General features: G+C 38.2%; 10 protein-coding genes, 1 long non-coding RNA gene, 1 other non-coding gene and 2 pseudogenes across 15 annotated transcripts in view; 11 read left to right on the top strand and 3 right to left on the bottom strand.

The window, feature by feature from the left end:
• The window catches only part of RPL27 (ribosomal protein large subunit 27), an 8,788-nt gene extending 8,748 nt beyond the window's left edge, over positions 1-40 (top strand). The window contains exon 3 of the mRNA XM_077371707.1: positions 1-40. This exon is cut by the window's left edge and continues 360 nt beyond it. The gene's annotated coding sequence lies outside the window, so the exon portion shown is untranslated.
• Positions 41-8,150: 8,110 nt separating this feature from the next.
• LOC143860987 (heavy metal-associated isoprenylated plant protein 8-like) lies at positions 8,151-9,970 on the top strand. Its single transcript, XM_077371860.1, has 5 exons — positions 8,151-8,300; positions 8,418-8,631; positions 8,698-8,897; positions 8,972-9,059; positions 9,330-9,970. Exons 1-5 carry the CDS (start codon positions 8,169-8,171, stop codon positions 9,764-9,766), a joined length of 1,071 nt encoding a protein of 356 aa, XP_077227975.1. The 5' UTR covers positions 8,151-8,168; the 3' UTR covers positions 9,767-9,970.
• A 20,569-nt stretch (positions 9,971-30,539) lies between these two features.
• LOC143860479 (uncharacterized) lies at positions 30,540-31,023 on the top strand. Its single transcript, XR_013239722.1, has 2 exons — positions 30,540-30,675; positions 30,851-31,023. It is a non-coding gene; the product is annotated as an uncharacterized LOC143860479 (long non-coding RNA).
• Positions 31,024-41,494: 10,471 nt separating this feature from the next.
• On the top strand, positions 41,495-49,715 carry LOC143861122 (Gap junction beta-4 protein). The gene is made up of 4 exons (XM_077372044.1): positions 41,495-42,134; positions 48,050-48,290; positions 48,768-48,885; positions 49,258-49,715. Exons 1-4 carry the CDS (start codon positions 41,590-41,592, stop codon positions 49,347-49,349), a joined length of 996 nt encoding a protein of 331 aa, XP_077228159.1. The 5' UTR covers positions 41,495-41,589; the 3' UTR covers positions 49,350-49,715.
• A 356-nt stretch (positions 49,716-50,071) lies between these two features.
• Positions 50,072-59,065, bottom strand: LOC143861121 (palmitoyl-acyl carrier protein thioesterase, chloroplastic-like). Its single transcript, XM_077372043.1, has 6 exons — positions 57,951-59,065; positions 55,013-55,146; positions 51,522-51,635; positions 51,275-51,449; positions 50,985-51,053; positions 50,072-50,457 (listed from the first exon to the last, which is right to left on the bottom strand). The coding sequence occupies exons 1-6, from the start codon at positions 58,374-58,376 to the stop codon at positions 50,206-50,208; spliced, it is 1,170 nt and encodes a 389-aa protein (XP_077228158.1). The 5' UTR covers positions 58,377-59,065; the 3' UTR covers positions 50,072-50,205.
• A 6,263-nt stretch (positions 59,066-65,328) lies between these two features.
• Positions 65,329-66,779, top strand: LOC143862445 (protein HVA22-like). The gene is made up of 5 exons (XM_077373493.1): positions 65,329-65,567; positions 65,679-65,705; positions 65,826-65,948; positions 66,311-66,455; positions 66,611-66,779. Exons 1-5 carry the CDS (start codon positions 65,521-65,523, stop codon positions 66,626-66,628), a joined length of 360 nt encoding a protein of 119 aa, XP_077229608.1. The 5' UTR covers positions 65,329-65,520; the 3' UTR covers positions 66,629-66,779.
• A 3,575-nt stretch (positions 66,780-70,354) lies between these two features.
• Positions 70,355-73,571, top strand: LOC143861634 (uncharacterized; annotated as a pseudogene). Its single transcript, XR_013239978.1, has 4 exons — positions 70,355-70,930; positions 71,902-72,167; positions 72,362-72,562; positions 73,270-73,571. The product of XR_013239978.1 is annotated as an uncharacterized LOC143861634 (transcript).
• On the bottom strand, positions 73,106-73,223 carry LOC143862738 (5S ribosomal RNA; annotated as a pseudogene).
• Positions 73,572-78,341: 4,770 nt separating the features above from the next.
• On the top strand, positions 78,342-91,335 carry LOC143859967 (putative metal-nicotianamine transporter YSL6). Its single transcript, XM_077370449.1, has 7 exons — positions 78,342-78,860; positions 80,300-80,472; positions 83,217-83,314; positions 84,248-84,385; positions 86,997-87,186; positions 89,019-89,151; positions 90,287-91,335. The coding sequence occupies exons 1-7, from the start codon at positions 78,503-78,505 to the stop codon at positions 91,219-91,221; spliced, it is 2,025 nt and encodes a 674-aa protein (XP_077226564.1). The 5' UTR covers positions 78,342-78,502; the 3' UTR covers positions 91,222-91,335.
• Positions 91,336-95,077: 3,742 nt separating this feature from the next.
• LOC143860636 (11-beta-hydroxysteroid dehydrogenase-like 2) lies at positions 95,078-99,088 on the top strand. Its single transcript, XM_077371380.1, has 6 exons — positions 95,078-95,339; positions 95,424-95,616; positions 97,480-97,565; positions 97,656-97,787; positions 97,889-98,065; positions 98,715-99,088. The coding sequence occupies exons 1-6, from the start codon at positions 95,115-95,117 to the stop codon at positions 98,985-98,987; spliced, it is 1,086 nt and encodes a 361-aa protein (XP_077227495.1). The 5' UTR covers positions 95,078-95,114; the 3' UTR covers positions 98,988-99,088.
• Positions 99,089-100,768: 1,680 nt separating this feature from the next.
• On the top strand, positions 100,769-109,345 carry LOC143861633 (11-beta-hydroxysteroid dehydrogenase-like 2). Its single transcript, XM_077372523.1, has 6 exons — positions 100,769-101,118; positions 101,213-101,405; positions 105,347-105,432; positions 105,511-105,642; positions 105,747-105,904; positions 109,255-109,345. Exons 1-6 carry the CDS (start codon positions 100,927-100,929, stop codon positions 109,343-109,345), a joined length of 852 nt encoding a protein of 283 aa, XP_077228638.1. The 5' UTR covers positions 100,769-100,926.
• Positions 109,346-118,717: 9,372 nt separating this feature from the next.
• On the top strand, positions 118,718-121,953 carry LOC143861021 (11-beta-hydroxysteroid dehydrogenase-like 4A). Its single transcript, XM_077371907.1, has 6 exons — positions 118,718-119,168; positions 119,254-119,446; positions 120,703-120,788; positions 120,869-121,000; positions 121,105-121,281; positions 121,454-121,953. The coding sequence occupies exons 1-6, from the start codon at positions 118,977-118,979 to the stop codon at positions 121,673-121,675; spliced, it is 1,002 nt and encodes a 333-aa protein (XP_077228022.1). The 5' UTR covers positions 118,718-118,976; the 3' UTR covers positions 121,676-121,953.
• A 3,972-nt stretch (positions 121,954-125,925) lies between these two features.
• Positions 125,926-143,318, bottom strand: part of RMI1 (recQ-mediated instability protein (DUF1767)) — a 23,391-nt gene continuing 5,998 nt past the window's right edge. For 2 of the 3 annotated variants that reach the window (XM_077373456.1, XM_077373458.1), the window contains 7 exons: positions 143,039-143,184; positions 137,821-138,491; positions 132,477-132,949; positions 131,499-131,609; positions 131,280-131,408; positions 127,837-128,876; positions 125,926-126,169 (listed from right to left, as the gene is read on the bottom strand). In XM_077373456.1, coding sequence (XP_077229571.1) covers positions 128,706-128,876; positions 131,280-131,408; positions 131,499-131,609; positions 132,477-132,949; positions 137,821-138,491; positions 143,039-143,184 — 1,701 coding nt within the window. In that variant the 3' untranslated portion in view covers positions 125,926-126,169; positions 127,837-128,705. The remainder of the gene's footprint in view (positions 126,170-127,836; positions 128,877-131,279; positions 131,409-131,498; positions 131,610-132,476; positions 132,950-137,820; positions 138,492-143,038; positions 143,185-143,318) is intronic. The other variant, XM_077373457.1, reaches the window with a different exon arrangement.
• On the top strand, positions 138,736-138,835 carry LOC143862750 (U6 spliceosomal RNA). The gene has a single exon (XR_013240466.1). It is a non-coding gene; the product is annotated as a U6 spliceosomal RNA (small nuclear RNA).

Genomic DNA, 143,318 nt, shown 5'->3' with positions numbered 1-143,318 from the left:
GCTCAATAGCTGATATTTTCACCCCTATCTTTATTTTAAACTTCTCCAATTGAATGTTGAAATTCCAAACAAGCTGTATGGAAGTTGAACTTTGAAATCGTGAGGTATCTATAGCAAATGAAGGTCCAACCATCAGTTTCTTGGTTTATCAAGGAATGGTACTAGGTGTTACCGTGACTCTCGTTCACTGTCTGCTTTGTTTTAACTGAAACATAGCCTGTGAAAGTTAGGGTTTACAAAAAAAGGGTATTTGCATTGTTTGGGTGGTTAGGTGTTATTTCATTTCTGATCAAATAGCCCAGAGGAGTCTAAGCATAGAAAATGAAGGTTTAAGAGATGACCCACAGCCTGAACTCCAAGTGAGGAGACACCACAACAGGGGGCTTGACTTTATATTTATGAGGGAAGGCTTAAGTTCATGATGAATTTGGCTGTCCTCCTGGTGGGGAAAAGCTTGTGACAGATTGCATTAGGATACTTTTCCTTCTACTTCAGTTAGGGACTTTGATAGTTGTAGCAAAGTCACAAATATTGTTCTTGGGAATTTCTTGGCAAATGACAATCTCGGGATTTTTTTTTTCGGGTTTATATCTGGGAAAAAGATAAAATATAACTATTTAAAAATATATAATTTAAGAAAAAAAAAAATACCCTAAAAATATTTTGATAGTAATGAAAAAATTGCTATATTTTTTAAAATCTCAAAGTTTGTTTCGGGATTTTGTCAATTTTATCAAAATGTCGCCATTAAATTGTGATATTTTGAAAAATATTGGAGATATTTGTGACAGATTTTTAGGTGTACATATAGGTCTTGTGAGGCTCTACTGCGTATGACCGCACACATTTATGCAAGTCTAAGAAATTGTCCTAGACAATTTACAGGTGATCAATTTTTACAGGAAGTAAATATTTTTGTGAAAACTTTGATCTAAGGTTGGATGGAAACACAAAATACCAGAGGAACCAAACAAGCACATGGATCCAGAAGATTAGAGATTTATACGGTTCGTCACATTTTGTGACTATATTAATAGGTGAAAACGGTCCTTGTACTATGGTCTATAACCAAGAACATATATGATATCCAAACCCTAATTACAGTAAAAAAAATTCACCCAAACACAAAAATTTGTGATTTTTATATTTATGAAAATACTCCCATTATTCTGTATTGAGGGTGCTGCTTTAGATCTCCAGCCCTTTGACTGGTATTACAGAGGCGAATATACTCTTATATTTATGAAAATTCTCTAACTCAGAGCTGTCTACCTCAGAAAAATTGTAGAAAAAGTCATTGATGGAGCATAACTCATATACAGGTTACTTCATATAGCAAAACTCTTACTAGTACATTCAACACTTCATCAGTAATTAGTGTTCATTGGTATGTTTAGTGCAACACTTACTAATTCAGGGAATTTACCCATTTTATTTATCTTGTTTTTCTTCTCATATCTTCCTCTCTATGACCACACTTTGTAATTTCCTTGTCTTTTTACACTTTTTTCTTTTTTACCTTCCCTCATATAGTTGATTCTAATCTGGTACAATGTGGTAAATTTCTGCAAGATCTGGACCTTTCATCTAATATAATATCGGATAGCTGAAAATTCATATTGTCTGGAGGTTCTTAAATCCCTTAATGGAGAACTTTTGACTACTACAAATGGATGATTGAAAACTAAAACTAACAGTCAGTTTGGACGGTTATGATTGTCCGATGAGACTATGGTTCAGGCGTACCATAATGGAGACTCTTGATCTTGTACACGTCGTGGCACATAAACTGGATTAGTGTGGACAAAAAATGAGTGTAAGCCTTGTATATTGACCTAAAGATAGCTGTAATCTCATTTTCTTTTTCAATTGAAAGGTGATTTAATCTCTGTGTAATCTCATCTACTCTTTACCTAAAACTCTATTGAGAAAAAAATACTCTCTAACACAAACTATTTTTAATACCCTATTTGTGAGAAGATGGCTGATAAAATTTAGGACCTTGAATTTAGGTTTTGTTACTCTGAATCCTATTCATTTTTAGCAAAAGCTCAATCTGACTTGACCTGACTTGTCCCTCTCCTTGCAATTGGATCCCTCGTTCAGGTTTACAAATGGATTGTCGCAAATAGGAAATCTGGCTTATAAGTGTCGATTTAAAAATTATTTTGAATAAGATGATTTTGACGGAAATCTATTTTCATCTTGTATCATCTTACACTATAATTTAACAAATGACCAAACAAGCCACAAGACTAAGAGAGCCCATCTCAACAACATATGCTTTCTTTCTGAAATGGGCTAACTTAAAAATTCCTAAGTAAATCTATTCCTAAGAATTTGTTCTAATAATAAATTTGGGTTAATTGGGTTTCTATTTGTATCACTTTTCAGCAAATTGACAAAATTCGTGACTTTACTATGAGTTCTAACCTCTACCAAGCCTTATCTGTGTATCCCCACCCAAACTCTATTGCCCTTGGCAGGGATCCTGTCCTATTGCCACTGTCACGTCTCCATCTCCATCTGCCTCTTCATGTGGGCCAAAATCATTCCCTATTATTCGTCAATTTGTCATTTATTGGCTGAACATGACTGTTGCCTTGGGCCCATAAAAGTACTTGGTTTCTGAACACTCCTTCATGGGTGGTTTTTGTTCATGCAAGGAAATACACTATAAATGGGCAATATGGGTTTATTGTCACTTCTCTTTTGATTGGTTTAGGTGATGTTCAGAGTTCAGACATCTTCACGTGGTGGTGGTGGTGAAATAATGGCAGGGCAGAAGATTTTAGGTTTTGTTGGGTCATGATTCTACAAAACTTTCCCTGATAATTGATCTTAATACGACTTTTTAGGCTAATAGATATATTTCTTTTTGGCTATGGCCTATGACTATGATTGAGGGGTATTAAAGGAGCTTTTTTTGTGCAACAATGGCAATCTGCTTGTGTGGTGCTGAGTCAGCTGAGTGCTGAGAATCTTTCTATGTTTCATGGATGGGTGATTTGAATTCAAGATGGTTGTTTGTACTCGTAACAGTTTGTAACCCATCAACTTCGTATCTACGAATAAGAGGAAACACTAGCCTCTCACTTATATATGTGTATGCCAACCATTCATACCTGGGCCCCACATTCATAGATACAGCCCAGACTCCCTATCTAGTAGACCCCACCCTCCCATGGTGATGAAATTCCACTAACCAGACAGCCCTTGCTGTTGCTAAGGGGCTGTTTGGATGTAGAGAAATTTTTACCATGGAAGTTGAGTTTTATATTGAATGTTTTTCCATGGGAAAATTTCCATCATTTTTCCCTAGATCCAAATGGGTCCCTAAGGCCATGAAAGTTTTTTCCATGGAATATTGGTTTATCTTAACCCTCGGATCTGTAGAGGTTCCAATTATGTGCAGTCCCTCCGCAGATGGGAGGGGTTAGGTTCATCCTGTGGAGGTGATCTACGTCGCACAGCCTATTCACCATGTGGCCCATGAAATGAGTGGTTTGGATTATCCTTGAAAGTGGCCCCCGCTGTACTTTCAGAAAAACATTTGATCGCACCGCACTCCCCATATAAAATCTCTTTCTGAGCTTTAGATTTTATGTGATGTGTGTGTGTGTGTGAATGAAGTTCAAAATTTTTCACTAAGTACAGTGGGACCGACTTCTTAGGATGATCCAAATTGCTCATTTGATGGGCTACAATGTAAATAAGGCATACACATAAATTATCTCCTGAAAAGAAGCTGCACACTATTGAATGTCTACAGATCACAGGGTTAGGATCATTCCATGGAGATTATCTATGGGTACGGCCTATATATGTTGTGGCCCAACAAATGAACAGTCAGGATCACCCTTCAAAGTGGGCCCTACTTTACTTTTCGAAAATTATTGGACTTCACGGGCATTCACCCTGTAAAATCTCTATTATTACTCTCTTTATCATGGGGTTTTCATATCATGAATGCGTGTGAGGTCCTGTATTTTACAAAAAAAGTATAGTAGGGCTCACTTTAAAGGAAGATCCAAACTATTAGAGTATCATATTATAAATCTGACCGTTGAATCACGGGAGGATTAGATTAGGTGGTAGTTTGTTAGATGAGGTGATTAGGATAACCATTCTCCAAATCTTATCTTTAATTATCTCCTTGTGTTAATCTGTATGTGCTTATTTAAGCACTTTTGCTTGCGAATGAAAGTATCTGAGAATAGTGAAAATCCAGATTTAGTAGGGTATCAGAGCCAAAGGTTTCGATTTCATAGCAAAAATCCACATGCGGTGGTCGGCCCAAAGAGGGACTTCATGTGCCACGTGTTTGCCAAGTGGGCCTCATGCGCGCGGGGGAGTGTTAAAGTATCAAAGATAAATAACGCCTTTCTCCAACAGCTTAAGCTTTTGGAGAAGTTGGTTAGTTAACACAAACCGTTCATTTTTTGGGCCACAAGATAATTAGGTTGCACCCCATAGATCATCTCCATAGAATGATCCTAACCCTCCCATATATAGAGGGGCCCTCTATCTACGGTGTCCAGCCTATTTATCCTGTGCCCAATAAATGAACAGTCTGGATTATTTTTGGAAGTGGGTCCCATTCTACTTTTCGAAAAAATACTGTAGTACACGCCCACAAACCATATATAAAATCTCCTTTTTTCCATCAAGGGACAAGTTCTTGACATATGACCGACCAAAAAAAAAAAGTTGTTGACTTATTTGAGAATATTTGCCTTGACTACGCTATTGCAACTTCTACTACTACTACTACTACTACTACTGCTGTCTCTCCTATTTCTAATTAGACTCCGTATGTGAATTGTCCTATTTCCAAGTCTATCAGTGGTGTCTTGTCCGTGCACTCTTTAGTTTGTGTCTTCTTACGTTTATATAGTTTTGCGATGTGGAAGTCAGGTAGGACGCACCAAGGCACTCCATTCTTTCAATAATGACTCTCTTCTCTTAGCTTTACCCTTCTCCCCATGACCTACTAAATGGCATTCCTCAAAAACTAATCTGCCTTTCTCCTTTTCTTGATCACCTATGTTGTTGTTGTATGCTAGAGCTGGTTAATGATCAGTTTTTTCTTCTTCTTTAGCATCCATTTGGTCACCTTACCTCCCCCATCTTACGTATTTTTCATTGCATGCCAAATTTAGCCGAGTAGATTTAATTTGCTTCTCTTGTGACACGTGCACAAGAAGACAAAGAAGGCATGAAACCTCCCCCACAAAAGCTAAAAATCACTTTGAAATGGTCAATTTCACCACCTTCTTTATTCTCTAAAGTGGTGGATCCCGTTTTAGAAGTGTATTCCATTTCTTAAACTGTTTTGGAGAAGTCACAGGTGGGAATAGTTGAGCAGTAGCTCTCACTATATATCTCAAATTTGGGATAACCAATTAAAGAAATTAGGTAAATAAAAAGAAAATGGAAAAATACTTAGACCCTTATTCATGCAATCCACGGAGGATGTTTAAGATATTTGTGTTATTAGGTCGGTCCTATCATGCTCTCATGTACTTATCAATAGCAATTAGGGCTGCAAACGAACTGGATCACGACCGTGTTTGAGATCGGCTCATTAAAAGCTCGGTTCAGGCTCATTCGTTTACTAAATGAACTGAATCTGAGCCCAAAAATTAGGCTCGTAAAAAAAGAGAGCAGAACTCGAGCTTTGTATAGCTCGGCTTGGACAAGCTCGTGATCTTTTTAGGCTTAGTTCATAAATAAGCCGAGCCAAGCCGAGCTTTAAAGCTCGGATTATGTTCGTTGAATGACATGGCTTTTTTGCTTTGATGATACTACGGAGATTGGATATACTTCAAATGTAATTATTGAAAAGTGATATTTTGGGCGTTATTAATATATTATCCTTTTGACTTGCAAGTTGCAATTTTCAATTAATTAATGTTAATGGTATTTGTTTGATATCATGTTACTGGAATGTGTTTGGAGTTGTAAATTCTCAAGCCTGAACTTGATAACGAGCTTAAGCTCGGTTCGTTCCATTTGATGAGCCACGCCAAGCCTGGCTCGAGCTTGGTTGAATATTTTATGAGCCGAGTTCGAGCCCTATAGTATTAAGCTCGTCACGTACCCGAGCCGAGCCGAACTCAAACCTTTGTTCAAACTAAGCGAACCGAGCTCGAACGCCCCAAAGCTCGGCTCTGCTCGGCTCATTTGCAGCCATTAGCAATCTTGATTAATCTACGGGACCAATCTATCATTTATCTTTACAAACATACTTATCATCAGTCCCAAACAAAAGCTGTTTTGCGAGTTCAGTAGTCTACTTGTTTGAAAAACTAAAAAAGTGGGCCCCTTTTCAATGGGCCCACGATCCAAGCACTGTTTGTTAAGGTCATCTGATTTGTCATTTGTTGCAGGGGCCCACTAATGGAATGTTCAAACCATAGAATAATGAAGTGTCTAACCATTGTGTAGAGCCTAGAATGAGGTATCTCTTGTCGTGCACGACTGGTTTCTTATTTTGTCCACCGATGAGGTATCCCTTGTCGTGCACGACTGGGTGCATATGATAATAACAATATGCAGATTGATTGAGAACTATCGAGTGTTCATATTAGTCTAGGATAGATTGAGAGGGGGATGGCTAGGATGTTTTCTCTAGTAGAAGGGACCCAAATTTGTTAAAGAAGGGATTCATTCTAGCAGTTTAAAGGTTAATAATGAGTCCACGTATCCTATCTTTATTATGTGTGCTCGTTAGTGTATGTTTGAGCATGGTGGAGTCCCTGCCTTTAATTTACATTTAAGAGGGAAGAAAAGTGTCAACACCATAGAAAGCCATTTCAAGTGTGTGTGTGTGTGTGAGCAGCCACCTCAAATGAATTGAATGAATAAGAAAAAAATCTGTAGAAAAGTGAGCATGTGTGTGGCTGCTCTCAGATGCAACAGCCAGCCGTGAAATGCCTTTCTGCGATGGTCCCTAGCAAATCCCAAATTATGATACTCGGCCGCCATGGAAAATCTTTCTTTCGACGTAAAATTTATTTGTATGTTCATTTTTATAACACAAAACAAATTTTACGCCCATTTTTATGTCGAAAGAAACGGAGCCTTTGGAAAAAAAATTTCATTAATATTTTTTTCTCAAAAGTTATCAAGGGTGCAACCTAATCGCATAACCCAACTTGATCTGATATAATTTGCACCCCAGCTCCGTTTGGTTGCTGGGTTTTTTTTTTTTTTCCTAGGATTTATGTGGGTAAATGTAGGAGACAAAAGAGGGGACAAGCATTAATTAGAGAAATATATTATGATGAGTGGAGAGAGAAGGTAGAAAGAGAAAGAGAGACCACCATTTTCAAGACAAGATTTTGTTGATGTCACCAAGAAAAAGCTGATGTGACCATCACCAAGAAAAAGCTGATGTGACCACTAAATATTCTCCCACATAAATCCTAGGAAAAAAAAACCCAGCAATTGGTTAACAATTTTATGAAGGGAAGAGTTTTAAAGCTAACAAAAAAAATTTGATAAAAAATGTCGGATTTCCCGATTGCCTCAACCCGAACCTGACCCGAATTCGACTCGGGTTGGACAACCCAAGCCCGAACTCAACTGACCCGACCCGACTTCTTTTCAGGTTGAATCCGACGGGTTTGGGTTGAACCCGACCCGAGTTGCACTCCGAGTTAGTAGTACGCGGGGCGAGGGACACCAGGCTTAGACGTCCTCAGATGCGCTCCTGCATGTGGGACACTTGTAATGAAGGATGAAGATCTTGCCAAGTCATTTTATTGGGCCCGGATGAATTTATCGTGCGGTTCTCATATCAAGAAATTTTTACCCCTGTACAGCATGTGAATATGTGATGTGAAATCATAAATTACCGGTAGCCCTTTGGTAGAGAAATAAAAGTGAAATGATATATATCTTCCCCAATTTCTTCCAGCCACTCCTTTTGTTCTAGTGTAAAAGTAAAACCAACAGACACAAATACACTAGAGAGGGGTGGTACCGGAAGCAAAGAGGGCAAATATAAATCACTTCCCAAAGGAAGGAAAAATCCAAAAACCTGAAAACCGCCATGCTTAGCTTGCGGCGCAACCACCAACCTCACTCGCACGTGCCAAGTAACCAACCTCACTCGCGCGTGCCAAGAATAAAATTCCACGTCATGATGATGAGGCGGAAAAATGACCTTAGATCTCAATGGCCCAGAAAGGAAGAGAGACGAGGCAGTGAAAGTAAGAAGGAAAAAAAAAAAAACAGAGTGCGGGAGAAAACATTATCTCGTCTGCAACTCAATCCATAAGAAAATGGGAGAGGTAGATGATAAAGATCTCTCTAATCTCTCTCTAATCTCTTCATCTTACTTCTTTTCTATATAGATGGAATGATTTTTTTGTATTTTTTTTCGTATTTATGTGTTCTGATGAGTTTAGGAGGAGAAAAAACCAGAAGAAAAGAAGGTAGAGGAGAAGAAAGTAGAAGAGAAGAAGGAAGAAGAGGTGAAAAAACCAGAAGAAGAGAAGGAGAAGAAAGAGGAGAAAGCAGAGGAAGTGAAGGAATCTCCGCCGGAGGAGATCGTGCTCAGAGTTTACATGCATTGTGAGGGATGTGCAAAGAAAGTGAAGAGAAGCTTAAAAGGATTTGAAGGTTAGGGTTTCGAAACAAAAAAAAAAAGATCAATTTTTTTTTCTTCTAAATCTCATTCTTTTACAGGTGTGGAAAGCGTGGAGACTGATTGTAAGACGCATAAGGTTGTTGTGAAGGGGAAAAGCGCAGATCCGTTGAAAGTTCAAGAGAGAGTTCAGAGAAAAAGCCATAGGAAGGTTGAGCTCCTCTCGCCGATTCCTAAACCTGAGGATGTGAAGAAGGTCGAGGAAGAGAAAGAGAAACCAAAACCTGAAGAGAAAAAAGAGGTTTTTTTTTCCATCAGATCTCTTATTCTGTATACTTCCTTCTCTTCATTTCTAAATTTCTCTCTGTTTCTCAGCCTCCTGTAATTATTGTGGTATTGAAAGTCTACATGCATTGCGAAGCTTGCGCTCAGGAAATCAAGAAAAGGATACAGAAAATGAAAGGTAAATTCATTCTCCGTTCATTCATAAATCTCTTTCTGTCATAATCAAACGAAATACAGTTCAATCAGAGCTAAATTTCTCTAGAATTTGAAACATATTTCTTCAAAATCGATTTTTTAATTGATTATTTATTACTATTTCTTCGTTTTTTAAAACCTTTATGTCAGAATCGAAGGGAATTTAGTTGAATCATAGATCAATTTCTCTCAGATCTCTTCAAAATTGATATTTTAATTGATTATTATTATTATTATTATTCCTTTTTGTTAGGGGTAATTTCGGCAGATCCAGATCTGAAAAGCTCTCTGGTAACGGTAAAAGGAACAATGGATCCTACGAATTTGGTGGAGTACGTGTACAAGAGGACTGGAAAACAGGCAGTGATTTTGAAACAGGAGACGGAGAAAAAAGAGGAAGAGAAAGTGAAGGAAGAAAAGGAGGAGAAAAAAGAAGAGAAGAAGGAAGAGGAGGAGAAAAAAGAAGAGAAAAAGGAAGGAGGAGAAGAGGTAAAAGGAGGGGAAGAGGAAACAAAAGGTACGGAGTTGAAGAAGAACGAGTTCTACTACTATCCTAAATACGATATGGAATACGTATATCCTCAAAACGTTTATCCTCAAAACGTATATCCTCAGAATATATATCCTCACAACGTATATGCTCCTCAGATTTTCAGTGACGAGAATCCGAACGCATGTTCGGTCATGTAAAACACATGAATAAGACAAACTTATGGAATAAAAAAAAGAGAATTGGGCAAATATGTAAATTCCTTTTCTCATCTACTTCTCTCTGTCCTATATGCGTACATGTATTTCTTTCTATTGGTATAAATGTACGGATAGAACTGTGGAATAATGAGTGTACTTTTATTATTATTATTATTATTATTATATTATAATTTTAAATTTCCATTTTATTCTCTTTATTAGTTTAGTGGCAGTGGTGAAATGAAATCAAGTAGGCTGTTTGTTCGGTGAATTTCTTATTTTAGAAACTATTTTTATTATAGGAAAATAGATAAAGAGAAATGATATATAGTCTCCCCTTATTTTAACTTGGGACAGCCTCCTCTAGTGTACTATCCACTAGAGGTCCCAAGTAAAAGAAAAAAAAAGAGACTAGAGGTGGCTGTCAGATGTAAAAAAGAAATGCGGCGAATAAATTACTTCCCATTAGAAAAACTTAAAATGATTAAACTTGGGAAAATTCTCAAAAAATGTGATTTTTAACTTAAAATCTAAAAAAAGGGTTGAGTTTGGCTAAATTCTGAAAAAGGGGTGAAATGCATCCCAGGGCATGTTTTAAGACAAAAATGCCCTTGAGTTGCTTTTCCCTCTAAGAAGGTAAGAAATGGATCCCAATGCATTTCACCTACCCATTCTACCTTTTAACCTCTTCTTCCCCAAGCTAACTATTGAAACTCCATTGACTGTTGTAAAACTCTATTGAAATTCCATTGTAGACAGGTGAAACTCCCCTTGAGAACATCTAGATTTTATTAGATATATCCTTTTATTTTCTTTTGCTATGAAACCTAAGGTTATCTGGTAGGTCCATTATCATACATATTCTTAGGTTTAACATGTTCCTTACATTGCTATGATGTATTGTCATCATCTTGTTTATTTGTTAGGGATTTGGTATGGTTTTGTTAGGCATTTGTTATTGTCATCATCATCTTTACAATGCTATGGTGTATTGTCACCATCTCTCTATTACCCTCTATGTTTCTATTTAGAAGAAACTCATGTCTATACAATTAAAACCACTATTTAAATGTGTAGAAACAATATTTTGTTCTAGGAACCACTGTTGATATGTGGAAACCATATTTAGTCCTCTCAACCACTAAGTAGTGGTTCCAATGGTTTTAATAGTGGTTCTGAATGTGGAAATACAATGAGGACCCTATGTAGAAGATCATAACCACTATTTAAACACTTAGGTAATCTATTTATACCATCCTAACCACCATGTAGACTTCTGAACTATTATATAGTGGTTCTGTGAGTATAAATAATGAGAATAAAAGGTTATGCAACCAAAACCAGTATAAAAAGTGAGAATAAGTGTATAAATAGGGGATTAAACACTCAGAACCACTAATTATTCCTAGGAACCACTATTTATCAATATATAGTGGTTTCGAGGTATAAATAGTGGTTCTGAGGTATAAATAAAGGTTCATACATTCTACTGGTATTCATTAGGTGTCAAAGTTGTCATGAATTTATGAACAATGTGTTAAATATTTGTCTAAACACTCAGATCTTATGGTGGTTGATAGTTTAGATGGCCTAATACTTGGTCCGAGAGTTTAAATTGTGAGATTGAAAATTTTATGCACTCAAAACCACTATAAAAAGTGAGAATGAATGTATTTATATGGTTTTAAACACTCAGAACCACTAATTATACCTAGGAACCACTATTTACCACTATGTAGTAGTTCCCGGGTATAAATATTGGTTCATACATTCTAATAGTATTTCATTGGGTCGCAAAGTTGTCATGAATTTATAAACAGTGGTTTAAACACTCAGAACCACATTTAGATAAAATGAACAACAATTAAATCTTTCTAAGCACTAATCGTGGTTTCAAGATTCTCTGGAACCACAATTACAGTCAAAACCACTATAAAAAGTGAGAATGAGTATATATATGGTGGTTTAAACACTCAGAATCACTAATTATACAGTGAGAACCATTATTTATATGTCGGAACCACTATTTACCACTATGTAATGGTTCCGAGGTATAAATAGTGGTTCCGGGGTATAAATAGTGGTTCATACATTCTAATAGTATTTCATTAGATCCATTATCCTTTTTGGAGTGCTTTTCAGATCTTCATTTCTAACTCCAGGTCACAAGCTATTTTGAGTCGAGTGGGACCATCCATCAAAGTGTCGTAAGTCCTACTTATATTGTACATAGTTAGCGCTTAGAGTTAGGGATGAAGAGAAAGTGGAAAGAAACTCGAGAGGATGGACAATTTTTATCCAAACAAAAATAGAGAACATGAAATGTTGTTTGAAATTTTGAGTATGTTTTCTATAGGCTGAACCTCGCCCTTCAATCTATAGAGGTTTACATAATCCGAATTTCCTCTATGGATTGGAGGGCTGGGATCACCCTATGGAAATGATTTTTTAGGCACAGCCTATTTGCATTGTGGTCCATCCAATGGACGGTTTGGATCATCCTATGGTGTGACCCGTACAATACTTTTTGAATAATGCTGGAGTATATGGGTTTACACCATATAAAAACTCTTTCTCATGAAGAAACAATAGGTCTTCCCTACCACCAAGTCAAAAGCCAAGCGTATTTATGCAATTGAATACAATTTATAGAAGGGCAGTGATAAATTCACCTCGTATTTTTCAAAATGGACTGTACAACCCACACCATAGGATGATCCAAACCGCCCAATTGATGGGCCACAACATAAATAGGTTCTGCCCCAAAAAATTATTTCCATAGATGATCCCAACCGTCCAATCTATAGAAATTTTCATAATCTAAGTCCCTCTTTAGATCAGATGGTTAGAATCATCCTATGGAAATGATTTTTGGGGCAAAACATATTTACGTTGTGGCCCATCAATTGGGTGGTTTGGATCATCCTGTGGTATGGGCTGTATAGTCCATTTTGAAAAAAATATGGGCTGAATTCATCTTAGAAGGAGGTTGTACAATGGACTTTCAACACTTGGCGTGGGAAGAAGAAGCTAAAAAATGTGAATAGGGTTTGTGAAATGCATTGGGATCCGTTTCTCAAAAAGGTGGAGGGAAAAATAACTCAAGGGCATTCTTGTCTTAAAACATGCCTTGGGATGAGTTTCACCCCTTTTTGAGAATTTAACCAACTCAACTCTTTTTTGAGATTTTAAGTTAAAAATTCCTTTTTTTTTAGAATTTTCCCATTAAACTTTGCTAATATGTTGTATTTGTTTTAATAATGGTTTTGTTAGTGAGTGTGCATTGGAAATGTAAATCTACACGTTGTTTGAGAAAAAATGGTAAAAAACCATCTAAAACTCTTAATTCCTGGCACTCTTCCCTTTGAGAAAAACCCTTTGTTTTTAATAAGGGGTTGTAAGAAAGGTTTTATTGCAATTTATTGAAGCCCAGATGTAATTGACGAAACGGAAATGATATTTACACGACGTTTGTCCTGTAATGCAACCTTTCCTATGTCTTTTCCTGAAAAATGACTGTTGCTAGATCTTTCTTTTTGTCTTTATGTAGTCATCAGTAGAAAATCTGGAAAAGGGGTGGGAGTATCATTTTTCGCAACGAAAATATTCTTTAGTTACGGCTCTAGCAAAAACTATGGGAGTATGGGACTATGGTCAGTTTCACAAAATCGTGAAAGCTGCGCGTGGTTTTGTAATTTACCTTGAAATTAAAAGGGAGGCTCGGATTTCCCGGGAAAAGATAGAATTCTCTGCAGGGTTTTTCAGAAATGAGATAAGCAGCCAGAGCGTACACTTGCTCCTTGGGATGATGAAAATCGCTCAAAAATCTTTTGAAAGTGATTTTGTTTTCATGTCAAAAATTACATCACCTCACTTCTTGTCTTGATTTCTTCCATTGCTTCTCTCATGCCTCCGTTTTGGCAAATACACCCTCTCTGCATTTCAAAACTCGAAAGTATTAAATTAGAGAGAAATGGGGTTGTGATTAAGGCCCGCAAACGAGCCGAGCTGAGCTGAACTCCGGCGTATTCTGGCTCGGCTCGCTTAGTTTGAGCATTAGCTCGTGTTCGTAACGAACTTAATAGTATGGGCTCGAGCTCGGCTAGCCAAAACTCAACCAAGCTCGAGCCTAGCTCGTTTAGCAAACGAACAAGCCAGAGTTAAACTTTTAATGAACCGAGCCGAAAAGACTTGAGCTTGGTTGGGCTTGGATTCGGCTCGTTTAGTAAACACGTTCCAAGAACAAGATATCAAACAAATATCATTAAGTTCGTGATCCAGCTCGGTTCCTTTGAATCCCTTACTTGTGAATCTCAAAAATCCTTTTCGTTCTCTGTGCTAAGGTTTCCGTTTGATCGAAGTTAGGTCGCTTTTCGTTTGAATAATTCCCAGATAAATTTTTTCTAGATTTTCTGTCACAAGGCATTTTCTTCCACTAGTATATTCCTTTGTTTTTTCTTTTCCCAAGGAATTCAAATCTTCCCTAAATCCCTCTACACGCTAAATTTGAGGGGATGCTCTAGGTCATTTTTTTAACTTTTTACTGGCAAAAGTAGGAACCCACTAACTAAAATTAAGGGCGGGACTTTTAAGGCACTGCCTAAGCAGTGGCACTAATGAGGAGTCAGAACCTGGTGCTAAATTTATCTCTGGCTCTTGGTCTAGGATAAGGGGTGAATCGATAAGAGGGCCCCATTGTTTTGATAGGCTCCCTTGATAATTACAAACCCTTGTTTTGATATTCACAGCCGCTCTAATTTGTTTTTCAGTCTTATATACTCTTTTCTAGCTCTTATTCTACGTGGGGGATTGAAACATCCAATTGAATGAGAAACGAAGCTGTTAAATTATGATGCCGTCATCGCCACTTACTATCACTATTCAAACTTTGATGCCTATTTTGTTAAGGGGGACTTGCTAGCGTCCATCACATAAGACATTCCGCGGATGGTCTGTCGCATCTGACAGCAGCCACAAAGGCTCACTTTTCAGTTGTCTTCATTCACGAGGTGGGTGCTGTCAGATGCAACAGACCATCCTCGAAATGCCTTCTGCGATGGACGCTAGCAAATCCCTTGTTAAGAACAGGGACAAATGAGTGCCCTGGCTGGCTGGCTTGAAACTGTTCTTATGTATATGCCATTGTAAAGTGTGAAACTACAATTTACTCCTAAAGCTTAAGCTGTTAGAGATGACGTTATTTAATCATGGGATTTGCTAGCATCCATTGGGGAAGGCATTTCGTAGATGGTCTGTTGCGTAGGGTGATGATAAATTCGCACCCCCTGTGTGATATTTGCCCCTTCAAAGGAGGGATTCTAGTAGACAACACTTTTTAATGTCAATTTATGTTAAAGGGTTGCAAATTATCCCACAGCGGGTGAGAGTTTATCACGTGGCCTCTTTTTTTAGTGTTGGCCTACATGGCACATGCGACTCCTATTTTGGGTTAGCAATTACACGTGGTTTTCCTTATATGAGGGAGGTTTGAACCCATGACCTTTTGCTCTGATACCATGTGAAACAACCAGCTACTTCAAAAGCTTAAGCTGTTAGAGATGATGTTATTTAATCTTTTATACTTCAACATAAAGAACCCGCGGCCTGAATGTGGCTTCTTAAAAAATGGCCAAATTTTTTTTTTAAATGAGGGAATTGTATTAAAAATGAACGAGATCCATGAAGAAGGTAATCATGGGAAACATGAGTACAGAACAAAGAAAGCAAATGATAAAGGTAAAGAACTACTCAAAGGAGGAAATAAACTAAAAACTCTAAAACCGCTCTTCCCACTCTGGTCAAGGCAATCAGCCTCTCCGTCCGCTGACCTCTAAATGTGATGGAAGCAAACCAAATGAGTCTTAATCCAATCGAACATCTCACCAAATGAGCAAAATGCTCTTATAGTAGCTGATGCCGATCCGGCACGACCATATGAGATCGGCTCGGTCAAGAATTTCTCAGCCGAACCAAAGGTTGGGTGGAGCTTGAAAGTTTGATAAAAACTAAGACTAATACTAAATTGAAGAGCGCCCAAGTGAATACAGCTCCACTACGAAAGTTCGATCCCTCGCATGTGATGAGCTTCCTCAACTTACAAGTTTGTCTGTACTATCTCTTGTTAATGTAAATGGCCCACCCCGAGTACTCAGAAAAGCCGCCAAAATTTAATGGCAGACTTTCTAAATTTTGAGGAAGTGGGACCCCACTTGGGGCCGAGAATTTTTACAGGTACCACCCCCATGTGACCAGTTCAGTAAATCACTCTCGTACGTTCCCATCTTTACTCTCTATCTTTTTCATTGTTTTGGCCTTGAAAATGGGAATACGGGTGGCTACCCTTTTTCAGTTTTGGTAAAATAGTGCAGAATGCCAGAAACTGCATCAAACAAATTCACTTGTCAATCGTTAGTGGTTGAATTTTGGTTCCCTAACTTATGGCGTCCTACAATCAAAAAGACCTTTTTACCCTCGAGTGGTTGTAAAGAATAGAAAAACGTCAAAAAGACTTTTTTACCCTCGAGTGGTTGTAAAGAATAGAAAAACGTGATTTTTTTTTCTAGTTTTTTTTTTTCATCTAGATGACCAACCCTGCATTGGAAAAAGAGCAAGAAAAAGCAGGGGAAGAGAAGAAGAATAAAAAAAGCATCGGAAAAAGAGTAGGAAGAAGTAGGGGAAGAGAAGAAGAATAAAAAAAATGAGGAATAAGAAAAAAAAGGAGAATCAATGCTAGAAAAAAAATGGAAGGTATTGAAAAAAAAAAAATGTGCCGAAAAATGAAAAAAGAAGAGGAAAAAAAGAAGAAGAATTGATATCAAAAAAATAAAAGGAGCTAGAAAAATAAAAAAAGAAGAGGAAGGAGAAAAAGGAGGAATCGACGTCAGAAAAAGTAGAAAGCTTGGTAAAAATTAGGTCGTCTCGGTGAGATTTTGGGTAATCTTGCTAAAACTTGGGTTGTTTTGCTAAAACTTGGGGTCATCTTACAAAAACTATGGGGTTGTTTTGCTAAAACTTAGGGATGTTTTGCTAAACTCCCAAGGTTTGGGAACCACCCCAATTTTCTAAAAAGACCCCAAATTTAACTGAGACAAGCTCAAGTTTTCCCAGACGACCCCAAGTTACAATGAGAGGACCCAAAGTTTCAGCTTGATGACCACGAGTTTCATTGTGACGACCCCAAGTTTTCCTACATAACCTTAATTTTCCCTTCTTATTCCTCTTATTTTCCATGTTTCCAACATATTCCATTAATTTGGCTTCGATTGCTTCCTTTTCATTTTTTTGATGGCTTCTATTTTTTTCTTCGTTGATTTTTCTTTTTCCTTTTCTGTTCTCTTCCTCTTCCAATTCCGAGTTGCAGTGAAACGGTGGAGATGAAAATAGAGAAAAAATTAGAAAAGAAGAGGATTTTCCATGCATTTTTTGTTATTATTTTCATAGTCTTGGAAAATTGAGGCCAAAGGCTAAGGTACTGTTGGCACGTGGATACTTGACATTAGGTACACGTGGCTTTAGCTCATTGTCAGCGGTTGCTTTGAGGCAATCAGTACTAAACGTCGTGGCCCTCACATGGTGAATGCACCATATGTCGATTGCTGCCTACTCAGGTGGGCCCTCCTTTATTAATCATTTAATTGTCCGTGTTACATGCATCCTGTAACTGCAAAGATTACCCCAAAAAAGATAGGGCTATGATATATTCGCACCCCTTGTAGCTAGGGCTGCAAACGAGCCGAGCCGAGCCGAACATTGGGGTGTTCATGCTCGGCTTGCTAAGTTTGAGGTTCGGCTCGGTTCGTGACGAGCTTTTTTTTTTTTTTTTTTGGCTCGTGTCTTCAAATTTTAGCAAAGCTCGAGCTCGGCTTGGCTCGGCTCGTTTAGTAAACGAACGAGCCCGAGCCGAGCTTTTAATGAGCAGAGAAAAAAAATCAAATAAATACCATTAAGTAATATATATATATATAACAAACATAATCCGAGCTTTAAAGCTTGGCTCTGCTTTATGAACCGAGTCTAAAAAGTTCATGAGCTTGTTCGAGCCGAACTATACAAAGCTCAAGTTCGGTTCGTTTATTTGACGAGCCTAATTTTTGGGCTCGGGTTCGGCTCGTTTAGTAAGTGAACGAGCCCGAGCCGAGCTTTTAATGAGCCGAACCCAAACATATTCGTGATCCGGCTTGGTTCATTTGCAGCCCTACTTGTAGCATTATTCGTACCACTTTTAACGTCAATTGATGTTAAAACTTAAAAAGCGTAAAAATCTGCCTCAATTCATGTTAAGAGGGGTGTGAATCATCCCACAGGAGGTGCGAATTTATTAGTTGTGGGCCGTGGTTCAATTTGACGAAACTACCCTCCTAAAATAGACGAGGGTACATTGGAAAGTTCTTTAAAAGTAGGGCTGCAACTCGGGTCAGGCGAGTCGGGTTTTGGAGAACCCAACCCTACCCGAGAAATATCTCGGGTCGGGTTGGGTTTTTTCTTCAGAAAACCCACGATTTCGAAACCCGACCCTACCTATGATAAATCTCGGGTGGGGTCGGATTTTTTCACGTTGACGCAATTTTTTAAGGAAAATTCTTGTTTGGCAAGGCAACTCAACTCATAGAAGCAGAAATTACACTCACATTACACTTGAATCAAACAATGATGTACTTACACTCACATTACAGTTGAATCAAACAATGATGTAATCAAACAATGTTGTAATTACAATCAAACAATGCTGAATCAAACACTTGAATCAACTCAACTCATAGAAGCAGAAATTACACTCACATACAATAACAGTGGGTGCGTGGGTTTTCACTTTTAACTTTTAACTAACAATAGAAAAAAATGTACATACTATAACTTATGTAACTCGGGTCGGGTCGGGCCCCTTTAAACCCGGCTCGACCCGGCTCGACCCGAAACCAATGAAACCTGAACCCAACCCAAGCTATTTTCTGGTCGGGTCGATGCGGGTCGGGTAAAACCCGGCTCGAGTTGCAGCCCTAAATTAAAAGTCAGGTTTGAATGATCTTTTGAGGGCACTACAGTCAAAACTGAAATTTTTTCCAATTGAATACCCGGTAGCCAAGTGGACATGAGACTTGAGACAGGATAAGGAAATCCGTACATTGCTCGGGCCAGCTACCTGCTGATAGGTCCCAGCTCTTCAGTTATTCTAACCTTTTGTCTGGTGGGCCCATTGTTGTGTTGCAAAATAATTTTTAGGATTGAAAATTTTAAACTTAAAAGTGGGACAACTTTTGTCCCAAATAACTGCTTGTCAAATGCTGAATAAGTAATTATTCAGGTTTAAGGTTTTAGTTTTGTCCAGGAAAACTTATCCCAAAATCAAACTGGCCCTACATGTAGACGCGATCGTCAAGCATCTGATGTGGCCGTGTACGCATAATCTGGACCGTCAATCTTGACATGCATCATCATTCAACCCATTGGGCCAGTCCCATGACCAATGGGGATTCAATCCGTAAATTAATAGCCTACAAAATCAAAATTCCTAGCTTGACCTTGACAAGGCTTGATGAATCAAGGGGTAGGATCATCCAAACAAGCTGGCGCCGATTGGATGGACGCATGTGATTGCATCCATGTGGAAACATGGGGCCCAAAGAGGGGATTCATTCTTAAAAAAATTCTTGTTAACGCATAACATATCATATTAATTAGTGGGGATTTGCTAGGAAATTTGGCGGAAAGCTATTTTGAGGATCCCTGTTGCAAAAGTGAGGCTACGTGGCTGTTCTCTTATGCAAAAGTGAGCAGCGAAATGGGTTTCCGAGAAATTGCCAAGCAAATCCTTAATTAGTGTAATTATAAGTAATTGGGGATTAGGGATATGTGTTGTCTCAAAGTTGGTATGGACAGTGGATGTGGTTGGAGTTTTGCAATCAACTCTTAAAATTTCTCCAACTCATTCATTATAGTGGCTGACTTAACGCTGATGTGGATGCACGTGGCAAGAGCCCATTTGTCTTTTGTTTCACAAGTTGAGAGTGTCAGTTGTCATATTTTCATAATGGCACTCAATTTGTTTCAGACTCATAATCTGATAATTTGATAATGGTTGCTTTGTTTTACAGTTTTATTGATTAGGTTTTCACGGCTCTAACTGTGCTTAAGAAGATATTAACAGTTTAACATCCAATAAAAATGTAAAATAACGTGAGTAGTGCCATTATCAAAATCTAGAAGTAGGAGTATTAAGATATCAATCTTCTGTTACAAAAGAATATAGGAACCTGTATCTATTTCATTTAACTTTCTGCATGGGAGCACCAAAAGTTATGTACATGAGAAATAGTAAGCTAAAGAAGAGGGGATTGTAAACAACATTGAGAGGCAGCACCAAACATTGTGCAAATGTGGGGTTATACTAAAATGATCAAAATAACCCCCTTGGAATACACAACGCGGCTACAAGATCCATAACAATAACAGAAAGTAAAAGATAAAGACGAAGAAACATAGAGATTTACATGGTTCGGTAGTGGGCTTACAACCACGATGCAACGACAGAGACTTCTTCTTCACTAATCATAGAGAAATTACAGAGTATAGACTCACCCTTATAACTCATCCCCATCCACTTCACTTATCCGATGTGGGACTATTTTGCTTTTGCATGGAACCCCAACAAGAACCCACCCCTTAAATCTGACATATTAATCAAAGGCTCTTCAATATCTCTCATTTGTACTCACCCAATAGGCAATATTTGTGACCAGGTTGAAGCTAAATGGAAAACGGCACATGGCTTTTGTTTAATGAGTTATAAAGGAAGAAAACCCTTTTGTTTTATTTGTTTAGTAAGAATTGATTAGGTCCTTCTGTTTTAGATTGTGAGAAACAATTTTGAGTCCAAAACTGATTGTTACACTCAATTTTGGACTCAAAATCGATCCTCAAGATCCAACACAAACCCTGCCTTAGGATGCCCCACTAAAGGCAAAAAAACTAATGGAAGATATTCCATAGACGGATTTGCTAGGTACCAACGCGGAAGGCATTTAATTTGCAGGCCGGTTGTTGCATGAAAGAGCAGCCACCTCAGATGAATTACTTAAATGATTAAGACAGGATCTTTATTTAATTCATCTGAGGTGGCTGCTCTCTCATGGGCACTGCCGGTGGGAGCTTCCATCTAAGCGGAACACTCCCCTACCGATGCATTTTTACATCCCACAGCTTCGGCACAAGAGCGCTCATTCAGTGAGCTATTACGCACTCTTTCAAGGGTGGCTGCTTGGAAGGATCTTATCAACATCCATGAATGATATATAAATCATAGGTCGAACTGCAGAATCAGAAAAATTGGGTGCTATCATATACCTTTGTATCGGCTAAGGTCACGTGTTGCATGAAAGAGCAGCCACCTCAGATGAATTAATTAAATGACTAAGACAAGTTCTTCATTTAATTCATCTGAGGTGGCTGCTCTCTCATGTGCACAGCCGGCCCACGAAATGCCTTCTGCGATGGTCCCTAGCAAATCCCTTTATCGAGAGAATAATTTGTTCAAGGAAGAAGCGTAAAATGAATATGTACCTAAGTCAACATGAATCTGAGTTGCCCAATGGAAAAAGCTAGATAAAAACAAAATGGACGGAGCGATCCAATACAACCATCACAACATATACATACTTATCTGTATACGTCTTTGATACATAAACAAATGTGTGAGAAATATGCTAATATTGGTTATTGTACCCCACTTTGTATTGCCCATGAGTTAATATTTATAAGCTAAGCTTAGGACCAGATGCATACAAAACCTAATCAAATTATAAATTATAGAATAATGATATGGAAACCGATTTGGGTACCAAGAGTGGAACCGAACAAATAGCTTCATAACCCATTATAAATCTTTCCCTTGATTTTTGGCTTATTTCTCCATGAAAAAGGTAAAACTACCCCTCCAATGCCATGCGGCATGGATGTGGGGATTTGTTAGGTTCCACTCTCGGTTTCCATAGCAGCACTCTAAATTATATGCTCTATTAAAGAGACATATTTCACTAATAATGAGTTTACCAAAAAACATATTTGCTAAATCTGATACCAAAATATCTATCAACATTAGATTGCCATTATCAAAATAAGAAAGAACGGAATTGCGTCATTTTTTCTCCCCATGAAAGGAAAAAAGATGAAAAGAATATCTTCCAGACGTTCACGTCGGAGTTGGAACTCAAGATTTTGGTGCTGTAATTGGTTTTGGACTCACAGTGGGTTGGCATAATCTTGAACCAACAGGGTCTAAACCTAAACTTGCATCCAATAATCAGTTTTGGACTCACAGTTGGTTCTCAAAATCTAAAACAAACACGGCCTAAGTTATGTGAGATTTTTTTGACTCCATCAGGAGTGTCCCAACTTTCAAGCCCTAGTTTCCCATCTCTGATCTCCTCTGTTCCTGGTCGAATGAGATTGTTCTCTCATTTCCCTTTTCGTAATACAAAAATCACATATAGTTTTAAGCCCGGTTTGTTGTGGAATATGAGAACCTATTGGAGTCAAAACAAGCAAACTGGACTTAAAATCTAGGGCCCACAGGATTTGAGCCTGACTTTGAAGGCCCAATACCTTTTAATTCTCTACTTTTGTAGTGTCATTTGAGTCTCGTAAAGTTATTGCGAGTGGGTTTTTTTTTTCTTCCAATTTTGCATGCTTGTTTCACTATATTTTTTAACCTTAATCATGAAATAATTGGATTCAAGCCAGCATCATAATCAAAACACTCTGGGCCTTAGACAAAAGGAAGAGATAAAGTCCAGGCCCATCACAATCTTATCTATATCATCGTCTTATATTTCCGGCTACAATTGGATCATCAGATTTAACCATGGACAGTTCAAGCAATTTTATCGAGTTGCCTGATAGACTCCTTGGGCCTGGCTCCATTTAGGCCAAAATTTAATCCACTGTAAATTTGTTCTTGGATTACTAGCAAGATATCTGCCCTTCCTGTGAGGCTAAAAGGTCCAGGTCCATTTAGATTTAGTTTTGGGCCTAATTTCAAGGTTATATAAGCATTGGGCTTGGATGGGGGTGTCAATGGACCCAGACAGCCCAATGGAATATTCAAATCCGAACTTGAACGGACAGGATCTAGACATATTACCAGGACCCATGGACACATTTTGGATCCCAATCATAGGGTCCGAAATTATTTCCAATTGGATCCTGACAACTAACAAAAGCCCGTGGAACAGTTCTAAATCTGACTCCATAAATAAAATTTCAAGCAAAAGACACTTAATTTAATGCCCGAGTGTGGTGAAAAAAAATAATCTTGATATACCTCAGAACAATCTATTTTTGTTACCACGAGATGTATTGGCTGCTGCGGATCATTTGATCGGAATGAAATTTGGAATGGGCACCCTTGATGATATGAATCACTTGAAAAATAAACGTATTCGTTCTGTAGCAGATCTGTTACAGGGGTTACATTTCTTTATGTTATTTGTACCAGTAACCGGTTTATGGATGAGTGCTATTGGAGTTTCGGCACTAAGAGAATTTTCTTGGACCAAATAATAAATGGGATCTACAATTGGTCATATAATCGTGGTTACATACTTTCTATTCACTCGTGGGATCCGGGCGGGACCATTCCATTATTTGGTCCAATCAGAAATGATTCTATCATTGATGTATCTGCAATTCAATATGGAATTTATTATATTAATTTATGAAAATACCCTCCATTTTTTACAACTCTAAGCATTATTTAAGGGGCATTTTAGTAAGAATAAGGCATATGTAATATTTTTTCAAACGATTCCTGTTTTTAGTATTTTGTCATCCATCTCTCTCAATTCTTAATCCACTCTTTTCTCTTCCTTCTATAATGGTTGACCCTTAGCTGATAACTCACTGCGTCGAGGCTTGCACTTGCCGTTACCCTTTTCGAAGAATTTTAACTGTGTACAATGTAAGTAGGACTTACATGGAAACTCCCATGAAAGGTCCAATTTAAAATGGAGTGACCCACGAGTAACATGATCTGAAGCAAACTCCGAATCTGATCCGTCCGATACAGAATTTGAATGGATCGTGGCTAAGAAATGGGTGGACCCAATCTGAAGTGGATCCGTTGACACCCTTAGGCAACACGTGAAATGAACAGCTAGCCTGTTTCCATAACACGTTATGGAGCTTATACTGCACATGTCTAGGAATTAGTTTCGTTTGGGCCTGCCTCAATTAGAGGGTTGTAAATTGTAATCCAAAGTTATGCTTGGACTATCAGCCTAACGTTAAACGTTAGGATTTAACGTATGTGTCACTTTCCCACCATTATACATTTTGACTGGTCTCTCTCTCTCTCTCTCTCCACACACACACACACAACAGGAACAGTAGCTGGGCCCAACAGAAATGGTTGGTGGAATGGTGGGCCCATCTTTGAACAACGTAGACCCCGCCCATATCACACCATAGGATAATCCAAACCGTCCATTTGATGGGCCATAAACGTAAATAGGTTGCGTCCCAAAATATCATTTCCATAGGCTGATCCTAGCCCTCCGAGCTAAATAGAAACTACATCTTATGCAACCTCTATAGATTGTAGGGTTGTGATCATCCTATGGAAATGGATTTTGGGGCACAACCTATTTACATTGTGGCCCATCAAATGAATGGTTTGGATCATTCTATGGAGTTGGTCGTAAAGTAACATTAAGGCCCGTCCACAACATAGGACGATCCAAGCCGTCCATGGTTTGGATAATCCTATGGAGTTGGTCGTACAATAACATTAAGGCACAATCGTAGGCCCCACCGATATTTTTTCAAATTGAAGCGTACCGTCCACAACATAGGATGATCCAAGCCGTCCATGATTTGGATCATCCTATGGTGTGATTCATACAGTAACATTAAGGCCCAATTTAGGCCCCACCCATATTTTTGAAAATGAAGTGTACTGTCCAGACCATAGGATGATCCGAGCCGTCCATTTGATGGGCCATAACGTAAATGGGTTGTGCCCCCAAAAGGGTTGGCCCATCAAATGAATGGTTTGGATCATCATGTGGTCATACAGGAACATTAAGGCCCGTCCACAACATAGGATGATCCAAGCCGTCCATGGTTTGGATAATCCTATGGAGTTGGTCGTACACTAACATTAAGGCCCAATCGTAGGCCCCACCGATATTTTTCAATTGAAGCGTACCGTCCACAACATAGGATGATGCCGTCCATGGTTTGGATCATCCTATGGTGTGGTTCGTACCAATTTAGGCCCCACCCATATTTTTGAAAATGAAGTCTACCGTCCAGACCATAGGATGATCCGAGCCGTCCATTTGATGGGCCACAATGTAAATAATTTGTGCCCAAAAATCATTTCCGTAGGATGATCACAACCCTACAATCTATAGAGGTTGCATAAGATGTAGTTTCTATTTAGATCGGAGGACTAGGATCAGCCTATGGAAATAATATTTTGGGACGCAACCTAGTTATGTTTATAGCCCATCAAATGGACAGTTTGGATTATACTATGGTGTTGTATGGGCGGGGCCTACGTTGTTCAAAGATGGGCCCACCATTCCACCAACAGTTTCTGTTGGGCCCAGCTGTTACTGTTGTGTGTGTGTGGAGAGAGAGAGAGAGACGGGTCAAATGGTGGGAAAACGTTAGCCAGCCGTCGGGGGGAGAATATCAGCGCCCTTTTATAATTGCACAAACACATCTTATCTTTTAATCGGCTTGTCAGGGCTTTTTGGGAACACGGTAATGACTTTTGACAGCTCTTCAAATAATAGAAGATGAGATGTGTTTGTGCAAGTATCAAAACATGGTTGTGCTGATAACATTACCCTTCTGTGTTGGTCAATATAAAATTACGGTGAATTTTGGATTAATCCAAGTCTATGGATTAATTACTCTCTTTGGCACCCTTCACATTATAGGATACTCTGGATTCGTTGTTGATAACTTGGATACAAGTATATAATACTGGTTATGCCATGCCCTGACCTCACTGTGTAAATATTATTCAATTCTGGCTCTTCTACGCTCTCCAGTTTTGTTTTCCAGCAACACTAACAGTGCCGGACCCACTCTATAGGGCAAGCCCTTTAGAGATACCGAAAACCCGTCTACACAAGGAGGGGGATTCACACACACACACACACACACACACACACACACACACACACACACACACACACACATATATATATATATATATATATCCCACAAACTTTATCTCAATTCACCCCTCCTAGGGCCTATCGTCCTCGCTGGCACACTATACTGCGGGAGGTACGGCTCTGATACAATTCTATCAGGCCACGACTCGATTATGAAAATATTATATATCCCATGAACTTTCTCCCCCATTCCAATGTGGGATCTTACAATTCATCCCTCTTAGGGCCCATCGTCCTCGCTAGCACACTATACTGCAGGAGGTACGACTCTGATACAATTTTGTCATGCCATGACTCGACTGTGTAAATATTGTCCCGTTCTGGGTCTTCTACTGACTCGACAGTGTCAATATTATTCGCTTCTAGGTCTTCTGCCCTCCCTAATTGTGTTTTCTTGCAGCATTAATCGTGCCCGACCCACTCCATGGGCCCACCCTTTGGAGATGTTGAAACTGCATCTACTCAGGGTGAGTGAGAACTCACAGCCCAGGAATTTCTCTCCTTTTATGATGTGGCATCTTACAATCCACCCACACACCCCTTTCCCCTTTTAAGGTCCAGTGTCCTCGCCGGCACACCGTACTACGGGAGGTACAACTCTAATACCATTCTGTCACACCGTACTACAAGAGGTACGACTCTAATACCATTCTGTCATGTCCCGACTCAAATATTTAAATATTGTCCGGTTCTAGGTTTTCCATCCTCCCCAGTTTTGTTTTCCAGCAACAATAATGGTGCCCGACACACTCCGCTGGGCCTGCCCCTTGGAGATGTTGAAATTGCGTCTACACAGTGAGAAGGAGGATTCACATATATAGACCAGGAACTCTCTCTCCCTTTCCGATGTGGGATCTTTACATGAAAATCAAGACATCTTTCTTCCTCACTTTTTTGGGGGTTTTACAAAAAGAAGTGATGTATTTGCCCCCTTTCTTCCACGGGCCACACCCCTTTAGTGTATTTATGACTACAATGTTTTACACTAGAAGTAGTGCCCCAAGGAAGAAAAGGAGGTGATTATCTATTTCCTATTACAAAATATCAACTATATTTGTCATTGTCTTGTTTTTAAAATTCTTAAAAGCCCACCTATGGGGTGGTCTTGTATTTATGATTATTTGCTTGGGACTACACTTTCCAATTCATATAAAATGCTATATCTAACTTCAAATATTCAATTGAACCATTAAGTACTCTGGCTTCGATGTCACCTTGATCTAGTAATCCTAGGGTCATGATCGATCAAGCCTTGACTAAAGTTCCACCAAGAAAATTTAAACCGCTGATTTTGTAGCTCTTTATCTTATGCATGAGCTGTGCGTTCAAAGACCATTAATTTGGTTTCCCACTTAATGTTTTACAAGATCGATAGTCTTGGTTGAAAATACACAACCAAGACTGGTCAACAAGGACCTAAATGTTAGAATATGTGAGATCTTACGGTCAGATTATGTTGAATTCACACCGTTGGATCACCATGGTGCTAGATTAGGCAAGTGAGTTGAATGAGGTAACCTGGATAGATTAGGTAGCTAGCTTAAATTAGCAATTAGGCTTATCTTAGTAGGTAGAATTTTTAGCATTATCTCTTGCCTTGGTTATGTTTATTTCTTTCTATGTTTATCTTGATCTCAAGGTGTGCTTATATTGAGCACATACAAGATAAACATAGAAAGAAATAAAAATAGCCGAGGCAAGAGATAATTCTAGAAATCCTACCTGCTAAGCTTAGCCTAATTGCTAATTTAAGCTAGCTATCTAATCTAGCCAAACTACCCCATTCAACCCAGTTGCCTAATCTAGCACCATGGTGATCCAACGGTGTGAATTCAATATAATCTGACAGTGAGATCTCACATATTCTAACACTAAATGCCCCTGGATGACCTAAAAATTATCATTTGCCATTGATCGTAAAAATGACTTTCTGCATACTTTTTCCCACACAGGAGTGACTGAGAGAAGACATGATGTGGACTATTCATTCAGTGGGTCGCACGATAAAGACATGGGGCACACATCAAATAATCTCAACCATCTGATTGACAAGGATTTGAATGTGGACCATCGATCCATTTTCGTCATCCGTCCATCTAACCTCTACCTGTGAAACTACTAATTACTCCAAAAGCTTAAGCTTAAGCCATTGGAGAAGGTGTTATTTAATCTTTTATACTTTAACACCACCTGAGGTGGGTAAATTTAACCTAATACATAAACTCCAATAGAGTTTGCATAATTTACGTACCTGTTTCCAAGGGAAATGGCAGACAGCGGCGAAAGCTAATGTGACCGCAGGGTTCATGTGCGCCCCAGAGACATGGCCAACTGCATATATCATTACTGTCACAATAAGTCCACCTGCAATTGAAGCTCCAAGCCTGGAAATAGCGCGTTCATTTCTTGTAGCCAAAGCAGAGGAACCACAAGTCACAAACACCAATAAAAATGTAGCTATTATCTCAGCAATAACCTGCAATACCATTCAAAAGATTCAGAAAAATAAAAAAACATCAGTCATGAGAGTATAATTCTATGAAAGAGTTTAGAAGAGAAATCCACATAACAAAATCAGATGTAATGTCAGAGAGAGAGAGAGAGAGAGAGAGAGAGAGAGAGAGAGAGAGAGAGAGGAGAGGAGGGGGAAACAAAAGACATTGAGTTTCATAGTCTCAAGCACGAATCTTAGTAAGCCTAAAGGATTAGAGAGACACAATTGGACCTCTGACTTACGTTACTAATACAAAGTGAGCCACGAAACTGTTTTTTTTGTTTTTCAAAATTGCCTGGACAATCTCAAATTAAAGTTAACCCTATAGATGCATGATTTTGAATGTCTCCAGATTCATCTAATCACCTCAAAATTAATGACCATCTCTAATTTAGAAATCAGAACATCAGCTTGCAGATTTTCTACCTACGAATAGCCATCATAGACTCCGTGTTTCTACCTAAGAAAAACATGAAAACAAAGGTGTGAAAACACTGTAGAATTTTATGAACAAGAATACATAAAACAAGAATAATATAAGAGAGTTTTTCTTTCTTAGAGGAAGAACATTGTTCACCAACTTTTCATATCTTATTCCATTATTCAAATAAACACAGCCACCAAAAAACTCATATTTCACTCTTGAATCCTAACAACACATGACTGGATCATGTAGATAAAGCTAACTTCCTAAAAAAGAGCTAATAAACTTTATCAAGATAACAACTACCAAAAGACTTCTACTACCAAAAGAGTTCCAGTCGCCCAGCTACTTCTAGAACACCAAAGAGATAAAAACTAATTTGGGTTAGGTGGACCCCACTGGTTTGTAATTATTAATTCCAACAAATTCATCCTCAAATTAAAATAATTTGAAAACATTAACGATTTAATGCATGTCTACAAATTCATCTACTAACTTCTCCACTAATTACCATGTCTATTTTAGAGATCAGCTTGCAGATTTTCTATACCTAAGAGTAGCCATCACCAACTCAATATGTTAAAAACATGAAAACAAATATGATAAAACATGTCACTGAGATATCCTAATTTTTAAGGAAGAGTCTTCTTCATAAGCTTATATACTGAGGCACAAAGAGACACAACAAGAGACAAACATAGGAGAAAAATGATTTTCTCGGTTTTTATAGAATAAAAAGGGAAGTGATATTGGCACCATCAGTTTTGATGTGCACACGGATGCGCGAATTTTGATGGGCGCGCGGTTGGATCATGTCCTATTCGAACCTGATTTGTCCTCTTCAAGATAATGCACCCCTTCTGCATTTCACTACGCTCATTGTCTCGGTTTCTTCGCTAGGCAAACGTGCTCGGATTTTGACAAGAATTTGCAGGGACCTTAGTGGGACCCTAACCTACCTTAGGGTGTAATTGGGGACCCTAAGATGATGGTTTGATGGGTTTTTGCTCACACACCCACACACACTCAATTAGGGCTCGGTCAAAATGGGGTGTCTACAATAAGACAAGAACTTCTTGAGATCTTCTCCTCAAATTTCACCAAAATGATGAAATTTGGGGAGAAGATTAGGGGGGGAACATCTCCGCCACGTAGGCACCATGTAGGATAAAATGTAATAATGATGTCTATAAGTGATAAATTCTAGATTTCACAAATTTCTTGGATGCATTACAATAAGCATAAGGAGTGTTTTTATAGAACACTCAAATGATAAACATAACAAGAAAATAAGATAACTACGGAAAGAGATTAACCTAATCCAATTCACTTGCCTAATCTAGCCCAACTACTCAATATAGCCCAATCAAATCAAATATAGAAGATTTGATCTTAATCTGATTTTATTCTCTAATAAGAAGTTTTCTAGTGGTCAAAGATCTAAAAAACAAACAAACATACCTTGGGGAGATCTTTAGAAGATCTCAAGCCTTTGAAATTCCTAAATGTCTTGCCATATAGCAAGGTTCCATAAATATACATATCTCCAAAATCAATTTAATTATCTCAAAATTAATTATCATTTCTATTTTAGAAGGAAGAAGAGATTTTTCATCTTCTTCATAAGCTTATATATAGTGGCACATAGAGATTGTGCAAGACAAAAACTAAGGAGAAATGGGGTCTTTGAAGTTCTTCTTTGTGGTATTCCTTGTGGCAGCCATTGCAACTAAAGAGGTTGCTGAAGCAACTAATCGCCTTTCTCTCGCCGATCTCAATGGTGTCAAACCTTCAGATTTCACTCCAGGTAGTAAAAACATCCTATTCTAATTTCATTTTCTAATGTTATATCTAGCTCAATCACCACAAGAAAATGATAGCTTTGTAGAGAGCTTTTTAGTATTGGTTTTTTTGTACTTATAGTTTGTATATTTTGTGAAAGTAAAAGGATGAGGGCTCATGGTTGGATTTGTTGTTTTCAGGTTGTGCTGCAGCATGCGGACTTCAGTTTGCTTGCTGTAGTTGCAAGAACGGAGAATGCAGAAGTTGCTGTGTGAAACCCCTGAGTCTTTAGGACATTTAAATGAAGGTTGCGGACATGGAAATGGGATTATAGTATAAATAAAATGGAATAAGGAATGATCAGTTCTTCCCATATTTGTTCTTTTCTTCTGTTTTTTGCCTTTGTGTTTGCTTTGTCTTTTTAATGTGTTTGTGTGTGTGAGAGAGAGAGAGAGATTCATATGCCAAAATCAAATATTATCATGCAAGGAAAATTAAGATGGGGCATTTTTGCCAAAAAAAAAAGTCATGCATTTTTATTATAAAAAGACAAGAATAACCTTTGCTTGTTAAAAGACATAAGTACCCTCTGCTCCAGTTTTCGGTACTATGACAATTTGAAGGATTGTTTAAGATATAGATGTAAAATGCAGATGCGATGTACAACCCTGATCGTAGTGTTGTTAGTGTTGAAACCTAAAGATCATCATCGGGTCCCACATGAGACATGGTGTTTAATCTAGATCATTTATCTTGTGGGCCATTACAAGGCACCTCACTTGGTCCTGTTCAGATGCGACAAACCATACCATTAAACTCTACTAAATTCAAGGGTTAGGATCGTCCAATCAAGGTGTGATCAATGGTAATAGGCGGAATTTGTAATTGTTAGTTGGAATATGCAAAATGTCATATGCATGATCAATGGCAAAGGACCGTTTTTGGGTATGCATGACCTGATTTACTAGAGGACTCTTTTTGCAAAAACGTTATAGTTAGAGACTCATTTTGGAAAAAAAAACTCAATTAAATTTAAGATAGGCAAAGGACCATTTTGGAATAAACCACCCCACTATCACACGGTTGTGGGAACAAAACGCCCCACTATCACCCCACTACACATCTCTCTCTCTCTCTCTCTCTCCCCTTATGTTTCATTTTAGGCAATTAAAACATGCTGACCATCTATCTTACATTTAGATCTTAATCCCAACCGTCCAAATGTAGAATTTTGATATCTGACCCCACTTCCAAAAAGTTTCCTTCTCTCATTTTGATAAGGACACCCTATTTCCAAGACAAGAAAAATCATAAACTCAAATTGGTAATGACACCCCGTTCCAAGATAATGATCATAATTTTTTTTGTTATTTGATAATGACACCCCTTTCTAAGATAAATTCATAGACTTAATATATCTATTATAATATAACAGGATGGGGGTTTCACTGTTCATGCTGACGTGGACAGTACCCCCATCCGGCTTTCATCCCACGTGGCACCCTCCTCCAAAAGAGGCGAAGAAAAACTTAAACGCGTTACTATTCAATTTGGTTTCCTAAAATCTTGCTTATTTTTAAACACCCTATGGGTTTCTATTTGATTTGATTTCCTAAAATCTTGCTTATTTTTATATTGGTCTCTAAAAATAGTATTTCCATAAAAATCAGTTGAAGTTAAGATCACAGCCCCATCTAATGTAAAGGGGTGAATTATTTCGCAGTTTTCTGTTTCCATTAAATTGCATGGTTATATCCTTGATTCATCATATTCGTTGTTCATTTGAGATTAATTCTTGCTGGTGGGTTGTATTTGTTTTCTTCCTATTCTTGATAAAATCTTTGGCTCTGTTTGATTGCCACATCCCTGGCATCCCCGAGGATTTCCCAAGCAAAAAAAATAAAAATTTGCACTTTGTGGTAACTCTACGGTGCTTGGTTGCCAATGTAGCGTCAAAATTACTGGACACTACTAGACAAGTTTCAAAGGTAATAGTTGCATATATGGGGACATGACATCAATGCCCATCCATATACTATCCATGCCAAATTACTAAAAAATGGAGGAATTTGGTTTGAAATTTTTTGCTTTCTCTCTCTCTCTCTCTCTCTCTCTCTCTCTCTCTCTCTCTCTCTCTCTTCCTTCTCTCTCTCTTCTCTTTCTATATTGCTAATGACACCCCCTCCCACCGCTCTACGAGGTTGGCAACAAAACACCATTAATCACTATTCTACAAGATAAATTAAATAAAATGTTTGTCTCCTCACTATTGACTACTTATACCACTAATCTACAAGGTAACTATGTATTTGTATCCAAACATAGCTTAAGTAACCTATTTAGATTCTTTCAGTCTCTCTTCTACCCATGTGTTTTGTTCTTACTTTAATCGTACATAACTTTCAAACCGTGCATCCCACGGCTGGTCTCTAAGTTAGATGGTTAATATTGTTTGATGCCTGTGGTTATGGCCCCACCATATGGATTATCTGGATTAGCTAATTGTCAAATGAGACATTAGGACATCTTTGGAAGCCATTATTCCTTATCACCTTTACACGTCAGCATTACTCTTTTACCAGTAACCCCTTTGCTGCTATCTAACATCTATATCTGTGAGAAATTATTTGAGGGTAAATTCGTCAATTGCTTTGTCATTTAATACAAAAATTACCGACACGGGTGCCTGTATATGACAATTACGGAACAAACTACCAAGAAGAGGAGTAGACATATGACAATGACGAAAAATACTATTGATATTACGCATGCGGACAACTTGCAAAATATTGACGAGTTCGGGGCACCTGTAGAGGAACAACAATTATGGAAAACTCCATCGATTGAGGGCTAGGATCAACCTATGGAAATGATTTTACGGGCACAACCGATTGATGTTGTGTTCCATCATATGGACGGTTTGGATCAACTTATAATGTGGTCCGTACAATTCTTTGTCGGCCTGTGCATCGCTTGGAGGGCTAGGATCGGCCTATGTAAATGATTTCACGGGCACAACCCTATTGATGTTGTGTTCCATCACATCGACGGTTTGGATCAACCTATATTGCGGTCTATACAGCTCTTTGTCGGCCTAGAAAACTTTTTCTTTTGCATTTTTTTCATTACTTGGTAAATGGTTATGCGTACTTTTTTGCTTATTGTTTATAAATATTTTTAACAAATTTTTTTGTATCATATTCTATTTTTTTTGCCGTGTCATGCATCGCACGTTGGGTCTTACTAGTATATATATATATATATATATATATATATATATATATATATATATATATACACACACACACACACACTAGTAAAGCACCCCACGCGATGCGCAAGCGAGAAGAAAAAACTTAATTGTTATAAACGGACGCCTTAATAGTTATTTAACAAAAAAAAAAGGAATACTGCATAGGCACATGATCAGAGCATAACAAAGCCTCTAAAATGGTAATACAAAAATAAGAAAATTTAACAAAGCCACTAAAATGGTAATACAAAACCAAGAAAATGAGTGGGATTGGAAATATCCCTCTAAATCTTGGAAAGAAAACTTTTCCACATGAAATTTTTTCCATCAGAATTGATTTTCTTGCAATCCAAACAGGGCTGAAAAAGTTTTAAAAAGGAAAAAAACCTTGAACAATTTCTCGGAAAGCTATTTCGTGGCTGGCTTTTGCATGTGAGAATAGCCACCTTAGATGAATTGAAAAATTTTGCCAAAAGGTCTCTCACATGCAAAAGCTAGCCGTGAAATTGCCTGACAAATCTCTTTTTACACACAAAAGAGAAAAAATATAACGTAACCACCCCTATTTACATAGTAGTTCAAGGGGCATTCAATTGAGGAAAATTTCATTCCAAATTAATCATAATCTTATCATTTTCCTTTGAATTTTGGATCCTAAAAAATGTTTTTCCTGCAAGCCAAAGTAAAACTAATTTCCTTGAACTATTATTGCTTTAGCATTTTAGAGCAATTATAATTTTGGAAGAAAATTTTGCCATCAGAAATGTTTTTCTTGCAATCAAAATAGGGTTGGAAAAGTTTGGGGAAAAAATTCATAAATTTTTACTATTTTACCCGCAAAAAATTATAACTTGAACCACCCCTATTTACATATGAGTTAGAGGGACATTGAATTGAGGAAAATATCACTAATATACTCCAAATTAATCAAAATCTTATCATTTTCCTTTGAACTGTGGAAAGAAAAAAATTTCCAAGAAAAATATTTCATCCGAAATGTTTTTTCTTGCAATGTAGAAAGGAAAACTCATTTCCCCACAACAATTTTTACTTTAGCATTTTAAAGGGAGATACTTTTTTCAGAAAATTGGAATAAATAACCAAAGTCTGACATTTTTTATTTCTTTTATGTAGCTTATGACATGTGTTATATCCTTCTAAGCATGCTCGGCACATGTTAATACCTAACTCCCTCCATCTTTATCAAAGCTGCTCATTCAAATGGCCCTACCTGCCTACTGCCATATGAAAAAACAAAGGAAGAAACATAGGATAATATCTCTTGTTAGGGTTTTCAAAGAGCGAGAGAGAGAGAGAGAGAGAGAGAGAGAGAGAGAGATGTGTATAGAGCTTTGAGGGAGAAATTGAGCATTAAATCCTGTAAGGAAAAAAAAAGATAAAGGGATGGGCAAGAGTGATTTGGTAATAAAGAACTGGTGGAGTTTGGAAAGGAGAAAAGAGGAGGTAGAAGAAATCAGGTTGAGACAAATCTCATTGAATAATTAAAATCGTCCATCTGATGGATGGAAAGTGCATATATGGAAATCTATATAGATTGGAGGTCTACCATCATCGTATGGAATTTTTTTTTAAAGAAGAACCTATGTACATTGTCAGTCATTATATGAACGGTTTGGATTATCCTATGAAAATGGTCCGTGTAAGTTTTTTTTTGGGAAATACGGTACTATAATGGCTTACAGCATCGCATTAGCGGCCAAATTTCTGGAGAGAGAGACATATACGCGTGCGCGTGGGACCCAACTCTTTTATTCAACATGTAAATAGATAAGAGTGAATAAGATAAGACACGAGTGAATAAGATAAGACACGTAAAGCGATAAGAGTGAATAAGATAGAGAGAGAGAAATGAACGTACATAGCCAAGATACGTCATTGTGGAAGTGGGACCCACATGATGGAAACCATGGAGATTTAAACACGTAAAGGTGGCTCGGATGGAATTTTGGAAATGAAACAGGTGTACTTCGCCAGAAACGCAGCCAAATTACACTAGTCGCCTTAATAGATTTTACAAAAAAATTAAAAAAAGTCTGACTTTTCCTATCTGCTTTATAATATAATAACTAGTAAAAAATCATCTGCGATACACGGGCCGACAAAGAACTGTACGGACCATATCATAGGTTGATCTAAACCATCCATGTGATGGAACACAAAATCAATAGGTTGTGCCCGTAAAATCATTTCCATAGGCTGATCCTAGCCCACCAATCTATAAAGATTTCCATAATTAAAAAAGCATAAAGGAGGGGGGTAGGATTGAAATTATGTGGCTTTAATGGGTGCCTTTGTTAAAAAGAATAAACGAGGGGGTATGATTGAAAATATGTGGGTTGAATGTATGCCTTCGTTAAAAAAAGTCAAAAATAAGTGATGTGTAATTCTATTAGAATTTTGGGAGAAATTTAAATAATTCTCTCATTTTCTCTTCTACTATATATATATACTAGTGGCCGACAAAGAACTGTACGGACCACGTCATAGGTTGATCCAAACCGTCCATGTGATGGAACACAACATAAATAGGTTGTGCCCCAAAAATCATTTCCATAGGCTGATCCTAGCCCTCCAATATATAGATGTTTCCATAATTCCTCTTAAATCGGATGGTTAAGATCACCCTATAGATTTTTTATTAAAAAACCATAAAGGAGGGGGGTAAGATTGAAATTATATGGCTTTAATGGGTGCCTTTGTTAAAAGCATAAAGGAGGGGGTAGGATTGAAAATATGTGAGTTGAATGGGTGCATTTGTTAAAAAAAGTCAACAAAAGTAATGTGTAATTCTCATATAATTTTCAAAAAAATCAAAAAATTCACTTATTTTCCTCCCAGCTTATAGTAGTATATATATATATATATACTAGCAAAAAACCCCGTGCGATGCACGAGCCGACAAAGAATTGTACATACCACACCATAGGTTGATCTAAACCGTCCATGTGATGGAACACAACGTGTATAGGTTGTGCTCGTAAAATAATTTCCATAGGCTGATCCTAGCCCTCCAATCTATAGAGGTTTCGATAATTGTTGTTCAAGGTGCCAAGAATTCGTCAATATTTTTACAGGTGTCCTGCATTCGTAATAACAAACTTTCCATAATTTGAGGCCAACAACCATTCAAGGATTAGTGAGGGTTCCGCGGCTTGATTTGGCTCCCTGATGAAGTGTTTTGCAGATACATCTCTTGCAGCAATGCAATGATTCCCATCTTGAGAACCAGAACCAGATGAAGGGTATCTCCAAGGATGGGTTCAATAAGAAGGTAGTTGGGAGAGCTTAATAAAACCCTTCAAGCTGCCTCACCTATCATACCATTTTTTCCCCTTGTCTCTGTAATACCAACAGTAGTAACAAAGAGAAGAAACTTACCTCCTGACCGTCCGATCGACCAAAGAGTCAGGCAATGAAAGTTGCTCGATCGATATCGACTTGAGATGTGCCCTCTAGTATGGCATGAATTCCATTTTATACATGCCAATTCCACCATCCCACACCCTTTTTGGGTGCGTTTGGTACACCGGAATTGGTAATCAGAATCGGTATCTGATTACTTTCCCATGGATTCAGGCGTTTGGGTGTCACAAGCAAGGGGAATGGAAAGGAGAATGTGGAATATTTGATGGAATTTTTGGTGGCGAACGATACCCACGCCAAGAGGTGGTATTCTGATTCCCGCCTCTCTCTCCACTAAAAACTGTTCTCCCAAAAATTTCTCTCTCTCTCTCTCTCATGATCTTAAAGATAAAAGAAAACCTTCACACCAAAAAATTCTAAATTTACATCATCAAGTGTGTATAACTTTAAGAATGGCACTATATTTTCACATAACAGACATGATCACCTCAATTAAAACAATTGTATCAATATATTGAAAAATATTTTTTCTTTGTTATTCAAGAGATATTTAAGAAAGTCACAGTGCACCCATATGAGTCTGTCGGATTTCGGTCTTTTTTTTTTCCTTTAAACCCGGCCCTACCCAAGATTGAGTCGGGTTTTAAATTTTAAAACCCGACCCTACCGAAGACCCATGATTTCTAAACACGACCCATGTTATTTTCAGGTCGGGTCGATGCGGGTCAAGTTGCAACCCTGCATCCAACAATTGCTTTATTCCATTAAAATAATTGAATTGACAAAATTACCCTCAACCTCTCTCTCTCTCTCTCTCTCTCTCTCTCTCTCTCTCTCCCCTCTTTTGTGGGCTCACCCATGGACTCCATTACCCAAAGCAATCTAAATCCCCTTTTCAATTTTTTTAGGCCTCAGCTAATAATCAATCCAATTCGTCTACTTTGTGGGCCCACCCGGGTCAATTGTTTATTGAGTTGTGGTGGGACCCCTCATGTAATCAATCCAAACTGTCTACCTAGTCGCCATCTTTGGATTCTATGACTGGTACATGACGTGTACACAAAAAGCTCAGTGGGCCCATATTATTTTCATGATCCAAGCCACTCATTTGTTAGTCCTTAACTTAAATAGACTATATGTGCCCTAAAATAATCTCCATGGGGTTATCCTAACAGTCTGATCTATTGATATTTCTATATAGTACAATCCTATTTAAACATCTACAGATTGGAGGGTTAGGGTCATCTCATGGAGTTGGTTTTCGGAGCATAGCGTATTTAAGGTGAGACCCAACAATTGAACGGCTTGGATCATCCAGCTTGGATCTTTGAACAAATTGGGCCCAATTGGACATATCATTCAAGCATGAGAGAGAGGAGAGAATTTATAGAAGTTTTTCTTAAACCCAAAAGGAACAAAATGCATGGGAATTGAAGTCATTTTTTTTCATTTCCTCAGACCTCAAAAGAACAACAATGAATGGGAAGTTCTTTATTTTTTTTCCTTTTCTGTACAGTTTTTACAAGCACTCTCTCTAAGCATATAGATAACTTCATGCTTAGTGAAGAACATAGCAAATTAAGCTAAATCATCATAGATTATCGAAAGGATTGCCCTTTCATCAGGTCGCCCATTTTCGCTTTGTAGTTGGCGGATTTTGAATGAAGAGGATCCAACAGAGAGGGCATGGAGTGGCTTGTCTGTCACACGTATAAGACTGTAGAACCATGCTCCTAGCAAAGTTCCCAACACTGGGCCCACCAAGTACACCCATATCCCTCTATATTCCTTGCTTGCTATTGCGGGTCCTATACTTCTTGCAGGGTTCATCGATCCTCCTGATATTGGCCTGCAATTCATTCTACATAAAGATTAATCACATCTTGATAGTTTCTACTTTCAGTAAGGCCTTGTTCGTTTTATATTGTTGGAACCGATTGTGAGACCAATACTGCTCTAATACCATGTAAAACTACCAATTAATCCAAACACTTAAGCTGTTGGAGTTGGAGTTGTTTAATCTTTTATATTACAACAAAATCTGTTGCCTTGGTTATGTTTATTTCTTTCTATGTTTGTCTTGATCTCAAGGTGGGCTTATATAGAGCACATACAAGTTAAACATAGAAAGAAATAAACATAGCCAAAGCAAGAGATAATTCTAGAAATCCTACCTGCTAAGCTTAGCCTAATTGCTAATTTAAGCTTAGGGGTGTCAATGGATCCAGGCGGTCCGATGACCATCCGAATCCGAACTTTAATGAACGGGATATAAGCATACCAAGAGGGTCCATGGTCATATTTCGGATTCCAAATTATATGATCCGAAAATTTTCGGATCGGATCTAGGCATGCTACAAAAGTCCTTAGGGACAGTCACGATCCGAAATCATTTTATAGAAATACCCTCAAAATCATTATGAAATCAATGTCAATTGTCAAGTGGGGGTATTCTCATCAAAATAGCCCATATTCTTCTAGTAGTTATCGGTTTCCTTCTTTATTGAACGAAATCTCCTCTTTCCTTTTCAAAATAAATCTCCTCTTCCCTCGCATGTAAGTAACCCCTTCCTATTTGAACATCTCATATTCCTGTCGGTAACCCTAACCCATCTTCTCCATTGACATTAACGTTCTGTCGCTAGTCATTGCTCTCACCTTCGCCATCGCCGCAACCTTACCTTCTCAGTATCCTATGAGTAAGCACGGAAAACTACTGTTAAGGTTTTGGTTTCTATTATCTTCTTAGAATACTGGATAGTGGATATGTATTTTCCCCTGTTTTTAGGCACTTATTTGAAGTCGGTCGCTGCTTTTCATTATGGTTTCCTAGTTTTTGTAATGTTCCCTAGTTTAGTGAAGTTTCCTTGGAGAGTGGGGTGATGAAGTTGTAACGACTGAGTTTGTGGACGAGGAGAAGGAGATCCGTGGGAATGGAAAAAAGACTTAGCAGTTAGTTTGTGGTGAAAAATTTGTCGGCTTTGGATGTGACCTTAAATCTTACCGAGTTGCGTAGGGGATCGACATATAGAAGGGATTTGGTTGGCAATTTTGCAAAAAGCCATTTTGCGGCTCTTTTTCGGGAGAGGATGGCCACCTGGCAAAAGATTTTGTCCTATTCATTTAATTTATCTAAGGGCGGTTCTCTCCTGTAAAACTGAGCCACGAAATGTCTTTCCAAGAAATTGCCTGGTAGTTGGGCTTAGTTGGATGCTTCAGCAGGGGGTCCAACATTTGAACAGTGTCAACCGTCCATCTAAAAGGCGTTGCGGTGGATCTCTTGTGACCAAAAAATAGTGGACTGACATTCTAACTCTGTTAAAAAAATTTAATTGTGTACTAAGCTTAGTATGACATAATAGGACACTCCGATGGAGGGTCTGATTTAAAATGGATCGTGATCGTGACGTGGAAAGTAGGATATGAAGAACAATCCGAATCCGATCCGACCGATAAGGAATTTGAATGGATCATGATTGTAACATAGGTGGATCCGATCCGAAGTAAATCTGCTGACACCCCTACTTTTAAGGGTGATTTCTACCCGAGTCCCAAAAAGTGGTATCAGATTGAGGGCGTGATAATCCTGGTGAAATCCCTTGGAGAAGATCTCGTAGTTGAGTTCTACCCTGGGCCGAACACTTTCATATTGTTTCAGTGTTTTGTCTGATACTTTCTCGTTAGGCTCAATATGGGCCCATGGGCTGATGTGGGTCAGGTCCAATTAGCATAATCATATCCTCAAGGGTATTAGCACGTTTTGCATGACCTGTGATACTTAGTGTCTACTCTCTGCACCTAACAAAAATCTCAACATTTTCATTTTTAAATGGATTAAAAAACCGGTACGAAATTCTCTAACCATTGATTTGGTTAAGGCCCCTGATTGAACGGATGAGATGTTTCTTCAGCATGGAATCCTGGTCCAAAAAACTTGGCCAAGTAAGGTGGCACCCATCCACGTTAGCAGATCTCTTTCTTTGACCTGGTCCCCCGACTTATGTTAGCACAAGCACGAGGAATACAACTGTACAAGCAACAGGACAAAACGACAAACAACACTTGATTCAAACAAGTAAGTGGTTAACCTGGCGCACGTTTTATAACTGTCCGAACAGCTCACGTTAGCATTACTCATACCATGCCCTATCCTCTCAAAATCCGCCACGTGTACTCCCGTTCTTACAACTATAAATCCCCTCACGCTCACACAAAAAAACCCTCTTTCAGGCTCCAACTCAGGTGGGAAGAAAAAACAGAGAAAAAAATTTCCAAAAAAAAAAAAAAAGGAAGAAAAAGAAAATGGGAAAAATTCTCTGTGATTCTACCGCCATGGCCGAAACGTTACAAGTTCCATCACCGATACTTCCATGGAAAGATCAGATCGATCAGATCTCAACCGTCGATCAGATCTCGACCTCGTGGGATACAGTAGGAGGATTAGAAGATCAGCAGAAGAGGTATCTGAACAAATTGTACAACAAAGGAGTTTTCTGGAAGCATCCAGATCGGACGGTTGAGATTTCTTTGATCTTTAAGCTATCGCACGGTGGAGATGTTAGATCTGATGGAAATTGTCTTTTTACGGCGTCACAGAGAGCGATGGGATCGAAGATCGATGCGCCGGAGCTCCGGCGAAGGACGGTTAGTAGGTTTTTGGAAGATCTTGGATCTAGGGTTTTGGAGAGGGATTTGATTGATGTGGCGATTCGGCATCTTTATTGTCCGGATTTGAAGACGGGATGGGGAATTCATGTTGTTCAGGAGGTGAAATTGCTCTCGAGGAAGGCGGATCGTGAGGGTTTAGATCTCGCCATTGCCGAGCTCGTGGATCTAGGGTTGCAGAGGTATTTTCTAGGGTTTGTTTCCTCTTTTTTCTTTTCTTTTTTTTCTGGTTTATGAGGACTTGTTTGTGACAAGTAGGGTTTCTTTCCACTTTTTTTGTGTTTTGTGGTTTCTGATGAGTTGTTTGGAACAATTAGGGTTTCTTTCTTCTCTTTTTTAATATTTTCTGGTTTCTGATGCCTTGCTTGGGAAAATTAGGGTTTCTGACTGGTTTATATCTTGATTTTCGGTTGTTGATCATGGTTTCTGTATGGCATTGTGGGTTTCTCATTTTGCTGGAGATGTTTGTTGCTAGTTAGGGTTTCTTTTTGTTCGTATGGAAGATTTCTTTTAAAATTTAGGCTACTGATATAGGCGCTACTATGTCTTAATAACTGCACAAACTCAACTTGTCTTTTCCTTTTTACTTGGCTTTCGGGACCCTTTTTTTGGGATCTGTAACCACCTTTGACAGCTGTTTAAAATTAAAAGACAACCTGAGTTTGTGCAATTATATAAACATGGTAGTGCGAACATTAGTATTCAGTAGCCTTTATTTATATCCTTAGTTTTCCAAAATAGTGGGTTGGAGTGCTGGAAATAAATTGCTTGAAAACACCCATTTTTAGGGATTTGCTAGGGTCCATCGAAATGATTTTTTGAGCACAACCTAATTAAGTTGTGATCAATCAAATGGACGGTTTTGATCATCCTACGGAGTGCACATATATCACTTTTTTTTTAGGAGGAAAAAAATGGTTTTCATCCATAATTTCGGTTATTCGGTTAACCGATTTTTTTTTGAGATATCCGAAACCGAATAACCGAATTTCCAAAAAAAAAAACGGAAACCAAACTGAACCGACCGAACCAATTCGGTTCGGTTTTGTTATTCGGTTATAACCGAATAATGAGCACCCCTAGTCCTAGATATGTAGGAGGCTTTCAAATAAAGAGCTGAAAAACTCATCTTAGGTTGTTTTGATTGGGATTACTCGTATCTTTGTTTTCATTGAGTAGTTTAGATTATGATTGACTAGTAAGAGATTACTAGAAGCTACTTCGTAGGAAGCATAAATTTTGTAAAACGAGAATGGAAGAGTAGAGAAATATTATCATTTTTCGTCTTTTTCAAGAGGGTTCCTCCCTGGATGTGAGAATAATAGTGCCTGCTTTCTTTGTTCTTTTTCCTGGATACATCATTTTAGTATTAGAGCAGGGTATAATTACACAATAACAGGCAAAGCGCATGGAGGACACCATTAAACACCTCCGCGACAACTCCGGCAAGCAAGCCGTGGCAATGGACGAGCTACGACACCAGTTGTCTGCTTTGAATCTCAAGTACGATCAGATAGTGTCTAAAGTATCAACATCATTGCCGGAGCAAGTCGAGTCTCCTATCATCTCTAGGGAGCGTGCGTACTCGATACGCCAAGATCAATTTCCCTAAGTTTGCTGGTGGGGATCCAACGAGCTGGGTATATCGTTGAGAGCAATTCTTTGACTTCAATAATATTGAGGAGAGTCACGAGGTGCATCTGGCTTCTATACACCTCGAAGACAAGGCGATTCAATGGTTCCCTTCGTACGAGAAGACCACGGGATAATTGCGTTGGTGTGAATTTGTTCACGCTATTTGCAGCCGATTCAGCCCAAATGCATACAAAGATTCAGTAGGCGAGTTAACCAAACTCTGTCGGTTGGGTACAATGAAGGCATACCAAGAGGAGTTTGAAGAATTGGCCAATAGAACCATCGGCCTACCTGATTATTTCTTCATCAGTTGCTTCCTCAGTAGGCTAAAAGAGGGGATCCGAACTGGAGTGCAAATGTTCAGACTGAAATCAGTCGTCCAGGCTATTGGCTTAGGAGGAAAGCATCGAGGCCTTGGCTAAGCGCTCTCAAATTCCGCAGAAAAAGATGCTGGCTGCGGGCACGATCCGACCTGGAGTAAGTTGTTTTTCTTCACCAGTTATACTTGTTCGCAAGAAAGATAATACCTGGAGGATGTGTATTGACTACCGAGCCCTAAACAAGTAAACCATTAAAGACAGATGTCTCATACCGACTGCTGATGAGCTGTTGGACGAACTACATGGTGCACAATATTTCTTCAAGTTGGATCTTCATTCCGGGATATCATCAGATTCGAGATCAATAAGAATCATGATGAAGTGTTTCATTTGTCTATCATTATCGACAATTCCATCCGTATTATCTATGGAATTCGAACTTGAACTCTATTTATGATTCATTATTTCTATCTTATTGGCAGTTGTTCCTTATTTCAGCATATTGATTTCCGCCTATTCTTGTTTTATACCGTTTCATGTGCCTCTACTCCGCCTACTTTTTGTGCCAACTTCGCCAGCCTCGCAGGTACTGATTTCCTCCTGCTTCATGCGCCGGGCCTGTACCTCCCAGATTGTCTCCTCCTCTTTCCCAGATTTCCCATACTATTCTATTAGCCGGCCTGTATACCAACGAGTCCACTGACCGGATGCGTACAAAATGGCATTTCGGGCACATGGAGGCCATTATGAGTTTTTAGTGATTTCTTTTGGCTTGACAAACTTACCATCCACCTTCCAAAGACCAATGAATGAGGTATTTCAACCATATCGCAGAAAATTTATTTTGGTGTTTTTTGATGACGTTTTGGTGTTCAGTCAAAGTTGGCAAGATAACCTACGACACCTAAGCCTCACCCCAGAACTCTTACGGCAACACCAATTGTATGTCAAACGATCCAAACCCCTTTTTTGTGGCGACAAGAACGTGAATACCTTGGCCACATTATATCAAATAATGGGGTGGCTGCTGATCCCTTAAAAATCGAGTGCATGATTAATTGGCTATATCTCGCACCTTGAGTGCTCTACGTGGATTCCTCAGCCGCACAGGGTATTACTGGAGATTTGTGAAGGACTACACCTAAATTGGTGCTCCACTAACAGCCATACTTAAATGAGACTCATTTCAGTGGTCACCCGCTTCCAAGTAAGCCTTTGATTATCTCAAATCGGCCATGACTAAAACCTCTGTGTGAGCACTTTCCGATTTTTCTAAAACCTTCATTGTGGAATGTGATGCCTCTAGGTCAAGGCTAGGTGGGGTATTAATTCAAGAGGGTAGACCAATGTCTTCTATCAGCAAGCCTTGTCAGAAAAGAACTGTGGGCTTTCGATGAATGAGAAGTAACCCCCTTGCAGTGGCATTTGCTATTACCAAATGGTGGCCATACTTAATCAAGGTTTTAAATTTCGGTTTTGGAATGCGTTTCAGTCCTCACCGATTCCAACGAAATCAAATATTGCATTATTTTATACGGTAAAAAATTTCAGCGTAAATTACCGAAATTTCGGATGAAATCCAACGAAATCAAATATTGCATTACTTTATACGGCAAAAAGTTTTGGCCGAAATTACTGAAAATTTTGGAAGATATTAAATAACAAATAAATTCCAGATTTTTGTGGCGAAAGCCCTTAAATTTTAGACCGAAATTTCAGGAATCCGTAATTTCGATTGAAATAATGTAACGTTTCGAGTAACATCGATTTCGATTTCGGTACCGAAATTGTCGAAATTTAAAACCTTGTACTTAATGGGGCGGCACTTTAAGATTAAGACTGATCATCACAGTCTTAAATACCTTTTAGAGCAACGCTTGACTACTTCAGCCCGACAAAAATGGCTCACTAAGATGTTGGGTATGACTAGGAAATTCTCTACTGCAGTGGACGGGAAAATAAGGCGGTTGATACACTATCAAGGAGAGAATACAAGGAGGGCGTCTTCCTTGCCATATTTTATGCTATTCCTTAGTGGGTGGAAGAGGTACAAGGCGGTTGGAGCCACATTCCCGAATTACTTGCGATTATCAAGAAGCTCAAAGCCGACCCAACGTCCAAGCCCGGGTATACATGGTCACATGGTCAGGTCACACCTTCATGAACAATGTATTTAAACTCTATAGGCTGCATGCATAGATTGTCAGTGATAGAGACTCAGTCTTTACCAGCAAATTTTGGCAGGAGCTGTTCAAATTTCATGGCACACAACTACGCCTAGTTCAGATTACCATCCTTAAACAGATGGACAAACTGATTTTACTAAATGGGTGCCTTGAAAAGTATTTGCGTAGTATAACAGGTGACCGACCCAAGCAATGGGCTTGCTGGCTTCCTTTGGCTGAATGATGGCACAACACGACCTACCATTCCACAACCAAAGTGACTCCTTATGAGGCTGTATACGGCTAGCTGCCACTTACCCACATTTATTAAATGGTGATGCTAATGTTGCTGCCGTTGACCAAGCCCAATGCAATCGGGAGTCCCTCATCTTTCTCTTACGTGAAAACCTGTAATAAGTCCATGATCGCATGAAAATGTTGGCCGACGAGCATCGAATTGACAGGGAATTCAAAGTAGGCGACGATTGGGTGTATTTATGTCTCCAGCCATATCAGCGAGCCTCGGTCGCTATGAGACGTAACATGAATTTGGCTCCAAGGTACTACGTCCTTTTCAAGGTGCTTCAACGAATTGGGAAGGTGGCATACAAAATCAACTTGCCGGGAGACAGACACATCCACCCCATGTTTCATGTTTACCCTCTCAAGAAAAAGATAGTCCACCACATAGTACCTCAGGTGAATCTATCCCTAGTGGACGGCGAAGGACGAATCACGCTGAACTGGTTGCAATACTAGATTGGCGTATTGGTCAACAAGAAGAACTGAGCTGTTATTCAAGTTTTAATTCATTGGTTAAACACTTTCCCAGAGCATGTTACATGAACCTTGAGGACATGGTTGATCTCAAGTGGGCAGGAATGTTACGTACACGGCATGAATCCTAGATATTTAGGAGTCTTTCAATTGAAGAATTTGAATAACTCTTTGTAGGTTGTTTTGATTGTGCTTCTGATTTGGATAACTCTTAGTTTAGATTATGATTGGCTAGTAGGAGGTTGTTAGAAACTACTACTTAGGAAGCATAAATATTGTAAAATGAGAATGGAAGAATAAAGAAATATTATCATTTTTGTGTTTTCAAGAAGGTTCCCCCCTGGCCATTCAAAAAAGAAAGGAAGGTGGTTTCCCCCTGGATGTGGGAATAACAATGCTTGCTTTCTTTGTTCTTCTTCCTGGATACATCGGGTTTTCTTTATATTTTTTTTCTTTATATTTATCTTTGCATTATTTTCTCTAAATAAAAAAGAATGGTTAGGGCTTCTTTTGATGCTGCAAAATTAATCCCTTTTTTGTCAGTAAGATTGTTTTAATTTAATCTTATTTGCAAATGGGACATTACGGCCTCTTTGGAATCCACCAAATATATCATTTATAAAACTATTATGACCACTATTTTCAAATAATCATATTGAACTTTAAAACCATTTGCATACAAGGTTATATGCTATTAATTTTTAGATGTATCCATAGACACTTCGTCTTTTTTGTTCTTAGGAATGGAGCATCCAATCCAACGACAATGGGCACCACTGATAACAACACTGAGTATTTTTTTGATGGGATAACACGTGTCTAAAAGAGTTTTTTGGGCCAACGCTGGTGAGTTAGCATGATCTGGTTGGTTCACCTGGTGCATGGTAGATATTCCATAATGCCATAAAGGTCATTCTCATTCAGTGTGGGAGCCCACTGACTGAATGAACCATCGGATCATGTTGACATCATGGGTATGTTGTGGGCATCCCATAATATGTTTATCCATCTCTCTAATAACAAGACAATATTTTGTGTACTTCTATATTTCCATTCTCTGCAAAAATAACAGAATAAAATTAATGCCAGTCATGCCGATGAGTGTAATGTTTTTTTTTTTTTTTGGGTCAGTTTTGAAAGTGGGGATGTTTATGCACTTCGGAGTTCTTCTTTATATCTCTATTTCTTATTTATGTGAAGGGAAACAGCTGCAGAGTCTATATATAAAGAGAGGTGCATTTCTGTGGACGATGGTCCAAGTTGGGCAAAATACATGTCCATTTCTGGTTCACCAGAAGATGAGTTTGACATCATCACTTTGCAATATACTGAGGAGGGATTACTAACAGTAGATGAGAACAGGGAGGGCCATGCTGCTGCTTTTGGAGATGATATAGCAATAGAGAGTCTGGCAACAGAGTTCAAACGAGAAATATATGTGGTGAGAAGCTTCATGCATTTAGAATGTCTTAGCGCTTCTATTTCATGATTACCAATTTTTGTGAATTTCCTTGGAGGGATAACTTTTCATTCTGTTCTTTTTGTGACTTTTGGGAACTCTCTTAGAAATCATTTATTTTCACAAGATGTGGTATATTCGATTTAACTCGAAATAATGGCTTCTTTTTGGAAATTTTGGAATTAAAGCCATATGTGTTTTTTTGCTTGTCGTGCGGACTCTCCTAGAAAGAAAAATCTTTCAGCACACTCAAGTCGAAGAAAAGAAAATATAAGCTTCTTCAATCACCCCTGACCAATTGCTTGTTGTTGTTATGAGCATGGTCAGCACTGAACTTTTCTGGAATTAAAATGCCCTTTAAATTAATTTTTGCTTTCTGCTGTAAAAGTCTGTTGAACTTACTGAACTCTTTAGTGGATAATTTGTTCAGCATCTTTTATTCACTCAATTATGTTTCAGGTCCAAGCCCATGGATCAGATGGAATGGTTGATGAAGATAATTGTGTTTTCTTCCTTCCACATCGTCCCAGAAGTCAAATTTGCGAGCCTCCTTTTTTCCTCTTTATGAAAGGAACTGGTAAATGTTCATTTGTTCTCATATTGATAATTAATAATTTAGTACCACTATTTTTGTTGGTGCTAATATTAACATTACGAAATTATTGAAATGAATATTGCTATGGGGCTGACGCTCATGTCTCAATAGTTAATGGGTTCATCATACTTTCGAGTTTTGACCCCTTTTTTGCTTATTGAGATTATACATTCCAACCAGCAAGAAAGCGAAAAGTTATTGCTACCAACACTGCTATTGCTACCATTTCAACAACAACAAAAAAACACTGCTATTGCTAAGATTACTATTCTTACGTCTCTTTTGATGAAACTTAATTCAGTGGATTTTATCAGCTATGTTTGGAGTTAGATTTTAAGTGTCGTTTCTATACAGGTTGGTGTGGTGCCGGAGCTGATCATTATGAGCCTTTGATTGCGGATCCCACTTCGTTTATTTCACAGGAGAAGGCTGCTGTTGTACTTTGAAGACCTTTCGGTCTTGCAGTTTTGTGGATTAGAGGTTGAGTTAGTCTTTGTTGTATTTGGGCGGTAATCTAGTTTTGGTGATTCTTTATTAGGGTGCATGAAGAAATTCTGTTTCATAGTTCCCATTTTTTAACCGTGGATTAGTATTGACTCTAACCTGCCAGTCTATCCACCTGCATTTGAGATCCCCATAGTACTTTTGTAGCAGTATTGCCAGCTTCCATTGGTTTTTAAGTTGGTAAGGTTTAGAGATTGTCTTGTTTTTGTATTCTATATTAAAGAATTCTGTGTAACTCTACATGTGTTTGTTTCTCTTGCTGGTTTCCCATTCCATTTGAATGATAGAGACAAGTTTCTGTTTGTTAATTATCAAACTTGCTTTTCTTATGTAGCTAGCTACTAAGTAATCTTATAAACTTCAACAATTTCCCGTGATCAGTCAAGACACTTGGGAATAGCTTGGGACTGATAAAATAACATATGCCTAGAAGTCTCCAAAGTTTGAAGAGAATGCAATCAATGCATAGCTTAAAAGTGTTTAAGAATTCTCAAGTAGATGTTAAATGTGCTATTAACTGGTGTACTGTTTATTTGGAATGGTTTCAGATATTATTTATTTCATGAAATTGGTGCTGGATAACTTACGTTATTATGGGAAGCAGTAGCAACTGGTCTCAAGGTTGTTTTTTTTAATGGTCAAAAGATTCGTCTCAAGGTTGCACTTCTAGAAAGCACAAGTTTAAATTTATCATCCCAAGTCTGAGCTCGAGAGAAAAAAAAATACTGTAGTACAGAAAAAAATGAATGAAAAAGAATAGAAGTGCAGTTATTTACAAAAAAAGCTCATTTTGACGTATCAGTAGTGTTTTTCTTTAGACTTCCATTTGGCTCTTGCTCGGACTATCTCTGCTTTGTCATCTTGCATGCGAAGCAAATGTGTGCTTCCTAAATCTGCTCTGAAAAAAGTTGCATTCACAAGGTTGCCTTCTACTTCTGTTGCTTTCATACTTGTCAAAGACTCAAGCAAATGGGATTGCCGACATTCACGTCGGTATTCCAGTGTCATGCTTGTGAGATTGTAGTCCTCTAAGACCTTCGTAGGCACACTCTGCAAATAAGACGATCAAATATAGAAGTCACTGTGGCAAGAACCTACCCTTCTTGAGTTTTAGGATTTGCTTGCTTATCATATTCCTCTGTTAATTAATGAATTTCCTGTGATTGGTAAATTAGGGAAACAAAGTTGATTCTGTGTCGTTCTCAGGCTTTTTTGAACAGGTTTATCAAGAGTAGAGTTTCAAATCCCAGTAAGTTCCACCTGCTATTTGAGGTGAGGAGTTTGAATTTCAATGCAATTGTTTTGTGCTGCTGAAGTTAGAGAAATTATCATGTAGTGCAATTTATGGAAAGTTCATGAAGGATGCTTTCGATTTCAGAAATCACAAATGCACCCTTTATCTGTCAAAACTATTGATCATGTTTTGTTTGGAGGCATTTTGGCAAACCTAGAAAAATCAATTGCTTTTGGAATATAATTTAGGACCTAAGCATTTGATGTATCTTTGAAAAAATATAATGTGTATGCCTTAATAATTAATTTCATGAAACTAATGAGCACATTCCGTGGAAATTTACCTCTAAAATCCATCCAATGTATTTTACATTATTCACATGCTGGTTGACGTCCGTGTCGCTCCATCTTGGCTAAATTACATGAAATAAATGGTTAGCAAAGTAGGCTACTTGTGACTTTGTCGTCCCGTAATTTTTCTGATATTGTGATACCACTTTTTGGACCAATAAGTACTCCCTTTGTGGAATGGCCCAGTCATGGTTTGAAGTTTTCCAAATGAGGTATTAAGGCTCGTCTCACTTCCACTCCAATAATGATAGGAAGGTAAGCCAAAGTTAATTGTCATACTTACAGCTAAACCAGATCTGATGCTTTCTGCTGTTTGATCATTGAGCTTGTCTATTTTGCTGCTGTCATTTGTTGAGGCAATCACTGTTCTGTCAAGAAAGAAAGGTTCCACCTCTTCCCTCACTTGTTCAGGTATCTTAGACAACCTTCTTGTTTCTCGGTTCATGATAACCCAAGTGCTGAATGGAGAAAAAAATTGTGTGACTTAAGAGCAGTGGTAACTATTAAGTCCGATTTGGAGGTTCAGGTACCTTGTAGCTCTTGTTATGATCTTTTGAGTACTGTAATCTCGGATGATCCAGTCCCTGCGCATTCCATTTTTACCTGATGCGGCAACCCAAGTATCAATCTCTACCACATCGCCCCTATCATGTGATTGATCATCTTCATTAGTTCATGGCTCCATGAACTGTATTAGTTCATAGGACTAGTAGCATCAAAAGACTGGAAATCTACTCATTGTGATAAGAAGGGAAAAATATCAAATTTTCAAAAAGAAACTACCTCTTAAGAATGTTCAGATTAGAAAATACTTGTCAGACCCATAGCTAATTACATTTTTTTTGGTTCTCTTTTTATTTTAATTCTTGTTGAAACTTACTAGGAAAAACCGCTTTTCCAGACATCATATATCTCATTCTTTTTTCTTGTGTGACTTCTTCCTTATGCAAAAAAAATAAAAAATGTTTAGCGCTTTGTTTATATAACTTACTGTGTTGTTCTATCTTAGTAACTTGATTTTCTCTTTCGTGATGTAATTTGAGATATGTTATTTTTTTAAATGTTGTTTGAGGAAATAAATAGAATTTAGGGAGGAAATGGATTGATATTCGTAACCATTCAAAAAAAAAAAAAATGGATTGATGTTCGTAGTGGACAATTCTTAGACTTGCTCTTCCTTTAAACTGGAAGATTGTATCTGAATTTCCATTGCAATGAATCATGATATAGCAAATCTTGAATCTTGATATGGGACTCTTCTGTCTGCCTTATTTCAGATAATGCTTTCCATCTCCTCTGCTGCAATCTTGAATTGTGGTTTTTATTTGTTATCTTCTATGATTTAGCCAACTCTTTGAATTTATCGCAGACACGTGTCGTTCCGTGTCCGATACGACATGCGTGTCCACACTTGTAGACACTCCTTTAGACACTTTTAATGTACTGCATGAACTGTCAAACTTAACGTGGGCGTGTCGACAAGTTTTTGTACTGTGTCAGGTGTGGCATTCTGTTTTATTGTTGAATATATCTCTTTTATTGTAAACTCTTCTTTTAGCTCTTCTTCATCTAATATTTGATGTTATATCTCCTCTGAATAAACTCTTATTCCAATATTATGTTCATTGTATCCTATTGGTCTTCCTTTCTGTTTGTTTTAAATTATAGTTGATTACTCCTAAGATTTATTGGTTTGTTAAGTGAATACCATATTTTTAAATAGGTAAATGAATATCATGCTTATATTGTTGCAAATTCTCATAGTAATGAGTAATTTTATATGTACGTAAGTGTATGAGCGTGTCAGTATTTCTAGATTTCTAGGGGTTGATATATCAGACACCTGACATCCATATAAAACTCGACAAACGAATCTGTGTCCACCAATTATGATTATCTGTACTTTCTGATTTAGCCGTGTCTCTATTTCTAAATTTTGTTGGTTTACCATGTCCGAATCTCCTTGTCCGTGTCCACAAATCATAGGTTATCTTCTATCAAATGTGCAATCTTGCTAGTTTACTATATTTCACTGATTAGAATATTTGATTTCCATAGCTTATTCAACTAAAATAGGAGTATGCTTGTAGGAATGACTTGTCACAAATCCATTATTTGGGTGTCTCTAGAACATATTACCAGAGGCTGAATATGTGCAATTGATAAAACCATTTGTTGTCGAAGTTACGACTGTGACTGATACAAAGGAAAAACACTAGTAAAATGTCTTCTAAGTACTACCCAGATTTCTAGTTGACTAAGCATAATCAATAAGGTCAAGTGTTGTTTAGGGCTTTATCTTCCTTGCACGATCATTCATCCATATTTGATCTGAGATTTGATCAGTGTTTAAAAACGCGGATTTGACGCGGAACGCGGCCAAGAAAAATCCTTGTTGACTCGGCGCGGACGCGGCCAAGAACGCGGTTAACACGGTTGACAAGGTCATAACTCGGGAGAGTCAAAGGAGTTTATTGACTCTATAAGGCAAAACGCGGAACGCGGATGTGGTGAAACGCGGAATGCGGCCGAGGTAAAAAGGAGTCGACTCGGGCGAGTTCCTTGCCGAGTCAAGGAGTTTTTAAACACTGGATTTGATTGCTCAATTAAGTTCAAAAGTAAACGTTAGTTTACCTAGGATGATAGACTTTGTGTTCAAAACTTAGTAATGGAAAACAAGCGGAACTGCGGAAGCAACAAGGAGTGGAGTTGAGTGGGCTAATGGGAGTACCTAAAATATAAACGCACACAGACCTAAAAAAAGGAAAAACACTTTAAGAACCTAAAACATCCTTATTTAGAAAACTAAAAGTTCACAAATAGTATGAAATTAATTGAGTTGATGTCGATCTGGATAATTTCACAGTATCAACAGTTAGTGGTCCGAAGTAACTGCAGAAGAAAGGTTTTGAGAGACAACCAGTAGCGTGATTCTTAGCAGAATCATCACCATGGGTGGACCATTCCTTATATATGTGAACTTAGAGAATATTTTACCTTTGCTCTGAAAATAAAGATGCACTGTTGGAAGTCAAATCATGTAGAAGCCATGGCATATACTTTTCTATTGAAGAGAAAGTAACCCATTTTATTAATTAAGTTCAAATGTAAGCTTCATGACAGTACCATTCAAAAAAATAAAAAAAGGCTTCATGACAGTCAATGTGTGAACTTCCATCAGATGCACCAAATATCAATAAGTAGAAATGTGTGGTTGTTATTCCAGAGGAGTTTTCTGAAACTCATAACCATAGTTGCCGGAAACTCCTTGGGCAGGTGGGAAACCCGTTTCCCCTAAAACGCGTTTCTCGCGGTTGGGAAACTCGTTTCCCCTAAAATGAGGGAAACACGTTTCGGAAACGTTTCCAAAATATGATACAAAATTGGAGAAACGTTTCTGAAACACGTGGGAAACATATGGAAAACTTATGTAAATAATGTGTAAACGCGTGATAAACGTATGCAACTCATAGTAAAAGCATATGAAACGTATAGGAAACATGTGTGGAACTTATGAAAATCGAAAAAATACGTCATTTCCTAAGACATTTCTTGTACTATTTTCTATTGTTTCTAGTTTCTCGTTTCCCTTGTATTTTTTTCATGCGTTTCCCATTTCACGTTTCGAATTCGTTTCCCACCCTGGTAACTATGCTCATAACCAGTCAGAGCTTCTACTTATTGCTTGCCGGGAACGAGGTTAATATATTTGAGAAGCATGTTGGGGTGAATATGATAACAGCAAACCCAACAGCCATTGGGTTTTCTTGCGTATTTGAGAAAGCATATGGGCTGATAAAAACAGCAGCAACCCTACAGGCATTGGGTTTTCTTGGGTATTCAGAATGTGGGGTGAATATGATAACAACACACCCAACAGTCATTGGGTTTTCTTGGGTATTTAGAACATGTGGTGAATATGATAACAGCAAACTCGCTAGTATTCCAGAGGATCTAGTAGTTCTCTACAGATCAGATGCGTATGTGCATGAGAAAATTAGAGAGGAAAAGAAAGGCTTACCAACAACTGTATTTCTCGACTTGTATGTTGATTCGAGTGACAACCCAGATGAGTTTCCTTACGCTCATTTCATGGGTTGCGCCAAACCCATCACTGGCGAGGCCCGAACTCGTTACATGATTCAGTGCTGTCTCCTGCACCAGTAATTATTACCATCTTCAAACTTCTTTCCCATGGGATGGGATCAGTTAAAAACCATTAATTGTATCATATTAGTAAGTGCAAGATGATATCAATACTCCTTGTTTGATATCGGCGTTCCCCTTAATTTTACACTGTTTTCACATTGCCTGAAACAGTTTCCAACAAGCTATCATCACAGAGAATTAAGTGGGGGAGTGCGAGTATCTTAACAGTGGAGATTGTTACTCATCATTTTTCTCATTGGTTGGTACAGCTTTCAACAAGCTATCAACACCTAACCATAGAATAAAGAGTGTTTGTCAAACCAAAACAAGAGAAATGTGGATGTTTTATCTTGTTTTCTCATCTGCCCTCTTTACTTTACATTTTTTTTTATTTCTCACTGGGTGACAACCTGATACAGTTCCCACCGAACTATTCAACAACCCATTAGTTGTTTAAATTTCCCCCAAAAAAAAAAAAAAAAAAAAACACACACACACACAGACTATCAACAACCAGCCAGAGAAAAAAGAATGCCAATATGAAAACAAGGGAGTGCGGACATCACCTCCCCAATATCGCATCTATGGTTTTAGTTGTGAGACATGGCATATGTACTTGGTGCTAAAGGGTATCAATTAGAAGAAACTATAAGATAACTAGTATCTGATTGAACAACATGGACGTTCTTATAGCATAAGGTATTGATTCTTGATGAACAACGAACGGCCATGAAGACATGGGCAGCCCGCAATAATGAGGAAAGATATCTTGAAGGACATCCTTCTCAAAATGCTTGATCGAAGGTCTAAGGATCATCCAATGAAAGTGGACAAAGGGCAATAGGTAAGACTTGTGATGGCCAACAATATTCATGGACCCAATCACTGTGCACATGCTATCTGTCCATGGTCCATGGTCCATGTCATACGATGTTGGTTTTCCTTAAGTTTTTTGTTATACGCCCATTTTACGCCGAAAAAATAATGATTAACATATTTCACTAAAAAAGTTCTTGAAAAAATATTGAGAACATATTTTATTTAAAAAGTTCTTTCGATAAAAATAATTTCCATAGTCTTTATACGTTTCTATAATGTGTTACTCTACGTATTGGGAGGTTAGGATCATCCTATGGAAATGATTTTTGGGGTACCACCCCTATTTATCATTGGAGCCAATCGAATTAATGGTTTGGATCTAATAATAATGTAGACCCTGTCGAATTTTCTGAAAAATACGGCAATAAGAATATGGACTCTGTACGTACCTGCGGGTGCACCATAAAAAAAGGGAAATGATATTTACGCCCCTTTTATCACCGGGGACACCCATTTGCCAGTGTACTTTGCAATCCAAACCACTGGATTTTTCTGACATAAAGTACATTAGGTCCCTTTTTGCCATTGATACACCGACGCTGGGTGTCCCTGGTGATGAAAAGGGGCGTAAATATCACTTCCCTAAAAAAAACTCTATAGGCTGTTGATATTTATATTGGCACTACCATGTTTTAATAATTGCACAAACTCGACTTAGACTTTTCATTTTTAATTGACTCCGGAGATCTTTTTGGGAACCCAGATGATCTTTGACCGCTGTTTGAATAATTAAAAAAGGCAAGTTGAGTCAGTACAATTATCAAAACATGGTAGTGCCAATATCAGTAGCCTATAGATATGGTCGTGTTATTGTCAATATTATTCGGTGCAAGTATCAAAATTTAGTTGCAATATCATGAGCAAATGTTCTGGTTGGACCCATAAACATTGATATAAAGAGCAAAATGTAAACTTGTGTTTCATTTCTAATCTAAAAGTTCTAAACTAGCGGATTTATAAATTGTATATCCTTTTACAAATGAATATATGCAAGATCTCCATGCATGCATTTTAAATTAGGATTTTCTCTCATAAATATCTAATTTGCAAAGTATATTAGGGCCTGTTTGGATACCTGCCATTTTTGTATTTGGATTTGGAATTGAGTTTTGAATACCAATTGAATAGATCCGGCAGAGGGAGACAGAGATGGAAGGGGCTACTTCCTAGTAGAGGGGAGAGGAGAGGGTGAAGGAAACTGCCAGATCTGTGGATTTCCAATTTCTCATTTTCACAGCAAATTTAGAAATCTGATTTTTTTCATTGTTAGCTGCTGAATTAGAAATCCAAGAATTTGATCTGATCCAAATTACAATGCAAAAAGAGCTGCAGATGTGAGAAATCCAAATCAAAATCTTCTCGGCATCCCAACGGGCCCTTACGGTTAGTCATGGAAGTTTGTGAAATCCTAAACTTTTGTTTGTAAAAATACTCTTTAAGCAATTCTATAAATAGTGATAGTTTCCTAAAATTTATAGTTTTTACTTTTTAGATTTTCTTATATTAAAAATGATTGAAGGTTTAATACAACATAAAAATAGAAATATTTTGGGCAAAAGACTTATTGTGTGTGATACATATTAGGAAAATTACTATTTAGGGAATTTTAGAAATACTTTATTTTTTTTGGCTAAAACAATATTCTTGGTGACTAATTGAGACATACAGATTAGGGATTTATAAGTAAAATTTTCTTTCTAGGTTTTCATTGGGATGATAATGATATAGATAAATAAAATTAAAATGAAATTCATTTGATTTTAAGGAAAAGGATTAATCCAACCCTTTGAGCATTCTTATGCTATTTTTTCAGCTTCCGTAGCCTTGAATATCTCAACGGCCTCCCTGTGCCATTTTTTTTTCTGTCACAGCTAAGCCAACAGAGTATTATAAAGAGACAAGTAAAAAGAGCAATAGAAGAGAGGAATGACCTGAAGGAGATTCATAAGAGTTTCCATGGTGGCAGTTTTGTCTGGTCCAATCTCATAAGATCTGATAACAAAAGTCTGTCTATAAACGAACTGATCCTCCACAAACCTCCCAAGATTAAATGAATGAAATGGTACATCACCACACTCATTAAATTCAATACTCCTTCCCACATATGAAACTTCATTCCCATTAATCCCATTCACATTTCTTCCATTGATTTTATCTACACTTTGATAACTACTGCTCCCTTTCACACATAAACCTCTTACCTTTCTATCAATGATCCTTTCCACACACAAACCTCTCATCTCTCTCTTTCCCCTCCACACATCGATACTCAGTTTCGAAACTCCGGCGAGTTTTTTGATCTCCACCTTATAAACACCTGCCGTAAAGTACGCTCTAGCATTGCCCGTCATCGCCATTATGATCGTTCTTTATGTTATCATCCACTTACAAAAGAACCCACTAAGAAAAATTTGCCTATCTATGGGTCTGACCTTTTCTTTATAGATGGACAATGGAGTAATGAAAACCCATCAAGAAGAACAATAGATTGAGATGTAAAATTATAACATGCATGGCATTTATGTAGTGAAAGCCCAAAACAAGTGTTATTGAAAGAAGATGAGAGGGGGGGAGGTGGAAAGAAGAGAGAAAGAGAGGAAGATTAGAAGAATATGCTTAACGTGTTTGAAAAAGAATTTAGAGGAGAATGGAAATGTTGTTCAACTACTTGAATACTTTTGGTGGAGAGGAATAGAGGACTCAAACGTTAGCCTACACGCAATTGTAGAAATATGGGTGGTGATTTCATGTTCTTTTGGGGTTATAATAATAGCAAATAGCCTAATAATACACACCATTTCTTGTGCAATATCATCCGTAATGTTGGTGATTGAGATTCAAAGGTGAGAGAAATTAGGGATGCCATTAGAGAGGTTGGGAAATATCGGGAAACAGTTGTAGCTCACCTATTCTTCTACCCTCTAACTTGGTCGTGGTGAAGGTAAAACCTAAAATAATGAAAGGAAGATATAGAGCTTGTGGAAAGTCTCAACTCTTTCTCTAGCTAGTAATATATGGTAGACTTATGCCTTTTTCTTCCTTGTTTCTTTTTCTAGGTAGTGTTTGGCAGAGCTGTTATATTTGGTAGAGATGTGAATGGTGCCCTACGGTCCAATGGATCTAAAGGGTCTGAACGTTATACACGATTTGGGCACAACAACTAGATCCGAAATTACTTAATTTGGATCATGACCCTGATATAGTCACAAAACCGATGAAGCAACCTAATCTGAATGGAGCTCACAAATGTACGAAAATACCCTTCATACTTTTGTCCGTTTATGTCTATTTATGAGGGGTATTTTGGGAACATAAAAAACCCTTATGTGGGTTATTTTTGTGACATTAAAAAAACCTTCTTTTATATCTATTTTTTTAAATGGTAAAATTTTATTAGACAAAGAAAATAGATAACTCTACTCAAGGAAGGGGGTAAGAAATCGAAAATCTCTAATGTGGACACTCGTTCCACGAGATAGCTGCTGGTCCGCCTCTCTATTTGTAGATACTGATGTGATGGTAATGAATTGCCTCCATATGGTTGAAGATCTCATCCATGAGTTGAGAGAATCTTCATGGGTGAGGAGACCTCTCTATTATGAGGTGGTCTAAATCTCTACGCACCCTGTCAATCTAATACCTGGTAGGAGTCAGCACCGACTCTCTACAAGTGCCAGAGGGGCCGGGCCAGCACGGGCGATGTGGACGCGACACGGGCACGCGGCGCGGGCCCACATGAACGGTCTTGGAGTCTAATCAAATAGCTACTTGGTCTAGAGTTAGAGTCCTACTAGGAGTCTGTTAGTGGTTGTTGTCCTTTGATCTTCTCAAGGGTTAGGATCTACCTCCATGGGCACGGCATAGCGTTGAGGATAACATTGACAGCAATTAGAGAATCTGGTTCAATCCACAAACACTGAGTGTGAAGGTCTCTAGCCAACTGAATTCCTGTGGATTGCATCAATTTCGAGGTCTTGAATGGAAGATGGGGTTTGATTTAGGGAGTAAGCATCGTTAGGCCGCCCATCTCTGTTTCTTAAAATTCCTCCAATACTTCCCGAATCATTTGAGAGGGATGCATCTGAGTTCAGCTTGACAAATGGATCATGAGGTGGTTGCTCCAGAGTCGTCTTCACACTCTTCATCTTCAGTCCCTTCGTCTTCACTCTCTTCGTTTGAACTAGAGTATTCGTTAAAGCTTTTGGGTTGGCCCTCTTCTTCTTCATGCTCTTCTAACAAGTTGAAACTATTGTGGGTCTGAATGCTATTCTCTGTAATCCCTTTTGCTTTGACTGCTCCTTTTAATGATGAAGAAGATTCTCCCACAAGGACAATCTCCAGACAAGGGGCCAAGATTGGCTCTTCATTCAAGTCTTTTTCATCAAAATTCTTCACAGGATCAATGTGCCTTTTTTTTCATTCCTGGATCAGAGGAACCTGAAGAGACTCCCTCACTTCAAACAAGCATAAAAAGCCCTAGAGTCTCTCCAAAAAAGAATGTATCCTGGGCGGAAGAACTCAATGAAGTCCACCTGATCCAAGCTGAACATGAGGACGGTGAAGAGGAGACCTCGGATCATGGACAATCAAACTGGCAGGAATTTCCCAGGAGAACCTGGCCAAAGCGCTCACAAAGAGCCCATCTCACCCCCTCAAAATTAGATGATTATGTAATTCAGAAGTATTTATCACTTTGTTCTCTTAGGCTTAGTGCTTGTCGCTCTTCTTTGTAGAGCCTTGGTTCCCCCTTCTCGCTTGTTTCGAGTTAGGGTTGGTTTGTGATCTTATTGTTCTATCTTTTTCTTTATCTAATAAATCGGTAGGGGTCCCCAATAAACCCCTGCTTACCCATCAAAAAAAAAAGGAAAAAAAAGAAAAGAGAGAGGTGGTTGCCATATGACAGTTCTTGGTTCAGAAGTTTTGCTGAACAAAGGGAGATTCATATTTTTCGCAATTTCCTTGTTTTCGTTATTCATGATGTCTTCGAGCTTTAAGAACAAAATCCTCTCCCGAGCTGCGCGGAGGATTATATTTAAAGTAACTTTTTTGTGCTTTTTTTGACCTTCATGGATCTTGGTGTTCCATTCCATCCAAATGTGATGGACTGCAGCAGTAAAAAGAGTGCGGGCAAAGATGGAGGATTGACCTTTGGCTTTGAATTTACCTCTTATCCAAGTTTCTTCTTCAGAGAGGGTTCTTTTCTGCTTCTTCCTCGTTGAGATGCGGCAGAGAATGGATCTTCATATCCAAGCTGAGTAGTGGATGTCTATGTTAGTGGTTGTCTTAGTTTAGGAGTGTTTTTGTTATATGTTTGTGTTAGAGTATGACTCTAGGTGCTTTGTCTATAAAAGAGAAACGTTATTTGCCTGAGAGTTATTTGCCTGAGAGTTATGTTATCGGCAGAGAGGAGAAAAATGTCAGTACTTGATTGTGATATAATAGTTCTCATTATAATATTCATAAAGGGAAGTTCACTCTCTATCTCTCTCCAAGCTTTGTCCTTTGTGCATGTGAGCTTTGCTTCTTGCTTTATTATTTGTGTGAACAAGTGCATCAAAGCTTGGTTCTTTGATCTCTTGTTTCTCTACAATACCCTGAAGGATCGCTCTAATTACTTCTCTCTCATTTGAATCCTTGATACCTATATATCGGTCCATAAAACACCCACTTGGTAGAACCGTTTTCATCTATATGAGAACCCCTTCAATACCTGCTGGCCCCCGGTTGTCCATGCTAGAGCTATCAAGGTTTAACTTCAACCAACCGGGTTTAGGGGGATTTCATCTAGGAGCAAAAATCTCCTTGCATTCCCTACCAAGACCAATCTACTTCTAGCAACGTCAAATATATTTGGACGAATACAAGCTGAAGTTGGGGAGGAATTTAGCCTATGAGATGACTAAAGCTACGATCATTGAATAAGAAGTGAATGCGCTTCTTACTTCTTAAACATGTGAGCATTTGTCTCTTTCCAAAGAAAATGTAGTTGACAACAACACAAGCTTCTATAAGATCCTTCCCTTAGTGGGCCACAAGACAAAAAACCAACTCCCAAGCAGCTCAGAGATGTGAGCGGAGAAAACCCACTAAATTCCGAACGGATCCAAAATTCTCATGGTAAGCTATTATTATGTCGAACACCCCTTCTAGCATGATGTCCAGGCCCACCATCACTCCGGCCTTCTTCTGGTTAGCCATTAGTATGCCAAACACCCCTTCTAGCATGATGTCCAGGCCCACCATCACTTGGGCCTTCTCCTGATAAGCTATTAGTACTGGATGTCCAACCACTCCTTTAGCATAATGCCCTGGCAAAACATCACTTGGGCCTTCTCCTTATAAGCTAATTGCTTGTCAAAACCCTTCTCTATCATGATGTCCAGGCCCTCCATCACTTGGACCTTCTCCTGGTAAGTTACTTGTATGTCCAACCCATCCTCTAGTGTAATGTATGGGCCCACCATCACTTGGGGTATTGTGGACCCCGATCCCGGTCAAAATGGGGTGTCTACAGGTATCTCCTGGTAAGCCATTAGTATGTCCAAGTGTCCAACCCCACCTCTAGGGCCTTCTCCTGGTAAACTATTAGTATGTCCAATAACTCCCCTAGCATGATGTCCGGGCCCAGCATCACTTGGGCTTTCTCCCTGTAAACCGTTAGTATGTCCAACCCTCCTGTAGCATGATGTCCGTGCCCACCATCACTCGGGCCTTCTGGTAAACTATTAACATTTCCAACCCTTTCTCTACCATGATGTGCAGGCCCATGAAGACTTGGGCCGCTTTCTGGTAAGCCAAGACTTCCAAGCTAACGATTTAATGCTTGGATACTTGAAGTACTATGATATAGTACTTCAAAAGGCATTGCCCATAGTCAATGCCACGAGAAGCTTACACACCAAAATTAAACAACATTTCACGCATCGTCCTCCTACATCCATGAGGGGCACATACACCTGACACCAGAAATGAATAAATGACTTCACGATTTAGAATCTATATATAAACATATTGAGCTTTTATAGGGCAGGGATATATTCGCCTCCTTTTCTTCCCCGAGCCACCCCCTCCAGTGTGTTTATGACTACTCTTATTAGGCTACAACGTGGGGGCCCGGGGAAGAGAAGGATGTTTGCGCCCCGGGGGGGGGGGGGGGGTGGCGGGTTGGGTTGGTTGTGTGTGTGGGATAAACAAAAGGAAAACACAATAGGTGTTTTACTAGGGGTGTTCATTATTCGGTTAAAACCAAATAACCAAACTGAGCCGAATTGATTCGGTCAGTTCGGCTTCGGGTTTATTTTTTGGAAATTCGGTTATTCTGTTCAGTTTCGGTTATCTCAAAAAAAATATTCAGTTAACCGAAATAACCAAAATTATGATAAAAACTATTATTTTTTCAAAAAATAGTGCTATATGGGCACTCCGTAGGATGATCAAAACCGTCCATTTGATTCATCACAACTTAATTAGGTTGTGCTCAAAAAATCATTTCGATTGGATGATCCTAGCCCTCCGATCGAAACCAAGATTTTGCTTTTTTTTCTCTTTTTATCCCACTATTCAGTTATTCGGTTATAACCGAATAACCGAATTTTTAATCGGTTCGGTTATTTCGGTTCGGTTTCGGTTACCGAAATTTGATAACCGAAATTATTTCGGTTATCAAATTTCAGTTATTTCGGTTCAGTTATAACCGAATAACCACCCCTATGTTTTACCATGTGTCGCTGATGTGTAGAAATCTCGCAAAATCTCATGCTTGTGCAAATATGCCATTAATACTTAAATAAGTGTCAAAATGCCGATACAGATCAAAACGAGGCCAAAGTAAATCTTAGTCAACTCGGTACGATCTGGTCAAGTAATCCGTTGGCAGTCATAAGTCAAGAGATCGAGTGAAAAGAGCTTTGATTGACTTCATTCCAAGATGCAAACCACGACAAGAACATGGCCAAAGTAAAATGGTATTGATGGGAGTCCATAATAACTTGGGCGAGTTTTGAAACTATGACTTAAACATAACTTCCACGAAGTATTTGGGAAGTAAAAGATTTCCATTTCGATTTTGGTAGTGCATGACTACCATGTCTAGCTTATTTTCTCACAGCCCATCTTTTTGTAAAAAACTACTTATTTTAGAATCCAAGATTTCCTCATCTCAGGGATTGTGAAAATGTGTGCATGTGTCGCATGTGATTATAAGATTGAAAACTAGGAGAGGGAATCCTTAGGTTTTCAGGGCATTGGATTCTCACCAATGTTTGCGTTACTCAAGCCAACATTCTCCACTTCGTCCACACTTGGTCTCGCGGGAGCTTCCGGCATATAGACTTTGGGCGAAAAAGGGCATGAGGCCCTATATTGAGTAAGGGGGCAGTACCCCGAAGGAAGGACCAGCACTGTTGGCATAAGACATTATGGGTGCTTTTGCATTATATTCCTAGAGAAAGATTACAAATAGTTTCCATAAAATACATAAAAAAATATGTTCTTATCTACCCTGTAACTACTAGTATTTGAAATTCAAAATATATAACTAAATAACTTCCTAACCTACCACTATCATGATCCAACCGCCAGATCTTTCTAGATTTGATCAAATATATTCTAACAGTACGTGATAAATGTGTTTGGTGATCTTGACCGTTGGGTGGAGATCCGGTGCATGGTGAATAGATGGATTTGACACAACGTTAGGACGTCTCTTTCATCGTATCAATCCTTATTCATTTGTCTAGAATCCTCTAAAGGGTGCACCAATTAAGCCTTAAGCCCCTTATTTACGCCTCAAAAGCTCTAAACCAACACAACCCATTAACCCAATACCTCTCTCGCAACAGATTCTTCGATCGTTCAAATGTCAAACTCCTGGTCATGACAAGTGTCACCGACTTTCGCAGCACAAACTTAAATTTTCTTATTAATGGCGATAATTGTTTCGCCACACTCTAAGATGACGCGCCTCCCTAGTAACGTGATTTGACGTAAAAAAGCGTTAAGTATGCCCACAATTGACGTTAACATGGAGGCGCATCATCCTACAGTGGGATGAAAAAATCATCCCCCTGCATTAAAAGCGAAAGGGAATTTAACAATATAAATTTGAGCAACGACAGATACAAGGGAGCCCTTGCATAAAGAGCACCAAAAGGGCCCTTCATTGGATCCACATTATTTTCAGTTACATTTTAAAATAATTTGACAAAAGAAAAATCAAGGTAGACGTGATCCAAATCTAGTTACTTAAAAATCTCTGATCTGAGGGTTCTAAATCTAGTTACTTAAAAATCTCTGATCTGGGGGTTCTAAATCTAGTTTGCCACGTCTAAGAAAGAACCCGATACCACCTCAGATCCTACCAAGTGTCCTTCTTGCCCAAATATAAGGATCTTTTCTTTCCAAACTTGTAAACCGCTTCCACACTCACCTTAATTTCAAACAACAAATCTCTCTAGGTTTTCCCTTTTGGGTTGTTTCTTATACAGAGAAAAATCACTAGAAATGGGGCATTTTTGGACTTTCCTCACTTATCTCAATTCCCTAGCCGGGTATTCTAAAAAAAAATACCCATGACTGATCTTTCTGTATTTCATAAAATTTTGAATCTTTGTCTCTTGTTTTTTTGTTTCTGATTGAGTTTTCTTTGATTGTACATGCAGGCCTACAGTGATGCTATTATATCCCTTGTAAGAAGAAGCCATGTCTAGAAATCTTCATCTACGTGATTTTAATCCATCTTTTCTTTTTTGTAGATGTGGGTTACTTTGTGTATGATTTGATGAACAATTTTGTTGAATTTCTCGTAGATACGCGTCGGTTCGAGCGATCGAGAGCCCGTCCAAGCTTGATGATGAGCAGTGGCTCGCTTATTGGATCTTGTATTCGTTTCTCACTCTCTTAGAAATGGTCGCGGCCCCCATATTACAATGGTAAGAAGAAGAGAAAGGTGATACATACATGTTATGCACCATATCATGTTCTTACAAAGTAGTTATTATTATAGTATCAAGCATTTTTTGGGTTTTAAGAAAAAATTATACGCACATGTTACGGTGTATATGATGCGTTCAACAAAACTATCCTGTAAATTGTAACCACATTATATACACCATAACATGCGCATGTTAGATTTAACCTATCACATTTTTATAACGTGCGCCTCTGGAGTTTATTTTTTATTATAAAACGGATTAATTCAACGTTTGTTTTTTTTTTTTTTTTAATTTCTTTTTATCCCCTAACCCATATGATTTTTATTTTTTATTTTTATGTTTTTTTTTATGGGTGGAAGGATACCAATATGGTATCAGATAAAGGTGGCGTTTGTGGCTTGGTTAGTGTTACCACAATTCAGAGGAGCATCGTTCATATACGAGAGGTTCGTGAGAGAGCAGCTGAAGAAAATGGTTGGAAGAGCAGGGAAAGATCATAAGAAAGTGAGTTGATTTTCGTTCTTGAATTTTCTTGTTTAAAAGAAACATATTGGAATGATAAGAAGTAAAAAAACTAGAAGAAATAGTAGATTTTTTTATTTTTTTTTGGGCACAAGGGTTATGTAGTTATTGATTTATTATGTATGTGGGATGGGCAGGAACACGAGGCGAATTGAAGGAGGAGATGATCTTTATCTTTTTCTCCTGTGTTTTTTCCTTTTACTTTTTTACTGAAGCTTTTACCGTTTCTTTCATACATCCCCAGCCAGAGATAATTCCATGTTCTATGCTACTTAAGATTTGATTTTAGACCTGCTTTATTGTTCATTCTTCACTACCAAGTAGGATGGGGCCACCCCATTCTTCACTCTACATGACATGTGACAGTTGGAATAGTCCCTCATCTAGTAGGACAAACTTTTGTCTAACAATCCTTGCCGTCTGATCATTGTGTCCTAAATGGATAATAAAAAGAAATGTAGCCAACAATTCAGATTCAAAGACCAAAAATTCATCCATCAGGTAGTATAGATTTAAGGGTGTCAATTTTGGCTCGGGCTCGGAGGCTCGCTCGAGCTCAGCTCGAAAAAAGCTCGGCTCGAATCCTTAACGAGCCGAGCCGAGCCGGCTCACCAGGCTCGTTAAGCTTAACGAGCCGAGCCTAATTTAGGCCAGGCTCAACTCATTAAGGCTCGTTAAGAATTTTATATATAATATATATATATATATATATATATATATATATATATATATATATATATATATATATATAATATTAATTTATACATTAAAAGGGTTGTCCAGAGAGTGAAAGGGGGAGGGGGGGCAAAATATGTCACTTCATTTTTGGAACCCCATTTGTTACTAGGACCACCCCCATAGTGTAAAAAAAGTAGTCAAATTATACTAGTAGGGCTGTCCAGGTGTGAACATAATATAACCCGAGCTGGGTAAGGCCTGCGAGCCTGACCGAGCCGAGCCCGAGCCTGGTTCGAGCCGAGCCGAGCTGAGGTTTTGAGCTTAACGAGCAGAGCCGAGCCTGGCCAAGCTCGGCTCGGCTCGTTTACACCTAATAGATTGTATCATTTGAACAGTTATCATAGACCCAACACATCTATAGTGAAAATTGGACTCCAACCTTTTTCCTTATACTCTCAAAAGAGCAAAGAGGCTTAAAATCTGAGGATCTCTTTAGCCCAAAACACACTTTCAATACCAAATAAAGATCTCACTTGTTAATAAGTCACCCATTATTTGGGCCTTATTTAAAAGTTGGGATTTGCTAGGACCATCACACAAGGCATTTTGTGGAACGGTTGTGGCATGAAAGTGCAGCCACTTAGGCTCAGATTTTGTCTTCATTTAATTCACATGAGGTGGCTGCACCCTCATGCAACAGCTGTTCCGCAAAATGCCTTCTGAGATGGGCCCTAGCAAATCCCTTAAAAGTAATTTGCATGTTTACTTCTTATAGACACAGATTGGGCAATTATTCGGAAAAATTTTGGACATTTTGTACACTCGGCTACCATGAATTTTTTTCTTCCATGGAATATTATTGCCTTATTCAAAGGTGAGGGACGGTGGGAGAGGGATGGATACGAGAGGGACTGAGTGGGGAGAGGGCAAGAGAAGCCTGAAAAACTAGGAAACAAAAATCTACACTCAAAATCCAATAACTTTTTCCTAATTTTTTGCCACTTTTGACGCTCATCTCTTAGTCGTGCCCTGTCAAATCTCTCCTTCTCCGACCCGTAGTACCCCTCCCTCGCCACTTGTAGGGGTGCAACTTGGGTCGGGTTGAACCCGATTTTGGCTAGGGTTGGGTTGGCATTTTCTCGGGTTGGGTTGGGTTGGGTTAGGGTTGGGAAAAGCCAACCTGATTTAAATTTGGGTTGGGTTAGGGTTGAGGCCTTCGCAACCCGACCCGAACCCGACCTTCGTCCTCTAATTTTATCATTATTTTCTTGGGATTATGTTTTTCTTTCTTGCATTTTTCCGTTTGGCCGTAGATGAACCCGACTCCAACCCGACTCAATCCGAACCCAACCCGACTCAACTCGACCCGATTTGGAGGCGGGTTGGGTTAGGGTTGACCATCCTCAACCCTAGGCTTGGGTTTGCTCGGGTTAGGGTTGAGGGAATGCTATCTCGGGTTGGGTTTGGGTTGCCCTCAACCCGACCCAACCCTGCCCGAGTTGCACCCCCTAACCACTTGGAGACACTAATTTATCATGAAAAAAAATAAAAAAATCTTGGATGACGTGGCCTTTAATAAAACTAATTGTTGATATGAAAAAAGAGAAAGTAAGAAATTTAAATAAAAAAATTGCTCACAAATAATAATTGTATAGTTGAAATTTTTATTTATTTTTTGCTTGCAGTGGGTGAAATAAGCACGTTGACATTGTAAGCAAGGTTTTAAATTTCGGTTTAGAGGGGGAGGGGGGGAATTTCGGACCTACCCGAAACCAAAATTTCGGCCGAAATTCGGTAAAGACACACGAAATGTCGTTTTTTTTTTTTTTGCTGAAATTTTGGAAAGGAATAAAAAAATAATATTTTTTCAAATTTCGCCGAAATTGAAGAGTTTCTGAAATTTTGGCCGAAATTTGGTACATTTCGCCAATTTCAGTTTCGGTCTCGACCGAAATCCAAAATTTCGGACAAAATTTTAAACCTGGGTGGCCATTGATTATGGACCCATTAACTGTCTAGATTGAAGAAGAGATTAGATGTGAAATTACCATAAATACCCATGATAATAGAGTGATTATAGAGTTCAGGTGGTTATCTGATTAAGCTGAATCTGATTATGAACTCATTAACGGTCTAAATTGAAGAAGAGATTAGATGTGAAATTCAATAAATACCCTTATATAGTTCATTTCATTTGGTAATTAGGGCACCTTGACTAATTAGGATATGGATGGTTTAGTGTAGGCCAGATCCATCTAGTTAAGGTGGTTATCTGATTAAACTGAATCTGATCTGATAACATCTATATATGATCAGTCTAATCTTGACCATTCAATGGATAGTTTGTACAATGAAGATGGGTAGATATTTGATGCTAGAGATGGTGCATACACCATATTTCAGAGTATGCACATAGGAATTCTTCAAAGATGATACAAAGAGTGTTGATAATTTGCTATTTCTTACCATAGGATGGGCAGATTCAAAACCCTCAGCATACACCATATTTCAGAGTATGCACATAGGAATTCTTCAAAGATGATACAAAGAGTGTTGATAATTTGCTATTTGTTACCATAGGATGGGCAGATTCAAAACCCTCAACGGGAGGGTGGAAAGCAAAAGGGGAAAGAACTCCAAACCAACACCAATCAAGCCCAAAATGGCTTTTTCAAAAGGGTACCTCCTCTTGTAAAAGGGAAAATAAAGTAGAGCATGTGATGAATCCCACATCCATAAGTACCTTTTTTTAAGAGTGGGCCAGTGGGCCTCTACCTCAATGGTAAAGGCATTGGCCCTCAACCCTGAGGCCAGGGGTTTGATCCAGCTTACCTACCATAAAAAGCATAAGCACTTTAGGATAGCCTCTGGCTCAAGCGTAAAGGCATTGGCCCTCAACCCTGAGCTCGGGGGTTTCTACCAAAAAAAAAAGACATTGGCCTTCAACCCAGAGGTCGGAGGTTTCTATCAAAAAAAGAGCATAAGCACTTTTTCCTTGCCTACTTAAACCTGCTTTCTGCATTTCAGTGTTCACTCAGATGAAAAATTCTCTCACTCTTCTGCTCTCCATTCCTCTCCTAAAACCATCTTCAAAATATCCTCTAGATTCATCTTGGAATCTCCAAAAAACCCTTCTAAAACCACCCCTCAAATCCAAATTCCCCAACCACTAGAACCCAATTGAAACTCCCACTTGTATGACCATGGATCCCATCAAGATACAGAAGCTTCAAGCCATAAACAACTTCAAGAGAAACCACTTCCTCCAAAGCTTATTTCAGTACTCTCTAGCAGCTCTCATTCTTAATCTAGTTTGGTTGCCCTCTCTTTGTTCTTCTCTCCACTTATTCTTCTCTATCTCCCTCCCAAACCTTGGCACTTTCGTCTCTAATCCCAAGTTCTTGTTCTTCCTTATTAACATCATAATAATCATTCTTGTCGGCCAGTCCAAGCTCTTCGATTTGTCATCTGATGTTTACAATGAGTACTTAGGCCAAAATCCGAGCCTCAAAAAGTTATCTATCATTGAAGAGACAGAGAGGGAGAAGATATTGGAGATGCCTTTAGTTGAAGGGAATGTGGAGATAAAAAAAGATGGAGAGGAAGATAAAGAAGAAAGGGAAAGAGGGGGAGGAGATGAAGTAGAGAAAGAGAAAGGGGGTGATGATGTAGATGGGGAAGAGGATTTTGGTGGTTTGCCACTTGAGGAATTGAACAAAAGGATTGAGGATTTCATTGCAAGGGTCCTTGAGCAAAGGAGGCTAGAAGCGAAAGTGGATGTTTGATGTGGGTGAGAAGGAATGAAACAAAGGGATACCCACAAAAAATAAACTGAACAAAAACTAACACTAAGACATTGAGAGTATAGGCTTTTTTATTTTAATCTAGATTTAAACTGTAAGATCAAATTGCTGTATGATCTTTAGTGTATATGAGATATCTATGTAGAAATAGATCTTTCTACATCTAGAGATTCCAAAGAAAATGGGGAAAAAAAGGATTAATCAGTTCCTTCTCTTTTTGAAGATGGAATGCAAATTCAAATCCGGCCAATTAAACAGAGCTCTAGGGTTTAAAATTAAACCCAACCAAACAGAGGGTTTTGTCTTCTCATTCTTAATTGGCCTCCTAGAGCTGTTTTGGAAATACTGATGACCTTTGACAGACAATTAGATACTAAAAGACAATGTGAGTCAGTGCAACTATCAAAACATGGTAGTGCGAATATCAGTAGCCTAAGCAAATGGTGAACCTCTCCTCTTGACTTTTCAAGATGTGTGGAACTGAGTTGGACCCACTTTTCATAGCCATCCAAATATCCGATCCAAAGACCCAGAACACATCTTTTAAGAAATAAAGAGCCTACTTTAAGACGAAGCTACTATGTAGCTGCTTTCAAAAGGCAAGCAAAATGAGTGGGCTCTACCACATTTACAACTGAGAGAGCTGACCTGAAATTCACGATTTGAGCCTCTATATAAGCCAAGAAGTAGGGGTGGCAAAATTGGCCGAACCGAACCGGAACAGAGCCGAAATCGAACCAAAAATTCGGTTTCGGTTTGGTTAAACCAAACCTATTCAAATTTCGGTTTGGTTCGGTTTGGGGATGAAACCGAACCAAAACCAAATATTTCTAATGATTATGAGTATGGGGTGGCAAAATTGGGGGAACCGAACCGTAACCGAACCGAAATTCAATTTCTGTCAAGTGAAAGTTCTACATTTGTGACTTAGGTTGGAATCTACATAGGTTATTCTTTTTATTAAATTGTTTAATAACTGTCAAGTGAAAGTTCTAGATTCTATGAGGCCATTGCAACTTGAAAATGTGGTGGTTGGGCAGTATAAAAGCTGCACAAAGGGCGGTGTTACATACCCAGCATACATAGACGATAAGACCGTGCCAAAGGACAGCTTAACTCCTACGTTTGCGGCCGCTGCTCTTTTTATAGACAATGCTAGATGGGATGGGGTGCCATTTCTCATGAAAGCCGGGAAAGCATTGGATACTAGGCGGTATTTAAGACTTGGTTTTTAACTTCTCATTACCCTTTATCTTTAATGTTGATTTATTGCTATTTATCTTAAGTACAGGACACTAGATTTTGCTGTATGAACTGATAAAAAAAAGGGCGGCCCAGTGCACAAGGCTCCCGCCATTTGTAGTATGAACTGATATGGTGTAAAATTGGAAACTGTTTTGTTTTCAGAACAGAAATCAGAGTACAGTTCAGGCACGTCCCTGGTAATTTATATAAGAGGAGCTTTGGAACAGATCTGGATCTTGCGACAAATGAGCTTGTTATCAGAGTACAGCCTGGCGAAGCTATTTATTTGAAGGTCAATAATATGATCCCTGGTTTGGGGATGAGGTTGGATTGCAGTAATCTGAATCTTCATTATGCAGCAAGGTATGGATAGAAACTGTTAAGAAAATGAGAGTTGACTAAACTTTCTTAACACCCACTTTTCTAAAACAGACAATATTTTTGAATAATTAAAATAGTTGTTTGCATCTAACTCTTTAGTCTTTACCATATGTGTAGCTTTGACTATTTTAGCAATTTAATCAAATGATCTTGCAAAGATATGATCATAATAGGCTAATATGCAGTTGAGAATGAAAGGCGCTACATACTTAATTTGGGTTTTGTTAATATATGTGAAAAATCTAAGCCTTTGAAGTTTGAAAACTCATACTTTTCCTTGTAGGAGGTGACTGAACTAACATGCCCATGTATTGAATGACATGTCATTGATATCCAAATTCTTGGAACCAAATGCTCTCTTTTTGTGGCAATTTGGTGCTTTGCGGAGAATCTCTGATGCTGTTCTCCTATTTATTATCTAAAAGATTTAGGAAATAAAATGGATCTTTTGGTCGTTAAGTCAGTTCTGATAATTCAGTGACTTTTTCTCTTGTTTGTCCATTTTTTTTTAAGTAAAAAGAGATAGGGGTGCAACATGAGGACTTCCCAGGAGGTCACCCATCTTAGCACTACTCACGCCTAAGCACGCTTAACTTCAGAGTTCCGATGGCTTCCAGTGCATTTGTGCCTGTTGGTTACTTCAATGGCGTCTTAATTCAACTGGCTATCATGGTGGTGTTATTTTTCAGATATTCGAAGGAAATACCAGATGCTTACGAGAGGCTACTGCATCGATGCGATCGAAGGAGAATGGCGGCTTTTCATTCGGAGTGACGAATTGGATGCTGCATGGGAACTGTTCACGCCATTGTTGAAAGAGCTAGACGAGAAGAAGATTGTTCCCAAGCCTTATCGTTATGGGAATCGAGGACCTGACGGAGCTCATTATCCAGCTGCAAGTATAATGTCGCGACCTCAGTTCCGAGCATTTGTTCAAATTACGCTGTTGCGATCACTGTGGAAGTTGGAGATGAGCTTCTGAATCTTTAGTTTTTTCAGATATGTTTAAACATACAAATAATTCATTTTTGAGGTGGATGCAAAGGTCCACAAAGGCTTGAAATCCCTTGAAACAAGTTTCATTTGTAATCAGACATTTTTAAGATGAGTAGGAAATTTTGCTCTCATTTATTTGAGTTTTTATATGGTGTAAGCCCTTGTAGTCCCTTATTTTTCAAAAAGTACCGTACGGACCACATAATAGGATGATCCAAACCGTCCATAAGATGGAACATAATGTAAATAGGTTCCCCAAAAATCATTTCCATAGGATTATCCCAACCCTCCGATCATGGAGAACTGCATATTATGGAAACCTCTATAGATCATAGGGCTAGGATTATCCTATGGAAATGATTTTTAGGGAACAACCTATTTAAGTTGTGTTCCATCTCATGGACGGTTTGGGTCATCCTATAATGTGATCCGTACAGTACTTTTTGAAAAATAAGGGACTATAAGGGCTTACACCATATAAAAACTCCATTTGTGAAGTCTCTCCATTATCTCTGTTTTTCTTTTTCTGTTTTGTATTTATTATTATTTTTTAAGAGTTCTGTATCAGAAACACGCGCGCGCATAAGAACAAGAGCACAAACAGATGAACATCAAATAAGGCTTGCATTTGGAAAATTTACATTTGACAAGGATTGTCATGTGAATAGTAAATGACAACCAAACAATGCCACAAAAAGGGAAATACATCCTTTGACTTTCCGAATTTTTGGTGCAGCCCATAGACCCTGGCAAAAACTGAAAAAAACCCAATCCATTAAAGAAAATTAATTTTCTAAGTTCATATTTAGCTATAATTTTGAAGGGCTTGCCAACTTTGAATGACTACCAGAATTTGTCCGGTTGTTTCCCTCAACATTAGTGCTCATGGAGATCTTTTCAACCTCTGACCCACTCTCGTATGATTAACTTGTGAAACAACCAATTACTCAAAATGTTTAAGTCTCTCTGAAGATAAACATCTCAGGTTAAGTCATCCACCCATCTATACTTATTCTGAATCAACAAGAAATTACTCCAACTGCCTTTTTCATAAAAGTGTTTTTCATGGCCTAAGATCACCTAATTATAATGAGTCAATGAGGCGAACTAGCGACGGTCCATCATATCAACATAGTTTATTACCTACACCATTGATTTTTGTAGCCCCTTAATCTATGTATGAGATGTCCAACTGGGTATGGGACCAAGACTATGATGTTGTACAAAATCAACGGTCGTGATTTCATATGCACGTCTATCCCAAGGGACCCAATGCTTATCTTTTGCCATTGATCACTTCTTTGTCTTTCCTCTTGGGTGGAGTTTCAAGCTTAAAGGATGACCCCAATCAATGCAAAGTCCAGAGCCAGTGTTACCGAGATATGTGTCTCTTATGGTTAGTGTTAGTGCCGGTTGACATGATGCCTATTAGGATCAGATCTACCTTATTGCCTCCGATAAAAGGAGTTGAAGCTGGAATTTGTGCTTTGGTGCAAGTGATGATATTGAATATGTCATATTGCGGCTATGGTTAGTGCATCTTTAAGTGTAGTTGTATCCAAGGTTTTAAACTTTAGTTTCATAATGCATTTAGTTCCTCACCGAAACCGAAATTTCAAAATTTCAGAAGAAATCTAAATAAATCAAATAAAATAATATTTTATCTTGTACAAAGTTTTTGAACGAATTTACCGAAATTTCAGTAATAATTTCGGCTGAAATTTCGAGAAAATATTTAATAAAGAATAAAATCCAGACTTTTTGGAGATTTTCGTTAAATTTCGGCTCAAAATTTCAATTGAAATTTTGTGACGTTTCGAGGTTACCCAATTTCAGTTTTGAAGTTGAAACCCAAAATTTCAGATTTCGGTCGAAATTTAAAACCTTGGTTGTATCAAAGCGAGGGCCAATTAGTACATCATAAGTGTAGAAGAGACGGTCAGGGGTTCCATGTGAAAGCAATGATCCCACATAGGGAAAATGAATGGACGTGAAAGGGCTTATAAGGATTTAGGAACCCTCACCTTTAATGGCTAGTTTTCAAGGGTGAGTTCTTCCCCGGTCCTAACAAGGGGTGCTCATATTTGGTCCTGTTTGTTGAGATTCTATATCATAAAATGATCCCTTTTCTGGATGATCTAAACCATTCATTCAGTAGGCCATGTAAATAAAAACTTGGAAAAATTGCAAATGGGGAACACCAAAATACGAGAATTGCCAATGGGGAAACTCTTTTGAAAAATTATAAATGGGGGTCGAAAATGGAATTTGTGGGAAAACCTGACCAAAATGCCCGTTACCAAGTCTAAAAAAGGGGTTATCAAGTCTAAAAAGATCTAAATGTGATTTAACAACTCTAACCTAAACAGTAGGGGTGCAAGTTTGGCCCTGTCAGCCCTGACCCACCCTGAGCCCGAACAGGGTTAGGGCTGGATTTTCCAACCCTGAGGGTGGGTCAGGGTTCATTTTTTTAGACCCTGACTCAAGTCGGGTCGGGTTCTGGGTTAATGCCTCGGGTACCTTGACCCGGCCTGACCCTAAGTTTTCTATTATATAATTGAACCATCTGTGCATGTTTCTTTTGCTAATGTTTTCTATTATCTTGGATTGATGTTTCTTTAGATTATTATTATTATTTGTCTCTGTTCCCGTCATGCTGTTGAATTCATATTGTCTTATTTTGTTCCCTTTCTCTGTTTATTGATCATTTTGCTCTATATGATAAGTGGTTACTTTATTTTTGGCACTCTTAACAAGTATTTGTCCTAGGGTCAATTAGGGTCGGCCCGGCCCGGCTCGGCCCTACCCAATCAAGGCCAATCAGGGTGGGCCAGGGCCAGCACTAAGCCCTGTAGGGCGGGCCGTGGGTTGAGGTTCTTCGGCCCTGACTCAGGGTCAGGGCGGGTCAGGGCTGAGATAATGGGATCTAGGGTTGGGCTAGGGTTTTGAAAAACCCGACCCAACCCGACCCTGTTGGAGCCCTACTAAACAGGGTGGGATATCAAGTTATCAAAAGGGTTATTGAGTCTCACAAGGGGTTATCAAGTCTAAATAGGGGTTATCAAGTCGAACTTGATAACCTCTTTCTACGTAGTTGATGACACATTTTTAGACTTGATAACCCCTAGGGGCATTTTGGTCAGGTTTTCACTGTTTACTACTTCATAACTCCTTTTTAGACTTGATAGCCCTGTTTTCAACCACCCCTTTATAATTTTTCAAAAGAGTGTCCCCGTCCTCAATTCTCTTATTTTGGTATTCCCCATTGGCAGTTTTTCCTAAAAACTTCTCCATTAGGTGATCCCAACCCTTTGATTTGTGTGAATTTCTAAAGGGACCATTTTTTAAGGGGAAATGTTATCAGCACTACTGTATTTTGATGATCGCACTCCTCACTTTATTAAAAGTACGGTATGGCTCGCACCATACGATGATCCAAATGGTACATTAGATGGGCCACAACCCCCACAGCCTAAATAGGTTGTGCCCCAAAACTTATTTTCATAGGTTGTTCCTAACCGTCCAATTGCCTAGGTTGATCCTAACCCTCCAATCTGTAGAGGGACTTAATGTTAGAGTGTTCCACAGATCGGAGGGTTAGGATCAACCTATGGAAATAATTTTGGAGGCACAACCTATTTAGGCTGTGGCCCATCTAATTGACGGTTTGGATCAACATTTCCCTTTTTAAGTTCCGCCCCCTTTACACCAAATATGTCGGGCGAGGGGCGGGAAGGGGAGGATTGGAATCATCTTATCAATAAGACCAGCAAATGAATGGCTTAGATCGTCTGCCTAGGAGGGCCCCACTTTACTTTTCTTTTTTCTTTTTTCGGTCGCCGTAACGGCCCACGAATCATTCTGAATCTCCTTTTCGTCCATGTCAACTTAAATTAAGTTGCCACTTGCCAGGCACCCATGTGATGTGACCGCTAGATGTGGACCCCACCTTAGCCTCGATATTTTAACCCCGCGTGTAAGTGTGGCTGGCGTTTGTTCCACACAACCATAAAGACCACCTAACTTTCTTACCACTTAGTGTCCCGCAGGGCCACACAAAATAATTGACTCTTCCTCATCACAACCGTACACGTGGCAAAACTTCTTCTAGATCCTCTCATACCCTCTCCACCGTTAACTAATCCAATCGCATGCTGCCGACAACAACACGTGCATTGGATATTGAGAGGGACATGATTTGGCGAGTTCTCGGGGGGACACCCTAATAAATTTCTAATAAATCTGGCAGATGAGAAATTCACACCTTCTAGGATAATCCACACCCTTTTATGTCACTGGGTTGCAACTTGGGTCGGGCTCAACCTGAACCTGATTTTGGCTCGGGTTGGGTTGGCATTTTCTCAAGTTGGATTGGGTTAGGGTTGGGAAAAGCCAACCTGATTTAATTTCAGGTTTGGTTAGCAACCCGACCCAAACCTGACCTCTATCCGCTAGTTTTCTCATGTTTTTTTCTAGGTTATGCTTTTTTCCTTGTATTTTTCTATTTGGCGCAAGATGAACCCGACTCAACTCGAACTCAACCCGAACTCAACCCGACCTGATTTGAAGGCGGGTTGGGTTAGGGTTGACATCCTCAACCGAGGCTCGGTTTGGATTAGGTTAGGGTTGGCCTCAAACCGAACTGACCCGACCCGACCCGAGCCCCTTTTCACTTTAAAGCGGGTGCGAATTATCCTACAGTGGGTGCGAATGTATCATCTCCCTAAATTTATTCCTTGAACCTTCCGTAAAGGAGCTGTTTTTCCTTTTACGTAGCGTCTGCAATCTGCATCGTGGTTTATTTAGCTGACGCTGCAAAATTCCACGCAAAAAAAGGAACTAATAAGAATCTCCACAAATCCTTGCAAATTCCTTACAAAAACCCACAAATCTCTACAATTTCAAGAAAAAACTTTCGGATAAAAAATGGGTACAGAAAATCCTCCTGTAATGGAGATCTCAGAGCCCTTAATTTCCGAAAAAACCAACGTAAACGACCTTGAATTGGTAAAAATCCCTCCATGGAAAGATCAAATCACGATCCGGGGACTTTTTGTGGGTGCACTGTTGGGGACTCTGTTCTGCATAATAACTCACAAGCTCAATCTCACTGTTGGTGTAATCCCTTCTCTCAACGTTGCCGCTGGTTTATTAGGGTTCTTCTTCGTGAAGTCATGGACGGGGTTTCTCACCAAATTAGGGATTTTTACAACCCCTTTTACTCGGCAAGAGAATACGGTGATCCAGACCTGTGTTGTTGCTTGCTATGGCCTTGCTTTTAGCGGTAATTCCTTTTTGTTTTTGTGTTTTCTGGTGTGTAATGTTGTTCTATCTGTTTTGGGGATTTTTTTTTAATGTTGGGCTTTTTTATTCTTTCGTGAATTGTGGGTTTTTGTTTGTATGAAATTTTTTTATTTTTTATTTCATATTTACATCATAATTTATGCAAAATCTGTAGCAGACATGATTTTCAGGACAGGGATATGAATGGAAGTTCATGGAATTTTGGAACAAACAACCAAGGTTTTAAATTTCGGTTTCGGTACCAATTTCGGACCCCACCGAAATCCGAAATTTCGGGCCGAAATTTGCTATTTCAGTTCGAAATTTCAGACAGAAATTTCGGCCGAAATTTTGTAACAATTTTTTTTTTTTAAAATGACATTTTCTCGAAATTTCGGTCCGAAATTTGGTAAAGGGCGAAATCCAAAATTTAAAACCATGGTTTCGGCCACCACCAAAATCAAAATATTTCAATTGTGGTGGAAATCTTGTACAATTCGGGGATTTTTTTTTTCATATTTTTGATATTTCAGTGGAAATTTTTAAAATTTTGGTTGGAATCTTGTAAATAGGCGTAAAACAAATTTTCGGGTGACATTAATTTCAGCAAATTCTTGTAAAAAAAATTATTAAAAAAAATTTTGATTCAATGTTTATTTCGTTTCGGTCTTGGTCGAAACCGAAATATTTCAGCCGAAACGAGTTTTCGGCCGAAATTTGAAACTATGCAAATAACCATCATTTTATCATCTTGCCTGCTTTTTAGATAAGTTCTATATTATTGTGTTGTTGTAAGTAAGGCTGATTGTGAATGTTGGGAGTCATTTAATTTATGTGTTATTTTTGTATCAAACCATTAATTTCTTTTTCTTCATAATTCGCTGACATTGTTATCATGGGAAGTGATCCTGTCTTGGATGCCATTAGCGATCCTTTGTTATTGGTGAACCTAATCATTGTCCAATCAAAGGGAGAATAGAACCTAATCGATCCCAATACTTTCTATGAAGTCAAAACTAGTGGGGAAACACTTATTATCACTGTCCTATCTTAGTTAGTGTAAGACTAAGACTAGATTGTTTCCCTTAAATCATACTTTTTTTACTGTTGTTGTAGTTCACATTTTGATCAATTACGCTTCATTGATGATTGGAAATTTTGTTTTTAGTTGCCATTCAAAAAATAAAAATAAAAAATTGTTGTTGGTTATTCGGAAATTCATAAGACTACCTACCAAAAAAAAAATTCATAAGATTGATGGTGTGCTGCGGATGGATTTAGGAACTGTTTAAGTTAGATTCATTGCATCTCTCTTTGCTTTTGGAATAGTTTCTGAATATTAGTATAAAATTTATCGCAATGCTTGGATCAAGACTTATCATTGTGGTTCGGTTTTGTTTTTGTTATGAATGAGAAGCTGAAATTTTGTCTCTGTGACAGGGGGGTTTGGATCTTATATGATTGCAATGGACGAAAAGACATACAAACTCATTGGAGTTGATTATCCGGGTAATAGGGCAGAAGATATTAAAAATCCATCCTTGGGATGGATGATTGGATTCATGTTTCTTGTCAGTTTTCTCGGTCTGTTCAGCCTTGTTCCCCTTCGCAAGGTATCTACTCATGCTTGTGGACTGCTCTTTCTTGAACCGATAACTGCACTATATTGATTTGGTCTTATTGCTGTTTTCCCTGATTTGCGAGGCTGTAAGGGTTTCCATAAAGAAACAGAATATTTTCATTTGAAACAGTCCTTTAATTAAACTATTTAATATTGCATGCAATGTACAAGGTAGAAATTCCTTGCAACAATATACCATGTTATAATGGAAGAAAATCACCAAAGCTTGTACGTAATATATCCCCACAGCTTCAATCTTCTGGGCAAAACCCCTCCCAAGTTTTATTTTTGTTTCCGCCTTTGACTTGTGGAATGGATGGAGGGAAGTGTGTTCTAGTTTTGAGAGCAAAAACCGATAGTTCAAGTTTGGGAGCCCCCGGGGAGGGGTTTTCTCAAGCTTAATTTTGATGGCTCTAGTCTTGGAAATCCCGGTCCAGCCGGTGAAGTGGGCTTTTTCGGGTCCTATTGGAATTGCCGACTCTTGCGAGGCGGAAGTCCAGGCAGTTCATCAAGGTATCAAATTTTTAGCGGGGGTAGATTTCAACCAAGTGACGGTGGTAGGCGATTCCCTTAATGTGATTCGATGGTTATCCCGCTCTCACATTTTTCCTTGGCGCTTTGCTGACTTTTTTAATGAGATAAAGGATATTGTGGGTAATTCTTGTATTTCCGTCCGGCATTTTAGGAGATCGGCTAATAGAGTGATGGATAAGTTAGCCTGGTCCAGGGTTCATTTAGATTCTTTGAAGCGATATGATTTTCTCCCTCCTTGACATTTTCGTCCATGCCTTCTAAGTTGTTTTGTACAAAGCTTTGTAATTATCTTATGTTTTTCCTTTGTATCCTTTAACCATCTCGGTCTTATTAATGAATTTTTCACCCTTCAAAAAAAAAATAATGATGACCAACTTGGTAAGATATCTTTCATTGACAAAATGCAGTTGTGATGAGATCATTTTTGCTCATTCCGAGAAGTGCAAATTATTTGGACGCAAGCTTTCCAAATCGAGCGTTTCCAGATCTTTGCTGCCCTGCACATATGCCCTTGATGTTTCATTGTAATTTCTTTAAGAAACTGTATTTCACCATGTAGATGGAAGAGGGTTAGAGAAGTCGGGCATGAGAAACTAATTGTCTCATTCCCATAATGATTGAGTTGTGTTCGCGTATGTGTGTACACAGACACACACACACACACACACACACAAATGACAAATATATCTGTAATGAAGCGCACATATAACCCTGCGTGAAATAGCAGAACTTTCCTATTCTTAACAGTTATGCTCTTGAGAGTCGATGTCTGTTGCTGCCTCTGTGCCATAGTGCTACAAAAAGTTGGCCATGGTTTCTCCACCATTGTTTACTAACAGAAGCAGATTAGTATACACTCCACAAAAGCCTTATCTCCGCCCAACTTGTCATACCAGTACCTGAACGAACTCCTGGCCAGAATTTTGAAACTGTGCTCCTCTATGGGGTCTAAAGGGTAGCTCTTATTATGTACTTCAAATATATTGGTGTTGCTTCCCATGCATTATATTCTTCTTCTATTTGGAAAAGATTGCATTTGGGGCATTGGCTAAGTTGCCTGTGAGATAAACAGCTAAAAAGTATATAAGAAGGGATATAAGAATTCCGAGTTTTGGTTCGCCCTCTCTCATGTGATCCCAAGTTAGGGATGGTATCTCGTTCCTAATGTTTCATCTTTATCTTTATCTAATAAACCGGTAGGGGTCCCTGCCAACCGGTAGGAGTCTCCCCCCCCCCCCCCCAATGCCATAACCCCTCTAAAAAAAAAGAAGGGACATAAGTACATGAAGATAAACAACTAAAAAAGTATATAAGAAGGGACAGAAGTACATGAAGATACATGTAAATACTCATCCATTACTATAACACTACAAGCTAAAAAACTGGATTTGTTAGAAACATGTTTATCTATCTGTATTCTTGGTTAGGATGTGTACAACATGGTTCTTATAGGATGCATATTTTAACTTAATCTAGGATGTGTACAACATGGTTCTTATAAGATGCATATTTTAACTTAATCTGGGATTTTCTTTCACTATACTGAAATGATTCGTTTGCATTTGTTCTGACGTCGGATCGATGTGATTGTTCTTGAATGGCACTTTGATTATCATGATAGTTAATGGCTACCTTGTTGGCTGGTGTTGATTTCATTCATGGGAGTTTATAGCCAAATGAGCTATGTGTCATTCGCTACAAAGTTTTATATTGACTATTAGCGTATAATTATGTAAAATATTTTGCTGTTTTCTCCTCTGCAACATGCATTTTGTTCACCAGCAAGCACATGTAACAGAAATGGACTATCATTTGAATATATAGACCCATCAGCATCATATAAGGATATCACTTGAGCAATTGCCTACAGTAAATAGATGCTATTGTCTTTTCTTCCTTCTGTATATTCTGGTATTCTTTTCCAAATATAGAGGTATTGAATTATGAGGATATCATAATAGAATTATGAAGATATCACAATAAAAATAAGACTATATGCCTCCAATACTACATATCTGTTTATAGAACTGAAAAATTCTACGGGTAATGGCATGAGTGTGATTTTTACATGCAAACAACAATTGGGAAATCCAAATGCAGGACATACTAATTTTGACACTCCCACCAAATTTTTCATCATGTTAAATGGAGGATTTGTGTTGATCATTTTTTCCCTCTTCATCCATTTTGTATTGGTGTCAGATAATGGTCCTGGATTACAAGCTTACATACCCCAGTGGGACAGCTACGGCTATGCTGATTAATAGCTTTCATACAAATAGTGGAGCTGAACTTGCAGGGTGAGCTGTAGAACTCAAATGCACTAATCTTATTCCTTGTTTTCTTGAGCTAAATATTATTCAACCTCTCATAATAACTACACACTACAAAATTATTACTTGGCATTGGATCTGCTCCAAACATTGTGTTCCTGAAACAAACTTAGTTTTTTCTTTTTTTTTGAATTGCCCTGAAACTTTCTTAGTTGTGAACATTTCATAATCCATAAGTGTGAATGCTTCAAAATCGAGAAGTAGACCGATAGGATTTTCTACTGAAACTCCTAGAGCATTGTCCAAATGCATTTTACAAAGTAGCAGGCATAGCATTTAAATTCTCATCTGATCGTCTGTTGGCTGAAAGATTCTCTATTATGAATGAGTTTCAATAATTGTACCCTGATGGATAGGTGCCGTGGAAATCCATCAAGGCTTTTCTCCAAGCACTTGATTAGATCTACTAAATTTAAGAATATGCTGCTTTCTGAACACTATTAAAATGTTTCTGACAGGTTTCCAGATAGTAGGTATGTACGTAACAGTATCTATGAAAATATGGATGTCTTTCTCGATTATTATTTCTTCAAATTAGAATTTTTTGCCTTTAAAATTTTCATGGAGATTTCCTTGCTTCACCTATTGAAAGAAAAAAAAGAAAGAAAATAAAAAAATTACTGGATTTTGTTACTCTAAGGTAACTTAAACTTTATAAATCACAGATTTTTTTTTTAAATTTTTTTAAACCGTTTCTAGCTGTAAGAATCTTCAGATAATTGATCTTTTACATAGCTCCCGAAATTCTAATTTTGAGTATTCCAAATATTCGTGTGATAAATTTTCATTTAAATACTAATCATAAATGAAAATATCTACTAACATATTATATATTGAGCATCTTGATTGACTTGACTAGAAATCTTCTAACAACACCTTCACTCTAATTATCTATTGCAGAAAACAAGTAAGTCGTCTTGGGAAATATCTAAGCATAAGTTTCATTTGGAGCTGCTTTAAGTGGTTCTTCAGTGGTGTTGGAGATTCGTGTGGCTTTGATAATTTCCCCACCTTAGGTCTCGAAGCATTCAAGAATACGTAAGGTTCTACTACCTTTGTTTTCCTTCGTAATCATGCCTCTCTTTTATGGTTCTTTGGGGTTTGCTAAATTAATTCTAAGGATCTTATCTGTTATTGTCTTCTTACAAAATGCAGATTATAATATGCACCCAAACACTTGTATTAAAATCTAAGATTGTGGAAATTTATTAGAAAATAAATAAAGAGACTACAAGAAGTTACAAAGCAGAGATTACCCCATGGAGTAAACACAATATTCGAACTTCTACAACGATCTATCATCTTATTCAAAAAGTGGAAAGCCTCCAAATTCCCGGGCTACAATGGAGGGCTCACAATGTCTTTAGCTAAACTGGTTTCCACCCTCAGTCTCTCCTAACTGACTCTGCAATGAACACTTGAACACTGGAGCGGAGCGCGCAAATAAGCTTTATCATAATCTATGAAGCCAATCAGACCTTAGAATGTTTTCAGAAGATCACCTTTATTATCTCTATAACACTTGCCAATTCTAGATTAGACCTCGGTTTCCAAAGAACAGGGTCAAGTTAGTGGTAAAATTTGGGGTGGGACCTATTTTTCAATATATATATATATATATATATATATGAGAATAGAGTTCCTAAGGTGTCACCTCATATAGCTTATATGAGGTGGCGCTCACAAAACATAAGGGGCCCACATTTTTGGGGTGATCGAAACCACTCATTTGAAAGGCCCTTAGATGGATATGGTGCCTACAAAAAATCAGGTCCATAGGATCATCCTAACCCTTCCATTTATGGAGGTTAAAAATGCGCAGATTTATGGAGGTTTATACCCATCCATTTCAACCTCCACAAATGGAAGGGTTAGGATGATTCTATGAAGTTGATTTTTTGGGCACACCCTATCTATGTGAGGGCCTATCATATGAATGCTTTGGATCATCCAAACAAAGTGGGCCCCTTATGTTTTTAAGCGCCACCTCATATAAGCTATATGAGGTGACACCTTAGGAACTCAATTCTCTCTCTCTCTCTCTCTCTCTCTCTCTCTCTCTCTCTCTCTCTCTCTCTCTCTCTCTCTCGATATATATATATATATATATATATATATGAGGGTTGGGACCCACTCTGGATTGTTATTATTCATAGGGTCCTTTCAAAAGTAACCCCACTCCATTTCATTTAGACCAGAGTCCTTGGACCATGACTCCCAAAATTCTCCGTGCAGTAGTGCCCAAGAAATGATCAGGTCTTTAAAGTTTGAGATAACCTTCCTCACCAAGAAGTTCTCTCCCTGAATGTCCATGGATTTCTTCCTTTCCATAAGAACAGAGCAATGAGAAAAGGAGTCATGTTCTATAAGACCCAAGACTCCATGCCAACCTAGAACTGTGCTCCAAATTTTTCCTTGTCACTAGAGCAATGGTTGAAGATTGAACTTATTGTTAGATTCCCACATTTTGTTCACCAATGAGAATTCCTTCTTTTTTCAGAAGATCAAGGATATTAATAATTTCCACGGTCGTCTAATAAACACTTGAAAATTTGGTGAAACTGGTGATTTCTCAAGGAAGCCAGGAAGAGCTTAACCAATACCCTCTTCCGCAAGGGACATGAAGAGTACCTGATAAAAAAAGGTGCCTTGGGAGTCATAATCCAAATCTTTTCTATCTTCCCCCATGTAGGACAAAGGAACCTCTAACAAATCTTGTAACTCAAGGAGACACTTGAATTCATCAGCCTTTAGGTTTCGACAAAAAACAGACCTCAAAGGCTCAAACCACATTTTCCCCACCCTCTAATATAATCCCCTCTCTCTAGCTTCTATAGAGACTCGGAAAGCAAAGCCATAAAGAGACAATACCAGACTAAACCCTCCAATAACTTAAAGATTTCATCACGCCCCACTATAAATTTAACCACAACTCAAAGTCTGAATGAACTAGACATATGGACCATCGACATCCCCTGAACCTCTTCCTCTACTTAAGTCCTCGCATTCTGGTCTTCCCTACTCGCATTTTTCATATGACGAGATCACATACCCAAACCTTCTCACCAACCTCATAAAGAAGACTTCACTCCAAATCTCATAAAGACTTCTAATGAGATTAATGGATGGAATTGATTTCAGACTCTCCTTCCGTCTTAAGGATGGGGGGAATGATAATGGCAGTTGCTTCTTTGTTGTCTCTGTTATGGAACGCCTTCATAACGTTCTCATAATGTTCAAAATATCACCCGTGATGACCTTAACACATTGCTCCTTGATGGAATTCCATGGTGAAGCCATCTGGACCCATAACTTTCTCCTTGATGGTTTGGAGATCTGTGACCGGATCTCCAAACCATCAAGGGGTGAGAGCCAGTCAAAGTATTTAATGTAAAGCTGCTCATAAAGCCAATGTTAGTCTCTTCAATGCCTATTCTGTCTTCCATTATACATCCATCCAACACTTAAGAAAGTCAATTAACTTGTTGGGATTTTCATAATCTTCGGCTCTCTCCTTGAGGAGAAGCTGTCAACAAGATTTTTTGTCTGGAGTATAGTTAGAAAACAAAACTTAGTAGTTTGACAAGAAATTTAACTCACCAGTAGTGTATCCTGTTAATGTTACATTGTTATCCTTTTGCCTATGCAGGTTTTACTTTGATTTCAGTCCAACATACATTGGATGTGGTCTTATCTGCCCGCACATTGTCAATTGCTCAGTTCTTCTTGGGGCAATTATATCCTGGGGTTTTCTTTGGCCATTTATTAGTACATATGCGGGTGATTGGTACCCAGATAACCTTGGCAGCAATGACTTCAAAGGTCTATACGGATATAAGGTATAAATGAATCATTTTCATCCAGAATAGAACTGTAGAAGTTTAGTTTTCAATTATTAGTTGCTGTTTTGTATCCCTTACATAATTAGTTTGAAATGAAAGTATGAAACCAGAGAAGGACTGAAGTTCGTGACTTAAAAAAAAGGGAAATGATAAATCCACCCCTTTTCATCACTTGGACACCCAAATATAGTGTATCTATGACTGGCAGAGGACCAGACTTACGTCATGGGGAAGTTTTCAACTGGCCAGATTGCCACCTACACTTACATGACCAGACTTGCGTCATGGGGAAGTGTTCAACGGGCCAGATTGCCACCTACACTTACACTGATTTTGGGTGTCCCAAGTAATGAAAAGGGGCGGATATATCACTTCCCTAAAAAATGCTATTCAACACAAATTTTGTAGATCTTTTTATTTTTACTGAAATAAATAGATTATCTTGTGCATGTGTATGTAACTCGGTGAGGAAGGGAAATATGTTTGTGAGAAATGAGAGGGTATGCCCCCATCGTGGGGCATGCCCTATTCTATTCACTTAATTTTAATGTTACAAAATGACTGAAATACCCTAACGTAACATAAGTGACATAATGACAAGAAGACACACCATAAGTCATACACTCTATACATACTGCACTTTAACAAACAATGATGATCTTAGCCTTTACCTTTTCTCTCAGAAAGTTGTGTCAAACAGGTCCAGTTTGCCTATAATCTTTTGAAGAGAGTTCTGGGAACAACTATGGTGAAAATCTGAGAGATTTCTCTTTAATCTGACATAAGGAACAATGATCAACCTTATCCACAAAATGACAATCAACCTCGATATAGTCTGTTCTCTTATGATCTATTGGGTTAGAGGTGATATGGATTGCTGCTTGGGTATCACAATAGAGCTTCATGGGACCATCAATCCCATTTCTCTTACATGGATGTAGAGACTCGTATGCTTACTTGTAGCATGAGCTATAGTCCTCTGCTCAGTCTCAATTCTGGATCTTGCTACCATTGCCTGTTGTTTGCTCTTCCAGGTAGTCACTAGCATGGTTTTAAATTTCGACCGAAATCCGAAATTTCAAATACCGGTGGGGACCGAAACCGAAATTTTCCGAAATTCAATTTTTCGCCTTTTACCAAATTTTGGACCGAAATTTCGGTAATTTAATGACATTATTTTATTTTATTTTAAAAGTGTTACAAAATTTCAGCCGAAATTTCGGAATTTCGGTCCGGAATTTGGAACCAAATTACCAAATTTCGTTTGGTGGGGTCCAAAACAGTTACCGAAACCAAAATTTTAAACCATGGTCACTAGCAGATCTGCAATCAGTAAATGAGCCTGTTTCAATCTGAATGAGTATTTTCAGAAGCTAATTTTACTTAGTTTCTCCTTACTAATTTTAACTAATCAAATGCCCTTCTAGAGTGTTCTTGAAACTTTTACACGAATGACATAAATATATTCATAGAAACATTTTATTTATATCTATTCCTTATAATCTTTTTTTTTTTTGAAAATTATATTCCTTAGGATCATGTGGATTAGTTCTTGATTCTTTTGTAATTGTTTGCTTTCTCTACCGGTTAAACAGAAGGTAATAACATAGTTGGTTCTTTGATCTTAGCATTATGTTAGTGCAGTCTTTAATTTCTCCAGTTGTTGCAGTAAATATAGTTTCCTCATGTAATTTCTTGTTCGACCTCAGTTAATATATCAGTGACCTGTATGTCGATATATGTTGTTTGCAATTGTTGAATAGTATATGTACAAGAACCTGGTGATTTATTGGGGCCGAAGGCAAACTGTTATTACCTTGTACCTGTAGGTTTTCATTGCAATTTCCCTTATTCTTGGAGACGGCCTCTATAATTTGATCAAGATAATTGCAATAACTGTGAAGGAAATCTGTAGTAAACAGAGAAAGCAGATCAATCTTCCCCTTTTCAGTGAATTTCAAGGTAAGAAATCCTTTGTCGTGTACGTTTGGTGAAATTAAATTTTAGTGTTATGAAATTTCAGTGTTATAACTATTCAAAAAAAAAAAAATTCAGTGTTATTGTCATAGTTACCAGTTTGGCTTATTGTCATGGTCATGCTATTGAAATTCGTGTAAGTTATTTAGGATGAAACATGTAACTGCATGAAATAATATAATGTTATCCTTTACTTTTGTTATATGCATTCAACGGCCATCCTATGTTTCTTTTTTGTTGTAAAAAGGTTGTGGATGTCTCATAACTGGGTTTTATGAAAATAAGGCACTTAACTTGGAAGCTTTTGTATTTCCATCCATTGTCCTTCCCATAATATACACACATATGAAAGGTTTGCATCACCCAAACAAAATGGGCCCCACTCTGTTTCTGGTCGACAGACCAGATAAGTTATACTTATTCGGTCAATCGACCTCATCTCGATTTCTCACTCTTTGACTTGTATACAGTGTTGCATCTCCATGAACCTAGGTTTAATATTCAGCAGTTTTTAGGTGACAAAGTGTTTATCTACATGATTACATAAGAGTTGACGAAAGCTTTAAACCATGTTCACAGAGTAACTAGTCCTAAGTTGCTCTGGATCCTCCCCATCCATTATATTTATAGGCTCTATAGCAGTAACCTAACCATGAGATTAGGCATTGGCAATACTTGTTTGTCATTTACATTCTATGGTATTCGAGGTTTCAAATTTCAGTTTCGGAATGCGTTTCATTCCTCACCGAAAGAAATTTTGAAATTCCGTCCGAAATTTCAGAATTTCGGATGAAATCTTACGAAATCAAATAAAATAATATTTTATCTCATAAAAAATTTCGAACAAAATTACAGCCGAAATTCCAGTAATTTTGGTGATTTCCCTTAAATTCCGGACCAAAATTTCAGGGTAAACCAAATTTCGACTGAAATTTTGTAACGTTTCAAGTTTACCCAATTTCAGTTTCAGGGTTGACTGAAACCTGAAATTTCGGTCCTAAATTTCGGATTTCGGTCAAAATTTAAAACCTTGATGGTGTATTTATTTAAGCCTTTGATATACAACAAACTAGAATCTCTTTATATTTGACCTGATATAATTTCCTGCTGTGTTTGGCAGATAGTGAGAGTTCCAAGTTACTAATGGAGGAAAAGAGGAAGGATGAGACATTTTTAAAAGACAATATACCCGTCTGGTTTGCGGCTTCCGGGTATGTGGGCCTAGCTGCTGTATCAACAGCAACAATCCCCATGCTTTTCCCACCAGTCAAATGGTATCTGGTTCTTATCTCTTACATCATCGCCCCCGCTCTTGCTTTCTGCAACTCATATGGTACTGGACTCACCGACTGGAACCTGACTTCTACTTATGGGAAAATCGGCCTCTTTATCTTCGCCTCATTGGTAGGCACCAATGGTGGTGTTATAGCTGGCTTAGCAGCTTGTGGAGTAATGATGTCCATTGTCTCCACAGCTGCAGACTTAATGCAAGATTTCAAAACAGGTTATCTCACCCTATCATCGGCGAAATCCATGTTCGTAAGCCAGTTAATTGGGACAGCAATGGGTTGTGTTATCGCCCCGTTAACTTTCTGGTTATACTGGACTGCTTTTGATATTGGATCTCCTGATGGGCCATACAAAGCTCCCTACGCCGTTATATTTAGAGAAATGGCTATTCTGGGTGTGCGAGGTTTCTCTGCATTGCCTAAGCATTGTTTGGCAATCTGTTGTGGTTTTTTCGTAGCAGCTTTGGTTATTAACCTTTTAAGGGATGTGACTCCGAAGAAGATATCGCAGTTCATTCCAATACCTATGGCAATGGCGATTCCGTTCTACATTGGAGCTTATTTCGCAATTGACATGTTTGTTGGGACTGTGATTTTGTTTGTTTGGGAGCGGATTAATCGGAAGGAGGCAGAGGATTACGCAGGAGCCGTTGCTTCGGGTTTAATTTGTGGAGATGGGATTTGGACAATACCATCAGCAATCCTCTCAATTTTCAAGATCAATCCTCCCATTTGCATGTATTTTGGTCCTTCTGTAAGTAGCTGAAGGGGGGATATCTACTGTTTCGGGTTCCATATTGGAATTGCATGACAAAACTCCTTGTAAATATTTAATGGCTGTATCCACTTTCGATGTCTATAAGCCTTCATTCCCAGTTTCCTTCTGTCTTCTTATCCTTGGTGACTCAGTTGCATTCATTTCTATCATAAAAAGTAAATTTACAACAGCTTTGATTAGTTGTCTTCATATCAATGGCCTAATATCTTAAATCTGCCCCCATCTGACCATCTCTCTCTCTCTCTCTCTCTCTCTCTCTCTCTCTCTCTCACCACTGCCATATATGGGGGTCGATTTATCACTGCCCCTTAAATATGGTGATATATTGGGCTATATATCAACGGCCCTTATAACCAATTTATTGGTGTGTATCAGCCAATAGGATTCATGCAACATTTAAAAACAAGGTCCCACCTCTCATGAATCCCACCTAACCACCCAACATTGTCATTAGTCCTTGCCCTCTTACATCCCTTTCTGTGTCTCCCTAACGCTACCCATTCTTTTCAACTCGCTTATTATTAAACACCTTGCGTTTTATAGGTAAATACCGTTCAAGAAGGACTATCTATTTATTTCTCTCACAAACACTTTTCTGATTTGTATAGGTTTTTGGGGTCATCTTGTTTTTATTAATATAGGTATTCTTTAAAAGAGGGTTCAAGAGGGGACATCTTTTTTCTCTCTTTTATCTTCAGTTGTAGAAACCTTTACTTTTCCCATGGAGACAATTAAAAAAAGTGGTATTCTAAACTGAAGGGCGCCTTTGTAGAAATGGGGTGAAAGGGCGCCCCATTGGACAACTGCTCTTGCAGCCAATGGTGGCGCCCGCATTGCTTTTTCACCCCATTTCTGCGTGGGCACTGGGCACCCTTCATTTTAGAATACCTCTTAAAAAAATTGACAAGTAGAAGTACTTAGTCGACTGATTTTCTAGCTAACAACTTGATCAACTTTCCACAACCCTGAGTTTTTTGTTTCCTTTTTTAATTGGCTTGTGAGTTGTGAGAGCTTTTTGGGGAACTGTTATAACTTTTTTTTTGTTTGGTGGGCAAGGTGGGAACTGTAATAACCTTTGACCGCTCTTTAAATACTAAAAGACAAGATGAGTCAGAGAAAATACCAAATCATGGTTGTGCTTTAATCTTTTCCCTTTTATATTTTCTAGGTTTTTCTTCTAAATTTCTGGAACCGTCCCTACTTTCCTTTTTGTTGATCTCTCTCTCTCTCTCAACTACACATCTCTCTATTCATGAGAAAAGCATTGATTAATGAGGAAAGAAGAGGCTATCTGTGAGAAGTTATGAGTTGTTGAGGAAGATTTAAATGAAGGGTGCTGCTTCTTGTACGGACTGCTATCTTTTTTGTTGGACATATATGCTGGCAGTTGGAACAAATTGAAGTTACAACATGTCAACATGTGACCTATTGAATGCCCCAAAGTTGCATGGAGAAATAAAAAAGAAAGAAAAAGAAAAACTTTTCAGGTAAAAACAAGGAAGCCAAACAAACTGTATGTCGAGAAGAAGAAGAAGAAGAAGAAACCCAAAACAATATGTAAACTATATTGTATTTTGTTTATGCTTCATGCTTGTGATTATTTTACATAATTAAGTATGCCTATTCCATACAATTTATAATAGAACTCACAGAAACCGTCAATAGGGGGGAATATCATTTCCCAATGGAAATCCTTTTTTGTAAAAAAAGAGAAAATCCTCTAGGGTGATGATATTTTCATGCCACTCCCCGCTGTACGCATTTGCCCCCCTTTTAACGTGATTTGAAGTCAAAAAAGCGTTAAAGTTGCCCGCTGTTCATGTTATAAGGGGGCGAATGAAGACCGCAGAGGCGGTGAAATAAGTGTTTTCCTATCAATATCATGCAAGTGGTGCAATCAAAGATACCAACCACATTGTTACAGGACTTTTGAGAAGTACCAAGCGCAGCTAAAAAATTGGACCATCGTCCTAGTTCACATTCAATGGAATCATCAAAATTAAGTGAATTTTCAGCTTTGCACGACCACGCGAGGCTTAAATGAATGATTTAAATTACATGCACATATATGCCATATGTACCGGATTATTAATCCTGACACAGAAAGGAAAAAAAAAATACTTCTAAAATTTAAAAGTTTTTAGAATAATGATACTTGTTAAATAATAGAAAATTAAATTTCACTAATCTTGGATGCTTACAAAGAGAATCCATTGGTGCTTTTATAGAGCACTTTCATAATAAACATAGAAATAAATCAAGACAATTATGGAAAGAGATAACACTAGAATATTCTAATCTAATCTAATCAAATCTACTTTTCTAATCTCTCTTGCTCGCCTCTTCTAATCCACTTAGCTAATTTATCTAGTTGCTTCATTTAACCAACTTACCCAATCTACCTCCTAGATGATCCAACGGTGAGATCTTAACCCAATCCAACCGTTGGATCCCATATATTCTAACAATTCCAAACTTGAGTATTGACCAGCATTAGCCTCTTTACAGTCCACTACTGTGCCTTTATCTTCCTTAATTTTTCTTCTTGTTTCGTAAAATAACAAAACTATCCCTCCCTATGCCATGTGGTGTGTGGTCTACGGTATTTATGAATAGTTGTGAATAAAACACTGAATAAAACACTGGTGTTTCATTCTTTTCGATTTTCTCACCTCCAACACAAAGACGACTAACACCCCTCCTTTTTCTCCTTAAACTCCTCTTCCCAAAAAAATAGAAAGAGAAAAGATTCCCCCCCCCCCCCTATTATTTATTTTTGAACCCCTTTCTCAAGACAAAGGCTCCCCCTTTTCTTCTTCTTTTTTTTTCTTTCTTATTCATAGCTACTAATCTCATTCTCTCACTTCACGTGCTGCTCCTATTATTTCTATCCACCTCTTTTGATTTTTTTTTTAATTTTTTCTTCTCTCTAAAATATCTTCCTATGAACAAAATACTATTCATTTTTTTGGCTACCGACCCACTATCATGTTTTGATAATTGCACTAACTCACCTTTTCCTTTACTATTTAACCAGTTGTCAAAAGTTAGAATAAAAATTCATAGTTACCATCATGAGTCCCGCAGGCTGTCATTTGAAATGTCCTGTGAACACAAATCTTGTGGTATACATGATTTTAGTTCTCTCTCCCTCTCTATGATAGCAAGTGGGCCCCAACAAGGTAATTCTTATCTCTTTAGTCTTCTAGAAATATTTGAGTTTATCTAAGTTTTGAATGTATGATTGTTTATTGTTTTGTTTTGTTTTGTTTTATAGAGTTAAACATGTAAAGGTCTCTAGAATATTCCTAGTTTTCTTGTGGATGTCAAACACTAATTTCTAGGAAATAGAGTTTATCTAGTTGAGTCTATGCAATTAGAATTGTAAAAAAAATAGGTAGAAAACGTGAGACTTGTTGCTGCTAACGTGAAAAGCAACGAGGTGTATTTAAAGTGATGTTTTTAATTATTTTCATATATGGAATGTAATTCTAGGAAGATAAAACCGTCCACTATTACTCTTCTTCTCTCTATGTTTTGATTTTTTTTAGGGGAGTGATAAATCGACTCCCATGTGTCTTTCTCTCTCCTCTAGGTTAGAGAGAGAAAGAGGAGAGAGATAGACACATGGGGGAGTTGATTTATCCATTTGGGGAGTCGATTTATTTTTTTATTCTAAGAATCCTACAAAAGCTTCATAAAATAATACTTATCGTCCTTGAATCGTCATTAAATTATGTTGGCTTACGAGATTCAACTTCCAGTAGATAAATAGTAGTATAGTACTATCAATGCATTTATTAAGTTTGATGGCCCTGTAACTCCCACAGAGAGAGAGAGAGAGAGGGGGGGGGGGGGGGGGGGGGGTTATGTTCTAGTATATGAGCCTCTCCGGACATTTGTATGAACCAACGATGGAACTCTTCAGTATTTCTAATATGGTGTTCACCATCTTTCTCCCTCCCATAGTAGTCATCCTCTTAGTACTCTTCTTCCCATTTTACCTCCTATTCAAGCTCTTCAACACCCTCATCGCCCTCTTCTTCGCTGAGAACATGTCCGACAAGGTCGTACTAATCACGGGCGCTTCAGGCGGCATTGGCGAGGTTTGTTAAAACACCAACATAGTATCCCCAAATTAGCTTTTCTTCCCTAATCACCCACTAACTAATTTTCTCTTTGATTCTCAGCATATGGCTTACCAATATGCCAAGAGAGGAGCATCATTAGTTCTCGTCGCAAGGAGAGAACAAGCCCTTAGAGAAGTCGCTGATAAGGCCAAGAGACTCGGTTCTCCCGGAGTCCTGGTAGCTCCGGCCGACGTTTCCAAACCGGAAGATTGTAAAAAAATTGTGGAGAAAGCAGTGAGCCACTTTGGGAAATGTAAGTGGTAAAGTGCCATAGTTAGACCACCCCAAAACATGGTTTTCTGGTAGTTTTTTCTTTTTACTTTTTCTTATCTGCCCTCATGCTTCTTCAATCTCAAATTGTTCAAGTATAAATGATTAAATAACACTAACTCTAACAGCTTAAGCTTTTAGCGTAATTGGTTGTTTCACATGGTATCATTGGCATTGCCTTAGGGCAGGTCTTGGTTTCAAAACTCCACCTCGGCCAACCCAAAAAAAGAGGTGCCACATGAGGGAGAGTGTTTGAAGTATGTAAATAAATAACACCAACTCTAACAGCTTAAACTTTTGGAGTAATTGGTTGTTTCACACTACATATCTACTATTTTCTGAAACTATCTCATTTACTGTGGTACAGTTGAGCTGACAAGAATAAACAAAAAATAATAGAGGGGAAAGAGAGTTTAAGGAAAAAATAGATAGTGAATGAAAAACATAGCTGCCTGAGCCCATACAGTTTCTCCTTTTATCTTTTCACTTTCTCTACATTTACTTTCCATGAAGATTAGCAATTCCCAAAAATCCCCCCAAGTAATTGTATGGAAAAAGGGTGGGGAGAAATACATGTCCAGATCAGTTGTCTAACTACATATCCAAAGCATTAATTTAGTGGTCTTCATTGTGAATTAGCCGTGTTTCAGAAATCTTCTTTGCTAGATGATCCTAGTACTCTTGAACTTGTGACTTGCAAACTAGAAAGTTTAAAATGTAAAAATGATCACCAAACCATTATTTCCTTCGAAAAATACATTCGACACTCTATAACTACTCTAAGGAGCATTCCTCCAGTGTAGGAGATTATGACTTTACGACTTTCATTACCTGGACCAGTCTCAGGGAGTTTGCCATAAATGTTTTTTGGATACCTTCCTCGCAATCTGCAGGCAATCTTCAGGCAAGACTCATGACTAACGAGGTGGGATTCTTTAAGAGAGGGGGCGGTGACAATTTGCTAGCGTCCATCGTAAAAGGCATTTCGCAGATGGTCTGTTGCATGTGAGAGCAGCCACTTTGTGAATGAAGACAAAATCAGCTGAAAAGTGAGCCTGTGCAGCCACCTTGTGAATGAAGACAAAATTTGCTGAAAAGGAAGCATGTGCGGCATCTCTCACATGCAACAAACCATCCCGGATGCCTTTTGCGATGGCAAATCCCATGTGTGTGTCTGCTGGCAAAGTGTTTCTAAGGAATACCTTAGATAAGGTATCTAAGGGATCGCTCCAAAAACAGAGGGGGGCCAATTTGTTTGGATGATTCAAAGCATTCATTTGATAGGCGCTGACATAGATAGGTTGTGCCCAAAAAATCAGTTCCATAGGATCACCCTAACCCTTCAATTTGTGGAGGTTAAAAATGGACAGATTTTTGGAAGTTTATACCCGTCCATTTTACCCTCCACAAATCGAAGGGTTGGGTTGATCCTACATTTTTGGCACACCCTATCTATGTCAAGGCCCATCAAATGAATGGTTTACATCACCCAAACAATGACCCCTCCCCCCACTCTTAGAAACACTTTCCTGTATATGTATGTAAATATGTATGTATGTATAAGTTCTTTATATTTAGGTGTTAAATTTGTGTTTTTGGAGAGCTCTACACGGGCCCTTTTGGCCGTGTATCTCCCAAACTCCCTTACCTTGCTCTTATGATCACAACACGTACCACATTAACGATCAATTCAAAGTGGGCCAACAAAAATCTATAAAATATAGGGAAGATGAAAAAAAATATGGTAATGAACATATCATTTTTACGAGACCCATAAGAACAAAGCATGTATAGTAATGAATATATTTAAGATTCTTACTGTGAAGCTTGTGATTGTTGGTCACAGTGAATCACCTGGTAGCAAATGCTGGAATTACATCCTATCGTCTGTTTGAAAAGTTTACAGACATCACTGATACCACCCAAATAATGGTAGGCTAGATTTCCAGCTCTTGAACTGTATTTGGGAAACTGAACAATTTGATAATCTGATTTTTAATCTTTACATGATTTTGATCTCAGGATGTGAATTTCTGGGGCTCTGTGTATCCCACTTATCATGCAATCCCTCACCTTCGAAAGAGTCGGGGTAAGATCGTTGTAATCGCTTCGGTTGGAGGATGGGTTCCCTCCCCCAGATTGACCATCTATAGTGTAATGAAAATTTCAGAATGCCAATATGAATCAATTAAAGGTTCTTTGTTTTTTTTTCCTTTCTTTCTAATTCTTATCTTCATTTCTTGCACTGTTTCCAGGCTAGTAAAGCAGCACTTATCAGATTCTATGAGACATTAAGATCTGAGGTTGGTTCAGACATCAAAATAACTATAGCAACTCCTGGGTACATTGAAACTGATATGAGCAACGGCAAGAGCGTAATCCTAGCTGGTAAACCTCAATCAGGAGCTCAAGTACAAAAAATTCCACAAGATGTAAGTATGGTCACATGATTGTCCAAATAATTATAAAAATTCTTGAAAACATACCAAATCTTTAAAACATCCCAAATTATCCAAAAATTCTCTCCTTTTGGAATTATTTACATTCGAATTTTACAGAGCAAACCCGAATTTTGTGAATTTAATCTTGTGAGGAATTTAAATATATTAGGAAAAAATAGACTGTAGTGAAAATTAAACTCACATCCTGATCTAGCGAAAAAATGTACCCAACTATCCTTACTTGTTTTTTGTTGTGTCTTATTGAGAAGGATATGTATATACCTAATTGACAAACCTTGTGTAAATAGAATACATGCGCCTTTTCGGAATTTTCCCCGAACATTTTGTGCTATTAATATACAATTATTATTATTATTATTATTATAATTATTATTATATATTATTACCTATATTTATTACATTATAATATACTATTAATGAAGCAAGATGTACAGATTTAGGTCATTTTATACAAGAAAAAAGAAAAAAAAAAAAAAGAGGTTGCATGTTTTAAATTGCTGGACTTCTTGCTTTTCATACTTGTGAGTATCCAGTGACATTTTACTAGCGAGTCAAGTTGACCACACAATTTTTATTTCTCTTTTGATCAATGTGATGAGTAATGTGTGTTAATGAGCAGATTCTAAAGGGTCTAATTCCGATCGGAACCGCAGAGGAGTGCGCAAAGGTTATTGTCGGTGGCGCATGCAAGGGAGCGAGATACGTGACATGGCCGTCGTGGTATGGGATCAGTTATATGATCATGTTCTTTGTTCCTGATGTGTTTTTTTGGTTAATAAGTATCAGCAAATTGGGGAATCCTCGGAGAAAGGCACCAAGGAGCGAGCACTTAAATGGTGACACTAAGTCCAATCCAGCATCAAATCAAATGTCTGATATAAAGATGGAATAATGGAAAATCTGTTCTTTAGATGGGTTCTCATAAGAAAGCTTGTAGTAGCTCAATGAGATTAAAAAAAACACTCCATCTCTGTTGTTGCACTCTCCTAATAATCTCTCTCTCTCTCTCTCTCTCTCTCTCTCTCTCTCTCTGAATGTGAGATCTCACCATTAGAATGGGTTGAGATTCACCGATGGTGTCATCTTAGTGGTTAAATTAGGTAAGTTAGTTAAATGAGCTAACCTAGATAGATCAGGCAACCAGATTAGATTAGCTAATCTGGTTAGATTAGGATATTCCATTCTTATCTCTTTCATTCCTTATCACTCTCTGTCCTGCTCATTCTTTATTGATGACAAAAACGTGACTTGGGCAGTTGAGAGATTTTAATGAGGAAAGAAAAGGTGGGAGATTTAAATGGAGTATACAGCTTATTCTTCGCACGGATTTGTAACATTTTTGGTTGATCATGATAGAACACCGTTCTATCAAACAGAAAATAAAGAAGAATATTGATAGATTAAGAGGAAAAGAGAGATGAAAGTGAGCTAATTCGAGGAAACTCGACCTCCAACGTGCAAAGCACTAAATGTGATTTTATTTCTTGCTTAGTAGCCATACGGCGTCTACATTATATAGAAATTAGGGGAAGCAAAATAAGGAAATAGAAATCAGCATAATAGGAAAAAGAAAATAAGGAAACCCCACTCTAATATAGCAATAACTTAAATAAAGAAAAAATCTAAATTAGGAAAAGTGATTCTATCATTCCCCCGCCTTTAATTTCAACCTTGTCTTCAAGGTTGATTATCCTCATCATCGTCGTCGGAATAGCTAGCTGGCTCGATCATTAACAACCTTTTTTGTCCACAACGATGACCCTTATGCCACTTCTAATCGCAGTACCAACATAGCCCCTTAGTCGAAGAAGATCAAGAGTCGGCCGGTAAAGCGTTCATACGAAAGTCGACTATCTTCATTCAGTCTTTTCTCTTGCAATAACGCATAAGAGATAGCCATCGTCATCGTACGAGGCCGATACATCTTAACTTCTCGCCTAATGTTTGAACAGAGGCCTGCTACAAACGTCCCAACCAACTGTGGCTCTAACCAGTCTCTGGCTCGGTTTGAGAGTCGTTCGAAACGACCTTGATACTCCAATACAGTTGTCGTTTTTATATGGTGGATGGTCGTGCATGCACTTGTGCACCCAAGAGATACAATGAGGCACACATTGATATTACTATTATACTATGTACATACATGCGAGAATTTATATGATGAGTGGGCATACAAACATGTAAAGGTGGTACGATGGAAATACCACCCTAGCCTTGATATTTGATCCAGCAGCAGTTTCTAATAAATGAAGATGTTGGGTCAAATATCAAAGGGCAGTACCACCCTTACATGTTTGTACGCCCACTCATCATATAATTTCTCCTTAATACATGCATATATTAAGGGAATGTTAAACTGAGGGGTGCCCTTGCAAAAATTAGATGAAAGGGCACCCCCATTGGTTGCTATCACCGATATGCATTTATTGCTCTAACATTTTTAGGTTATGTTATAAATGCACATTGGTGGTAGCAATCGAGAAATTATATGGTGTAAGGCCTTACAACAATAAGGCCCTTGTAGATATTTTGAGAAGCTGCTGTTGATCAGATATCAAGGGTTGTACCTCTACCCTATTGTTGTAAGGCCTTACGCCATATAAAATCTCGTGCCAATGTCACTAGCCTTCATAAATAGATAAGATGGATTAACTATGTAAGATGCTCTCTCCGAGGCTAAAATCTCGTGACATTCAACTTCTAGTAGATAGATATCACTATCAATGCATTATTTAGTTTTATGCCCCACAGAGAGAGAGAGTGGGAGGGAGGGAGGGAGTTTCAAATCTAATATGTGAGCCTCTCCTTTGAGACATTTGCATGAACCAGCCATGGAAGTCTTCAGTATTTCAAATACGGCTTTCACCATCTTTCTCCCTCCCACAGTAACCATCCTCCTTGTCCTCTTCTTCCCATTCTACCTCCTATTCAATCTGTTCAACTCCCTCATCGCCTCCTTCTTCGCCGAGAACATGTCCGGCAAGGTTGTCCTCATCACGGGCGCTTCGGGTGGCATCGGCGAGGTTTGTCAAAACGCCAACAAAGTATCCCCAAATCAGCTTTTCTTCACTAATGACCCTACTAACTCCTGCTATTTTCCCTGTGATAAATTTTCAGCATATGGCTTACCAATATGCCAAGAGAGGAGCATCATTAGTTCTCGTCGCAAGGAGAGAACAAGCCCTTAGGGAAGTCGCCAATAAGGCCAAGAGATTCGGTTCTCCTGGAGTCCTGGTAGCTCCAGCCGATGTTTCCAAACCGGAGCATTGTAAGAAAATTGTGGAGAAAGCAGTGAGCCACTTTGGGAGATGTAAGTGGTAAATTGCCTTAGTAAGGCTATCCCAAACCATGGTTCTCTCTTTCTTTCTTTCTTTTTTTTTTCTCTTTTTTTTTGTTGCAGTTCTTATCTACACTTATGCTTCTTCAATCTCTATATGTTGTGTCGGGACCCGGGTAGAACTCACACCCAAAAGCTAGCCGTTAGGGGGAGGGTACCCAAATCCTTATAAGCCCATCCACATCCTTTCACATATTCGATGAAGGTAACACTGTACTATTTTGGTTCTAAATAGTGGATTGAGTGTTGGCTTGTCCGTGGAGTAGCCCATTGCGGTGAACCGCTTATATTCTTGTCTTCTTATGGTTGTTTGTTTTGATCCCTTGGTGGTTGTGGCTTGTCGGTATATATTTTCTCCACCTTGTTTGTGCAAGATCTTGGGTATTTCTGTGTGTTCGCCAGTGGTAGATTAGCGGATGTTATTGGTGGTGGGTAAGGTTTTGGAGTAAATTGGTGGTGGGTTTTGGCCGCTACAAACCGCTTAAGCTTTTGGAGTAATTGGTTGTTTCATAATAAGCTATCCCTTAGTCGATGATTTCCATATTAGCTACGAGGATGGAAATTAAAGAAAGTGGAACTATTTCCATATTAGGTAAGAGGATGGAAAGAGAGTGGAACTATACCTTCAGCTCGGGACGATCAATTAATCAATCTGACCCGAGAACCGCTCTTTGCTTACTCTCCCTTTGGTCCACTTCCAGCGGTAGGATTCTTCAGAAAAAAGGAAAAAGAAGGTACTTTTGAACGTAGAATCCAAGAATTAATTTAAGAAGACATGTTATCACAATCCTAATGTACTAATCCCTCTCTAACAAGTTAAGGGTGTTAAGAGTGGTCCTACTAATTGCACCAAACATGTCAGGGCATAGGGAAATACTTCTTTTTGAAGAGATGAGAAAATATAAAAGGGTCTAGATTTTATTTTTATTTTTTGAAAATTGACTTTTATTAATCCATAGAATGCGAGGAGGGGACAAGGTGTCCCATCCAGAATACATATGTTCCAGCCCAATACACTTACAGTAGATGAGTAATAATAGCAAATTAAGACTACCCATCCCCAATCCCCTTACATTACCCGGCAAGCGAATTTGCATTGATTCGTGAAAAACGCCCTCTTTTGCCAACTCATCCGCCCTTTCATTTGCGGAGCGCCTTTGGTGGACGATTGTCGGACGGATCGTTCTTACAATATCCTTAATTTCCAATATATAATTTTGCAGAAGCGAGGGCCCTTTTGAATTACCCAAAGCCCAGGAGATTACATTCGATGAATCTCCTTCAACGATCAGGGGTTTAGAGAAGTGAGATACGTATCATTTTAAACCAAACAAGAGAGCTCTCACTTCTGCCTCATTTGCGTCACAGGTCCCAATGGGACCGGAGTAAGACATCAATAAATCCCCCTTTTCGTCCCTTAATATTCCGCCTACCCCTGCCTTCACGAGGTTTCCGATAGCGCTACCATCAAAATTCAGCTTTAATAAACCCATCTTAGGTGGTTCCCATTTTGGCTTGAATTTCACTTTAATCTTCCTCTCCCAGATTACAGTCTTCCAGTTTCTCAGTATTTCTCCGAGTCCATATGATACCCCTCTGATATTTTTAGTTCAAGATAAAAGGTCAACTTTTACCTCTAATCCAATCCTTTCAGAAGTCTTAGTTTTCTTTGTGAAGATGCGATTGTTTCTCTCCTTCCAAATGCTCCAAATGAGAGCATATGGTAATAGTTTCCAAAGCAACTTTCCGGTGTCGCCAAACGCAACGATAGACCAGTTGGTAAGCACCCTCCTAATCGATTTTAGAAAGACTCATTTGACACCAAAAGCATTATTGATCATCCCCATCCATACCCGATTGGTAAACGGGCAGTGGAGAAGTAGATGATCTGGTGATTCCTCCGCCTGTTTGCACAGGATACACCAAGAGGCCATTTGAAATCCTCTCCTTTTTATACGATCGCACGTGTTGATTTTCTCATGGACAACCGTCCATGCGAACGCGATAACCCGAGGAGGAGCTGAAGATTTCCATATACCAGCACGACGGATTGCCTTACTATCTCCGTTTTTCAAGACAGAGAAGAAGGATTTAGAAGAGAATACACCATGGGTTTCAGGGATTCATATCCTTTCGTCTGACTTTACCGGCGAGTAGTACTGTGATTCAAGTAATGACACAAGGGAAGCAAAACAAGTTATCTCCTCATCTTTCAAATGTCTTCGTAGTCTTATATCCCAGAAAATCTTTCCTGCCGCCGGTTCCCTTGACATATAATCAGACACGAGAGCGTCATTCTTGTTTGCCAACGCGAAGAGTCCTGGAAAAGCATCCTTCAACCGTTATTTTCCCACCCATAAATCCAGCCAAAAGTGCACCTCATATCCCTTACCCACTCAAAATCGAACAAAGGATTCGAACTCTTCTTTTGACGAGCATATTGATCGCCATGCTCTCGACCCCTTTCTAGGAGAAGGCTTCTTGGCTGTCCAAACACTCATTTCTTTACGTACTTGTCCCCAACTACCAAATTCCATAAAAACGGTCTGGAGCTAAAAGGGTCTGGATATTAGCTCCATAAATATAAAAATATGAGTTTCCTAGTGGAAGATTGAATGAAAAGTTGCCTTCTTTAGTATACTAAAATTGTGTGTTCTTTACCATTCTAACATGTTGCGCTTGTATATCTAATATTTTTTGTTGGTCACTATTTGTTAACGACCTGTTGAATTGTCCTTGATATCACCTAGATTACCGTCAGTACAAGCTTTTTGGCTAGTCACTGATTTAGGGCCTCTTTGGATAACTAAAATTCATTTGCATAAAATCTTTTTTACAAATAATTTTTAATGTCCCATTTCTAGGGGCGTTCGTTCAGTTATAACTGAACCGAATAGACCGAAATTTGATAACCGAACCGGAATTTCCAAAAACCAAACCGATTAAAAATTTGGTTATTCGGTTCTAACTGAATAACCGAATAGTGGGAGAAAAAGAGGAAAAAAAGTAAAATCTCAGTTTGGATCGGAGGGCTAGGATCATCCTATCGAAATGATGTTTTGAGCACAACCTAATTAAGTAGTGATCAATCAAATGGACAGTTTTGATCATCCTACGGAGTGCTCATATAGCACTTTTTTTTGAAAAAATAATGGTATTTATCCATAATTTTGGCTATTCGGTTAACTGAATTTTTTTTTTGAGATAACCGAACCCGAATTACCGAATTTTCAAAAATAAATAACCGAAATCCAACCGAAAAGGAAAAAAACCAAACCGAACCAACCGAACCAATTCGATTCAGTTCGGTTATTCGGTTATAACCAAATAATGAACACCCCTACCCATTTCAAATAAGAATAGATCGAAATAATCTTATTTAAAAATAAAGACTAATTTTGGGTGCACTCAAAGAGGCCTTGATAGTCATTCATCGGCTCCACAGCTTATTGAGAATGGTATAAATGGTGATGAAAATCTATAAATGGAGGAAGGATGATAGGTAAGGCGGAATGTCCGACTCTTGTATTTTTTCTGCTTATCAATAAAATTAAAGGTACCGACCCGGGTCCTCAGATACATTCCGAAATTAAAAAAAAGGGCAAAATATGCCAAAAATCCAGCGTGAATTTCTTTTATCTTGCTTGTTTTGAGTTCGTCTTCGGGGGTTTACACATTGGTCTAAGGATTGGACAGTGGCCTTGTTCCTGCTATTGTATCATCTTTCTTTATTTAATATACTGGTAGGTGTACCTATCCCCAGCTTACCCACAAAAAAAAATATGCCAAAATAAAATATGCCAATTTTTTTTTGGAAAACATATTATTTTCACCATACCCATGAGAACCAGGCAAGTATAGTTACAAATATATTTTAAGATACTTACTATTAAGCTTGGGATTGTTGTTCACAGTGAATCATCTGGTAGCAAATGCAAGAGTTACATCCTATTGTCTGTTCGAAACGTTTCCAGACATCACTGATACTACCCAAATAATGGTAGGAATCCCAACTGTCGAATTGTATTATGGAATCTTAATAATTTGGTTCTTAATCTTTCAATGATTTCAATCTCAGGATGTGAATTTCTGGGGTTCTGTATACCCCACTTACTATGCGATCCCTCACCTCCGAAAGAGTCAGGGAAAGATCGTTGTGATCACTTCGGTTGCAGGATGGATTCCCTCCCCCTTAATGAGCATCTATAGTGTAATAAAAATTTTAGAATGCAAATATGAATCAATTAAAGGTTCTTCTTTCTTTGTTTTCCTTTTCTTTCTGATTCAAATTTCTTCTTCTTGCATTGTTTTTAGGCCAGTAAAGCAACACTTATCAGATTCTATGAGACATTAAGATCTGAGGTCAGTTCAGACATCAAAATAACCATAGCAACTCCTGGGTTCATTGAAACTGATATGAGCACAGGCAAGAGTGTAATCCTAGTTGGTAAAACTCAATCTGGAGCTGAACTGTTAGTGATTTTGGATTTTCAAAATCATGTATTTTGCATGTTTTAGTGTTTTGGAAAATCTTTTATCAAAAGCGTTTGGGAAAAAGAAAATGTTTTCTTGGAAAGATTTGCTTTTACAAAAGGATGTAGAAGTGTAGTTGAAAAGATAGTCCCGTACCGGATGAGAGAAAGGAAAGAGAAGGGTTATAAAACACTACACTTTTCTAATACTTGTTGATTGCACATTGGGTTGAACCCATGGTTGGACCCGTGGGACGGTGCAACGCACCGTTCGCACACGTACGCGCGCGGCGTGGGCAATGGGCTATAGGGCGCATAGTGGCGCTTTTTTAGGCGCACTTTGCACTTCGGGCTTTGGTTCGGGCCTAATGGTCAACCCAACGGGCCCATAACTCCAACGGTCAAAGAGTGTGATCAAATGGGTTGTGTCCCTTCCCCCAACGGTCAAGTGCCAAAGGGGTGCGATCCACACCATATATGGTTGATCTAACGATGACTGGGTTGGAGAGAGGTTTTACTCAAACCAACAGTCACCTCTAGGACCGATCATGACCGTTCAATATCAATGGGTGCGATCTAACGGTCAGATTTCAAACATTATGGAAAGGTACCCTGTAGAGGTGTTTTTCACACTAAAAAGACACCAGGTGGTCTACAAAATGTGCAGAATTCAGTCATTTTAACATAGAAAAACAAATTGGCAATTCTAACAGACTGTACACTCTCTTCTACACTCCTACAAAATCCCCAAGTATTTCTACATACTGTTTTTCTTTTGTTTACTGTTCTAGATACTGTTTTTCTGCAGAAACAGTATCTAGAAATTTATCTAAGGCTTGAAATTTCGGAAGGGCATTTCGGGTTTGATTCCGCTAGTGCTACGCGTCATCAAACATTAGTAGGGCTTCCCTACTAGGCTTCATTGTATCTTGGAGGCAATTCGCGGATCCCCTTTGCACACTACTAGTGGGGGCGAATCTTGTCTTAAGGAAAGTGATATCACACCTTGAAGCAACAAGTTTCGGTTTTCTATCAACAACAATACCCTCAATATTTTCCAACAATCTTAAGACAAGATTTTCTACTGTTGTTTCAATGGCACTTTATTCGGTTCGTCAAATGACCCAAGACTTTGTCAAACTCGAACGTTTCGACAAAGGAAATTTCAAGCGCTGGCAGAAGAAGTTGCACTTCATTTTGACATCACTCAAAGTGGTCCGGGTTCTCACTACTCTAAAGCCGGCAGCAAATGAAACTTTGGCTGAGGCTCGTGCAAGGATGAAGTGGGAACAGGATGACTACATTTGCAAAGAGCACATCCTAAATGCTATGTCAGATACACTATTTGACATATATCAAGGCATGGGATCAGCAAGTGAAATCTGGAATGCACTTGAAGCCAAATACTTGGCGGAAGATGCCAGTAGCAATAAATTCACTGTGAGTCAATTTTTAAATTTTTAAATGGTAGATGATAAGTCTGTTATTGATCAATTACATGAAACACAACATGTAATTAGTCAAATTCATTTGCAAGGTATCCTTCTTGATGATTCCTTCATTGTCCCTTCAATTATTGACAAACTTCCACCAACTTGGAAAGACTTAAGAAAAAGTCTAAAACACAAGAAAGAGGAAATGTCTATTGAAGACTTGGTGTGGACCCCGATCCCGAGGACGGCTGGGCGAGGGACACGAGATCCCACGTCGGTCCTCTAAGATCTCCACAATGTGAAGGAGAGCTCTACCAAGGAACTCTCGAAATGATGCCACTCACAGCATGGGTGGCGATATAAATGAGATACCTCTCGATTCAAGGACCAGCCCGAAACCAAGGTGTACCTATAACAAAGAAGAGTCCACATCCAAGGAAGTAGGCCCTGGATCCCATGAAATACTCTGTTGCAATGGATAACCAGACATACAAAAGTCCGTGTCTGATGACGAATGGGGAAGGTATTAAGCGCCCCCAATTCGGCCAAGTGCAAGCACCTGGTCTCTTATGCCATTTTTAATTAATTTTGAAGAGTTTTGGGCTAAAATCATGTGAAATGGGAACGAGCACCCCCGAAGAAACGTCTATCTAAGCATGCATGACTCGGAGATGGACAAAAGAAAATAAACATCCAAATCCTAACTCACCGCATCTACTCCTAACCCATCACATCTAGGAAAGCAATAACATCCGCATGCACAGCTACAGCTAAGCAAGTAATAGCAGATATGATAAGCAGAAAAGCAGTAAATATCTACAGCTAAGCATGTTAAACTAAACGCACAAGGAATAAGCAAGCTGAAAGTAAACACACAAGGAACCAAAGACGAACACACGATAAACTAAAAGATGTGAGGGAAGAAAGAAATCAGAAAATAGACGGTATGCGCAAACCCAAAATGCCAGGGAAAAGAAAATGGGACATACAATATACTCAGGGAGCGATTCTAAGGGAATCGAGCTCAGTGATCCTGATCCGCTAAAGATCGGACAAGTCTCGCGATCATCATAGCTTATCGTTGGGCTCAGCGAGGACAATCCCTGTGAAGGGGCCACGCTACGTCGTCGCCCGTCCAAAAAGCCGATAAAACGTCGGAAAACCGATAAAACTGGAAAACCACGATCAAAATCGAAAATGAAATGAAAGGAAGGCTCCGAGTGACCTGGCAATCATCATCCTTGCCCATTTTGATTTTTGTTGTGAAAGGTTTGAAAGATTTTTTGGATGTTTGAATGATTTTTTGAAGGGTTTAAATGATTTTATTGAAAAGTTTGACTGAACGTGGGATGACGATCCCAAGCTGCCTACGTACCCTGTAGAAAGGGATCAAGCCAACGTAGTTCGAATGCTTTTCGAAATACGCTTCGAGTGTTTTGAATATTTTTTTGATGTTTTTTGGATTTTTGTTATTTGATTTTTACGTATTTTTATCCCTTTTGATCGAAAGGGGGTTTTGGCTCAAGAGGTTGCCGTCCGTCATCGCCTAACCCGACAAAGATGATGAAGTGTTCCCAAAATCGATGGGGTCCCGAAATGAAATGAATATCCCAAGGAACGCGACTATGTGCGAGACAAATGAAATCGGTATAGCCTCCCAACATGGCTGTTAATAGCAAATCTCATAAGATCAGTTGAAATAACATAGACTAGCTGATTACATGCAATTATCAAAACTTAGTAATGCCACCATTAAAAAAAAATCCAACCGTGGATAGCCACGCTAAAATATTTTGCTAATGACGATACTAACCTAGTGAGACATTTCTCCATTGGAGGCTGTACCTGCTGAAGCAAAATTTCAAGCGTTCAGATCTTTTCTCTTCTTTTTTTCTTCCTTGCTCTTTTTCTTGACAGATTGGATTTGCTTGGACCGCAGATTGGTGCCGATAATGGTGCGGATCTTGTGGAGGTGTCCGGACAAGATGAAGGCCAGAGGTCTAGATGATGGCGACTGAATCTGCAGATCTGACAGGAGGAGAGCTGGCGAAAATCATCAGAACAACGGGTTTGGCCTGAAGTAGGTTGACACGGTCGGATTCGAAGAAGAGTTGCCGGGATCAAAGGGATTCCAATTCCAGAGGTGGTGGTCGCAGGCCTTGGGATTGGGTCGGATTTTTCTCCAGAATTTCAAGGAGTTGTTGCCTGATTCACGGAATTGGAGAAATGGTGGCTGGTTCTAAGGGTTGCAGATGAAGAGGGTTTGAAGTGGGTTTTGATTTGAAGAGGGTTGGGTTGAAATAGGGTTCGATGCTTAGATGGGGTTAATGAAGGGTTTGATGATGGGGCTTGTGGGAAGGGAGGTGGCTGAGGCAGAGGAGAGAAGAAAATGGCATGTGTGTGGAAATGAAATGGGTTTCGGTGGAAGTGGGTTTCGGTTTTGGAGGTGGTGGTTGGAGGAGATAAGAGTGGCGGCTAGTGGAGGTAGTGGTTGGTGGTCGAAGGTGGCACGGCGGTTGGTGGTGGCGAACGGAGCTCTCTCTCTCCCTCTCTCTCTCTCTCTCTCTCTCTCTCCCTCTCTCTCTCTCTCCTCTTGTCTGAGGGTGGAGATGGGTTTCGGTTTTGAGGGTTGAGGAAGGTGAGGGTGGAGGAGGGTTTTGTGAAGGGTGGTGGTGGTGGTTCGGTGGAGTTGGGTTTCGGTTTTCAGAGGTGCAGAAAATGGGTTTCGGTTTTGGGGTTTGAAGAAGGTGAAGATGAGGAGGGTTTGTGAAGGGTGGTGGTGGTGGCGGTTCGGTGGAGGATGGTGGAGAAAATGGGTTTCGGTTTTGGGTTTTGAAGAAGGGTTTGGGGTGGAGATGGTGGTGGGTATGGTGGAGGGTTTTGTGAAAATAAAAAAAAAGGAAAAATGGGTTTGACGGTGGCGGCTATGGAGGTGCAGAGGTGGTGGAGGGGGTTTCAATGGAGATGCAGAGGTAGTGGAGGGGGGTTTCAATGGAGGTTTGGGTGGTCGGATTCTGGCAAGCTTGCCGGAATCAATGGAGGTGGGCTTGTAGAAGGGGATAACGAAGAGGGTTTTAATGATGGGAAACGGTGGAGGAGATGGTGGTGTTGTTGCCTTGGCTCCCTCTCTTCTTCTCTGCTTTTTTTTTTAGAAAATGGGGCTCCCCTTTTAAGCCCTAATTGACCCTCTTTAAAGGGGAAATGGCATTTTTGCCCCTACTCCTTCCATGGACAGCCCCCTTCAAGTGTATTTATGACTACTCTTTTTAATTATGAGGGGTGGTCTGGGTAGAAAATGGGGGGGGGACATTTAGCTCTTATTTGCTCGGCTTCGGGGCTCGGATTTCGGGATTTATTCAATTTGTGGAAATTTTGGGTCTGGTCAAAATGGGGTGTCTACACTTGGCTCAATGCCTCAGGATTGAGGAAAAGTCAAGAATCAGGGACAAGAAAGAAAATGAAACTGTATCCTCTAAGATCCATTTGGTGAAAAATGTCAAGAATTCAAACCAACAAGGAAAAGGCAATTGGAAGAGAAACAAACACCCTGAAAAAAAGACTAATAAGAATAAGAAAAGAAATGGTGCTTGTTTCAACTGTGGCAAACCAGGCCATTACATGAGTGAGTGCCGACTTCTTAAGGATAAGAAGTCGGGTGCACAACAGACAAAGAAAAGTTTGTCGCCACGATTTCAGAGGCAAATATGCTTGAAGATGGCAATGATTGGTGGATTGACTCTGGTGCGACGATGCATGTCTGTAAAGACAGGAACCTGTTTTCAACTTATGAAACAGTTGAAGATGGAAGCGTGTTATACATGGGAAATTCGTCGACAGCAGAAGTCAAAGGCAAGGGCAAGGTGGAACTTGAGTTCACATCCGGCAAGCGACTCACTCTAACCGATGTCTACCATGTACCAGAAGTTAGAAAGAACTTAGTGTCTGGAAGCATTCTCAACAAGAATGGCTTCAAACTTGTATTTGAATCTGACAAGTTCATTCTTTCTAAGGGGGTACTTTTGTTGGGAAGGGATATATGTATGAAGGGATGTTCAAACTTAATATCAATAAAGTGAATGTCTTTGCTTATTTTTTGGATTCTTCTTTATCTTTATGGCATAATCGTTTAGGACATGTAAATACTAGGAAAATGAATGATATGGTTAAGTTAACCTTAATTCCTAAATATGAAAATGACTTAGTAGATAGATGTAAAACATGCATGCAAACCAAGATAATCACTAAGTCATTCCCTAAAGTAGATAGAACTTCTAACATGTTAGATTTAATACATAGTGATGTATGTGACATACATAGTGTTCCCACAAAGGGAGGTAAAAAGTACTTTGTTACATTTATTGATGATTATTCTAAGTACTGTTATGTTTATCTACTTAGTCATAAAGATGAAATTTTAGAAAAATTTAAGATTTATAAAACTGACGTCGAAAACCAATGTATAACAAGCATTAAATGTCTCAGATCAGATACAGGTGGTGAATATCACTTTCCTCATTTCTGTGAATCAGTAGGCATAGTCCATGAAACTTCTGCCCCTTATACACCACAACAAAATGGTGTAGCAGAAAGGAAGAATAGGACACTTACTGAAATGATTAATGCTATGCTTGTTAATTCTGGTTTAAATAAGAGTTTTTTGGGTGAAGCCTTACTTACGGCTTGTCACATTTTAAATAGGGTACCTAATAAGAAATCTAATATAACCCCTTATGAATTGTGGAAGAAAAGGAAACCAAACTTAAGTTACCTTAAAGTTTGGGGTTGTAGATCTATAGTTAAAGTCCCTAAACCTAAGTTAAGGAAATTAGGTGAAAAGGGTATTGAGTGTATCTTTTTGGGAATGCTAGTCACGGTAAGGCCTATAGGTTCTTAGTTATAGAACCTAATGATTTCATAGATGTCAATACCATAATTGAGTCTAGAGATGCCTTTTTTCTATGAAAATAGGTTCACTTCAATTCCTAAAGAAATTGAACCTACAACTTATGTAGATCATCCTTCAGAATCACAAACAGAAGTTAGTGAACCTAGTAAAATAAGAAGAAGTTCAAGAGATAGAAGGGATAGGAGTTTTGGCCCTTACTTTGTAATCTACCTGGTAGAAGGGACAAGAGAAAAACTCCAAGATTCTGTCTTGTTAAACTTAAGCATAGAAAGTGACCCTCAAACATATGGAGAAGCCATAAAGTCACAAGATGCTGCTTTTTGGAAAGAAGCAATTAATGACGAAATGGATTCTATCATGGGTAATAAAACTTGGATTTTGGTTGATCTACCACCTGGGTCTAAACCTATAGGATGTAAATGGATCTTCAAGAAGAAGATCAAAGTAGATGGGACCATAGAAAACTTTAAGGCAAGGTTAGTTGCCAAAGGGTTTACTCAAAAATTTGGTATTGATTACTTTGACACATATGCACTAGTTGCTAGGATTTCTACCATTAGAGTGTTGATTGCCCTTGCTTCCATATACAAACTTCACATTCACCAGATGGATGTTAAAACCGCATTCTTAAATGGTGAACTTGATGAAGAAGTGTATATGGAACAACCTCAGGGATTTATTCTGACAGGCCAAGAGCATAAAGTATGTAAGCTTATCAAATCTTTGTATTGGCTTAAGAAAGCCCCTAAACAATGGCATGAAAGATTTGATAAAGTCTTAGTGTCTAATGGTTATAAGATACATGAGTCAGATAAATGTATATACAGTAAATTTAAGGGTGGCAAAGGTGTTGTTATTTGTTTATATGTTGATGACATGTTAATTTTTAGTACCGATATTGAAAGCATTCAAAGTACTAAATCATTTCATTCTCAAAACTTTGATATGCAAGATATGGGTGAAGCTGATGTGATTTTGGGTATTAGAATCATAAGACAGGATAATGGTCTTATTCTAACACAATCACATTATATTGAGAAAGTTCTCAAAAAGTTTAACCATTTTGAATGTTCACCCATTTCAACACCTTTTGACCCAAATATAAATTTGTATCTTAATACTGGCAGGACTATTTCTCAACTAGGGTATGCTAGTGTAATTGGTAGTCTTATGTATGCTATGACTTGTACTAGGCTTGACATAGCATTTGCTGTAGGTAAACTTAGTAGGTTTACCAGTAATCCTAGTTTTTCTCATCGGAATACAGTCTATAGAGTTTTAAAATATTTAAAGAAAACTATAGACTATGGTTTATGTTAAAGTGGTTATCCAACTGTAATAGAAGGATACACTGATGCTAATTGGATAACTGAGCGTATAGACCATTTATCAACCAGTGGGTGGATTTTCACCCTTGGTGGGGGAGCAGTCTCCTGGGCCTCTAAGAAACAGACATGCATAACAACTTCAACTATGGAAGCAGAGTTTATAGCTCCTGCAGCATGCTGTAAAGAGGCGGAATGGCTTCAGAATTTGTTATTGAAAATTTCGTTATGGTCTAAACCAATGCCATCGATTTATGTCCATTGTGATAGTCAGGCCACACTATCAAGGGCATATAATCATGTTTATAATGGTAAGTCCAGACATATAGGACTTAGACGTAGTACTATAAGAGAGTTACTTACTAATGGAGTAGTAACTATAGATTTTGTGAGATCGAGCCAAAACTTGGCTGATCCATTCACTAAAGCTCTTGCAAGAGATCCGGTGTGTAAAACATCATTAGGGATGGGGTTAAAGCCATTAACCAATAGTCACCAATGATGGAACCTTAACTCAACACTTGAATAAACATCAAGTCTTGAGTTCAATGAGTCCAAGTACATCATATGGAGTGATTGCAAGCACTATAATATGTATTATTTGCCATCCCAAGGTAAAGTGCTTGGTACCTGTAATGTTTAAAAGGAAAAGGCTGAATATTTAAACTCTTAATAGGCTTATAACATATTGTTTGAGTGTTTTAGTTACAGGGGCACTCTTGATAAGCCTACCTATGTGAGTGTGGGAGTGGTGCCGCTTCCTATGAAACTTGGTTAGTCTCTAGAGCGCTCATGAAACCAAGATATAGACACAAGGCCAGTACATGTGTCGGTTTTAGAAATTGCCCAAAGATGTGAAATCTTGTGTGTGAGACGTATCCGGTTAACCAAATAAAATAGCTAGTTCAAAGATACGTCTACTATGCAATTATGGTTAACTTTGATGTGTCATCACTAAGTGAAGGTTCAAATCGAGAGATACATTCATCTATGCATAAGATTTCCAAGCCTGATGAGAAAATTTTATTTGATTTTGATAATGGTGGGGGATTGTTAGTGATTTTGGATTTTCAAAATCATGTATTTTGCATGTTTTAGTGTTTTGAAAAATATTTTATCAAAAGCGTTTGAGAAAAAGAAAATGTTTTCTTGGAAAGATTTGCTTTTACAAAAGATGTAGAAATGTAGTTGAAAAGATAGTCCAGTACCGGATGAGAGAAAGGAAAGAGAATGGCTTATAAAGCACTACACTTTTCTAATACTTGTTGATTGCACATTGGGTTGGACCCGCGGGACGGTGCAACGCACCGTTCGCACACGCGCGCGCGGCGTGGGCAATGGACTATAGGGCGCATAGTGGCGCTTTTTTAGGCGCACTTTGCACTTCGCACGTACGCAACGTCGCGATGAGCGATTGGAGCCTTTAATTTTTCAAGATTTGATCTGCACCGTTGGATCAAGATGAAGGTGGACCGGTCGGATGGGTGGGTCAAATGGTTCGTAGGCCCATCAAGCCGAATGGTTGGGTTGGGCTTCGGTTCGGGCCTAATGGTCGGCCCAACGGGCCCATAACTCCAACGGTCAAAGAGTGTGATCAAATGGGTTGTGTCCCTTCCCCCAACGGTCAAGTGCCAAGGGGGTGCGATCCACACCATAGATGGTTGATCTAACGATGACTGAGTTGGAGAGAGGTTTTACTCAAACCAACAGTCACCTCTAGGACCGATCATGACCGTTCAATATCAATGGGTGCGATCTAACGGTCAGATTTCAAACATTGTGGAAAGGTACCCTGTAGAGATGTTTTTCACACTGAAAAGACACCAAGTGGTCCACAAAATGTGCAGAATTCAGTCATTTCAACATAGAAAAACGAATTGGCAATTCTGACAGACTTTACACTCTCTTCTACACTCATACAAAATCCCCAAGTATTTCTACATACTGTTTTTCTTTTGTTTACTGTTCTAGATACTGTTTTTCTGCAGAAACAGTATCTAGAAATTTCTCTAAGGCTTGAAATTTCGGAAGGGCATTTCGGGTTTGATTCCCCTAGTGCTACGCGTCATCAAACATTAGTAGGGCTTCCCTACTAGGCTTCATTGTATCTTGGAGGCAATTCGCGGATCCCCTTTGCACACTACTAGTGGGGGCGAATCTTGTCTTAAGGAAAGTGATATCACTCCTTGAAGCAACAAGTTTATGTTTTCTATCAACAACAGTACCCTCAATATTTTCCAACATGAACTACATAAAGCACCGGTAGATGTAAGTATGGTCTCATGATTCTCCCAATAATTATAAAAATTCTTGAAATAAACATTCCAAATTGTTAAAATATCCCAATAATTATAAAAAATTCTCACATTTTTTAAATTAATTACCAATTTTCAAGAGTTAACCCGAATTTTGCGAATTAAATCTTGTGAGGATTTCAAATTTATTAAACAAAATTATTGTAGTGAAAATTGAACTCACATCCAAATCTAGCAAAGAAATGCACCCAACTATCCTTACCTTTTGTTGTGTTTTATTGAGAAATTTTTTTTATAGTTAATAGATATACCTTTTTGTAAATAGAAAAAACACACGGGACTTTTGGGGAATTTGGTCAAACATAGAGCACCTTCTAACTGGGAGAAAGGCCTAAAGATTATTTTTAAGACATTTGCCTCACCAAATTGTTTCTTACTCGAAACTCTGTAACTATGGATGTAGGGAACGAGTCAATTAGTGAAAAGTTGACTCAGCTCTAAAGTGGGTCAAGTCGAGTCACTGCGAACAGTATTTTCAACCATGGTCACTAGCAGATCTGCAATCAGTAAATGAGCCTGTTTCAATCTGAATGAGTATTTTCAGAAGCTAATTTTACTTAGTTTCTCCTTACTAATTTTAACTAATCAAATGCCCTTCTAGAGTGTTCTTGAAACTTTTACACGAATGACATAAATATATTCATAGAAACATTTTATTTATATCTATTCCTTATAATCTTTTTTTTTTTTTGAAAATTATATTCCTTAGGATCATGTGGATTAGTTCTTGATTCTTTTGTAATGGTTTGCTTTCTCTACCGGTTAAACAGAAGGTAATAACATAGTTGGTTCTTTGATCTTAGCATTATGTTAGTGCAGTCTTTAATTTCTCCAGTTGTTGCAGTAAATATAGTTTCCTCATGTAATTTCTTGTTCGACCTCAGTTAATATATCAGTGACCTGTATGTCGATATATGTTGTTTGCAATTGTTGAATAGTATATGTACAAGAACCTGGTGATTTATTGGGGCCGAAGGCAAACTGTTATTACCTTGTACCTGTAGGTTTTCATTGCAATTTCCCTTATTCTTGGAGACGGCCTCTATAATTTGATCAAGATAATTGCAATAACTGTGAAGGAAATCTGTAGTAAACAGAGAAAGCAGATCAATCTTCCCCTTTTCAGAAAAATTAAGAAAGATATAGGCGTAGTAGTGGACGTGTAAAGAGGCTAATGCTGGTCCATACTCAAGTTTGGAAGTGTTAGAATATGTGGGATCCAACGGTTGGATTGGGTTAAGATCTCACCGTTGAATCATCTTGGAGGTAGATTGGGTAAGTTGGCTAAATGAAGCAACTAGATAAATTAGCCAAGTGAATCAGAAGAGGCGAGCAAGAGAGATTAGGAAAGTAGATTTGATTAGATTAGATTATAATATTCTAGTGTTATCTCTTTCCATAATTGTCTTGATTTATTTCTATGTTTATTATGAAAGTGCTCTATAAAAGCACCAATGGATTCTCTTTGTAAGCATCCAAGATTAGTGAAATTTAATTTTCTATTATTTTACAAGTATCATTATTCTTAAAACTTTTAAATTTTAGAAGTATTTTTTTTTCCTTTCTGGGTCAGGATTAATAATCCGGTACATATGGCATATATGTGCATGTAATTTAAATCATTCATTTAAGCCTCGAGTGGTCGTGCAAAGCTGAAAATTCACTTAATTTTGATGATTCCATTGAATGTGAACTAGGACGATGGTCCAATTTTTTAGCTGCGCTTGGTACTTCTCAAAAGTCCTGTAACAATGTGGTTGGTATCTTTGATTGCACCACTTGCATGATATTGATAGGAAAACACTTATTTCACCGCCTCTGCGGTCTTCATTCGCCCCCTTATAACATGAACAGTGGGCAACTTTAACGCTTTTTTTGACTTCAAACCATGTTAAAAGGGGGGCAAATGCATACTGCGGGGGAGTGGGCATGAAAATATCATCACCCTAGAGGATTTTCTCTTTTTTTACAAAAAAAAATTTCCATTGGGAAATGATATTCCCCCCTATTGACGGTTTCTGTGAGTTCTATTATAAATTGTATGGAATAGACATACTTAATTATGTAAAATAATCACAAGCATGAAGCATAAACAAAATACAATATCGTTTACATATTGATTTGGGTTTCTTCTTCTTCTTCTTCTTCTTGACATACAGTTTGTTTGGCTTCCTTGTTTTTACCTGAAAAGTTTTTCTTTTTCTTTCTTTTTTATTTCTCCATGCAACTTTGGGGCATTCAATAGGTCACATGTTGACATGTTGTAACTTCAATTTGTTCCAACTGCCAGCATATATGTCCAACAGAAAAGATAGCAGTCCGTACAAGAAGCAGTACCCTTCATTTAAATCTTCCTCAACAACTCATAACTTTTCTTTCCTCATTATTCAATGTTTTTCTCATCAATAGAGAGATGTGTAGTTGAGAGGGAGAGAGAGAGAGAGATCAACAAAAAGGAAAAAAAGGCGTCCCCGGCAGTACGCATTTGCCACCCTAGCCTTGATATTTGATCCAGCAGCAGTTTCTAATAAGTGAAGATGTTGGACCAAATATCAAAGGGCAGTACCACCCTTACATGTTTGTACGCCCACTCATCATATAGTTTCTCCATAATACATGCATATATTAAGGGAATGTTAAACTGAGGGGTGCCTGCTATCACCGATATGCATTTATTGCTCTTTTACTTAAACATTTTTAGGTTATGTCATAAATGCACTTTGGTGGTACCAACCAAGAGATTATATGGTGTAAGGCCTTACAACAATATGACCCTCGTAGATATTTGATCCAACAGAAGCTGTTGTTGGATCAAATATCAAGGGTTGTACCTCTACCCTATTGTTGTAAGGCCTTACGTCATATAAAATCTAGTGCCAATGTCACTAGCCGTCATAAATAGAAAAGATGGATCATCTATGTAAGATACTCTCTACGAGGCTAAAATCTCGTGACATTCAACTTCTAGTAGATAGATATCACTATTAATGCATTATTAAGTTTTATAACCCACAGGGAGAGAGTGGGAGGGAGGGAAGGAGTTTCAAATCTAATATTTGAGCCTCTCCTTTGTGACATTTGCATGAACCAGCCATGGAACTCTTCAGTATTTCAAATATGGCTTTCACCATCTTTCTCCCTCCCATAGTAGTCATCCTTCTAGTTCTCTTCCTCCCATTCTACCTCCTATTCAAGCTCTTCTACGCCCTCACCGCCCCCTTCTTCTCCGAGAACATGTCCGCCAAGGTCGTACTCATCACGGGCGCTTCCGGTGGCATCGGTGAGGTCAGACAAAACTCAAACAAAGTATCCCCAAATCAGCTTTTCTTCGCTAATCACCCTGCTAACTCATTTTCCATGTGATTTTCAGCATATGGCTTACCACTATGCCAAGAGAGGAGCATCATTAGTTCTCGTCGCAAGGAGAGAACAAGCCCTTAAGGAAGTGGCCGAGAAGGCCAAGAGACTCGGTTCTCCCGGTGTCCTAATAGTTCCGGCCGACGTTTCTAAACCAGAGGATTGTAAGAAAATTGTTGAGAAAGCAGTGAGCCACTTTGGTAAATGTAAGTGGTAAATCGCGATAGTAAGACTATTAAACTACACGTCCAAAGCATTCATTTGGTTGTCTTCACTGTGACTTAGCAGTGTCCCAGAAATCTTCTTTGTTAGATGATCTTAGCTCTTGAACTTGTGATTTGCAAAATAAAAAGTTTAAAATGCAAAAATGATGGCCAAACCATTATTTCCTTTGAAAAACACATTCGGACACCATATAACTCCTCAAAGTAGCATTCCTCCACTGTAGGAGATTAGGACTTTTCATACCCTGGACCCTAAGGGAGTTTGACTTATTAAAGCATTTGTGCAATTATTAAAGCATGGTTGTGCTGATATCATTTCCCAAAAAATCCATACCAGATATATTATTTGTCACTCTTTAGGGCCTCTTTGGATAAAATCTAAAATTATTTGAATAAAATCTTCTTTGCAAATGGTTTTGAATCTAAATATGATTATTTGAAAAAAAAAAAAAAAAAAAAAAGAAGTTACAAATGGGTTTAGAAATCCTGGAAAATGTTAATAAATTCCAAAATCCATTTCCTTGTCCAGTGGCTAAATCAGAACAGTCTGTATTTTATAGATTCCCATTGCCTTACATTTAAATTTTCATGGACAAATGAAAATAACCTTATTTACAAATAAAGACTAATTGTAGCATGGTTTAAAATTTCCACCAAAACCAATATGAAACGACCGAAATGTTTTCCTTCCTATGCCCACTGAAATCGAAACCAAAATGACTGAAATGCATAAACCGAAATCATAGGAGTAATGGTGGTATAATATATGTATATATGTATGTATTATCAGAAATGTATGACAGAATATGTCATTAGATATTCGATATTTTTAAACCATTATGGATGGTTGCCTTGCTTATGTGTTGGATTCTAAGTGTATATTTGTACTTATTCTAGTATTCCTTGAAGTTTCATCTTTAAATTTTCATCATTTGCATGTGTTTTCAAATGTTTTTTGTGATTTTACCGGATTCCGATTGAAATTTTCAACTTGAGCACTTCTGTTTTTTGTAGCAACCGAATCTGAAATTTAAAACCTTGATTGTAGGGGCATCCAGAGAGGATGCCCAAAAAATGACAAAGAAAATCTATAAAACGTAGGACAGATGACAAAAAAATTATGGTTATGAACATATCATTTTCAAGACACACATAAGAAATTAAGAACAATGCTAACATATACAGTTACGAATATAATTAAGATTCTTTCTAGAAAACTTGGTGATTGTTTTTCACAGTGAATCATCTGGTAGCAAATGCTGGAGTTTCATCCTATCAGCTGTTCGAAGAGTATCCGAACATAACTGACACCACCCAAATAATGGTAGGCCAGAATTGCAACTCTTGAACTGGTGGATATTTTGAATAATTTGGTTTGTAATCTTTCCATAATTTTGATCTCAGGATGTGAATTTCTGGGGCTCTGTATACCCCACTTACTACGCGATCCCTCACCTCCAAAAGACTAGGGGAAAGATCGTTGCAATCGCTTCTGTTGGAGGATGGAGTCCCCCCCCAAGATTGACCATCTATAATGTAATGGAAGTTATAGAATGCCAATATGAATCAATTAAAGGTTCTTCTTTCTTTGTTTTCCTTTTCTTCCTGATTCTAATATCTTCTTCTTGCATTGTTTTCAGGCCAGTAAAGCTGCACTTATCAGATTCTATGAGACATTAAGATCTGAGGTCGGTTCAGACATCAAAATAACCATAGCAAGTCCTGGGTTCATTGAAACTGATATGAGCAAAGGCAAGAGCATGATCCTAGTTGGTAATCCTCAATCTGGAGCTCAAGTACATAAATCTCCCCTAGATGTAAGTATGGTCACATGGCTTTCCTAATAATTATAAGAATTCTTGAAAACATTCCAAATCTTTAAACATATCCGAGTATTTAAGTCTCTTTACTAGCTATTTGAGTTTACTCAACAAGTTTTCTTTATGATCAATGTGATGACTGACGAGTAATGTTATTGTTAATGAGCAGATTGTAAAGGGTCTATTAGTTCCGATCGAAACCGCCGATGAGTGCGCAAAGGTTATTGTGGGTAGCGCGTGCAACGGAACGCCCTACGTGACATGGCCATCATGGTATGGGATCCTTTATCTGGTCATGTTCTGTGTTCCTGATGTTCTTTCTTGGCTACTAAGCATTGGATCACCAAATTGGGGAATCCTTGGAGAAAGCCACCAAGGACCTTGCACTTAAATGGTGACAATAAGCCCAATCCATCATCAATTCAAATGCTTAATATAAAGATAGAATAATTGTGGTAGGAGCTTTTCTTCATATGGGTTGTAGCTCATAATTATATGATGAAAGCAGGTATGAGGAAAGAAAAGGACACCTCTAGTGTAAGAAGTTATGTGTAGTTGTCAGAAATTTAAATGGAGTGTATGGCTTCACCTGCGCAGATTGCTAACATTTATGGTTGTATACTTGTATGTTGGAATGAATATAAGGTGGTCGAGATTTAATGCGAAAAAGCCCGAAAAGGGCAACACTGCATAACAAAAAAGTGCCTGCGCGTGAAGTCCATATATTTTTCAGAAAATTATAGTTGGGCCCACTTCATAGGATGATCCAAACCATTCATCTGTTTACTGTTGTAGCAGTCCCTCTACAGAACAAAGGGTTAGGATCATCCCATGGAGATGATTTCCGGCGTACAGCCTATTTATTGCACACAGCATTTTAAACCTCCTGTAATCAAGTCTTCATAAATGAATACAACAAACATCCATTTATATCATGGAACAAACGTATGGTGTAAGCCCAGGATCATCCTATGTAAAATAATTTTGAGGGCACAACCTATTTACGTTGTGGCCCATTTCATGGACGGTTTGGATCATCCTATGATGTGACCGTGCAGTACTTTTTGAAAAATACGTGACTATAAGGGCTTACACAATATAAAATCTCTATATCTTGTTGCCATTTCTTTACAGAATCAAGTGCATAATAAGATAACGTTCAATAATTTCTCGAAAAAAAATCATAAAAAGAGTGATGAAGTAGAAGTACAATCACATCAGTCACAATAAAGTACAAGGATCAGCATTATCAACATTGGAAGAAATGTGATCAAGGTTTTAAATTTCGGTTTTGGTGTCAGTTTCAGCCTCCACCGCCCAATTTTCGGCCAAAATCATGTAAAAGTACGATAATGATTTTGCTTTTTTTTTTTTTAAATTTCAGTGTAAATTTAAGCGATTTAGGTGGACATAATTAAAATTTTATAAAAATGGCTAAAAACAAAATCTCAACCAAAATTTTGGTTACATTTTGGCGAAATTTCAGAATTTAGGTGAAATTTCGGCAAAATCTTGTAAAGAAACGATTTCATGCCATTTCGTTTCGTTTCGGCCGAAATTTAAAATTACGAATGTGATTTCAAAAATGGTGAACTCGATTATCTACAGCTAAGGAAAAATTGAATGGTGAAGGAAAGAAAAATCAAACATATTCGCTAATGGGCTTGGAAGAAGATTGGAGAGAACGCATTTCAGCATGTTTTACTGTCATATATGCAGATGTATTCATTTGTTAAGGGATTAAGCCTAGCTCAATTGGTCAACGCGCTGAGGTTGAGGATTAATACGAGCTTACCTACCCAAAAATAAAAATTGTAATCAATAGTTAATGCGAGTAACTGAAATTATTTGAGCCTGCCATGCAAGAAGTAGTACTTGAAGACACTTTTCAAGCTTCAGAGATGATAATTTTTGTGGAAATGAATTTCCTTTAGCAGTAGACTGCAACTTAGAGCAGAAGATTAGACAAACAAGTGGTTTCAGGGAAAGCATAACTTTCCCCACCCCAGATCCTAATTTAGTGGGAGCCAAATCTCCTAAAAGAAGAGAGACTCATGATCCAAGTGGAATGTGGCAAGAAATGGGTTGTTACAGAACATTAACGAGAGACCGATATGGGTTCAAACAGGTATATCTACATTATACGATATCGGATCAATTATTCGAAATTCGATAGCCATCCAATGTTGGCAAGTCCTTCAAAATTGCATTCAAAGACAAATTTACTAATTATAGAAACATTGGTTGTTAACAACTTTTTATAGGTTAGGTTTTGCCGTAACACCAATAGGAATATAGGATCATTGAGGTACCTATGAAGCAGACTACGTTATTTTTGGACTTGCAGCTTATAGTAAATACTGCCCTACTAAGAATTAAGGCCACGTTCCAACAACAATTCACATTCTCCTACTGGAAGAGCAGACAGATATAACGGGAAACTAAGAATAATGTAATGAAATTCGAGTAGCTTCAAAAAATCAGGCGAAAACTCATTCTCCTGCACTGTTTTTGTGCGAATCTGAACAAACTGGTCTGCTTACCCAACATGATCTTCCTGATTTTTCATCCTTTCTCATTCTCTGCAATTCCCCATTCTCTGCATGGCAAAAATGAGAGAAGTCCAGCAGAGGCTGGTGACCGAATATGCCCTAAGAGTTCTAATCAAATTGGGGAAAAAAATACCATCATCCTATAAAAGGGATGATCTGTAACCATAAAAAGATTCATTTCTAGTAGTAGAAATGAGGAACTCCCCCATGTAAGTATGAACCATTGCCTAGCTACATAAATGCTTGTATTTTTTGGGGGGGAAATGATAAATACGCCCCTTTTCATCACTAGGGACACCCAGCAGCAGTGTATCAATGACTGCAGAGGGGGCTGATGTACTTCACGTCAGAAGGATTCAACGGATTTGATTGACACTTACACTGCAGTTGGGTATCCCAAGGGATGAGGGGCGCATCTATCATTTCCCTTTTTTTGTGAAAGTGTGATGGATTTTTCTATTTTCATTCATATTGTTTTATAATTTGAGTTTAGCGTATTAGAGGGAGAAATGTCTCTCCTCTAAGATTGGATCAGATTCAAAGACTGGGTTCCCCCGTAAGACATCAATAAGATCAGGATAAGTCATCGGGTGACCTCACAATGGAGATGCCATAGCCTAGAAAATCTCCAATTGCACATTTCTAGTTGTTCAATTAGGGGATTTTTGTCCAATTGAATCAGACGCATAAAGGAAACAAATCAAGCTCTCATAGGGAAGTGGCTATGGAGATTTGGTGAAGATGGTCACAGCTTGTGGGCGAAAGTGATTGAAGTCAGATATGGTTCCTGTAAAGGACACTGGGAAACGGAGGATAAGTTTAGAAAGCAAGGGAAAACTATATGGCAGGATGTGATGTGTGTCAATGCAAAGTTTTTGGAAGGGGTGAAACTTAGGGTATACGTTGGGGACAGAGTTAGATTTTGGTGGGACAGGTGGTGCACAAATATACCTTTGAAAGAGTATATTCCGCAGTTATTTGCTTTAGCATTGGATAAGGAGGTTATGGTAAAAGATTGTTTTAAACTAACAGATAACAGGGTGGTATGGTGTCCGACGTTCAGCAGGAACTTTTTTGATAGGGAGTTGGAAGTGGTGGGTAGGCTTCTGCAAACATTGGAAAGATGTTATATTAAGTTGGATGGGGAAGATAAAAGAATTTGGGTCTGGAACACAGGTGGGGAATTCTCGGTAAAATCCTTCTATCACCATCTTCTACCTCGCCCTGGTTCCTCCAAAGTTGCCAAAGTGTGGAAATTCAAACACCGCCGAGGGTATGTGTGTCTGGGTGGACGGCGATCCTTGACAGAATACAGACCATCCACTTCCTTAGATAGAGGAAAATACTGCTTATCGATTATTGTGCCTTATGTATCGAGGCAGGGGAAACCATGGATCACCTCCTAGTACACTGTAAAGTGGCTAGAGAGGTATGGGGCAGATTATTGAGCAGATTTGGAATTGCATGGATGTTCCCGGCAACTTTTTTGGACCTGTTTGAAAGTTGGGCAATGGCACCATGGAAGAGGAAAGGCAAAATTCACTAACGGAGCCCAGATTCTGTTCAAAAAGGGGTGGCAAACGCCAATGAGGCGGAAGTTCGTGCCATTCACCAAGAATTTAAGTTGCTACATAATGAAGATTTGAATAGGGTTGTGGTGGAAGGGGATTCTCTAAATGTCATTAGGTGGCTTAGAGATTCTCATAGCTTACCTTGGAGATCCACCGCTTTTTTTGACGAGATGCAGGATAGAATGGGATCTTCCTCAATCTCTTTCAACCACATTAGGCAGTTAGCGAATAGAGAGGCTGACAAACTTGCTAGAGAGGAAGTCCCAAGGGAAAGAATCGAGTTATTCGATTAACTTCCTCCCTAGCCTTTTTATCTCTTTAATTTTTTTTTTATTTTTTGGTTTGTTGGAGCATGTTCTCGGGTCCCCCTCTTTTTGTTTTTCGTTGTACTTTTAGGGACCCCCTCGGTCTCTTTCCTTTTAACGAAGTCTCATTTGCCATTTAAAAAAAAAAGGAGGGCTGTTCATTTGAATATGGCTTGTTTATTGTGATTTTCTTTGGTCATTTGCAAGATGATATCAACTGAATAGAGGGAAAGAAAAGTACCCCCTATTATTAATTGGAAAATCCAAACCATATGTGCAGAACTCTGAATGCTTGTCCCACTTTATAAGAGATGATTAAAATGAAGCTGGATAGAACATACCCCCGATTTAGAATCATTGAAGCTAGGAATAACAGCATTCCTCTTTGTGAGGGAGGTCTCAAGCTACAGTCCCATGACTCCCATTGTCAGGTGTCAGTCAGCATCAATTTACTTCTCTAACCAAAACAAATAAAAGTAAAATTAGCTACCAGATCAAAAAAGGAATACTCTGCGTAAGTTGGAATTAGAGTATAAATTAACAAAAAAAAAACAACACACGCTATAAGGAACACAGTAACAATAATTGCTTCAGTAAGTGAGGTTAAAATAGAAATGATAAAGAGTCAAGAGCTTAAATTTATGAGGTCACTAGTCAAATTATCATTGTTAAGATAGTTTAAATGATCAGCATCGGGTCTTACATAACATGTGTGATCAAGATCATTGATATGATGGATCCCCGTTAGGCGACCTACATGATCCTGGTGCCACGGCATATCGGCACCCCATTTGTAAAATCAACACCGACAAAAAACAACAATTTGGCCAATAGCTACTCATCGTAGGCAACACGTCATGGGTATGCTCCCCATTGACGTGAGTTCAAATCCTTCTGGGCTTACCCGATGCGTGTGGTTTACGGGTGATTGCGCACATCCATAGGGAATAGTTGCGCCCTAAAAATTGGGGTGGGGACACCCTATGTCATAAAAAAAAAACTACTCATAGTAGGCTCCTAAAGGGGGCCTCACTGATCAAGATTTTCTAGGATCATTCAATTACATTGGCACAAACTGCAATGGGCTAAGACTTGTTGTTGCCCGCCCACTCATCATCTTCGCTTATGTATACATGAAATGAATGGGGCTAAGATCCTCCTTTCTGTGGATCTCTTGTCTTTTTTTCTTTTTTTTCGTGTGTGCCTGTATGAGGCAGGAGTCATTGGATTTAGAATGTAGGATAGCTTTTTATTTTTCTGTTTATATAGCTAAGTTGTCTTCTTTATAGGAGATTTTGTAGAACATTGTCATATAGTTGAATCATATAATAATATAATATATAATACCATATAGATTCTTTCAGTATAGATGTTTGTTATGTAAGGTATTTGATAAGTAAAAAGAAATTTACATTGATAAGGCGAGACCGACATGGTCCAATACAACAAATCAAGAGAAACAAAAATAAACCAAGAACAACAGAAAAGGATAAAATAACTGTAAATTAGATGCAGAATTAGATGTACTCATTCTCTGCTCCGCAGCTGATGGTGTAAACGTTTAAAAAAAAAACTTTTCAAAAAAAAAAAATAAAGCGAAAATCATGGCGGAAGGAAATCGTAGAGCTCAAATGCTTGCGAGTTGAACCATGTCTAGCTAAATTATCTGCGGAGCCATTAGCGAATCTACGAAAATGGTTGAAACATAGCGATGTGGAACCCACAATGGCTTGAATTTCCTCAAAGAAAGAGGCAAATCGCCAAGGTATTTAAAAGCTATAGACAAATTTACATTTATAAGACATTAATTGTCGTAAGATATTTACACTAAAAAGGTATTTAATATCCAAAGCAAATCAACATTTATAATGTTTAAATAGCCTATGGGATTGTACCAGGTTTTCCCATCAGATACTAAAGACAAATAATCAACATCAACATCATCCGATAAAGGAATGAACACCCATTAATCAGCAAGTTAGAAATGGAATAATATGTGTGTGTGTGTGTGTGTGTGTGTGTACAATTTTAAGTTGTGGGATCATTTAAATTTTTTCTTTACCATTCATAAAAAAAAATTGTTTGATAAGAGAAAAGGATGTGTCAATTACAGGAAGCATTCACCTGGAATGAGTAGGGCAACAGCGTTGCATTGGCAAGCAGCAGAAGCCTGTCTACCATGTGGATGAAAGAAAAGGTCCATTGTGGTATTGGTCTCCTGTCTTCATTGGAGATGCCCAGCCAGTGTGACAGCAGTTTACTAAAACAGAACTCAGATGAGTGATGTGTTACTTAGATGGAGCCCAACTCTTTTCTTGTCCCATGTATCTGCATCTTTCTTGTCCCAGCAGTTTTAACCATCTTTTGTCCTCACTGAAGATGCCCATCCAGTGCGACATCAATTTACAAGAATAGAACTCAGATGAGTGACATGTTCCTTAGATGGTGTACACTTTTTTTTCTTTGTCCCATGCATCTGCATTTTTCTGGGACAGCTTTTGCTTTAATCATCTTCTTCTGTAATACAGTGATTATTGTGTTGCAATCTTGCCACGCAAAAGAAAATTAGGATGGTCTAGGATCTCATAAAATCTCAGAAAAAAACCCAAGTGTTGACAATCAATTCTGGCTCTTGGACAGAATCAATTCTGGATCTTGGACAAATGAATCAACAGAATCAATTCTGGCTCTTGGACAAATGACTCACATTACGTGATTCATATTTAACTACAAGCAACCGAAGAGAACAGAGGATGCTCAAACCATGTCTCACTGCAATGACCATCATGCCTGGAATTCTGGAGAACCCCCATACAGACATAACTTTTACCAGATTGCACATGGCCATCATAGAGCATAGTCAACAGCACGTCCTTAATGCTCTCACTAAAATCCAATTTCTCTGGGTTGGATTTATAGATCTAAAGGATTCAACTCGAGCAGATAAGCCATACCATTTTCCCAAGGCATGAAGGACAGCTAAACTTATGAAATCATGGGGAGATGTTGATGGGATTCAGTTGCTGATGTTGTGCAGTTTGAGAAGTTGGGAAGACCTTCAGCCTTCTAAGGAGCAACCATGCATCAGATGCTGAGCAACCCTGATTCATCTCCAGGGCAATTGGGAGGGAGGAGTTTTTGTTTATCTCCATGAGCATCAAACCCTGGATCAATAAAAAACCCTCATTTAATACAATAATTTAAAATAAGATAGTGCAAACTACAGCAGAAAGGTTAAAGCAAAAATTCACAATGATAAGTGAACATAATAGTGTTAAATACTATAATAAGCAACTGATATCATTGATGCCTTGGAATTCTGTCCTATTAGTACTAGAGGTCCCACCACCTTGAATACGTCATATGACATCCAACTTTATTTTAAAGGTCCTCTATCACATGAACATAATTTAAAGATAATACGTCAGATTTTAGGATTAATAAGCATTCAACTATGATTTAGCCAAAACTTTGAATTTATTGCTGACCCATCTATCATGTCCACACATGTTGAGTCATTGACTCTCCTTTCGACACTTTCGAATGTACTGCTAGAAGTATCAGACTTAATGCGGGCATGTCCACATTTTTTTATTGTGCCAAGTGTGACATTCTGTTTTATTAATGAATATTGTGTTTACATCCTTTATTATTAACTCTTCTTTATTATGAACTCTTCTTTTAGCTCGTCTTTAACTAAAATTTGTTGTTATATCCCCTCTCGTAAACATAAACTCAACTCAACTCAGCCTTTGTCCCAAACTACTGAAACTAGTTGGGGTCGGCTAATGAATCCTTTAGAAAAATTTCATGAAGAAGGTGAAAGAGTCTACCAGGCTCAAATTGACTAAAACCCTAAAAAACTCGTATACATTATATTCACTGTATCATATTGGTTTTCCCTTTTCGTTGCAACATCGGAAACTGAAGAGAACTAGATTTTTTATTTTATTTTTTGAATGGTAAAAAGAATATAATCGTGAAGAGAATGGTAAACTGAAGAGAGCAATATTAAATTGATGAATGCATTGTTATTTGATTATCTCGTGTTTGTTTTAGATTATAGTTGATTAATCCTAAGATATATTAGTTTGTTAAATGAATGCCATATTTATATTGTTGAAAATTATGATAGTAACAAGTAATTTTATACGTATGTACGTGTATGGGTGTCTCACCATTTCTAGACTTTTAGGGGATGCCATGCTAGACACCTTGTATCCGTGTCAAAACTCGACAAAAGAATCCATGTCCACAAATCATGATTAAATCATGATTATGTATACTCTCTTCTTTAGCTGTCCCTTTTTTCTAAAATTGTGGGGTTTGTCGTGTCTGGAACTCGTGTCCATGTCCATAAATCATAGGCATTTAAGTGTTGCACATGTTAAATACAAGAATAACCATCTGATATAATTGATGCCTTGGAATTCCAGTTTATTAGTACTAGAGATCCCATCAGCTCGAATATGCTGTATGTCATCCAAGGTTATTTTAAAGGTTCTTTATCACATGGACATTATTTAAAGATAATAAGTCACTTTTGGGCTTAAAAGCATTCAAGTGTTGCATTTGCATGGATTTATGATCCCAGAATATTTTATTAGAAAAATATATCATGCTGATAGACGTGGGATACTTTTGATCTCTTTCGATGGTCATAACTACTACTTCCACATTTTCGCAAACAGCATATTCAACCCTCCACATTTTCTCCTGTTGTAGCTCCCTTCCCACTTTTGGAAGGGTTTGCTCCCTCCCGGCTTAGGGATGGTTGCCTCTATGTTTCATGTATTCCTTCTCTTTGTTTTAATATATCTGGTTGGGGTCCTGCCTAACCCCAGCTTACCAATCAAAAAAAAAAAAAAACCCCTCCATCTGGCACATACATCTGCATTCACCATGAAAAGCCAGCATATCAATATATTTTTACATTTACTAATTAAAATATTGGGAAATTGACTTATTTTACATTGCCATGATGGATGTAAAATAAGGGAATAAGATCAACACTCCCTTTTATATTTTAGTATACCAATTGAAGGATATTTTATGCTTTTGAAACCCACGATCTGTAACAAGACCCATGGTTTCAGGATGATAGACCTGTTTCTGAGATTACTCTTGTGATTAAGATTGAATATTTGAACATAAGAGCATTTTAGACCTTTGAATATCATTCACACCATAACTTGATGACCCATGATTTTCAGTTAGCCACAGAATGCCAGAAGACTCGCCAATCATTGTAAACTATTAGCATATATGTAGATTATAAGCCACTTCGACTCTTCATGTATGGGTGGATTAATTACAGCGAAACTCAAGTTCAAGTTATAGAAAGTAGTGACATGTCTATGAAATTATTGAGATTCGCTAGGGACCATCGCATAAGGCATTTCACGGAGCTGCTATAGCATGAGAGAGCAGCCACCTCATATGAATTAAATGATTGAGATAAAATATGAGCCTGTGTGGCTGCCTTCTCATGCAACAGCCTCTCTGCGAAATTACTTCTGCAATGGTCCCTAGCAAAGCCTGAAAATATTTTAGTAAATGACAACTACCTCGAAATTTGCCAAGAAAAGTTGGTATTGCTTCATATTCTCCCTCATATCAGTTACAGTTTTCTTGTTTGAAGAGGAAAGAGCAGCAGTAACTTCGTTGGGAGAATAACCTATTCCCTTCTGTACAACCTGAAAATCAGAAAATTTCATCAACTACAGATCCAGTCAGTAAAAAAATTTGATTATAAACATGAGCACATAAAACATATATAAACTCACATGGTGATCAACAAGGACCTCAGAGATGAGACTACCGTCATCAACAAATACAAGGAGCTCAAATGTACTCCGCTGCTTGAACTGGAACGATTTTACGCCCGTCAAAAAGCACTGCAGAATTTGTCAGGGCTTCTGAGAAATGTGTGATGACTGATCGCAGGAACAATATTCTAGGAGTCCTTTTTCAGAGTTTTAATATCAATAAAACTATCCTAAATTCCACATTATAACAAGAATCATCTTACATCCAAATAAAATTTACAAGAGACAAAAAAGGTCCACAGTTTTATTTCTTTTATATTTGTTTTTTTTTAAATGAATTTCTTTTACATTTTTTATTTAAAAGGATGCCGACCCCAACTAGTTTGGGACAAAGGCTTTGTTGAGTTGTTGAGTTGAGTTGTTATTTAAAAGGATCAAGAATTTTTTTGCTACAGATTTTCTTCAGTATTGCTACCCAATTTCTACCTCCATTGAACAGAACTACACTCGAGCAGGGAATATATTAAGAAGAGCTACAGCAAATTTCAATTCTATCTACAGTTTGTTTTGTGTACATCATATAGAATGGTATCAGGCACTAATTTTAATTTGATATGTTCTAAACAAGGTATGGTTACACGTTTGAAATCATGATGATAGTGAAAATTTCCACCAGTCTTAATTTGTTTGTTGGTAATCTTACCTTATCTATTGTCTACTTCATCTAAATATTACAACATTAATAGTTTATGGTCCATTTAGACATGAACAATGATAAGGTGGGCTCAGCAGTTTGTAATAGAAATGTGTAAATTATAAGCGTATAAATATCATAAAAGACAACAAAAAATAAAGAAATTCAAGCCATTTGATTATTGCACAAGAAATCTTCCCACATTCTGACATCTCATGCAAGGCGAATCAAAGAAATTCGGTAGCATTACGTGCTATGAAGGTGTAACTACTCTCTAAGGTCAAATAACATAATAAAAATACCTTAATTTTTCCACGAATAAATGGTGTGGTGTCCTTCTTTGCAGTCCATTTTGCCAACATAGAAGCCAAATATGTGAAAGGTACCTCACTGTCTCCATTCAGTATGAGTGGGTGTTCCACTTCATCAACCATATGGATTGCATCTGCATCTGAGACGACACTTGACCGGTTAGCTTCACCATCTGATCGAATACTTGGAGTCTCAAACTTTTTCCTAGCTCTTCCTCCAAAATCCTCATCAGATCCAGCCAAAGTAGCAAAATCTGAGAACATACTTGAGGATGGGTTAGCTACAGCTACTATCCTACTGCTTGGAGAAGCAATCTCTTCTCTAACGTTTCCTCTCGTTTCAATACCAGATGTAGCCAAAGCAACAACAGAGACAGTATCTGACATCCTACTGGGAGCAGCAAAGCCTTCTGTAGTTCTTCCTCCAGCATCACTTCCAGTGCCAGGTGTAGCCAAAATAGCAACTGCAGAACAGAGTAATAAAAGGGGCAAGACAGTATAAATTAAAGAAAGATAACAAAAGAACTTAGAATAATGGGAGTTGATATCTACACCCACTTATTTTGCAACCAAAGACCCCGACCATTTTTTAAACCATTTTATTGGCTCAAACAGCTCATTGTGAATTGCAACAGCCAATTGATTTATTTATTTTTTTGGAAAGAAAGCCAACTGAAATTTTTAAAATCAAAAGATGGGGTGTATGACAAGAAAACAAGGAGATGTAGATACCATCTCACTATAATAATAGGCATGTAGATACCATCTCGCTATAATAATAGGCAAACATGATATCAAATGCCCCACTGTAGATGAGATAGTCTAGTTTGGTGTTACCCTTCATTAAAGGGTAATATAGTCATTTAATTCTTATTTGTATGTAATTCATTTGTACACATCGTATATCATAATGAATGAAAGACATCTCCATACTCAACACAACTCAACTAAGCCTTTGTCCCAAACTAGTTGGGGTCGGCAATGAAAGACATCTCCATACCCACAAAATTTTATCTTCCTTTATCTACTCTACCCATTCTACTCAAGAACACAAATGTTGGGTCTGATCCTGGAAGGAGGTATTTCTTTCCACTAGATCTCTTTGATTACTCTCTTTCTGATTCACTTATCTTGTTTTCTCAATCCCTAATCCTTAGTCCTCCTTTTTTTTGAATGGTAATCCTTAGTCCTCCTATTCATGCCCGTCAAATTTTTCTATCTCTCTTTAAGTATTTCAAATACACTAACTCTTATCTCAAGCCCTCTTCTCCTTCGTCTCGTCTAGGATTTTTATTTTATTTTTTTGGTTTGCAAGCAGCATTCACTCTTTTGGTCAAATTTTCCTCCATTGCTAAAGAGCACCATGGCATAAGTTAGATTCCAACTTAGCTGATGTCTTAACACAAAACAGATGCCATTCTAGTTAGGTGCAGTGTTTAAAAACGTGGATGTGACGCGGAACGCGGCCAAGAAAAATCCTTGTCGACTCAGTGCGGATGCAGCCAAGAACGCGGTTGATGCGGTCATAACTCGGAAGAGTCAAAGGAGTTTATTGACTCTGTAGGGCAAAACGCGGAATGCGGATGTGGTGCAACGCGGAACGCGGCCAAGGTAAAAAGGAGTCGACTCGAGCGAGTTCCTTGTCGAGTCAATGAGTTTTTAAACACTGGTTAGGTGCATTTCAGCAATATAACTTAAAGTTATGTACATTTAAGCATTTTTTTTCACTTCAGATGGCTTATTTTAGCTAAAATAAGATCACTTTAGCATTATTCTAAAATTCCCAAGAATTGAAAGAAAAACTTTTTGAAGGATCTTTGTTTTCTCAAGGAAAAACAGCATTGTATGGCATGGTCACACTGACACATTTACAGCCATGAAGCCCAAGAATAATGTTGGTCATCACATGTTCGGCCTATTGCCAATGGTCCCACACTTATTGGATGATGCTGACCTTTGATCGAGCATAGTGAAAAATGTCCTTGAAATGTCATTAAGCTGCTATTTTTGCATGCCTCAATCTTGAAAATGAGATCAACTTGACCCTTTGGGTTATCCTGTGATGGTCCATCATATCAACGATTCTCATGACCAGGCATATATGGCATGTGTGCACTGGATCATGGACTTTTCATTCATCACGGTGAGATAGTCTTGCTAGTTGATCTCAACTTGAAAACCATAACACATTCAATTTGTGAGTTAAAGTTGCTCAAGTCCATTCCCTTCTTTCTTCCAAAATCTCAATTTGAAATCAGCTATTCTAATTACTCCTATATTTTGTACTCTCCTCAAAAAGGAAAAAAGAAAAGAGGGGAAAAAAATATAAATCTCTTCACCTTATTTTTCATATTGAACGATCCAAGTTATCAAGTCTCCTCATATTTCATATTGAAAGGAACAAGTTATCAAGTCCTCACATCTTGATCACCCACTCACCCTTACCCCTCTCCTCCTCCTTTCATTATTTTCCCTCAAAAGAATAAGAAAAAAAGGCCCCACTTTGAAATCTGGGGTTCTTTCTTTGTTCCTTCTCTACTTTGAAATTTATAATGAGCTCGTGTTCCTTCACACATGGAGACTTTTTGTTGGATTGCAATGGCAGGTAAGATCAGTGTTTAAAAACCTGTACTCCTATGAGACTCAACCAAGGTAAAAAAAAAAAGGAATAGACTCGGGCGAGTCTAACATTGGTGTGGACAACTTTTCTTTGACTCTCAATAGACTCGGGCGAGTCTAACATTGGTGTGGACAACTTTTCTTTGACTCGGGAGAGTCAAAGGAGGTTTTGACTGGCTTGGTAGGAGAGAAAACTCGGACTCGAACGAGAACTTCGCCAAAGTAAAACAGAGTTGATTAGGATGAGTTGATGATTTTGATGGGGACGGTCAGATTAGGATGAGTTGATGATTTTGACGGGGACTGTCCTTCGCTTAAAATTACTTAACTAGGAAGATGGAGCCCATCATTGGTGCTAAAGAATCTTTTATCTAGTTTTAGAGTGTTATTCAAGTCCTGTTTAAGTTATAGGGGGAACCTTAGTCTTTTTGTTATGAAATCACTTGTCACTTGAGTGACTACGCCAAAAAATTGTGGGACTCATCAAATACTAAGAAAATTGTAAGTGTTATTTTTCTTATTAGATTTATTGTTATATGGAGTTTAGTTAGAGTTATTATATTACATGTTTAGTCAATTAAAGGTCCGAGTCTTGAGTGAATAAGAATCTAAGTTTTAGATGAATAAGAGTCCAAGTTGGCCTTAGTCCAAGATTCTATATATGTAAGGCCTTTGGTCCCTTTTAGATTTTATGACGAACTTAAAAAAGAAATTTATGCATGCTTACTTGCATCCAAGGATGGGATAACCATTGATCTTTACGTGATTTTGATCTTCCTATGGTATGATGTCTAAGGAGCTCCTTGGTGTGAGGTCTTGGGTTTTGGTTGGTGTGACTCTAACCTTGCTACCTATTTTCGCTTGTAGCTCATCATTTTGGATTTTCATCTCCTGTTTGTTCATCTCAAGTTCTATTGTTGCCATGTTTAAATTCTCTTCCAATTATCATTAATTGCATCGAGTGATTTTCTGAGTCAACCAGTCGTGAACCTTGTTTGAATCCATGTACGACTCGATCTAATGGATGGATCTATGTATAAGTCCTCTTAGGATCTATGGTCAACATATTGTACTAATACAATAGCTTGATATGATGGTCAAATCTGGATCTACGGTTGGATCAGTTCTTGAGTTAAATCAAAATCTGCAGAAGTTCAAAGATAAGAAGTTAAAAAACACCCAGATTTGATCTTCCAATGACCCGATTAAAACCAAATTTTGATAGTCTTTCAACAAAGGCTCCACATACCCAAACTTTGAAGAGATCCAACGGTCGAATTTTCTCTGTTCCACTAAGCATGTTGTTAATTTTAGCTTGTTTTCTATCATTCAAAATAAAATTTAGCTTGTTTTTCAAATTCGAGAAATAAAATACTTTCCTATTAAAACCATTGACATGAATTTCATCTAGTTTACTTCTACAAATTCTACCCAGTCCTTCCAACCCATATGCATAAATAGAACATCCTGCATCAATTGGTATCAGAGCTACAATATTTAGTTTTCTTCCCTATTTGTTCTGCATCGGATTTACCCTAGAAATTTTTAAACAATGGATAAGTTATTAAACATGATCATCCAAAATAAGAATCAATTGGCATGTATGTGCTTGATTTGCAAGGAGGAGGGTTGATTGATCGTATCTTTATTCATTATGGCTTGTAACTGTGAAACTTTTTCGCTTAGCCACTTTGGAATGAGTTGTACATTCCCGACAAGGGCAATGGATATTTTTCGAGGAGTGGTTGAGCAAACTACCCGGTGACATGAGACAGATTCTATGACAGGTTAGATGCCACATTGCGCTCGTAGGTCCTAGAAGGCAAGAAAAGGTATAATCTTTAAAGATGAAGTAGCAACAAGATGCGTAGCACCACATAAAACATCCTTGATTCGGATTCAAAGAGATATTCGGGCGTGCAGAGGTTAGCCTACATTATCAATGAGATCACAGATCTAATAAGTAGAACTCGAGCGAGGCAAATCTTCCAACACTAAAAGTCCTCGAGTAATAATAAGACTTCCAATCTAACTCGTACAAACTTTTAGAAACAACTCACAGCCAAAAAACCTCAAATAGAGTTAACAGTCTTTCCTAACATATAAATAAACAAGGGTAAACTTGAACCCCAAACTTGTGTTCTTAAAAAAATCCCACTAAAACCCTCAAAAATTATAGTAATGATAATTATTCATAAATTAGAACACTGAGGTCAGCAACTTTTGTGTTACTCCATAAGAAACCAATAGCAATTTGATCAAAGTTTGAGAAAAGAGGGTCCAGCCTTAATACCGAAATAATTGAAGTCTTCAACCCGTCCATAAAAGGAAAAATAGGAAAATTAATAAATAAATAAATAAACTTGCAAGGTCACAATGTGAAGCCCAATAGCCACAAGAAATGTTCGTGTGGAAGCGGCATTTTCGATTTCTACCAAACAAATACAAAGCAATAGTCTTAGAACTTAGAACCCTTCCAAGATGATCATAAAGTGTTACACGAGTATTAGTGTCCGAACACATCTTCCAGAAAACATCTCTAACGGTTCACATCTACTTCCAACCAAAGAATTGATTAAATCACCAATTTCTCAACTTGTTCATTTTCTAAGCACTATGGACATCCATAACTAATGCATTATAGGAGGAAAATAAATCAATGATCATTGAAAAGGGCACAGCATAAAAGATGTATTAGAACCTGAGAAGGTATTACCTTGGCCCGATGGTTGAGGGGGATGTGCGGCCTGTAATCTTACATTACTTTGGGTATCGGCTAATGGTTGAGCAGGATTAACACCTGAGAAGGTATTGCTTTGGCCCGATGGTTGAGCGGGATGTGAACCCTGTAATCTTGCATTACTTTGGGTATCGCCAAATGGTTGAGCGGAATTAACACCTGAAAAGGTATTCCTTTGGCCCGATGATTGATGGGGATGTGAACCCTGTAATCTTGCGTTCCTTTGGGTATCGCCTAATGGTTGAGCGGGATTAACACCTGAGAAGGTATTGCTTTGGCCCGATGGTTGAGGGGGATGTGAACCCTGTAAGCTTGCATTACTCTGGGTATCGCCTAATGGTTGAGCGGGATTAACACCTGAGAAGGTATTGCTTTGGCCCGATGGTTGAAGGGGATGTGAACCCTGTAATCTTACATTACTTTGGGTATCACCTAATGGTTGAGCGGGATTAACACCTGAGAAGGTATTACTTTGGCCTGATGGTTGAGGGGGATGTGAAGCCTGCAATCTTATAATACTTTGGGTTTCGCCAAATGGTTGAGCAGGATTTACACCCTGTAAGCTTGAACTGTCATTAACAGTAGTGGATGGCCAAGCAGCAAGACGAGCTCTAGAAACTAAAGAAGGGGCCTCTCCACTCCGCATCCTGCATCATTATAGGAAAGACAAAAATGAAATTTATAAATTACAGAACATGAATCAAACACTTCAACTAATCATGAATGGTTCCTTTTCAATATTCAAACCAGTAAGGCTACTGAAATAAATTAATAATGATCAGTTCTAATATTAATGTGTGGATTTGGCCCAAAACAAGATAAAACCAAGAATGGAATTTCCATGTATTCAAACACTACTTGTGATTTGTGCAAAAACATTACTATTAAGAAGCCTCTTTGAAGACATATAATAAAATTGGAATGATTCAGAGAAAATTAGCATGGCACGGTGCAAGGGAACGCCAAAAAAAAAGGAATAGTCCAAATTTTTATCAGTCAAAAAAAAAAGGGGAACGCCAACTAATGTTATTCAAGTCAATTTTATAAGTGAATAGAGGATCAACTTTGAAGTACATTGTTTTATAGAAATTCTAACAATTTATGAATCTTATCTCAATCTAACCATGTGCTCCCCAACTTGAATCATGGAGTAGAATCATATCCCATGAAGATGAATCATATCTAGCAGATTAGATTGAACGCAATGCTTGTATCATATACCATAAAACCACGCTTGTGGATAAATCTCTAACAACATTTCATATACCATAAAACCATGCTTGCCTTGTAAATCTCTAACAACATTTTTGAAATGGAATCGCTAAATTTCTATGGTTTTTCAATAACGGCATGGTTGAAAGACAGCCTGATTGGTTAGGATTTAACTCCTAGTTCATAGTTTGTAGGGTTCCTAGCATAAGGGATTCACTCAGTTGGAGTTTTTTTTTTTTTTTTTGAAAAATCAGTTCGACTCACCATTAGTTGATTCAATTTGTGATATGAATTTGCTAAGTTAGCAAGTTAGATTTTTCAAATTATTGGGAGCTAATATGATTAAGATACAGCTCAGTATTTTTACTTTTTTCTTGATATAATTTAGTATGATTTTAGACTCAAAACTTTAAAAAACTGAATTGTTCACGTGGGAAAGCTATAATGTTCTCCATCTATGTGTTTGAAACTTGAGAAATTATATATTTCAACAATTAAGACTAGTTTGGTAACCAAGTTAGATTTCAATTCGCTACAAAGAAATAAATTAGCAATGAAAAATCCATCAACAGAGGAGATAAGCCACATTTTTTACAAACAAATCAGTAACCAAGAAATTGCCAATACAACAAAGGGGATAACATAGCCAAAATGCTCTAGGAACAACCAAATCTAATACCCAAAATTTTCCAACTTTGCACCAAGATAGCAAACGGATAAAAGAATTCAATTCACTTAGTTTGTAGCACAAAACTAGTTCAGTGAACTTGGAAACTATGCCTGGCATGTTGATACTTGAGAGAAGAGGTCATAGCATGTACACCATTCAAGTGGGAGGATGTAGCAAACCTAAAGAATGTATGACCTTGGTATTGGGAATTTGTGTCTAATAAATAAAGGTCACTTGGAAAGTGGTTATCGAGGCATGGTAAGGAAGAAGAAGAATCTCTGGAAAAAGGTGATCATAAGAAAATACGAGAAGTGGGGAGGCTGGGATGAGGGAGCAAGGTTGGGATAGATAGAGATTCGGGTAGAGAGTGGTGTATTTTTCTTCTTAGAGAGGAGGATATTTGATTACAAAGTCGTCTTTTATCCCATGCTTACCCAACCTCTGTGGCCTAGGTATTCATAAAGTCAAAAAGGGGAACTCGGTGTCGATCATTTTGAAGTGGGGTTGAATGTCTCCATGTAACAAGATGAGCTTGTTTTGATTGTTGTTATTGCGAAAGTCAAAAGGGGGAGCTCATAGTCAATTATTTTGAAGTGGGGTTGAATGTTGGTGTAACCTCAAAGATGATAAACGTAATTTATATTCATGAACTTCTTGGGCTTACTTGAAGTTGTGTTTTTTTTTTTTAATGATACTTGAAGATTTGTTTGCTTCAATTGTTGTTGATGTTTGAAGGATGTGGAACCCATATCATTAAGGATTCATTTGGTTGGGTCCTTTCTTTAAGTGTCTTGTAGCGAATGAGCCACTCCTTCCAGTGATATTGCATTTGGCGGGCTCCTATCCTCCAAGTTTGCAAGGATTTTGTTGGATGGTGGCTCTACCAAAAATCAATGCAAAACTATGATGAAAAAGACGAAGCTTCTTTTTGTGAATATGCACAAATTGTGTAAGAAGCCACAGAGTCAAATAATCATATCCTTACTGTATGACGAGGAAAGTATGGATCTCTTATCGTAAAATGCGTTGAAGTTTGTTGGATCTTTCCATTGTACTTTTTCCATCATGTATAGAATGGTGTCGTTGACATCTTCGAGAGAAAGGGAAAGACCTTTGGAACCTTTTGCAATGGTAAATCATTGAAGATAAATCAGCAACAATATCTTAATTGTTATGTCGATCAAAGAGAGGAAAGAATTTTGGAGTTACTTGGCTCAAAACCCAATAGAAAAGAGGATTGTTTTGTCTTTTGGAACAATAACAGAAGTGAACAAATTAGATAATAAAGCAAACCTATCGATTAAGTTGGTCATAGAAACCAACCAACCTATCGATAACAATAATCATAGCCAACGGAATTGAGATGCCTCTTTACATGGACTCTCATATTGCCAATGCTACCAGACTTAGCTATGCTCGGCTATGTATTGAAGTGGATACCTCTTCAGAACTCCCAGACACCATCACTATTAGCTCCTCCTCTGGTCAAATTAACCAAGCCGTGGAGTATGAATGGTAGCCTCAATCATGCCCTCTTTGTAACAATTTCAGCCACTCAGCCTCCTCTTGTCCTATAACCTCAGAAAAATCAAAACCCATTCCGCATAGACGAGAATGGAGCCCAGTCCAGAGCAAAGACTTGATGCTCTGAACCATAGCACAAAAGAGAACCTTCATCAAACAAGTCCCAAAGCTTCTCATAGCCCTCTTCCTACCAAGAACAACTTCAACATTCTTGAGAACCTGGACCAAGAAGAAAATTATTCAAAGCTACAACAAAGCACGGATGAAGGAATAGAGAGTGAGGAAGACACTGAATCAGAGGACTATTCCGACCCTGAAGAGGTCTCATTTGAATCCTCCTCAGACAAGGAAGATGATCCAACAAACACAAATGGTCCTAAAGAATCTCACAAAAAAAAAAAAAAAAAACAGAGAGGCTCATGGGCTGACAAACGTGATCAAGTCCACCGAAGCCCAGCCAAGCAAAAGGATAAATATGAAGAAGAGAACCCAGATCTTGAGAAATCAAATGAATCATAGCAGGTACTTCAGAAAAAAAATTGGCCAAGAAGCTCACAAAGAGCCCAGTATATTCCTACCAAATTAGCTAATTATGTAATTCACAAGGGTTGAACTTTTAGATCTCTTAGGCCTAGTGATTGTCGCCCATATGCGCTAAGCCTTGGTTTTCCATCTCTCGCATGTTCCGAGTCATGGATTGTTTTGTGCCTTTTATTGTATCATCTTTTTATTTATCAAATAAACCGGTAGGGGTCCTGCCTAACCCCAGCTTACCAATCAAAAAAAAAAAAAAAAAACCAACCGTAACCAATAGCAAATACAGAAACAAAAAGTAATCCCATAGTACTGACTAGATTGGCAGCTAAAAACAGTTCCCACAATCATTGATTGTTTCCAGGTCCCCCCTTCAGCCAGCAAATTTGCATCTCGCTTAATGTGGAGAAAGAGTACCAGTGACGGGACAGGCAATAACCCTGTCTAAATAATTAACAATCGCCACGGGATCTCTTTCTAATGGGTGATCAAATTAATAACGTTGGCAAAATCCCCCTCAACTAGGAAAGAACCCTAAAATGATGCATAAGTAGGATGAACCATCTAAAAGAAATCTGTGCCTCACTAGAAAGCCTTACTATAATAGGGCCAGAAAAACCAATTGAATAGTACCCAAAGGATAAGAAGGTCCCCAGATAGATATCTATGCCTCCTAATGTTATCAAATTAAACTTTGACAGGTCTTCTTTGGGCAATCTTGCCAACGACAGTGGTTGGTGCGCTTAGAAACGAAAAAGGTGAGACTGTAAAAGCGTTTTCTAGCCCAATTGGGCTAAGGATCTGGATGAAGATGAAAAGTGTGCCCCTCTTATCGACGTGCAAGTGTTCAAGACCTTGAAGGTACGCTATGAATGGAAGGCGAGTCTTCCAGCTTCATCTCTTTGATAATTGGTCATATCGCAAGGCCTTGCCATTTGGCTTATTAAGTGGATAAGAATATTGACTTATGTAGAGGAACTGAGATCCTCTAATTTCATATTCTTGGTGGAGCTAATAAAGTACAGGATTTATTAGCTAAAGGTGTACATAGAGAGCACTTAATGATAGGACAATCTTTGCCCCAATTGTAAGCGTTATATTTTTTATCCCTTTCTTCAATAGATCTTTGTTAGTTCGAATGGTACAAGAGTATGAAAATTAGAGATGTAAGCATTCAATTGCAACTGCGATGTGCTACAAAATATGCTGATCAATGTGCATCATATACGATAAGCTTAAAGTCCTTACAAATACCTTTTACCCCTCGGTGGCTTATTTACTTCTTGAACAAGCCTCTGTTTTGCTGCATCCAAATCCTCAACCAATCCTCCTAGAACCTCCAAAACTTCTGGCACCAACATAAGTAGTCCGCGTCGTATATGCACATTATGAATGGAAATCTACAAGTTACAAGAGTGTTTGATCTCAAAATCTAGCATAACATAACCCAGCGGTTCAAAGTAGAATAATTCTTCTTTTACCAAAGATATGAGAGGCGTAGATATGCCCTACCCATTCAGAATCTACCCTAAAT

Source organism: Tasmannia lanceolata, unplaced genomic scaffold (genome assembly GCF_043159265.1).
Source record: "Tasmannia lanceolata isolate RefF3 unplaced genomic scaffold, GAP_Taslan_0.1 ptg000037l, whole genome shotgun sequence".
Classification (NCBI taxonomy): domain Eukaryota; kingdom Viridiplantae; phylum Streptophyta; class Magnoliopsida; order Canellales; family Winteraceae; genus Tasmannia; species Tasmannia lanceolata.
Note: the sequence above shows the minus strand (reverse complement) of the source record. Positions and strands in the feature narration are given on the sequence as shown.

What these genes read in the sequence shown, in the direction of transcription:
- LOC143860636 (XM_077371380.1), top strand. Translation starts at nt 95,115, where the DNA reads ATGAGCCTCTCCGGACATTTGTATGAACCAACGATGGAACTCTTCAGT. An exon ending in CTTCAGGCGGCATTGGCGAG is followed by an intron (nt 95,340 to 95,423) that starts GTTTGTTAAAAC and finishes TTTGATTCTCAG; the next exon opens with CATATGGCTTACCAATATGC. An exon ending in TACAAAAAATTCCACAAGAT is followed by an intron (nt 98,066 to 98,714) that starts GTAAGTATGGTC and finishes GTTAATGAGCAG; the next exon opens with ATTCTAAAGGGTCTAATTCC.
- LOC143859967 (XM_077370449.1), top strand. Translation starts at nt 78,503, where the DNA reads ATGGGTACAGAAAATCCTCCTGTAATGGAGATCTCAGAGCCCTTAATT. An exon ending in CTCGAAGCATTCAAGAATAC is followed by an intron (nt 84,386 to 86,996) that starts GTAAGGTTCTAC and finishes TTGCCTATGCAG; the next exon opens with GTTTTACTTTGATTTCAGTC. An exon ending in AAGGTCTATACGGATATAAG is followed by an intron (nt 87,187 to 89,018) that starts GTATAAATGAAT and finishes TTGTACCTGTAG; the next exon opens with GTTTTCATTGCAATTTCCCT.
- LOC143861021 (XM_077371907.1), top strand. Translation starts at nt 118,977, where the DNA reads ATGGAACTCTTCAGTATTTCAAATATGGCTTTCACCATCTTTCTCCCT. An exon ending in CTGACACCACCCAAATAATG is followed by an intron (nt 120,789 to 120,868) that starts GTAGGCCAGAAT and finishes TTTTGATCTCAG; the next exon opens with GATGTGAATTTCTGGGGCTC. An exon ending in CAAGATTGACCATCTATAAT is followed by an intron (nt 121,001 to 121,104) that starts GTAATGGAAGTT and finishes CATTGTTTTCAG; the next exon opens with GCCAGTAAAGCTGCACTTAT.
- LOC143860987 (XM_077371860.1), top strand. Translation starts at nt 8,169, where the DNA reads ATGACCTTAGATCTCAATGGCCCAGAAAGGAAGAGAGACGAGGCAGTG. An exon ending in TCCATAAGAAAATGGGAGAG is followed by an intron (nt 8,301 to 8,417) that starts GTAGATGATAAA and finishes TGATGAGTTTAG; the next exon opens with GAGGAGAAAAAACCAGAAGA. An exon ending in AACCTGAAGAGAAAAAAGAG is followed by an intron (nt 8,898 to 8,971) that starts GTTTTTTTTTCC and finishes TCTGTTTCTCAG; the next exon opens with CCTCCTGTAATTATTGTGGT.
- LOC143861121 (XM_077372043.1), bottom strand. Translation starts at nt 58,376, where the DNA reads ATGGCGATGACGGGCAATGCTAGAGCGTACTTTACGGCAGGTGTTTAT. An exon ending in CTCTTATGAATCTCCTTCAG is followed by an intron (nt 55,147 to 57,950) that starts GTCATTCCTCTC and finishes TTACTGGTGCAG; the next exon opens with GAGACAGCACTGAATCATGT. An exon ending in GTCGAGAAATACAGTTGTTG is followed by an intron (nt 51,636 to 55,012) that starts GTAAGCCTTTCT and finishes ATCACATGATAG; the next exon opens with GGGCGATGTGGTAGAGATTG.
- LOC143861122 (XM_077372044.1), top strand. Translation starts at nt 41,590, where the DNA reads ATGGGAAAAATTCTCTGTGATTCTACCGCCATGGCCGAAACGTTACAA. An exon ending in GTGGATCTAGGGTTGCAGAG is followed by an intron (nt 42,135 to 48,049) that starts GTATTTTCTAGG and finishes ATTTATGTGAAG; the next exon opens with GGAAACAGCTGCAGAGTCTA. An exon ending in CCTCTTTATGAAAGGAACTG is followed by an intron (nt 48,886 to 49,257) that starts GTAAATGTTCAT and finishes GTTTCTATACAG; the next exon opens with GTTGGTGTGGTGCCGGAGCT.
- LOC143862445 (XM_077373493.1), top strand. Translation starts at nt 65,521, where the DNA reads ATGGGGCATTTTTGGACTTTCCTCACTTATCTCAATTCCCTAGCCGG. An exon ending in TATCTCAATTCCCTAGCCGG is followed by an intron (nt 65,568 to 65,678) that starts GTATTCTAAAAA and finishes TTGTACATGCAG; the next exon opens with GCCTACAGTGATGCTATTAT. An exon ending in GCGGCCCCCATATTACAATG is followed by an intron (nt 65,949 to 66,310) that starts GTAAGAAGAAGA and finishes TATGGGTGGAAG; the next exon opens with GATACCAATATGGTATCAGA.
- LOC143861633 (XM_077372523.1), top strand. Translation starts at nt 100,927, where the DNA reads ATGGAAGTCTTCAGTATTTCAAATACGGCTTTCACCATCTTTCTCCCT. An exon ending in AGTGAGCCACTTTGGGAGAT is followed by an intron (nt 101,406 to 105,346) that starts GTAAGTGGTAAA and finishes TGTTGTTCACAG; the next exon opens with TGAATCATCTGGTAGCAAAT. An exon ending in CTGATACTACCCAAATAATG is followed by an intron (nt 105,433 to 105,510) that starts GTAGGAATCCCA and finishes TTTCAATCTCAG; the next exon opens with GATGTGAATTTCTGGGGTTC.